This window comes from Primulina tabacum, chromosome 8, assembly GCF_025594145.1.
Source record: "Primulina tabacum isolate GXHZ01 chromosome 8, ASM2559414v2, whole genome shotgun sequence".
NCBI classification, from domain to species: Eukaryota; Viridiplantae; Streptophyta; class Magnoliopsida; order Lamiales; family Gesneriaceae; genus Primulina; species Primulina tabacum.
The window spans coordinates 8102573-8246751 of record NC_134557.1 but is presented as its reverse complement, the minus strand read 5'-3'; the positions used below and the strand labels follow the sequence as shown (position 1 = coordinate 8246751).

The 144179-nt window shown below is 34.7% G+C and overlaps 12 protein-coding genes, 3 long non-coding RNA genes and 2 pseudogenes across 21 annotated transcripts in view; 4 read left to right on the top strand and 13 right to left on the bottom strand.

The window, feature by feature from the left end:
- Window positions 1-10406, bottom strand: part of LOC142553569 (methyl-CpG-binding domain-containing protein 6-like) — a 13450-nt gene extending 3044 nt beyond the window's left edge. For both annotated transcript variants that reach the window (XM_075663914.1, XM_075663915.1), the window contains exon 1: window positions 9892-10406. In XM_075663914.1, the coding sequence (XP_075520029.1) occupies window positions 9892-10281 (390 nt within the window). In that variant the 5' untranslated portion in view covers window positions 10282-10406. The remainder of the gene's footprint in view (window positions 1-9891) is intronic.
- Window positions 10407-26390: 15984 nt separating this feature from the next.
- On the bottom strand, window positions 26391-27571 carry LOC142553568 (F-box protein At2g27310-like). Its single transcript, XM_075663913.1, has one exon. It carries the CDS (start codon window positions 27505-27507, stop codon window positions 26485-26487), a length of 1023 nt encoding a protein of 340 aa, XP_075520028.1. The 5' UTR covers window positions 27508-27571; the 3' UTR covers window positions 26391-26484.
- Window positions 27572-33726: 6155 nt separating this feature from the next.
- Window positions 33727-39120, bottom strand: LOC142553567 (mRNA-decapping enzyme-like protein). Its single transcript, XM_075663912.1, has 8 exons — window positions 38826-39120; window positions 38686-38726; window positions 38491-38540; window positions 37287-37431; window positions 36318-36374; window positions 35256-35382; window positions 34103-34576; window positions 33727-34014 (listed from the first exon to the last, which is right to left on the bottom strand). The coding sequence occupies exons 1-8, from the start codon at window positions 38982-38984 to the stop codon at window positions 33958-33960; spliced, it is 1110 nt and encodes a 369-aa protein (XP_075520027.1). The 5' UTR covers window positions 38985-39120; the 3' UTR covers window positions 33727-33957.
- Window positions 39121-40128: 1008 nt separating this feature from the next.
- LOC142553570 (OVARIAN TUMOR DOMAIN-containing deubiquitinating enzyme 6-like) lies at window positions 40129-44285 on the bottom strand. The gene is made up of 9 exons (XM_075663916.1): window positions 44112-44285; window positions 42591-43574; window positions 42202-42363; window positions 41967-42044; window positions 41360-41438; window positions 41124-41269; window positions 40882-40947; window positions 40634-40808; window positions 40129-40480 (listed from the first exon to the last, which is right to left on the bottom strand). Exons 2-9 carry the CDS (start codon window positions 43293-43295, stop codon window positions 40257-40259), a joined length of 1635 nt encoding a protein of 544 aa, XP_075520031.1. The 5' UTR covers window positions 43296-43574; window positions 44112-44285; the 3' UTR covers window positions 40129-40256.
- Window positions 44286-45904: 1619 nt separating this feature from the next.
- LOC142554535 (casparian strip membrane protein 3-like) lies at window positions 45905-46551 on the bottom strand (annotated as a pseudogene).
- Window positions 46552-56757: 10206 nt separating this feature from the next.
- On the bottom strand, window positions 56758-58474 carry LOC142553571 (capsanthin/capsorubin synthase, chromoplastic-like). The gene has a single exon (XM_075663917.1). It carries the CDS (start codon window positions 58340-58342, stop codon window positions 56858-56860), a length of 1485 nt encoding a protein of 494 aa, XP_075520032.1. The 5' UTR covers window positions 58343-58474; the 3' UTR covers window positions 56758-56857.
- A 692-nt stretch (window positions 58475-59166) lies between these two features.
- LOC142553566 (vesicle-associated membrane protein 714) lies at window positions 59167-62464 on the bottom strand. The gene is made up of 4 exons (XM_075663911.1): window positions 62077-62464; window positions 60911-61101; window positions 59996-60159; window positions 59167-59499 (listed from the first exon to the last, which is right to left on the bottom strand). Exons 1-4 carry the CDS (start codon window positions 62297-62299, stop codon window positions 59406-59408), a joined length of 672 nt encoding a protein of 223 aa, XP_075520026.1. The 5' UTR covers window positions 62300-62464; the 3' UTR covers window positions 59167-59405.
- A 3556-nt stretch (window positions 62465-66020) lies between these two features.
- LOC142553565 (uncharacterized) lies at window positions 66021-72818 on the bottom strand. 4 transcript variants are annotated; one of them, XM_075663907.1, is made up of 3 exons: window positions 72064-72818; window positions 66694-66782; window positions 66027-66235 (listed from the first exon to the last, which is right to left on the bottom strand). In XM_075663907.1, exons 1-3 carry the CDS (start codon window positions 72745-72747, stop codon window positions 66211-66213), a joined length of 798 nt encoding a protein of 265 aa, XP_075520022.1. In that variant the 5' UTR covers window positions 72748-72818; the 3' UTR covers window positions 66027-66210. The 4 variants fall into 4 exon arrangements, with proteins under 4 accessions (XP_075520025.1, XP_075520021.1, XP_075520022.1 ...); XM_075663910.1 differs by having other exon boundaries at window positions 66021-66856; XM_075663906.1 differs by having other exon boundaries at window positions 66021-66782.
- Window positions 72819-74423: 1605 nt separating this feature from the next.
- LOC142554534 (peroxidase 60-like) lies at window positions 74424-76375 on the bottom strand. Its single transcript, XM_075665200.1, has 4 exons — window positions 75880-76375; window positions 75436-75615; window positions 75001-75160; window positions 74424-74842 (listed from the first exon to the last, which is right to left on the bottom strand). Exons 1-4 carry the CDS (start codon window positions 76108-76110, stop codon window positions 74424-74426), a joined length of 990 nt encoding a protein of 329 aa, XP_075521315.1. The 5' UTR covers window positions 76111-76375.
- A 1877-nt stretch (window positions 76376-78252) lies between these two features.
- Window positions 78253-79014, top strand: LOC142554501 (uncharacterized). Its single transcript, XM_075665169.1, has one exon. The coding sequence runs from the start codon at window positions 78391-78393 to the stop codon at window positions 78943-78945; it is 555 nt and encodes a 184-aa protein (XP_075521284.1). The 5' UTR covers window positions 78253-78390; the 3' UTR covers window positions 78946-79014.
- A 3355-nt stretch (window positions 79015-82369) lies between these two features.
- On the bottom strand, window positions 82370-85563 carry LOC142553573 (rho GTPase-activating protein 5-like). Its single transcript, XM_075663918.1, has 5 exons — window positions 84804-85563; window positions 84019-84139; window positions 83834-83953; window positions 83460-83690; window positions 82370-83060 (listed from the first exon to the last, which is right to left on the bottom strand). Exons 1-5 carry the CDS (start codon window positions 85232-85234, stop codon window positions 82596-82598), a joined length of 1368 nt encoding a protein of 455 aa, XP_075520033.1. The 5' UTR covers window positions 85235-85563; the 3' UTR covers window positions 82370-82595.
- A 3432-nt stretch (window positions 85564-88995) lies between these two features.
- On the top strand, window positions 88996-94096 carry LOC142553562 (putative calcium-binding protein CML48). The gene is made up of 5 exons (XM_075663905.1): window positions 88996-89496; window positions 89790-89836; window positions 92521-92699; window positions 92789-92807; window positions 93788-94096. The coding sequence occupies exons 1-5, from the start codon at window positions 89061-89063 to the stop codon at window positions 93893-93895; spliced, it is 789 nt and encodes a 262-aa protein (XP_075520020.1). The 5' UTR covers window positions 88996-89060; the 3' UTR covers window positions 93896-94096.
- On the bottom strand, window positions 90328-92514 carry LOC142553564 (uncharacterized). Its single transcript, XR_012821959.1, has 2 exons — window positions 92348-92514; window positions 90328-90531 (listed from the first exon to the last, which is right to left on the bottom strand). It is a non-coding gene; the product is annotated as an uncharacterized LOC142553564 (long non-coding RNA).
- A 5530-nt stretch (window positions 94097-99626) lies between the features above and the next one.
- Window positions 99627-104916, top strand: LOC142553561 (transcription factor TGA9-like). Of its 3 annotated transcripts, XM_075663902.1 has the most exons (12): window positions 99628-100149; window positions 100247-100341; window positions 100676-100749; window positions 100934-101215; window positions 102576-102620; window positions 102778-102837; window positions 102957-103034; window positions 103185-103230; window positions 103631-103902; window positions 104036-104257; window positions 104413-104555; window positions 104636-104915. In XM_075663902.1, the coding sequence occupies exons 1-12, from the start codon at window positions 100028-100030 to the stop codon at window positions 104724-104726; spliced, it is 1530 nt and encodes a 509-aa protein (XP_075520017.1). In that variant the 5' UTR covers window positions 99628-100027; the 3' UTR covers window positions 104727-104915. The 3 variants fall into 3 exon arrangements, with proteins under 3 accessions (XP_075520018.1, XP_075520017.1, XP_075520019.1); XM_075663903.1 differs by lacking the exon at window positions 102576-102620 and having other exon boundaries at window positions 99627-100149; window positions 104636-104916; XM_075663904.1 differs by lacking the exons at window positions 99628-100149; window positions 100247-100341 and adding an exon at window positions 100438-100579.
- A 4702-nt stretch (window positions 104917-109618) lies between these two features.
- LOC142553574 (uncharacterized) lies at window positions 109619-110633 on the bottom strand. The gene is made up of 2 exons (XR_012821960.1): window positions 110448-110633; window positions 109619-109902 (listed from the first exon to the last, which is right to left on the bottom strand). It is a non-coding gene; the product is annotated as an uncharacterized LOC142553574 (long non-coding RNA).
- Window positions 110634-116404: 5771 nt separating this feature from the next.
- On the bottom strand, window positions 116405-117283 carry LOC142554500 (uncharacterized). Its single transcript, XR_012822199.1, has 2 exons — window positions 117235-117283; window positions 116405-116688 (listed from the first exon to the last, which is right to left on the bottom strand). It is a non-coding gene; the product is annotated as an uncharacterized LOC142554500 (long non-coding RNA).
- A 5158-nt stretch (window positions 117284-122441) lies between these two features.
- Window positions 122442-136533, top strand: LOC142554533 (protein SUPPRESSOR OF K(+) TRANSPORT GROWTH DEFECT 1-like; annotated as a pseudogene).
- Window positions 136534-144179: the final 7646 nt, after the last annotated feature.

Genomic DNA, 144179 nt, shown 5'->3' with positions numbered 1-144179 from the left:
CAAGGCAAGCTAGGAGCAACGCGAAAAAGAAAACATATGTGCGGATTTTCTGGGCCAAGAAGGAAGGAAGTGATGGACTCTTTGGTAGATATGAAAGAAGAAAAACCTAGGGCACGAAAGGAGAAGAGGGCGACACAAGATTCTAACAATTGTTTGTTTATTATTTAAGTTTATATTATTTTTATTGCATTCGTATCATATCTTTATTTGAATTTCTATTTAATTTAATAACTCATTCAGCTGTTCGTTTTTAATTAACTAATACTAGATGTAAATTTGTCATATATCAATCTTTGTGGGAATGATACTCGTACTTGTTACATTATATTAAAATTTGACCCGTACACTTGCGGTAATATCAAGCAACTTGGACATTTAATTGTTCTAAATTATTGATTTAGAAAAATTCGATGAATTTTCTCTTTTTAGTAATATTTAGTGCAATATATATTTCTCTATCTAATTTGTGGAATTTCTGCAACTGATACGGGTAAAGTTTGGCATTAGTTCTCAAATTTATTTTGGGTCATAACAACCATTGCAAACCCGTCAAGTAGACTCGCAAGCCTTCAAACCTGATCCAATTTATTATTTCATTTGTATTTGAAATATCGAACTTGAGCCAAGCTCAAACATATCCAAATATATTTTAAACCATATACGAACTCAGATAATTTTGTTTCATATATTGCGAGTTTATTATATTTATTTTTTAAAAATATACGAGCAAACCTGCAAACAAACTTGAGAAGTAAATCGAATGTTTGCTTAATATAGCTCAATGAATAAGAATGAATCAAGCAAATTCAGATCCAATTCGAGCTCCAAATCGAGCCAAACTCAAACCCATGTAATTTATTGCCCAAGCTTCGAGCCAGCCAAAAACAGTTCAGATCGATCTTGAACAAAAAAATTACAATATTTAGTTTAATTCAGATTGTTTGCACCTATAGTCAGACATGCTGAATTTCGACTAAGGAAAAAGTAAGACAAATTACCATTGAGACTATTATGAGATCCACGCATCAATCCAAAACATTTGTGACTAAGACACAGGGGGAACCTCGAACCAACATATCTTACAAAGCCAAAACCTCAAGCGAGGGGAAAGACACCATGGTAGGGATGACACAAATTTGGTTTGACGAGGTACGCCCAACCTGCGAGGAACCAATTTTCCAAGCATTGAGGAGCCTGATCCAATTCGTTGCTTATCAAAGGCTGACGCTATTTTTTGAGGTCAATTATGCACCGACTGCATAGCGAATGCAAATCGAGCTCATCTATGTGGAAAGAACAACAATTTATTGCCGCTGGTGGGTTAAAAAGCGAACAACAAATTTGAATTAGGAAGGATTTTCAGGGGAGTGTTTAAAATAAATTTAATTTAAGCAAGCATTTACACGCCAGAAAACCAATTGCAAGTCACTGTACTCAAGCGGGATTGAAGCATTATATATTGCCCAATACGAGCATGTTTATGAACTTTAGTTCATAATTTTACGAAACAATAATAGATCACACTGAAAAAAATAAATGTACTTAAGAGGCAAGCAATTCATAACATTAGGCTTATATTGCCAATCTTGCAATGATAATAAATCACATTGGTGAAAATAATTGTAATTAAGAGACTAGGTAAATGAATAGTCAATTATGGTAAACTAAATTTTTAACTCCTACACACTGCTCGTGTTTAAAAAGGTCCTCTTGAATCGGATGGAATTTTATATGAAAATTAGGTTCAAACGTCTTTATTTCACTAGAATCTAGTGGTAAAGGGATGAAAGATGAGAGAAAATAAGAATTCAAAGTTCAAATGTTAGAAATCAAAGAATCCTTTTTGGTCCATGGATTCAAGATCGATAGCAATTTGGTCCATGCAGCAGATTATATTGATACATGACTCCATGAATACCATCAGATTCATTGCCATATTATGTATATATTTTAATTTGCTTCCAAGGACTCGGATGTAATCCATGCCAGATCCCATTTTAACTGTATGGGTGTACATCACACGTACTTTTATGCACACTTGCATGCATAAAGCCACATTTTTAGACTAATTTAATAATGGAAACAACTTGTATTCAAGTCAGACCCCTTCTAAGCATTGTATACTCTTTCTAAAATAAAGGAGAGCTTATTTGAGCGTTTCAAGGGAACAAAGAACAACGCAACTATGGCGCGCAATTTAATTTTAGAAAAGATTTTAAGCCCACAACCATCCTACGCAAAATAAATAGATGTTAGTTTGCTCTCTTTATTAATGAATTAAATTCTTTTTGCGACATCTTTTTCATCGTTTCATTCAGTACCATGTGTAAATATTTTGGTCAGTTTTTTCTATGCTTTGGTGCTTGATCTGGAGGTTGAGAGAACTAGCTCTAGGTAAAATTGAAATTTTATAGAACTTAAACGGTAAAGATTTGTAAACCGAGATGGACTTGTAAGATGTGCAGTCGGCCATAGTTGTTAAGAGCCCAAAAGGAGGCTTGTCTTTCTGCCCTGAGACTTAATTCGCATCGCACGTTTAACCGCTAATAATATGATAAAATGAAACTAAATTTTACATTTTTATAATTTTTTATGAAGTAATTAACATGAACTTTAGTTGTTCATCCAATCTATCTCCGTTCAAATTTGATAAACGGATGCCTTTCCATTTTCTTTTAAAAACTTGCCTCTTTTACTTCTGCATTTGAAGCTAAGTTACTAATCATTGATTATTTAAATTCATTGACTTAAGCAATAAACACAATTATAATGCTTTAGTAATCTTTACAATGACATCACTTGGCCTCACATCCATTATATTCTTTGATGACTTAGTATACTTGTTAATAATGCTCTTAATCCATCAAACATTATTTGTGGTAATCTTAAAGAAGAAAGTATAGCATTGTGTTGATGACAATGAAAGTAGAGGGATTAAATTAATTTAATTGGGTAGTACTATCTTGCATGGATACAGGTACGGATATCGTATCGAATACGATACGACAATACGGCAAATTTTGAAAATATTAGACACTACGGCTAGAATATGGAATTATTAAAAGATATATAAATATATTATATAGGTGGACTTTCACCCTTGAGAAAAGGAGAGTGAAAGCCCACCTATATAATATATTTATATATATTTTACACCCTAGTAATTGACATTATACAGCTTGGATACGGAAATTATTAAAACATATATGAATATATTTATATATTATATAGGCGGGCTTTCCCATGTTGCATAGATAGGGTACGGGTATGGGTATTGTATTATTCGATACGGATACGGCGACAAGGCAAATTTTGAAAATATAAGACACAATACGATTAGAATACGAAAATTATTAAAATATATATAAATTTAATGTGAAAAATTAAAAACAGTAGAGATAATATATAAATATATTTATATCTATAAATATATATATGTATGTATATTTATGTAAATATATACATAATGTACAATCAGAAAAGTGATTTAAGAAGAGAAAAAAAATTATGAAAACGTATCTTGACCGTGTCCAAGACGTATTCAACTGGTTAAACCTATAAAAAGTCAATGACACGTGTTTATATCCGTGTCAGATACTTCAGGAAAAAAAATTAGAAGTATCCATATTACATAGGCTTTCACTCTCACACTCTAATTCTGAAATTTTTCCTTTGCCAAATTAGGAGAGTGATTTGGAATTAAGAAGAAAATGAGAGTGATTTGGAACTGAGTAAATCAAATTGAAGTTTATTCCGAGTGTTTAAGGAGCTTGGGTGGTGGCAACTGGCGAGCTTCCTATTGGCATCAGAGATGAGGGCGGCTTTGAGATGAGGAGAGGAGTTGAGATGAAGAAGCCAGATTAATTTTCTGTTTATTTATTGCTAATAAGCCCACTTAATTTTCAGCTATTTAAAATTAGCCCCAAAGTTCATTTTTTCATATGACCCCTAAAAGTTTTAATTTTTTTGCAATTCCAACCAAATATATCGTAAAATGTATCTCTCCCGTTTTCAAAACGTATCCGAATGGTCAAACCTATAGAAAACCAAAGATACGGATTTTGCCATATCCGACATGCATATTGATGTATCGTACCCATATCGTATCTGATACTTCAAAAAGAAATTACAAGTGTCTATGCTACTAAAATCAGACATACAAACAAATAATAACAGTAGGCTTTCATTGGCAATCCTAACTATATAGTCCCTCCAATGAAAATTCAATTTTGGATACTATTTTCATGTTCCAATCTTACATTTGACATTTTCGCATTTAAAAGTGCCATTTTGAATTGGTAAGGAATTTCTCTTGGAACAATAGCTAGAAGTTCTCCGTCAACCATGAACTGATAGGAACCATAGTTGGAAGGTTTTTGTTCGATATTTAATATCAATGGTAATTTCCTTTAGCATAGTAAATTGATATCGTTATTTCCTCATCTAATTCTCTATTTAAATCTTGCTTATGAGCTCTATTCAAGAAAATATCCTATCACAGCTTGAAGATCTGTGTCAATTAGTGCTTTACTAGATAAACTCCATGGATGCCGAAAATGTTTCTATTTTGCATCTATAAAAACGTTGAAAAGGCATTTGTTGGGTCGAACAACACAAGTGCTTCACACCAGACCTTGTACCAAGAATTATTGGATATGTAGATGAACTTGAACAATTGAAAAGAGATTACTCCCTCGCAACTATAAATTTGAAGATGCAGATTCAAATAATTTCTTGTCTAAATTAGTAATTGTAAACTACAAAGAAGAAGAATCTAATATGTCCAAACCCCTGAGAAAACCAATGGTCATCCCCAAGACTCCCTAAAGCAAAATTTACAGTGTTCTAAAATTTGAGCTAAGCGGCCGTCTAGACGCTAGGCGCCGGCCGACGGCACAGAAAAAGTGCTAGTTGGCCAGCCTAGGTGGCAAGGATGCCTAGGCGTCCCTAAGCGTCGACTAATCGGCCTATGCGTCCTAGGCGCCATGGACAATTAGAGCTTTTAGGTTTTCTTTGTCTTTTTAAAAACTTTTTTGGACTTTTAATTTAAATTAAAATCACAATTAAAAAATGAAAGGTAATATTTTTATAGGCCATAAACCAGAGTCCAAGAAGAAAAGCGATTTGTTGGCTTGTCCTAACACACAAAACTTTATCTTCGCCTACGATCTAAAGTGAGAGAACTTCATGAGGATCCGAAGAAGAAGAGAATGACCACAATGATTATATTGAGTTGGTGTCTGATGAAAAACAACTTGTTGAAAATTATGGAGAAGAAGTGAAGTAAATTTGTGATATTATAATAGTCGTGTAATTTTGAACGCGTTTTAAATTTGATGCCATTATGTTGGAGTTAGTATGTGATTTATCATGTTGATATTGTGAAATCTGCCTAGCGGCGCTTAGACGGTCTGACGCTGACTACCGCCCTAGTGAATTTTAGAACTTTGAAAAATTAGCTACAAAATTTCAAATCAAAGATACACCCATGAAGAACTCCACCATGTAAAAGACAGGAGTATAAATTTATCCCCGAAATTCAGAGCAACCAGCCACATAAGGTAAGTCAAAACAAAATCAATAATCTTGAGATTCATCAAACACTGACTTTTTCTGGATAGTAATCCTTTGAAGGTTTTGTTCGCGATTAATAATTGTCTTTTCTGGAAGAATGATGAAATTGTGACGCTTGGGTTGATATAGATTTTACGAAGGTTTGACTTGCACAATTTCCTCCAGTTATTTTCATCAAGCACTTGTTAGGACACTTGGTATCGGTATCGATCTCACGTGTTCGATTTCATGAGTTGCAAGTTTGCGTAATTATTGGAATGGGACTCATAAGAGAGCAATAATTACTCATGTTCAGAGAGAAGTCAAAACGTCATTTGGGCTGTTGCAAATTTTATTTTAAAAGATTTAAGTTGCACAACTGCCATTTACTTTTAAACTTTTAATAAATTTGCATTCTATTGAACCTAAAAAAACATTGATTTTGTCATCAACATCATTGCCTACAAAGCAAGAAAGAGAATCCAAGTCCAAAATGCAAGTGAAAAAAATTCTACAAAAGTCAAGCTTTTCCAACCCTATTGAACTTAAAAAACATTGATTGTCATCGACATCATTGCCTACAAAGCAAGAAAGAGACTCCAAGTCCAAAATGCAAGTGAAAAAAATTCAAAAAAGTCATGCTTTTCCAACCTCATTTTTGTAGAGTCAAAATATTTAGTTTTCTATGGGTCTACAACAAAAGATCAGCTCAGACAAGAGAAATTAAAGTGAATCTAAAAATCTGCTATATAGATTCTCGACCTTGGTCATTTATATGATATTTTGGTAGTTACGGTGCATTCCACAAAGCCACGTTAATTTTTCCATTAATGTGACCCGCTTATTTTTTCTTGGCTGTTACAGTTAAACACCGTGAAGAGAGATGTATTAGAAAAGTAAGAGGCTGACCGGAAAAGCCTAGGGCAAAAAGAAGCAATGCATTGGTCATGGTTATAGAATCACATAAACTCCATATCTATGTAAAAGATCTCTAAATTATAACATTAGATGCAATCATACCCTGATTGACAACTCTGTAACTAATCCACAAATAAAAGGAAGGTGCATTACATGTAATAACAAGAATTCAATAAGAGGTACTTGTAAGAGATAAAACGGGAAAACCTACTCAATCGATGGTTTGAGTAAAGGCTCTGATTACCGGACACTTGGTTCTATATTCCAGTCATCCGGTTCAGTGCCCTAAGTACCGCCTCAGCCAAGTCTTTTACTAGGGCAAACATCGACATTGGCTTTGCCTCAATCACCGAATCTGACCCAAACTCCATATCCCCATTAGTTTCATGACACTCAAATGCAGGTTTTCTCGGGGTAAGTATCGATGTTGGCTTTGAGTCAATCACCGAATCTGACGCAAACTCCAGATCATCATTAATTTCATGGCACTCGAGGGCACAAGTCTTCATTGTCGAGTCGTCCCGGTCAGGTTCGATGAAGGAATTGGATCCAATGGGTCACTTTAAGAACATTAGACTTGCACAGTTACCTCCAGTATAACTTTTCTTGATGAAATTGGCATCAAATCAGTCTCATGCATTCCCGTCATTTTGGTAAGCATGGCGTATTTCCAAACCAAAAGCACAAAACCTCGTTAATATTACCATTCATGTGGCCGGCTAGATTTTTTCTTGGTTGTTACAATTAAACATAGCATCATATAAAAAGAGATGTATCACGCAGCCAGATCAATCATGGGACCCGGGCATGCTGCCAGAAATTGCAAACATAAATCAAAGGTGGAGCTAGGTCGATTGAGTCAATCGTACTAAATATTTTTAAGATAGAGCTGCCCACCCCCAAGATATCTCGAATGAAATAATAAGCTCAAAATCAAGACACTTGATCATAGTCAAATATAAGTATTAACTAAAGCGGCCATCTAGGCCAACTAGATAAATCCATTTTTGTACCTTTAATAAAAAAAACTCTTCAACTAAATTTGTCACACCATGTTAAAAGACCATCTTGCACCAACGTATATCTACGTAAAAGATTCCTAAAGTATAAGATATTGTGAAAGCATGCCCTAATTTGACACTTCCGTATCTAATCCGCAAAATAAAGGAAGTTGCATTACATGTAATAACAAGCACTCCATAGGAAGTACGTGTAAAAGAGAAAGGGAGGAAAAAAACCTACTCGGTAGATAGTTCTGTGATGGCTCCCGAGGACTGGACTCTTAGTTCTATCTTCCAATTGTCCAGCAACCAGCTCGGCCGCTTAGCCATCTCCTCAGGGTCCCTAACTTTCGGTGCCCTAGGTACCGCCTCACTCCAGTCTTTTCCTGGGGCAAGCTTAGACATTGGCTTTACATCAATAACCGAATCCGACCCAAACTCCGGATCCCTCCTTGTGTCATTACGTTCTGCTGCCGGAGTTTTTATCGTAGAGTCATTCTGGCGCGAGTCGATGAAGGAACCGAATCCTAGCAATGGGTCACTTTACGAAGATTATGGTTATAATGTTTAGTAATGCAACAAGTGTTGCAATTGGTATCAAAACCAATCTCATGTGTTCGATTTCCAAAAGTTGCAAGTTGGTGCAATTATTGGAATGGAAATCATTGGAGAGCAATTGCTCATGTTGATACAATCGAAACATAGCACTTGAATTGCTACAAATTTTTAAAAAATTGAGTTGCATCGGTACATCAACTATAGCTTTTAATAAATTCGCATGCACTTGAACCTACAAGTTCATTGACTTTGTCATCGGCATATTGCCAACAGAGCAAGAAAGAGAATCTAAGCCCAAGAGGAAATAGAAAAAGATTCGCAAAAGGTAGGCTTTTCCAACCTCATTTCTACAAAGTCAATACATTTAGTTACTTTGGTGATAACAAAATATCCACTTAAGTATAGTAGTGATCACCAGAAATACCAGGGAGGTTTATTCAAGAATTGAAAGTTGAAAAGCTCGTTGAATCGATATATCTTCTATATAGATTCTTTAGCCTTGGTCATTTATAAGATATTTTGATAAGCGTGGTGTATTTCCGAACCAAGGGCAGGACAAAGTGTAGTGATCCAGATTCGACGACTGTCCCCACTGTACTGAGACCAGTCTTTCCAGCGTGCTTATGCTCTCACTCATACACACCCTAAGAAACTTCTCAGGGGGTCTCACATCCCAGAATTGTCCAAAATCAAACATGTTTAACTTTAGAGTTCTTATGTGATGAGTTTCAGAAAAAAAGATGCACATTTTTTATATAAGTGGTACCTATTAAATCTTTTTAAGTCCTCCTCAGCTGGACAGTCCCATACATGCACAGTCTCAGAATCCTTCTCATTCCGGTGTGAGATCGATTTATTCATGTTCCCTTCGTCTGGAAGCCTGCCATGAGCCGTTCATCGTCCATGCAACCTCATGGGACCCGCGATCACCCCCCACCCTCTTCAGTCCTGGGCATCACATGCCCACCAGCTTCCGCTTGGTTCGTCCCCTAACAACATCGTACTAAGAGAGGTCAGATCTGATACCAACTATAAAGACCCAGATTCGACAACTGTCTCAACTGTACCAAGACGAATCTTTCCAACCTGTTTATGTCATCACTCACACCTAGGAAACTTTCAAGGGGGACTTAGGGGCAATTATGGCATGGGTGACCCCCCTGAGAAGTTTCTTAGCATGAAGTAAAGACTCATCTTGGTACAGTGGGGACAGTCATCGAATCCAAGGTATTAGACAAAGTCTCATTAATTTTCCATTCACGTGGTCGGCTTGGTGTTTCCATGGTTGTTATGATTAAACATTGCATGAAGAAAGATGCATCAGGAAAGAATAGGGCCGGCTGGAAACAGTCAGGTGTGTAAAAGGTACATTGTACAGAAAAGGCTTGTACTATCACACATACTCTGAATCAACGATGGGATTTGGGCATATTGATGGAAATTGCAAACAAAGATGAAGAGTGGAGCTGGCTCTATTGAACTTGATATTTTTTGAGCTCAAGCTCCCGACCCCCCAACATATGCCTGATGGAAATAATAAGTTGGGAATAGAGGCAATAGCTCATAGTCAATTATAAGTTTTTGACTAAAACAGGCCTCTAGGCCAACTAGAGAAAATCCATTTACTTACCTCTAAATTAAAAACTCTTTCAACTAAATTTGCTAAACCGTGTTGAGAACACAATCTTGCGCCCACGCATCTACGCATAAGAGATCCCTAATTTCTAAGAAATGATGAAAGCACGCCCTAATTGGACATTTCCATGTCAAATCCACAAATAAAGAAGCTGCATTACATGTAATAACAGGAACTCGATAAGAAGTACGTGTAGAGAGAGAGAGAGAGAGGGAAAAAACCTACTCGGTCGATGGTACCCGCGGTGGCTCCAGAGGACCGGACTCTTAGTTCTATATTCCAATCGTCCGGCAACCAGCTCGGCCGCTTAGCCATCTCCTCCGGGTCCCTCACCTTCGGCGCCTTGGGTACCGCCTCGCTCCAGTTTTCTCCTGGGGCCAGCATAGAAATTGGCTTCGCGTCAATGACCGAATCCGACGCAAACTCCGGATCCCCGTTACTTTCATTACGCTCGGGTGCCGGACATTCCACGGTGGAGTCATTCCGGCCCGGGTCAATGAAGGATCCGGAACCTAACAATGGGTCATCCTGAATCGATTCATCCAGAGGCTCGCCGGAGACTGATACCGGTGATTGAGGTTGAGGAATTGGGCTAGGAGTTTCGGGTTCGGCCATTCCGACGGAGAGTGTGGAGAGGGTTCGGAGAAAGGGGACTGAGAAATCGTTAGCAGCTACTCAGCCCCCTTTAAATACTTGCAATTTTCACACTGCTTTTTCAAAAATTGGCAGGTGAATTTATTTTTGGATGCTTTTCTTTGATTTCAAATATTCATTTTGGATTTCAGATGATGCTGACATAAACATTCAATGCATTTAAAATATAATATAATATTATATTATATATATATATATATATATATTATACTTACTTTATATTAGTTTTTCCAATTCTTACTGACTAATTATTTTTATTATTCAATAATAATTTTATTCTTTAATAATTTTTTGATCATTTATATGTTCAAATTAATTTATTTTTACTATTTCTCGAGATATTTAATAATTAAGCTGAAAAAAAGTAAATTATGCAATAATAAACTTTTAAATTTTTTTCATTATCTTATTATATTAACATGGTATCAAAAATTATAATTAAATTAAAATTTACAAAAATACTTTTAAATTTCAAATAATATATATTTATTGCACATGCAACATATGTGTTTCGTGCAATAATTATTATTATGTACCACTGTATTATGGTTTAAAATTTAGTGTAATAGTACACTATTTTTTTAATAGACAAAATTCTCCATCTTCATAATATTATTTATTATTTGATTTTGAAAAATAAAAAATATAATATGACACAAAAATAAAATTTATCCCAGTCTCACCCTATTAACTTAACTATTTTCATAAATAAATCAGACCTCGATTTAAATATAAATTAGAAATAATTTCTCGAATCATATTTCAATTTAAATCAATTCCAACCATTAGTACCAGTTATTAATAAATCTACTAAATCCGAACATAATCTTGTGAGAAAAATTATGTCAATTCATTGCAATATTACAATAATTAAATAAAGAGTAGATCTCTTGTGAGACGGTCTCACGAATTTTATCAGTGAGACTGGTCGATCCTACCGATATTTACAATAAAAAGTAATACTCTTAACATAAAAAGTAATACTTTTTCATGAATGACTCAAATAAGAGATCTGTCTCACAAAATACGACATGTGAGATCGTCTCATACAAGTTTTTGCATTAAATAAAAGACTTCTGAAATTTGTTTGCAAAATTCTCTAAAAATAATGTGCTTCATCTGTATTTTAATGTCACATTTGTTGTACTGTGAACGATAATTTTCATTTTTAAACCATCGTATAGTTTTGTAGTTCGTACATTATTTTTTGAAAGTTCTTGTAGAAACAAAATTTTTGCGATCTTGTTATATGATTTGTAATTTTATATTTGAAAAAAATTAAGATAACTCGACATCGCTATTCAAAACCACAACTTTAAAAATTGGTCTAATTCTATTAGGATAGTAAATGTGTTTAAAATAGGTGAATAAACACTTTAAAATATGTTATTTCTAAAAGAGAAACAATAACTCATTATTGAATTGTTCAAAAAGTGAACCGAGCATCAAGAAATTATATTAAACTGGTTTTAAATCGAATGGAATAAAATCAACATAACCTTCTAAAAACAATTAAACATTTTGTAAATGATTTGAAAAGAATGCAAGTTGAATTATATAAACAGTATGGTTTAAGCATTTTATCAGACATTTAAAATGCTTCAACAATATATCAAAACATCAACAATAACTAAATGTGATAATGTAAAGACATCACGACTTTTTTTTTTTAGATTTTCAAATATTAACAATTCTTACGGTATCCACTAGAGTTCTTTGATTTAACAACTACACAGCTCCAAACTCGATCACAATGGGCACCCTCAATGAGAACTTCAAGCACACTCTCGATTGTAGCTGCAACCTCTGAATTCCCATAATGTTTAATGTCTCTAACTCCAAGTCTATAAACACAATCTAACATCTATTTGAAACTCGACTCTCATGTATATGTATGAGAAATTGTGTGTTTGAGGATTTAATCCATTACAATGCAATTCCTTCAATTGTAACCTCACACAATATGATAGATCTAAATCAGCAAATATATCTGTTTGGACTTCCCTACATACTCCAACCATTCAATAAATGCTTCTAGATAGTTTTTTGGGTTTAGTTATTCTTCATCGTCTCTTTTTTATCTGATGATATGATATTCAAAAGTTGTATTTATAATCTCCAACATGATATGAAGGTTATAAACAACAATATAATTGTTTGGAAAGGTAATGTACAATTTCTGATGTTGAAACAATCATATTCGCGTTGCTGACCGTATTCTAAGATCAAGTTAATTTTCTCTTGATCGAGCTGATTTGATTGTGCTGGTTGATCAGCATGATTTGATGGTTGATCAGCCTGGTCTGAGTCGAGCTGGTCTAAGTCGAGTTGATTACATCTCTTGATTATAACTCTTGATTCATCAATTATTTAGTAAAGTGATAACATGAAATTATTTCTCTCTCTTATCTTTTAATATGATCAAGAATCACACAATTTCGAGTTTGTGTGAGAGATATATGCTCGAAATACTAAACAATACACAAGTTATAACTCTTTTCTTCATTCAATGCAGAATCAACAATTTCATCTTAGTTTTTCATCATCTTAAGATCCGATATTGTCACGCCCCGAAACTCGGGATTGACACCGGCGTCGTTTAGCAATCACACAATTGAAAACAACAAGCATTTCATAGCACAGTATAAACCGAAACCAGTTTATATATCATAATCTCAATGAAATAACAATTGTCTTTACAATACCGAATTAAATAAGACGACAGAGTTTTAATGCGGAAACGTAAATAATAACTTAAACATAATCGATTTCCTTGAGCATTCACCATCCCCAAAACTGCTCGGATTCTTCCTCCTCAATCTGTTCTTCGGACTTATCTGGGAATGGTTGTAAGGGGGGTGAGTATTTTGGGAATACTCAGTAAATGGGGGACTTTGAACACAACATAACCAATTTAATAACATTTTCAAAACATATCAAAAACGTACATCATGCTTTTCATAAACGTAACGTAAATTTCATAACATAATAACACTGCGATTTTTCACCTTTAACGGTTTACTGACGTCAGTCCCTAAGTTTTAATCCTCTAAGGGGGCGAGGCCATAAAACGGTTCTATCTCACTGTTAAGGGCCATATGTTGGAATTCCACCCATTTTCAGGGAATCCTCACAGTGTCAAACATAAACGTAATAACTTTCGTAAAAACGTATAGACAAAACGACGGTACTCGACCGTATTTTTAAACCACAAAACCGAAATTTTCATGTACATAAAACAAAATTTAAAACAGCCCACTTACAGTGTTTGGATGTACTTAAAAAAACGTGGAGTGAAGGGCTTGGTTTGGATCACTCCGCGCTCCTCGTCCGGGTAGTGCTCCAGCTCGATTTATTTGACGATTTTCGGGACGAATTTTGTGCAGTATTTTGGCTACGGAGAGTTGCTGAATTTTCGAGTTTTTCAGCTCTAGGATTTCGAAATTATGTGTGTTGAATGAGTGGGGTTGATGCACTATTTATAGGGGAGGAGGGTGGAGCTAAATTTGGCACTAAAATCATACCAAAAATTCATGTCAAATCTCCTAATATTGACTCCAAATATCCTTGCCATTGCTGATGATTTCTCTTCCTAATTCGTGAGATATAATCCTTGATTTATATGAATATCCGAGATTTTCTTTATCTTGTTTCCTTGCATCTTGTATGATATACTAATTTGTAATATTTCATACCTCAAAATTCGAAATTTGCTTGGCAATAAAGATTTCAACATGGCCATCTTATTCTAATACAATAAAAAGAATCTTACGCTAATAAAATTTCCTTCCAAATTTTAATTACATTATTGCAAGATTTTCGGTTCTCACAGATATAGATGTCAGCTTTGGAATATAATTTGTAGATCATTGTCATAAATTTGTAATGCGTATTGAATCGTTCCATTTCAATAATCAAGCTAGGAGATATAACAAAAATATTAGAACTGGTTATGTCGATATGGTAACAACTTCAATTACATCCAGCTTGACCTTGTGACTACCAACTTGCCTAGATAACATCAGAATGTGTCGAGCTGGTCTGAAATATTACTTGTATAATTTGAGTTGGTTGTTCAACTCTTTAGGTTTTTGGTCATTTGAATCAACGAGTTGTGAGATATCATCAAAAAATTTCAGCTTGCTGAAAAATAATTTCAGCAACTTATTACTTTCAACTTGACATCTACCAATTGCACACTCAATGAAATATATTAGCAACACATACACCCAAAAAAAAAAAGATTTTGTTATCATCAAAATCAAGAATTTTAGTGTTTTCGAAAATCAAAAGGTTCCGACCTTTTTTTAACTATATTTGCTTGTTCATTCCTTTCTTTGGGTGTATGCACTCTTTTGCCACGTGGTTTGATTTTCCATAGTTTTAGCAATTTCCCTTGAATTTCTTCAGATTAATGTGTTGTTGTTGCTCACCCATAAATTTTATTTTCTTGCATTTTTTGTTGGATTCTACGATATTTATTTGACTCGTGTATCACAGTTGTCTTCCTCGATCGGCAGTTTCACAATCAAATCTTCGAGCCCAATTTCTTTCCTCTTGTGCTTCAAGTAATTTTTGAAATCTTTCCACAAATGAGGGAATTTCTCTATGAGTGTACCAACTTGAAATGACTCGCTTATATTCATCAACTATGCATGAATCTCATGCAGTAGTACTTGTATTTATTTCACTTGACTCATCATGGAATTGGAGTCTACAATCTTGAAATCGAGGAAGCGTCCTACTATAAATTATAAGGCCAACATCTTCTGTCTTGTACTTCTTTTCAAGCAAGTCCCACATTTCTTTTTTAGTTTTGACTTGATAATACATATTGTATAATGCATTGTCAAGTTCATTCAGAATGTATTTTTCCATAGAAAATCACTTTGATTTCATGCATCTATTGTGGCGCTCCTGCAAAGAACAAATTCATATTTAGGTATTGTGGGAGGTTTTTCCTTCAAAAGCCTCGCCAGACTTAGAGTTGTAAATATAACAACATTTTCTGTTACCATATTTTGAAGTTTGCACCGTTGAACTTTTCCGGTCTTTCTCCTTGTGTTAGTGGAGTGTTTGTCATTTTCAGAAGAATTCTTCTTAAGCTCTTTGGCATAAAATTTTGGATTATGAATATTTGAATAATGCAATAAACAACAATGAAAAGTTGAGACTAGTGTTGAATAATATTTCGTCAAGAAGAAATTGTCCCGCTCTTGGTGCTTTTGTAGTTTACTATCTTTCACCTAAGATACAACAACTTGCTTGTCATATCAGCGCTGAAAATTGCAAGTTTTATCACTAGAAATGGTATAAACTTTCTTTCTTTGTGAAGGAAGAAGTGTGAACAAAATGAATGCAAATAATGTGTTCAGAAAAGCTCAAAGAAGTCTTTCATAATTATATTTAATCCTTTATTTAATGTTGTTAATCTGTAAAGACATGCTTATTCATCATTTGGGTATCTTTTAGTCCAAAAGTCTGATGAAAAACATTAAGAGACGTCATTTGGAACGCATTGATCCATGAAAACTTGCATCAGTCGCTAAACAGCTCGGGCACCTAGGTGCCTCCCTTTTGTCTGGGCAGAAGCCCAGGCTGCACTCACAACGGTTAGGCGTCTAAAATGGGCACTCAACGTCTTGCCTACGCATTATGCCACATTTGGGCGCCCTGGAATTTTCTAGGTCGCACATGGGGAGTTGGGGTGCCTCTTTTGGGCCTCCCTTGTGGTGTATATTTCATTTTTTATTTTTATGTTTTTTTTTTAATTTATATTCATTAAGCCTAAAACATTAGAAGATTTTTTGCGATCAATGAGAATTGAATCTATAACATTGACTTTGATATTGGTTATAGGATCAAGCGTTTGTCGCTTTACTCTCTATAATTTTTTTGGTGATATTCACTTTTAAACTTCATTGTATTTGACTCTAGATTCCGTAAATTCTGAAAAAATATTTATTTTTATATTATATTTAATCAAATATTGTCTATGATCGCCAACATAAATATCAATTCAGATATAATTTAAAATTATCTACCAAACAAAATATTGCATGATTTTTACTTGCACGATAATAGCCATCCGCTCAAAAATGGCAAAAACTTGTGTGAGACGATCTCACGGGTCGTATTTTGTTAGACAGATCTCTTATTTTGATCATCCATGAAAAAATATTAATTTTTATGCTAAGAGTGTTATTTTTATTGTGAATATCGGTAGGGTTGACCCGTCTCACAAATAAAGATTTGTAAGACCGTCTCACAAGAGACCTACTCCTCAAAAATTAAGCACCAAATAAATATGTTTCTACTATTTCCCAAATACTTCGCCAAATCTTAAAAAAAAAAACATTTCGGAAACATCTCCCTTCAATTTTTTTCCTTCAAAAACTTATGTGAGACGGTCTCACGGGTCGTATTTTGTGAGATGAATATCTTATTTGGGTCATCCATAAAAAATATTATTTTTTATGCTAAGAGTATTACTTTTTACTGTGAATATCGGTAGGGCTTACCCATTTCACAGATAAAGATTCGTGAGACCGTCTCACAAGAGACCTACTCGAAAAAAATTAGAAAAAAAAACACACACACACAATCAACAACAGCTCTCAATCTTGAGTTGGTATCTTGTGAGACGATCTCACGAATCTTTATCTGTGAGACGGGTCAACCCTACCGATATTCACAATAAAAAGTAATACTCTTAGCATAAAAAGTAATATTTTTCATGGATGACCCAAATAAGATATTCGTCTCACAAAATGCGATCCGTGAGACCGTCTCAGACAAGTTTTACCCTCAATCTTCTATTATAATTTGATAAATCAACTGCAATTCTGGTATTCTTGTCTAGAAAATTAATTAATGTGCCATGTGAATAATATTTTATATTGACTTAGTGAGTGCATGAAGTTTGAGGTCAAGATATAAAGTTCGAATCTCATAAAAGTTTTTCTACTTAGTCTCTCTGTAACCTTTTGCATATTTACTTAATGTACGTGGTTTGCAGTCTATTGCACACATTCAAAGTTTACCTAATTTAGATGCAAATGGTATTAGTTGTGGGGATTACTCGTCATAAAAAAAACTGAATGTTGTATTGTTCTGGACTTGGGGCACGACCATCATGCGCATATTAAATATCAAGTGGAACAAATTTTCAGTTTTCTCACATACAATAATTTGAAACACATCAATTACGAGCTAAAATGATAGATATATTCCAACAAAAAGTTTTGAAATAATTAGAATAAATTAATTAATGTATGTGACTGATCAAACACATATAAATGTTGTTGGTTCGGTTTTCCCTTATTTTACTCAGTTTTCATAATTAACACAATTAATTAAAAAAATAAAACTGAAATCAAAACAAAAAAACACAGTCAATTTTAAGATAGTTCAGTTAAACACACCAAACATAAAGTAAATCAACTAAATCTCAAATGTTGCAATCATACATGGACTTAGACAATTAAAAACACTTTTTTATGATGTTTTTATGATGAACATGCTCAGTAAACTCCACTTGATGAGCACCACTCATCTTCGATATCTGTCAACTCGATCTCCTTTCGAAACTGTTGAACATTTTATATTCGCAATCTTGATTTTGATGTTAATAAAACTTTTTTATTTTTTTTCTAACAAATTTATCTAGTGCGAAGAAAAGTTGAAACTGATCAGATCCCGAATTGATCAGACTCCGATCCAAAACTAAAGCTTTCGAGACGCTAACTGATTGCCAAAACTGAACCAATCCAGATTGACTTCACCAGACCAGTTCACCAAACCAGTTCGCAGAATCAGTTGTAACTGATCAATTCGTATATCACGACAAAACTATCAAATGGAATCCAGCTAAGCATGAATATACAAGGTACAAGCTACGTCACAGACGAAAGTAAAATAATAGACATTGCAGCAGAGCTAAAAAAGGAAAGCTTCCAGAACAGTTGTCAGAATGAAGAAACATATCATAAGAAAGTACATGCAAATACAACGGACATTATTATTATGTCTTCATGTACGGTCAGCTAAGCGACTATAAATACCAGATCAAGACCATTGAAGAAAAGTGGAATAACAACAAAATACTAGTGTGTGAAGAAAACAGATGGCACATTCATTTCATACCAGCTTACTAGAAGCAGTTAGCCCAGTTGTGTAAGAACACTTTCGTGTTGTATTGATTAGATCAGTTCCCACACATTCACACACAATACTCACATATACAGAGAGTTGAACTTATTGTTTAGTTGAGTGAGTCTTCACACAAAGACATTAAACATTATGTTTGTAGTCTTGGCATAAGAAACGTTAAACATTATACGGATTGTCAGGTGTTTCCTGCAATCTTGGGTGCTAGGAGTTCTAGTTGGTTGCTGCTTTTCTGGAGTTGGTTTGTACAAGGTGTTGTATAAATCAAAGTCTTCTAGCGGATCCTATCCAAGATGGTAGAAGGGGTGACATATGAGCAGTTGAAGTCTCTGAACATTCATAAACATATATTGTGTCTTTAATTGTTTAATTATTATTTTAAAACTGATACAAGCCCAAACTGATCTCTTTATTTCAGTTATTCAGTTTACACAAGCTAAAAACTTTTAGCTGTTCAGTTTTCTTAACGAATTCTTATTTCGAGTGTCTTCTGCTTTGGTTTGAAAATCAAACTCGATTTAATTCATCGGTATACTCATTCTTAGAACACAAGCTATTGCAACTTATGGAGAATATTGTGTTTGAAGCACCTTCAGGGATATCAAAACCGATCCTTCAGAAACTGTAAATTTTTTTCTTGAGAACGTCACTTCCTCTCATTCACAAGACTTTGAATGTGTGTACCATCGGCAATTGAAAAGCTCATATTAGAATGAAATAAGCGGCAGTGGTAGTAACTTGTCTCACGACTTTTGTGACATAGAATGGGAGAAGGAATGAACATTTATGTTTTTGCTCCTTAATCTCGCGTACAACTAACCTGACAAGTTTATAACAGTAATATTTCCATCATGCAATAAATAATATTATCTCCCGATGACTCACATTATTCTCCAAAAAAATATCTAAATAAATCCAACGCATACAAACAGCAATCAACATATCAACTCCAAAAGATTTGACAATAAAATTTGATAAGTCTCCTTCAACCACGTGCGTTCAATAACACTCAAAATGAATCAGAACTCTAATGTATAAATAAATTCATGATATCCAAGATATAATAAATCTTTTCAAATATTGGACCATAGCTTTCAAGATAGTAGAAATCTTCTCAAACTCATATCTTTAAGATAATATCTTTCAATGTCTTCATCGCAAAACATATTCAAAACAATATATTCTTCAATCATCTTTATACCTTCAATATCTCAAGCCAATATTTTTAAAAAAAATTAACAAAATAAATCACATAAACTAATTAAGCCAACAAAAATGTTAGACAAATGTGAGTAAGCCATGCTTCCATTGTTTTAAGTCATATCGAGCTTGAAGTGGGTTGTGCTTTATTACGGCGTCGAACCAGCTAAAATTCGTCGACTTCGAGCCATGAACCGGATTAGTTATAGATTTTTAATTAAATATACGCAAAAGATTCCTTTAATACGACAATAAAAATAATAATACAAAAAAATTAAGAGTATATATACCACATATCTATCACGTCATGAACATAAATTTGTTGGAGATTTTGGTTAATTAATTTCAAGCACATTAAGTTCGAGTCGATTTGTAACTTTTTTTTGTATTATTAAATTATTTATTTATTTAATACATATTTTAGACTCAGAAAACGAAAAAAAATGCAATTCTCGTTATTCATGCATGTCTTTTTTTTATAATTTTTATCATCTATCTTATCAAAATTGAATTTTAGTCCTATATATTTAATCTCTTGGTAATTTTAATTCACTGACATTGAAGTGTTGACAAATAACATGATATTATACGTGTGAGCGTCAAATTAGTGTTAAGTTGAGCTACATCAGAAAAATAAACAAAATTACATTTTTAAAAAATAAAATAAAATAATAAAATTGAAATTTAACAAACATAAAATATCAAACAAACAAAAAAACATCAATCAAAAAATGCAATTTTAATTTCCAATAAAAAGTATAAAGTTAGGGAGAAATATATGTTTCGAGTACGGTATGGATACTTTCCCTTTTGGAATATTTAAACGTTGAAATGAAAGACACTTGAGATTTGGTGCATGGTCGGTGGAAGGAATATCAACATCATTCTGTGAATCGGTACGAGGGTGTCCAATTAAATCAGGAACAAATTAGGTCGTATATGAATTTTTTTTTATTGACATTTGATTAATTTTATATCGTATATTTTATTACAACGTAATTTTGATTATTTAATTTATTTTGAATTAATAATTTTGATTGTTTAATTTATTTTGAATTTATTTAATTATTATTTAATTCTAGATTTGATTTTTTTATGAATGTGCATTCACTTAAATTAGAATGAAAATAGTTAATGAATTTATATATCTTTTTTATATATATTATGATATTATTTTTTTCTATTAATTATTTAATATTTTGAAGTGGTAGTTGTATATGTATTTATTAGGACATGTACAAATTATATATTTTTCATTAAAAAAAATTTTGAAGCAATGATGGACGGTTGAAAATTAAATAAAATGAAAATGCAGTTGTGGTTCTAAACCTTTTCTGGGTGATGAATCCACGTCTAATTTTCTGAGCTTGGAGACTCTGAATACAATTGAGTCTCTAAAAAAACATTTAAATTTTACAAATAATTATGTTAGAGTATGTCTCTTGTTAACGTGGTCAAGTACGGAGTCAGGAAATAGGGGTTTTTAGGGAGGACAAGAGGAAATATTAGGGGAAAGTGAAAAAAACGTAATTAATTTTGACCGCCCCTAATAAATGAAATTAAAAAATTGAGAGGGGCAGATCTTGGCTGCATCATTGGAAACAGTCTCGTAGATCTTTATTCGTGAGACGAGTCAACTCTGCACATAATAAAAAATAATATATTTGACATAAAAAATAATATTTTTTAATGAATGATATAAATAAAAAAAATTATCTAACAAAATTGATTGTTAAACGTTTCACAATAACTCTGTAATTAAGTTATTATATGAGATTTAATAATAAATAATACCAAAATGCACAAGTGTCTGATATTTTGGATCAATCCATATAAATTTGACACCTGTCTCTTTCTCATCTAGAGATACATAACTAGTTGCCACATTCGGGTGGTTGCCTTTTAAAGAAACTTGGATCACATTCAATTGCTTGTCTGATGTGTACCAAATGTTAAAAACAAATATTAAATGTCTCTGTGTCTAAATTTCTATATTTTTAGGTGGTGTTTGGTTTATGGGATTAGGTGGGTTTATGATTATTAAATCCACTTAATCAAGTGTTTGATATGATTTTTATTTAACCAACTCAATCCCTCCTATAAATGATTAGGTTATATTATGTAGGTTAAAATAATATCTCATCACCCTCTAGGATTATTTATCCACTCTTAATACATTCTATTTTTCCAATTTTACCCTTCTCCTAAATTCAAACTCACCACCACTTCCTTCCACCGACCGCCAACCCCTGCCGCTGGCAGACCGCCGACCGCTGCCAGTCGACCGCCCGCTGCCACTTCCGGCCGACCGCCTCCTCCTCCGGCCGACCGCTGCCGCCACTTTCGGTCGGAAGTTCCAACATATATATATATATATATACACACACCTTGAGGGTAATTATTTTGTTCGCATTAATGATGTTCTTTTTGATCTCATTCATATCCTAGTCTTTTGAACATAGTTAGGTGTGGCCTTTAATTCCTTAGGGAGTGAGAGGGCTAAGGAGAAAGGGTGGGTAGCCCCTTGGCGCTTTTTTAGGAGGAGTTCAATGTAGTCGGATGGAAGGGAAGCGCATATCGAAAATGATATATATATATATATATATAATATTATTAAGCATGAGATTCTTATAATAACTATCTTAGAGGATATCAAAATATTTAATTACATAATTAGCATTTTTACCCTACGAAAAACCTTCTCAAGTCATTCCATATTTTACATTAGAAAAAATCTAAATAAAACTTATCTTTTAAATCAAACAATTCTTTTAAATTGAAAATAATATCGTGTTAATTGTTTATTATTATTTGATCAAATTAAAAATAATAATAAGATATGCAATATGTGTGTTATTATTATTATTATATATATGTGTGTGTGTGTCTGTGTGTGTGTGTGTGGGGAAGGGGTTTGTGATTTTGACCAAACGACGGCCCAACAGTCTAGACTCTCTCTCTTTTTCTTTCTTATTTGTTTTTTTAAAGAAAAAAATATTACAAAATCAATATAAAAAAAGTTTTCATGTTAAAAACCAGCGATATAAGTATGAGATTCTTATCCTAATTCTTTTTTTATTTCCCGAAACACACCAACTTTTTGTCTCAAAATACTCATCCCCTACATTATCAACATTTCTTTAAACAAAAAAACCCAAACATTAATTTTGAAGCAAAATATTACTCTAATATTATTAAACTTTAATATGTAAAATATTATGTCGTGCACAAATCCATGAATTTATTTCGATACTGGATGTCACCATCCCCACAACCCAGAGAGACGTGTACGAAGAAAATAACTTGAATAAATGGGGTTGCTACCATAATGTTAAATAAATAATTCACTCAATTACATCTACCATTATTTGGTTGGGTATCCATTGGATTCTTGGTTTTTTTTTTACTAATCACCTTTTCAGCGCCCATTTTATTTATTTTATTTGATTATGTATATATAATTTTTGATATATTGTTTATCAACGGTAATCATCTTTATGCATATCACTGAGATGACACTCGTTTAATATATACAATTTTGTATATATAAATGTTAACACTATTAGGGACGGGATCAGATAGGGATGAAAGCTTTTTTTCTCCCAATCCTGTACCCGACACATGTCGAGAGCCAAATATTTGGGATTTTTAATGTTCGAGATCCCGTCGGAGCGAGAAGATATTTCGATAATTTTAACGTTCAAAGATTTATTCAAAAAACCCAAAAAATTGTTTTAAGTTTTTGTTTTTTTTAATATATATTTAGAAGTTTATATGTCCAAAGCAAAAAAAAAAAAAGAAATATTCAACTGGAAACATATAATATTAAAATGTAAGGGATAATGTTTCAAGATTTTCTTCAGGAAAAACTGTTTTTAAAGAAAATGGAACCTTCAACTATAAAATAAAAGTGAATAAAAAGATCATTATACATGTTCATAATTAAATTTGATGATCATAAAATTAAATGTATTGTACGCAAAAATTAATATCATACATGTGAGGCCCGAGGTCGAAGAGGGCGGGGAGTGATCGCGAGTACCATGAGATTGCACGGATAATAAGCGGTTCCTGGCAGACTTCTAGGCAAAAGAAACATGAATGAACCGATGTTACACCAGAAAGAGAGGGATTTCAAAACTGTTAAAATATAAAACTGTACAGTTGAGAAATATTTAAAAGATTTGATAGGTACTATTCATATCAAGAATGTGCACTTCTTTTCGAAAGCGCATCACATAAGAACTCCAAAATTAAACGTGCTTGACTTGGGGCAATTTTGGACTGGTTGACCCTCTGAGAAATTTCCTAGGGTGCGTGTGAGTGCGGATATAAACACGTTGGAAAGACTCGAGGGTGCGTGTGAGTGAGGAAATAAACACGCTGGAAAGACTCGTCTTGGTACATTGAGGACAATTGTCAAATCTGAGGAAAAAAATCGATCAGATTGTAGCAAATAGCCGATGCAGTACCCTCTTGAACTGCATAACGAGTAATATTCACAAATTAATTGTGAGGCATGGTCCGAAACCTCTAAATCTCTTTGTTTAGGCTTCTGAAATCATGTTTTTATCGTTTTAGGAAAGTTTCGTATAAAATATAACTTTTCGTAGAAAATTCCAAATTCGATTTTGTCAACTGTTTTAGAATTCTCTCGATATATTCCTTCAATCCATATGTTTATCTCTAAACTTTTCAGTTTCATAAAATTTCTCAAAAAATCTCTTTGAACGCGTTTCTTGTAGTACTTGTCAGATTTTTATTGAATTGTATTAAGGAAACAATTAGTATTGACATATATTGTTAGGGATTATACCTATTTGAGATAAATTGACTTAAGCTTCTGACTTAAGATGAAATATTTGACTCAAATAAATTGGTTTTGGTTAATAATGTACTACGAGGCTTGTTGTATGACGATTATGTGATTGTTGGATAACGTCGGTGTCGACTAACCCTGATCTCGAGACCTGACATTTAAATGCTATCAAAACTGCAAGGTTCATAATCCAGTTGAGGAAAGTTTACAAAATTAAAAAAAAAAGTTTGTCAGATTGTATCAAATAGCATATGCAGTCCGATCCGTAACGGCATAACGAGTGATATTCACAACTTAATTGTGAGGCATGTTCCGAAAACGTGAAATCTCTTTGTTTAGGCTTCGTAAATCGTGTTTTTACCGTTTTTATGAAAGTTTCGTATAACCTGTAACTTTTGTAGGAAATTTCTAATTCGATTCTGTCAACTGTTCTGAAATCCTCTCGATGTATTCATTCGATCCATATGTTTATCTCTAAACTTTCTAGTTTTATAAAATTTCTCAAAAAATCTCTTTGAACGCATTTCTTGTAGTGCTTGTCAGATTTTATGGAATTATATTAATGAATCAATTAGTATGGACCTATAGTGTTGAGATTATACTTATTTGAGACAAGTTGATTTAAAATTCAGACTTAAGATGAAATATTTGATTCAAAGACAATAAATTATTTATGAAATAAACTGGTTTTGGTTTATACTATACTATGAGACTTGTTGTTTGGCGATTATATGATTGTTGAACAACGTCGGTGTCAATTAACCCTGATCTCAGAGCGTGACAATATAATTTAGTCACGAAATGTGTTGTTCATACACAATCCAATTTCACATAAATATTCATTAACATATAAAAGTTCCTGTATTTTCACATTTTTGTCAAGAAGAACATCAATTGTGCATCAAATAATTATTGATAAAATGTTTAGGATACAAATTACATACAAATAATGAATAACCAGATAAATTTTGTTAAATAGATGAAGGGAAAATTACATATCTTATTCTGCATATTTGTTCGATAAAATAATTACAAATATGAATTAATGTAATTATTAAAAAATTGAAAAAATATGCACAAGATTATTTCGTAATTCTAATATTCGAACATTTCATGTGAAATAAGTTCACAATTGATTTTGTATGGAGTGAAGCTCAATAACATATAGCCCGATATATTAATAAAATATATTAATAATATTACTTTGGGTTAGGTCAAGAATCCGGTCAAAAGTCTTATTTCCAATTCATCTCCCGATATTAATCGGGACGAGAAAAATCACGACAATTCGTAGAAAATGTAGGATTGGGATTTTGAGATTTTTTTTACCTCATAAACACGATTGATGAACACAATTGGTGAATATATATATATATATGTATGTATGTATATATATGTATATATATATATATATATATGTATATATATGAGACGTGTCTTTGACCACCTGGCACCTAGTGCTTGTTTTTTTCGAATGACGATGCCATGTTTGCCGACTTGCTGAGTACAGAGAATTCACCAATAGCACCTGGCGTCGAGTCACCTGAACGGATCAATGAGCTGCTGCCTGCTAACATGTCCAGCAGGTCTACACGCGTTATGTATTTGTAATAAAATGTAAAAATTTTTGGGCTTCTTTTTTTTTAAAAAAAATTTACATAACTGTGATTTTTCATGCCAAAAAAAACATAGGAGATACCACTTTAAAGTGACGAATTTTTATTAGCGAGTTATTACACGTCAACAATGGATGTTATTTCAGTGCAAACTAAAAGAATTATCATCGAATTGTCAAGCAACATGTTTTAGAACTGATTGAATTTGGAAGGCAGGGGAGTGTGAATTGTTTTTCTTTCTGGCAAGAGTTGATCGAAGAGGAAGATTGCGTGATCTCGAAATTGAAGTTGATATTATTTTTGAAGAGTGAGGTTTTGAAAAACATAAAAAGTAACAGACTTAGCTAGCTCTCTCAAATTTCATGATCTATTCAGAAAATGTATCAAAATAGCCAAGAAAATGGAAACTCCGGTGGCTATGAAAGCAATATCCAAACTCATTTCTCTCCTCTGCTTTCTCTCCATACTCTCTATCTTCATCTTCACAAACATTTCATACTTGTGTTCATCCATTCTTCGGCTACTTCTGCATCTCTGCCCTTCCATGGCTTCCCGTAAAATTCCCAAACTCTCCATCCCGCACACGATCTTTCCCTCCATGTCCTCCACCTGCATGTGAACATCCCTCACGTGCATCTCCTCGCATTCCCTGCCACCGCAAGTGACCATCACGGCACATTGAACAAGCTCGCCGTCGCCTCCGGCAGCCACAATGGCGAAACGAATCTGTACTTCTTCGTTTAGCCAGTGCCGCCGAGCATCCACGGCCTTGAGGCTGGCCACGTTCAATGCCCGATTCTTGGCGGGGTCGATTAGAACCCAGCTCACTCTCAGGCGATTGGATGCGATTTCCACGCAGTTACCATTCTCTCCGTCGAATGCCAGAGGCGTTGAAACTGTTTCTTTGGGGTCTAAAAGATCTAGCCTGAAAGGCGAATAGGTGAACCAGCCTGAATGAGTCTCCGTAACCATTACTTTAGAGTATATTAACTTGTCATCACAGTAAATATCCACTGCAGAGATTAATTCAGTCGACGTGCCCGGAAGACTCCGTTTCTTGGTTTTGGTTCTCTTGGCGGAGTTTTGGTGGCGGACTGCGGGGAAGGAGTCGGAGTAGAACGAACGATAGCCGGATGGGAAGCCGGAGATGACATCCCAGAGACGTGGGTCGGTCGTGGATGGCCAAGTAGAGTTGCAAATCTCCCTCCAGAGATGATCGTCGTTGCACAAAGAAAGCAACTGAGCGGAAGCGCAGCTGGTTGAGGCGAGGGTGGAGCCATCGAGCCTGTTCAATATATGGGATCGAACTATATCTGAATGGATCGCGGTGATCGGAGTTCCTCCGCCGTGATTGGCGGCGGTGGTGGATGAGGAGGATGACATAGTTGCTGTATTGATCGCTGTAAGCTTGGTGGACACCAGGAGAAATATCTGAATGAATAAAGACAGAGGATAGGGTGTGTTTTTATAGGGTGGGGGATTTGGTCTAAATATGTAGTCAACGGTCAGAGGGAATAGTCGTAATCCGTTGGACTTTTTTTTGACTGATACGGCAATTACTTAATATTGTCCCACCTTGCTAATATTACCATTATTATAACATTTTTATAATCAATTCCATATTTTAGAGAATCAAAATTGTACCCCTCCCTGATCGACTTTTTATCGAATAAATACACACAGACTAAAAAATCAAAGGAACTAGAAACGTGTAATTACTGTTTTGTGTATTTATCTATCGATGTATTAAACTACATATTAAAAACGTGTTTTCTAGGTTCAATGATTTAGTTTAGTTGTACATATAACTATGTGCCATGATCAAAAGATTAGATCAAAATTTATAATGGTTAATCAACGTGTAATTTTAATTTTCCTATACTCGTGATGTCAAACACAGAGTACGTCTACTTATGTACTAATATGTCGAGCTGTTAGACTCATGAGTTTGATGATATGTTTATTTATCTGTTGTTGTTGTCGTCTCATATCATTTAGAGATCAGGTCTTACAATTTCTCTACCGTCGGTTCAGTCACTAGCAGAGATAATATTACTTGTTAAGATCTGACGTCACTTTTTCACCGTCTATTCAGTCAATCATATTAAACGACAAAAACATAAACAATTTAGCGAGAGAGAACATTTCAAGAGATCACATCTCAATGTTATTCTAATTCATATACGTTTAACTCAACATCTGGATATATTTAATTTAGGATATCCCATATAAATATTTACTTTCACACATATACCACATAATGCGGGCATATACATTATTATTTTTTGTGCGCCTGATAAGTAAATTGGTAAAAGTGCTTTAAAAAAATTAGAATTAATCAGCATATTTTAATGATAAAAAAGATTAATTTAATTCATTGTGGATAATTTAAAGTAGGGATAATGAAATTATTGTGAAAATTAAGAAGTGCTTAATTTTATTTTATTTTATTTAATTTTTTTTTAAAAAAAAAACTATCAGAAAACTTATCAAGAGACCACATGATAATTACTATTTATATCTCGTCTAAAATAACATATAATCAGCAACTGATCACGCTGTGTATAACACATTACATCTTACACGTTTTATTAATTTCAACTTTTGGAAATAATATTGTTAGAATAGGTCTCGATCATATGATCTGTATTTAAAATAAAAAAATAATACATTTAGTATAAAATATAAAGTTTTTCATGAATTTGATCGGGTTAAAAATCAATATCATAAAATTGACTGATATCAATAAAAAAAATTATTTGAACTCGATTTGATTTAATCTTAATCGAGCAGTATACTTGGCAAACTCAAGTGGATTTTGAAATAGATTGTGTGAAACAATTATTAAACAAAAAAACGTGATGACGCGTGGAGATTGAGATATTTGGATTGGGCATTGAGGTGGACATCTTCTAATTACGACACGCAGTTTTCCTGTTTCACGTGTTACATTATGATTTGTAGAAAAAGTGGTCCATTTTTTTTTGACTACATTGCATTCCTATCTAAATTCTTGCCACGTTATACGATGTAATCGAGTTGAGCTGAGTCGAACTTTTGAATATTTGAACTTGACTTATTTATAATTGAGTCGATCTCGAGTTTTATTTAACAAATATATTTGTGACTCACGAGCTTATTCAAGCTTTTATCGAATCTAAACGACCTCAATAAATATGAATTGTACATTTAAATATTCATTAAATTTATTAAAAGATAAATTATACATTTAGAAAAATATAATATTCTTATTAAAATTTGTCAATTTATTATAATAAATAAATTTAATAGATTTTTCTATATACTTCATAATTAATATGTTAAAACAATAAATTAAATAATAAAATTATTATTTTTCATATAAAATATTACTTATGAATTTAATAACAAACATGTTCACGAGCTAACGAGCCGAATATTGTAGAGCTTGAACTTGGTTCTTTTATCTATACAAGCCTCATTAAACGAGTTCAAACGAGCTTTTATCGAATCGAGCTTCGAATAGCTCACGAACGGTTTGGTCTATTTAAATCTCTACACATCCATATGCACACTCTAAGTTAGTTGTTTAATTATATCAGCGGATTCTCATAGGTTTTATATATAAAAAATAAAGAATAAACTAAAATTTATAAATGTTTGAAATTGAAATTATAGTAGATAAAATAAAATTGATTTCGTAATTTTGACGACTCGGATTCCATGGAACTCGACCGAATGGACGGTACGGCCCATTAGCAAAAGAAAAGGTTCCATATTAAATCCAATTAAGAGTAGAGTAACTACTTGAAGTCCATCTCACGACCCACTGCTCCGGGAGGGACATAGTACAATAGGTCCCGATCATATTTTGGTGGTTCAGCCAAATTATGGGAGCACCGACTCTCGAAGGTGATAGAACTCGTGCCGACAACTCATACCCGACCTGATCACCTCGGCTCAGGAGTAATTCCCCTGATAAAGAGTCGAACGAGCAGTCTGGTTCGAGATATTCTAGTCAGTCGACCCGAACTCAAACAAGTATGGTCGTGAATAAAGTGTTATCCATATAAAACTCTGAATAAATCTCCTGGATGAGGAAATAATCTCAATGACATCGGGATATACAATTTAAATCCATAACCAACTATAAGGTAACATCAACTTATGTAATTTGCTATACTAGAATCTTACCTACACGGTACTCAGCCCCTAACTTTATAAATACCAGTTATTCTTGATCGTTTGATTTACTTATTGCTTTACGTAAGCGCTATTATATTCGCATTTTTAAGTTTGTTCTCCAGACTGACTTTAAGCATCAGTTATGATACACCGAAAAAACTTCCGGTGCCCCCTAAATTTAGTTAATCTGTGCATGATTAAGCTCGGCTATAATCAGCTCGACCATATCCAAGTCAGTCATCTCTGATCTAAACATATCTCCTCGGATAATAGTAAATCAGACTGAACTCCGTGTACGTGAAATTTTTGACATCATCAAAAATATAAAGAAAAATATTATTATAATATAATAAAATTATATAATTAGTTTGATATGATGAATAATGTTTTAAGCAAATTGAAAATTAAACAATGTCTTCATATAGTTAGTATATAGTGTTTTTTGTATTATATAAAATATTCATATGGTTTTATTTCGACAAAATAAAAGTTTGAATAAAACTATTTAGAGTTTAAAATAATATAGTTTGAATAAAAAGGTAATATAGTAATATAATATTAAATTTGGGAGCGAAAAATAAGATTTTTTTTAGAAAAAATAATAAAATAAATGATATCATTTGAGTTTATTTTTTAGAAGAAACATTTTTCTAGAAGATAATTGAATACTGACATTGAAACAAATTTCTTTCCTACTTCATCGAGTATTTTTTTTGTGTGCATGACTCTTTTTATTGAGTTCCTCCTAGCATAATCTTACAGATGTAAGTATTTTTTTCTCCTCATTCTGCATGTACATTTGACCACATAAAATTAGGATTACAATAATCTATTCAATTAACAAATTACTGGAAATCGCCATTTAAAAATGGTGAGTTTATGCTACACCGAGAAATACTGAGATCGATCATCTTACACAAACATATCGAAAGTAAAACTTCCGGTGTCACATAAACTCACTCATTTAAAAATACCTTCATTTTGGAAGCTCCCTTAAAAAATAATCTTTACTGAAATGGAAGAAATAAACATGAACTTTTGTTAGAAGCTCCCTTAAAACAACAATCTTCAAATTTGCATAAAATTTTATTATAGTTTTTAATTATTATTTGGATACCGATAATACAATTATATTAAATATGTAATTTATATAGATAATATATAAAATTTTTATTTTTAAATTAGATTAGATATTTTAGTTACGAGTAAATTATTATGAAAAACATTACATATCTAAATAGATATGTTATTTTCGTAAAAACTAATTGGTGTCACAAATTCGGACCACTAAAAACCTCAACTTTTATATATATTATAGATATAATCATAATATGAATTAACTGAATCTCAAACTATCTATGCTTTTGTTTAAACTTGATTCATATATAGTAACTAATTTGATTCGTTAATATGACATCTACTTTTTAATAAATAATATTATTAATATTTTATTAATAATTAAAAAGATAATCTTACTATCAAATTTAATAAATCGAACCAAAAAATATTATTTATCAATCAAATTAAATACTATATTAATTACATAATTTTTTTATTATATTAGATTATTTATCTCCATACTACTAATTATCTTCAAACTGTAGTAGATAATAGAATCTCCATTATTCATGTTTAGAAGAAATAAAATGAAAAAAAAAACAAGCATAAATCAATTAAAGAAAAATTATAGGCTGTAAAATAATGGATATTTGATTTTCAAATTATATAGGATGAATAGCCTGCCGGCGAGGTACGTAGAAAAATCGACACATATGTCATTGTACAACTTTTTAATAGCTTTTTTTTAAAAAAATTCTAATTTATATAATTTCTTGGGAGATATTATTCTAATAAATCATCCCAATCTTGCAAATTATTATTAATTAATTTTATGTGTTACTTTAGACCTTGTCCTAATGTAAGTTCCAATTTGACTTCTGACATTAAGGAATATGACCGGAGAAAGTCTCTAGAAAGAAATTAATTTCGAATAATTATGACTAGTCGAAGAAAGCTATGCTTTTGAATCCGAATAGATGGATGTGTTTACTAATTAAGGTAAAAAAAATCGATACTTAGTTAAAAAAAAATCGATTATTAGAAAATAAAAGAAATAATGATGTTTAAAATAGTTTTATCATTATTATTCACCAATATTTTTTATTCACAATTATATTTGGTATTAGGCAAAAACTTGTGTGAGACGATCTCACGGGTCGCATTTTATGAGACATATATCTTATTTGGGTCATCCATGAAAAAGTATTACTTTTTATGCTAATAATATTATTTTTTATTTTAAATATCGGTAGGGTTGATCCGTCTCACAGATAAAAATTCGTGAGACTCTTGCACTCTATGCATTTATTACCACGTAACACATGGAAGGTGTGATAATGAGAATCGGCTCTAGCACTATAGTTTTAATGTCTCACAACTCTATCAAATTAAGTCCTTTGACAATGGCCGCATTATTGCCTTTTCATTATATTCAAGAATGATCAAACAAAATGAAGAAATTCAAATCTATATATTAAACCAAAGGGAAGTATTTAATTTGCAATCCATATTCAAAAGCTAAGCAAACAATTAAATTCAAAGAACCAACTTATTCCCAATTTCTTTGCAAATATGGCCATTAAAAGTATCTTGATTTTCCTTTCAGTTGCTATATTAGCAACATGTTTTGCAGATGCCCGAAGTACAATCGGAATAATACTTGTCAATGGAACTCTGTATTACACCACAAATGGAAATATTACTGCCGGCATGTCTTCCTGAATATTGTTACTTTGTCTGATAAAAGCTTGAAACCAATTTTGCCTGAAGACGCCGCCTTGCAGGTTGCGTGCACGGCGGATGTGCTGGCGTTGGCGCTAAACGGAACAACCAATTCAAATGGGGTGTATTCGCTGGCATTGATCCCTCGACCCAACGCAACCATCAGTTCAATCGTCTCCAATGGCCGATTATTTGTTCGGACGCCTCTCTCCAGCTGCAATGTAGTACTTCCGGCCACGGGCCTCGTGTCGAATTTGCTCTTCATTAAAACGGTAGTCGGGTTTCTTCGATTCACCTACATGACCGCAGCAGGTTTTACCCTCCAGCCATAGCTGGTTTTGGTATCGCTACGTCTGGGAGGAAATCTATGTAATCGTATGATAAATGCATGCTTCGATTCGACGGGTATAGTGGAATAAAATTTACATGAAATTAAAATACCTATGAAATTTTAGCAGTTTAATTTACATATCATAATTTTTGTTTGAAAATATTATACCCAACAAATTTAAATACTTTATAAGTGGTTTCAAATAAGTGAAAACTTAGCAAAGTATCACGTCCAGAAGAATTGATCATTCGCTAACTGTAAATTCGTAAAAATGATAATTAACAATTCTTTTCTACATTTTAATTTAGGATTTAGTAAAATTGTAATAGCAACCAAGGTATTTAGTAAAACTGTAAACGATGACCTATTCCACTGCCCAACAAACCAAGAAAATACGAACATGTTCAAACATTCTTGACACTGAAATCAGCTAAAAAATTAACACAGATTATACAGGAGGGTCAAGACACGTCTCTCATAGACAGAAACCTACAAATATTTCCCGCCAACGAGGTGTAAAGTCGGAAACGATTCACCACATATTTTCCAAACTACTATCACCTCTGATGAGCATTCAGCACTGCTCGGTAAACCATGTCTATAAATTGATTGTCCTGTCCAACGCGAAGATATGAAGAATAGGTAAAAATGACGTTTAAGAATGAAAATTGAAACAAAAACTACTCGTCAAGAATAGAATACCTGAACAAGCATTTGAAGTGCTTCCTGGACTTTTTCTCTGCTTATAGTAGGCCCATAATTGGGTGTAGGAAGAGGAGCTGGAGTGAGTGATGACGGGGGAGTTGGTGGTGGAAATGGCTGGAGTAAAGGCACACCATAAGGTCGTTGTAGATTACCAGGGGGATTCAATGGAGGTGCAGTAGGTATAGCTGAAGAAACCGGAGGCACGATAACAAGTTGAGAAGAAGGTGGTGGGCCAAAAAATGACGATGGCTTCACAAGATCGGTTGAACGCTTCATGGCGGCATTGGCTTCAGATGAGTCAAGAATCGACAATATAGGAGTAGAAGTACACAAGGCAGAGGGAGCCTGTGCAGTTGCTATAGCGGGAAGAATAACAACTTGTGGACGAGAGGTAGTTACGACAGGTGCGGAGGAATGGTATGGCTGCCCAGATATTGCTGCATTTGAAGCGGGTCCAATATTCATAGCAGTCTGCAAACGTTTAACTTTAGCTTGTCAAGTTTATCACATGCCAAAAAATGATTATATTACTGATGCAAGAGTCTAATAACAGTCTGCTAAGAATGAATCAAATTACGATCAAACATGTTTAAGGCCCTTGGTAAAGGATCTAGTTATAGCGCAATCGTTGATTTGTTTGTGGCCTTTTCTATCTATTTTGGAAGAAATAATTTAGAGCTTTGTTTTCTCAAGAGAACCTCACAAACAAAATAACGATAAGCCAAAGAAACAGAACCGATGTTTTCCAAGCGCTCTCCAATGTTTGCCAGTGTCTAAACACATTTGTACGCACAAATGCATCTTTCAATATGTCAATCGCACCCAAAACCACATAAACTAATATATTTTATTAGTAACTTTTGATGTGAATGACCACCGGGTTGTTTTAGCAAACATGCATCCATCAACAAGTGGATCAAACCAGGAAGAACAAAACCAGCTGCATTGCACAAGTTTGTTTGAAACTTTTGCAACGACAGCCTCCTGGTTCCAACAATCTAAAGAATTAAGGTTTAAATAGATGCACCATAAAAAGAATGAATGCAAAACAAACTTTAATAACAGTTCAAATATCTGCTGTTCATTAACTCATATAGCCATCTACTAAAATCAGTAAAAGTTAGAAAACTTAAAAGGAAACGAAGCATACACTGAAGAAGTTTACAAAGGAAGGATCATCAGAGACATCATTAAAATTGGATGTGGTTGAAGCTGATGGCTCTAGAGGGCCATCCATTACTGAAAGTGTTGGAACTGCTTCCAGTTCTTCAAACTCACTGCAAGAAACAACATCGTTCTATTTTGTTTTTCAACTAACAAAACATGTTATCTCATTCCAGATATTAAAAAGTCCAAGATTAAATTCAAAAAATAGAACACCACACTCAAGGCATACAACACAATGATCCTAACAAAAGATGACAAAAAGTTAAAGCACGGCCAAGATTGAAAAACCCTTATCAATAAATTAATATAGATTAAAGAAAATGACCGTTCCTTTCAATAGAGCCTAAACCCACAGACTGAACCCAGAACCTAACCCTAATACATCATTTAATCTTTTCAATAATGCCAGAAAGGACATTCCTCTAGTTCAGTTCCTACATCGCCCAATTGGCCTTTTCAAATATAGCGCACACAAAAATATATTCACTTTCCTCACATACATCAAAGCAGGCAGCCTGTCCCGGGCCGCACAGGGTTGGCAAAACAGTTGACTCCTGCAACCTCTTAATTAGTTAAATTAAACTTTCCATTTATAGTGATGTTTTATATCCTTGTCAATAGTAATAAGACCTTAACATTTCATTTCTACCAACAAAAAATTCTGGTATACAATTAACAAATAGGAGTTCAAAGGTAAGTCATAACAGGGGTGAATATCAGGAATGGACTGGGATGGGAGTAAATAGAAGCCCAAATCGAAAGAATGCATGACCCTGCAAAAGTCCTTACTTGTCACAGTCCCACAATTAACTTTAAACATCTCGTTTGTTAAACAGATCCAAAGATGGTATTGTGAGAACCATAGGGAATAAGCTAGACTAAATATTAATCCAGATCCACATCATTGAATAAACATGTCATTATTGAAGTTGTCAGAAAATGCTATTTGGATATGCAGTCACCACACAATTTTTTGAACCACGTCGATTCAGTGTAGTCAAATTTACTGAATCCATGAATTAAATAAGCATAAACAGACAATTACCTTTTACTAGAAGAAACCTTTGACTTTGTAGGCACCTTGGAATATGCATTTAGTATCCTAATCATGAAACCACAGGATTAAGTAGCAGAATCACAACTTCCAACAATGCAAACAAAAAAGACAAGAAGAAAAAATACGATCAAATTTACAGCCAAAACAAACCAAAAATAAAATTGACACACTGCTTACACTGTTTTCCCTCATCTATGTTACTATAGAATTTTAACTGGAGAATTTACATGGGAACAGGTGATGATCCCTTAAAAAGCCAGTAAAATTCTTAAAATCAACATAGAATTTTACCCAGGAACCAAAAAACACTCACGCAAAAGAATCTTGTGATACGGAACATGTAAATGCACTTCTCTTATTTGTATATAATTTAAACCAGCGGGTCGTGGCACACACGATGTGTGTTGTACTTAGAAAAAAATTGTTGTTTTAAAAAAATATTAAAAATGAAAGTTATCAATTTTTGAGATTGAAATGATAGGGGGGAAGATAAGATGACACGAGAAATGTGATATAGAGTTGGGTGGTTAAAGAGTATTTTTGGAATTATAAAAAAGCTTCACCAACATACTAAAAGTAAGTTACTCTAGGGATTTTAACTTTAATTGACAATATAGATGTTTGCAGTCATCACTAACCCACCCAAGGCATTTAATTTATATAATCTGCCAATATCAGTGGCACCCAAGAAATTGATTCTAGGATAGTAAATGTTTAAGTATTTATATCATTGCAGCCCATCTGATTCACTTACTCCAGTGATAACTATCAGTTGCTTGACAGTCATGCAAAAATACCACAAAAAAAATTTAAAAATTCCAGACAACCACCAAAGATCAATCAGCTGCATCTAGGGGTCCACAAGTTGATGAAAAATAGGCCACTTACCTAATTACCTTGTCAAGAAATTTAAAAAAGACGAAGAAGAATTACAATCTTTGATTATTTTATACCAACCTGTTAAATAGATTTGCAACTTCTTCACATTCACGAGCATTGTAGAACCATATTCCATTTACCTCTTGAGAAGCATTTCGATATAATAGATATGGAACCTGCACTTCATACTCAAAATCTCCCAAGAGATTCTCAACCAGATTATCTGATTACAGCAACAGATTGAAACATCTCAATATAGATGGATAGATATAAGAGCCAATTTAAGTAATAAACTGCAGCATGAGATGCTTCTCTGAGACATTGACAATGCTAACTTAATAATAAATATAGCATCTTTGAAGAAAAGTGGATATTCCAACCTATGGAAGATTTCATAAAGACGACACTTGTTACGCAGATGCAAACTCATATTATGTCATATCATTCCAAAGGTTTCACCTAACAGGCACCAATCCCTTTCCTTTTCCTGAAACTTTGTACTTTTCAATAAGGTTTCACCTAACAGGCACCAATTGCTTTCCTTTCCTGAAACTCTGTAGTCTGTACTTTTCAATAATCAGGAATGAAGCAACTTAAACTTGCAGCCTCAGAGGTTCTTCGAGGAAGATATATAACATGTCTTTTTAATCATATGCCTAATCTTATGTCTTCTACTAGTAGTTTTTCAGCTAGTAGAATATTTTCCCAATTGATGGACATTGTGCATATTTTTCATGGCACTGTGGCATAAAATGAATCAGTGTGGTCTAACAACATACTGCAAATATTTCGATATAGTGCCCCTCACGCATGAGATAACTACCATAACAATTTGGATCATGCTTCACACCTTCCAACCAAAGGAAAATTTAATAGTAGACCATGTGTTAGGTTATACTCAGACCAACTGTAGATATGTATAATGCATTTAAGTCGGGTATGTATCACAAAAGAGATGGCGGCAATCATTGATCCACACCTGCAGTTTGCATTGTCAACCAACCATGAACACAACAACTTTTTGGGGTAGATTTTAGTGTTCTTCGAAATTATAATCAGAGTGAAACTAAATACAAGATTTCAGCATCACAACACAGTCAACTTTTTTAATGTCATAGACAATATAAGCTTTAAGCAATAATTAATCAAAGATTTATTATGAGATTGTGGCCAAACAATGATAATTGTTCCGCAATCTAAAAGTAACAATACTTCATCAATGGCACATGTATCACATTTAAAAAAAATCTATATAATAAGAGTTGAGACTTGAGAGACATACCAGTATTCCGCCTATTCATCACAATAAACTGGAAACGTGGTTGAGTATTCCTGAAAAGTATCAAAATTCACATATTTTACCACCCCAACCTCAAAACCATATTCTGAAGTAAAATTCACCAAACACCCTGTAACTTCTATTTCAATAAAAGGAAACCAAATGCTAAAGTTTTCAGAAGCCCAAACAAGCCCTCACCTTTTAACCACAAAAAGGGAACCTTCCACATCCTTCCGACTCTACATACCAAAATAAATGACTAATCAGTATCACTACCCCCAAGAAATCAAACTCAATCAATAAGGCGAAAATTTACACACACATCCACGCACGCATACCCATTGGCTGGTGTCGATATTGAATTCGTAGAAGGTGACGTGTGCGGCAGTGATGAGAATTTCCTCCACGAAGGGATCGATTCTCTGTAGCACCGTCAGATTCAACACCTTGGTGCTCTTCTCATCTAGATTCGGCGTCAATCTCCCGTTCTGAGACATCGATTAAGGCGCTTTCTCCCCCCCTCTTGCGTACTATACGTATGTAGAGAGAGAAACCCTTTCCAGAGAGTAGAATTTAACAGAAGAACAGGTACCAGCTTCAGTTCGTGATCTCAATAGTTTCCCTAAGATAGATATATATATATATATACGTATATATAGACGGACTGTGTGGCCAGGGTTTCTTTTTGCTACTGACAAGAATTATGTCATGCATATTCTCTACATTGCCCTTCTCTTGCTATAGGATAAATTGGACAAACTTCAAACTCAAACGATTTCATATATTTTAGTTTTTATTATCAATGAGTAGGTTAAAGAACATTCAAAATTTAAGAATTAAATAATATGTCTTTAAATTTATATTTAAAATTTTTAAAAAATTATTAAAACTTAACGTAAAAATTAACTTTTTTTCATGTTTAATGCATCAATCTTAAGTTCACCGTTTTGTTGTTTTTTTCACGCTTTCGCACCTTCTAGAACATTGCGTTTTATTAATCTCTATACAGTCTAACTCTTCGTATGGAGCGAAAAATTGTCAATTAACTTTCTACAACCTAATTTTTCTATCAAATCATCACAATATAGTTTTATTTTATTTATAAGTATAAATTACAATGCCACTAAAAGTTTTCAAATGAAATTTTAGTGATTTTCCACTTGACATAATCCAAGCAGAAGATTTAGAAATCGAACTCTTTTTCGTTTCTGATGGCCCAATAAATCTATCCTTGGTGACAATCTCCCACGTATAGATGACAAAAACTTACGTGAGACCATATCACGGATCATATTTTGTGAGACATATATCTTATTTGTGTCATCCATGAAAAAATATTACTTTCTATGATACAAGTATTACTTTTTATTGTGAATAACGGTAGGATTGACCATCTCACAGATAAAAATCCGTGAGAACGTCTCACAAAAGACATACTCTAGAAAAATCGTGGTTTGAAAAAATTAGCCAACGTTGATTGATTCGGCTTTATGAATTATTCAAAGTAGAAATGATTTTATGAAGGAAACAGCTCAGACATAGTTTAATTATTTCTCAAGTTTGTTTGATCTTAAAAACATCTCGAGAGGTTTGAAGACAAGAAAGTTTGAGAAGAATCCACATACAATCATACGCGTATGGTAAAAAATGTGAAAATTCAAATGCCCATTTATTTAGTTTCCTCGTATTCAGACAGCAAGGTTAAAATCTACAAAGTGGTAGTGTAGTAATTAACGATATTGGACATGTCGGAAGCCTGGAGATTTTCATCATTTGGTAGCCTTGCCTTTCCATCGTCCATTGCTACTGGTTTCGATCAGGTAACAGACCATTGAGTCAACGTCGTCCCCGAATATACTGTAAGCTTCGATCACCTGCAAATAGCTGAATCCCATAGACAACATAATCTGCATGGCATCATTTTGAACTGAGCCTGGCAAGCCAAACTCGACCCCTGCTTCATGCTGCAGTGTGTCACTTCCAGAGGATGACTCTGAAATTTAAAAAGGTTAAAAAAACGACCGAAGTGTGTAATTCCATGACGTTAAAACTTAAAATAGACGGCAGTATTACATCTTAATGAACTGAACGTTAGCTACATCGTGGTTTCAACTGATGGTGTAGATCGGCATAATGGAATTCTTACTAGGTGCAGAAGATGATGGTTCAGTTCTAGAAGTTGATGATTCCTTGTGAGGCAGCAGTTGCTCGAACTTGTTATCAGAAAGATACTCGGCCCTTGAAGTTTCCATCACCATTCGTTCAATTTCTTGTTCCGTGAGCTCAAGATCCGAGAAGAAGCGCACCTCCGCCACGAGTGCCTAACAAAGCAAGCCTCTCATCTTGTTTGGCGTACACTACATAGTTTGTTTTGCAAGCAGGAGATAAACTTACATTATCAATCTGTTGATCCTTCTGAGCTTTGATAGCTGCTTTGACCTGATCCTTGTCAATGTTATTCTGCAATATAAACCAAAATATTGTTAATAACAAATATATCCCAAAACCATATCGACGAAGGTCACAAGTCACAACACTTTAGTACAAAGCTAACAACAACAAACATCAGAATTCACTAGATCGATTCAAACATGTCCCGTGCTAAAAAAAGATAGCGTCAATATGCAGACTCTCACCCCCTGCAGACTGCTAAACCCAAGTCCAGCACCAATGTTCAGCCGATGTGGATCAACAAGGGAGTTATAGTGGTTGCCATGATGGTAACTCAGCCGTATTGGAGGTGTATCCGTGGTATAGCTTCCATGGAATATGTTAATGGGTTCTATCAAAAGATCATGTCATTCAAATAGAAGAAAGACCGGAAGGGACAAATGAACGCTGTAGAGAACATAATCTTATACAGGTTAAACACCTGTGCTATAAGAATATATGTGGATAGGCCGATTGTACATTTCAGACAGAGCTTGAATCTCCATGTTATTTCCGTGAACCTGCAAAACATATAACTGAAAATATCACATACAATGACGTGCCACATATATGACATGAAACTTAAGTCTGTAGATTCACTGTACTATAAATGACACAACAGGCGAGATAATCAATTTTCCTTCTAATTCAACAATCCGTTCCCCACTCTTTTTTTCTTAGCATGTCAAACAAGTTTGACTCCTTCCAGCCATGTGGTCACTAATTTAAACAAGGAAATGAAAGCATATCCATTGTTTGGACACCTACAATGCACAACTGAAATTTGACAATCCTCAGACCGACAGAGTCAACAAAAATATCAAATAAACATGCAGATGCTACTTATCGCTTCAATCCTAATTTATACAAGTATATGCTTACAATCCATCAACTCCCTCTTAATTTGACCTCTCCATGTTGCATAATACCAATAACATATGACAAAACTAACTAAAAATATTTCTTAATCGATTTCCAAATTTAGCGGCCAAGAGTTTTCTTGGAAGTGCTGATACGACAGTTTTTTAAGAATCTTCAGTTCTGTTTACCTCATTTCTTCTCTTCCTCTTACAGTAGGTAGTAAAACCTTCGGTGATAAACTGAGAGAAGTGATCTCTTTCTCGCTCCTGCACAGAGAGAATTTTTTTACTGGAGGAACTTTTTAATTTTTTAAATGCAAAATATAAATCACGATGGAAATTTAAATTGCAACGTGTTGGGGAATAAAAAAGTTAATATAAAAAAAAATTTAGACAATTATAGCCAAATCAACATATCTCATACCACGTAGTCAATGCACATCTGTCTAACCAAATCACACTGTTCAGAATCACCATACACTTGATCCGCAACAGCACGAAAAAGACAATTTCCATCCTCTAGCATTTTTCTCACTTCCAACCCTTTAACCCGTCTTAGTTCAGTCGCAAACTGGCGCTCTCTCTCCTGCAATAAATATAACAAACTTCCCTTTTACCGCACTGATCTACCAAAAATCTAACTCCGGAACAAGGGCTTTAAGATAAGAATAAATTACTTGATTTTTTATTAAAGTATTTTGGAGAAAAAACACAGAGAAAAAAAGTTTATAGGAATTTCTTAATAACTGAACAAACCAAAGACAATGGACTTTACAACAAGATAGAAAGTAATTGAAACCAGGGCAAACTCACTGCATCATCATAAGAGGAACTAAAGCGTGCGTGCTGCTCATCAGCACTATTATACCCTTCACCCTCAGAATGAGATCGAGGTGAAGATGGACGAGACCCAGTTGGAGATGCCATGCTTGACACACCAGGCCAACCTGTTCCTCCCCTAGATGAGCCTATCCGCCCAGCCTTTGAGTCACTAGATGCATATATCCAAGAATTGAAGTTTGCTAAAGAAGACCTTGGGGGTGGGCAGGGAGGTGGAGGTGGAGGTGGATACAAACTACGAGAAGCCCCCTGGAAAGAACCTCCAGTTGTTGCATCAGTTTTTTCTTCTGTGATCACATCTTCGCTGGACCCTTTTGACATCTTCCCAGGATCCACAGAATCATCAACAAAACAAATCTCACGATTGCTGTCAATCTTTTCAAAATCTTGATTCAGATCACGGTTCAAACCTCGTGGAGAAAGATCTTCACTTTTCTTTTCCTTGTTTTCGAATTCACAACTGACACAGGACTCTGCTGACTCTTCCGCTACAATCTTCTCTTGCCCTGCCTCCGAATCATCATCGTTCACAGCTAGAGCAACTGGTGTAGAACTAACAACCTGCTCTTTCAGTGAAGCTGGAGAAGACAAGGGACCAGGCCCAGGGACGGAAGTTGATGGCCAGTTCTGGTTAGATGGCGAGCCAGAAGAACCTCGCTGGACTAAAATACGAGTCATAATTGCCCTATTTCAATTTCCACGTGGGCAGTTTATTCCTCTACTTCCACCCAAATTAGAGATATAAAATTGTCGGTTTCAATTTGCCGCGTGTTCTGGCCTTGGGGGCAGCCACACCAACACCTTGACTGAGTGATTTGTTCTTCACACCTCCCTCTAATATCTGAGACTCCCGAAATAATTTCTGCATTCCCCTAACAATTCTCATGAGACCTTGAATTCTCAATCTTTTATTCTTGAACAACTAAACTCTATCTGAGATAAAGAACCGGAATTTACCTGTGATAAAGCTCCGGTTACAGACTTCACTTGACAATCTCAAATACAGACAAGAAATAAAATATACCATATTAAACAAAAAGAATGATTAGAGTAAAGGAAGGACAAATCTATAAACTAAAAAGTAAAATCCCAGGAAAAAAACATCAGCAAGAATTTCAAATTGTGATGCCCAATTCGCAAGCTTGACAATTAACAGCATATCTTCGGAAACGATAACCAAGATAATTAAATCTTAGAAAGATTTCGAGGGGATTCCCAAAGCTCTACACTGAAACTAAAAGAACTCACAAATCTTCCATATAAACAGAAACATCAGATGCAAGAACATCTATAGCCAAATCAAATTATATATAAATAAAAAAAAAAACTCGCCCGCAAGTAAAACGAATTTCAAGATTCTATAACCCCAGAGAACAACAATCAAATTAAATAAAAACAAAGAATCAACTGTAACCAACACACCTACAAACACACAGAAAACCCATTAATCAAATCAAATTCAGTAAAAAGAGAGTCGACCGGATTCCGACTCACCTGAGCTGAGCAATAACGAAGAAAGTAGGGCCTTCAAGAGGCGGAAACAAAAGACGGCAACTTCATCGCAAAGTCAAATCCCTAGTGTCTGTGAAGATACATGTATGGATGAGTGTCTGTAATGTATGTATATGTTGGGGCGAGAGAGAAAATCCTAGGCCGAGTTTCGATGAAGGGGAAAAGTAGGCCACGTGTCTCTGAATTTTTATTTTTTAATTAAATTTCTTTATAAAACAATCCTCTTGTCCACGTGGCAAGGATGAATTAGTTACACGTGTGGATAGATGGGATCTGTGCAGCAAAATCTGTGAAAAGAAATCATTTAATTGTTCAAAATATTGATTTAATAGTTGATTGGATACCGATAAAAAATTATCAATCTATTGACTTGGGCTTTTCTTTAAAATCGAAAATGATTTACTTATATAGTCATTTATGTGATTACATAAGGTCTTTTCCACACATCAAACCGAGAGAAGAAGACCAGTGATCAACATGGTTCGATGTCGCGGTCGCGGAGATCGAAACGGATGCTACCGTTCTAGTTACAATGAAATTTCGCGGAACGGTCGCGGAACGGGTATTTAAAAAAAATATTATATATATATAAAAATTAAAATTTTGGAAAATATTTAGAAATATAAAAATTAAAATAAATATCATTTAAATAGATTATTTGATGTAAATAAAAAATTTAAATATTTTTAGAATTTTATTAACAATTTATTGAACACAATTTATATCGTCATTATATTTAAAATATTTCCAACCATATCAAAAATTAAATATACTATTAAAAATTATTTGTATTTAATTAATTAAAACTTTAAAATATTTTCGATTGGATATATATAAGTTCGCACAAATTTGAATCAATTTAGAGTGATGGACTTATAATAAGTATCAAATCTTATATAAAGTGATGTTACAAATTATTTAACATCAATTAAAATAGAAATATTTTATAATTAACTTAGTTTTTTTCACACTTTGTAATGAAAATTTCTCAATAGAAATAGTTGACTTACAGTATCTTCTTTATTAGTCTTTCATTGATGGATGCAGCGGGAAGAAGACTCAAGATTCACCATCTCACATCAACCGATGTGCTTTGCTTTCCAATGTTCCTAGTGAAATTAATGTTAAGCTTATTAAATTACTCATATCATAAGATAATATAATAACAATGAGAAATGAAATATAAGTTGATGAAAACAAACATTTATATAGAAAGGTACATGTAAATGTTATATCATCGAGAAAGTAAAGATACAGTGTATTAGGATCTACAATTGCATTATTTGTACTAGAAAGCAAAGATACGTGCATTATTAAATCCGTCGCTGATTCGAATTTGCGACGGTGTTATGAAAAACCGTCGCGAAATTTAGCGACGGTTTTTATTTAACCGTCGCCGATAATTTAGCGACGGTTTTATTAAAACCGTCGCTATAGTTAAACCCGTCGCCGATTTAAATGGGCGACGGTTGAATAAAAATCGTTGCTACATACAAAAAACCGTCGCTAATAGCGACTGTTCAAAACAAAACCATCGCGAATTGCGTTTCGCTTCCGTTCCGCCGTTATATCCCCGTTTTCGGTATACGAAACGCTGATACAAGCCATCACCTACCCACCCCGGAACTTTGGAACGGCTTCCGGACGGCCGTTCTTGCCGCATCACGGCCGTTCCGGCGAACCAACTGATCAAGCAATCAAGTACGCATACCATGAACAAAAAAATATACATGCACGTAGAACATTTATATGAAATTTCCATTCCCTTTCATTTCTCATCTTCTGCTAAGAGGCACCGCAGAGAGCAACACCAAGAATATAGATGACAGGCGGCGATAAAGGAATCTACCACGTCGCCGCTATTAAACTGCTGGCAAATGGTGAGCCAGTTGGTGTTGGAATTCCGGTTGTGAGCTAAGCACACAATGGCCGTGGCGGAGGCAGCTGCTGACGTTGTAAAAGTCATCAGCACCTGCAAGATTCATTTTGATTACGTGAAGAAAGATATATAGACACAAATTAGGTCGATATGTCTTACTGTGTCGAATATGATAAGGAGAAGCTTCAGTCCTCTTGCATGTGGACGAACAATGCCCACAATGGAGAAAGGCAGAGACAGCACCAAATTATCCACTAGCTATCGCGTTTGCCACCACAAAAAACCTGCAGACATCGTCACAGTTTCGACAATGTATCTATATGTATAAACGATGAACAAAAGACAGACAGAAACTCGGGAAAGATAGATATGGAGCATAACGTGAAAATAGGGAGGTCAATATGTTGGCCGGCTCGGAACTGAAAGAACTGAGTGAAGAAAGGGAGAGTTTCCCATGGTGGTTGCGGCAGCCAGCGCGGCAACAAGAGCACAGATCCTCAGTATGAAGTCGAAAATGGCGACTCCTCTCCTCAAATAGTTCATGATCGTGAGTGAGGGTGCTTATATCTATTTCAATAGGGGGAGGAAAGAACAATGAACAATCTATAGGTTGGCGATATATAATGATAATTAGCAACTATTTATTACTATTCGGTATTGTCACTTTATAATATCTACAAGATTACGAATTATTATTTAAATAGACCTATCGGATTATACGACTTTAAATATTTAATAGATGATAATAATTATGTAATTAATTACATAATGATAATCAGAATCGTACATATGTTCAATGAGACTTGAGGAGAAAAATAAAAATAGGCCCTCTTGTTACGGTAACTAATTGTAAAGTTCAGCAAATAACAAATACACTAAATAATGCATAAATATGTAAGTGATAATATAGTACATCAATAACAAGTTAAAAAATATTTGAAATGATTAAATCAATATTACCCGTTTAACTGTTTTAGAGAGAAAATTTTTATCAAATTTGAATAATTTAGTTGTCGGGCCATTTCTCTCTCCGTCAACGACACAATTTCTTTTTGCTGGTGCAACTATTACTTGTATAATTAACAAAATATTATAGCAATATAAGTATTTGTCAATAAACCATTCAGTTTTACCAAACATGGTAGCACATCAATTAATCTTTTTCGTTTGTTAATAACATCTTATAACCATCAACTCCAAAGATAAGTAAGTCTTCACCATTAATGTCTGAACGTCTATCACCACAAAAAAATTGTTGAAGCTTTATATAAGACTTCATTAAGTTAGTTAAATGTCCATTCTTTAATTTCTCCAAATTCGACTAAACTCGAAAGTATATTGTATCTCACAAGTTATTAAAAATGACTAAATTCATGAGAGAAAAATGATAACTATGAAATTATCAACCATGACAGTTCTCCATTTTATGTTGCTAAAGGAATTTTTCATAAACTCATCAAACCATCAAGATAAATGAAACCCCAAAACAAATATTCTAAATCTCCCACAAGCCCACATGAATTTTGGACAGACAACTCAAAAAAAAAAAAAAAAAAAACTCAAAAAAATAAAAATCAACAGTACACCAACAAAACATAGGATCCACATTCCATGAGAATTGTAAAACCCAAATTGAAGTGGGAAACATATCAAGAATTTATATTTTTTTGTTCCTAAAATGAATCACACTTACCACTAGATATGAAATAAGAGAAACATAACAAGACGAATTGGGAATTTTTATGATAGAAGATCAGAGTGTTTTTCCTTGGAGATGGAAAATATTCAATAATTGACATAATCATCGGAATCGACCTTTAATTGCAGAAAACAGTTCATCGGAGAAGAAGATATAAAATTCAGTAAAATATTTTTTTTTATTGAGAATTATGTTTAAGGATTGACATCTCAAGGAATTGGAGTGACCATGGATTATGATTTTACATAAGATATTAAGTAATTGAGCTCAAACCAATATTAAAAAAGGTAAAATATTAATCATATAAGCACTAGCTTTTGAACTCAACATATACATAAAATTCTAAGAATAAAAGAGTATGTCTCATGTGAGACCGTCTGTGAGATGGGTCAATCTTACCGATACTTACAATAAAAAGTAATACTCTTAGCATAAAAAGTAATATTTTTTCATGGATTACCCAAATAAGAGACACATCTCACAAATATGACCCGTGAGACCGTCTCACACAAGTTTTTGTCAGAATAAAATGGCCCCCCTACTAGGCCGGACCCTAAAGCGATGGTCTTTCTCGCCTTAGATAAGGTTTGTCCCTGTTCACCTTTATATATACATATATATATATATAATTATATATCTATTAGACAAGAATGGTATAAATCATATAGTAATTATATTTGAGGTCAACTAAAATTTCATCATATCCACGCGGAAAAATAAGAAAAATGATTAAATCATTTATCACTAACAATACATAGAGATTAAGATTGAAAATATGAAATAAATAGATAAATCATCAAGGAAAAGAGACGAATAAGGTTGAAATACCTAATAAGAAACATACCAACAAAAATAAAAATAACAACTCCTAATATAATTTTTTATTAATGTATTCATTGACATAATAGTTAGAATTCTCTTAAAATATTCAATACGAACATCATCTTCAATAATCAATTCAATTGGATAATTAATCGACCACAAATATAGTGCTTCTATGTATCCAACAATTTGGGTAAGACGTGTTGATTGCAAAAGTTTAATATAATAATCAAGAAAGTTCGGGTTAATTCGTATAAGAATTTAATCATAGATTTGTTTTCTTGGACGTTGGAAATGGCATATTAGGGTACCATACACGATCTTATTAAAATATTCCAAATGATACTTAATTGATGTTCGTGGAATAAAACTCGATATCGTAGGACCAAACACTTATCGTTTTACAAAAAATTATAATCTATGGTAGCGGTGCAATTCAAATCTTTTAAACCGTACAGTAACTCAAACATCACTTTTTGATTACTCTACCCAACATGAACAATTATTGTATCCAATATATATTGGAGAACAATAATAATTATTATAAAATAAAAGTATCTACTATTTTCAGAGCTTACAAACACGATGAGAATTTTAATAACATTATACAATTTTTAAAAAGTTAAAAAAGATACTCTTACTTTATCTTAACACAAATCGGGAAATAATAGTTCTCTTGTGATGCAGTCTCACAAATCTTTATCTGTGAGACGGGTCAATCATACCGGTATTCACAATAAAAAATAATATTTTTAGCATAAAAAGTAATACTTTTTTCATTGATGACCCAAATAAGAGATCTGTCTCATAAAATACGATCCGTAAGACCGTCTCACACAAGTTTTTTGCGAAGGGGAAAATTATTGTCATTAACAAAAACTACACGCATTTCAATAAAAAAAATAGAACTTATTAATTAAAACAATATGAGATGGATTGACAAGGAATAAGTAAAATAAGTAACTGTGTATGCAAAATTGACTTATCACTAATCGTAATTGGTCTCATTGAATGCTATACTTCTGTCTGAGCAGTCAATTTAAAAATCTCATTTAATATTAATATTAATGGGAGTATTCCATCCATCTATCCAAAAGGTTACAATCAAGATAATAATGAAAGAATAAAGGAATTTAACTGAAACTGACATACGACGCCATTTTGGTGCAAGAGTTGTTCTCCAACGGCTCCATTTCCCCTCTGCGCCAATTTGGCGCAGAGCTCTATTTTTTTTAATTTTTTTTGCTTTTTTTAAATTATAAATATTAATATTAAAAAGTATAAATATTATTTATATAATAATAACATATTATTTTATTAATTAGATATTTTTAAATAATAATATATTTAAAATAATTAAATAAATCAAATTAAAAAGAATATTTTGAGAATATTTTAGGAATATATTTTTTAGTGTAAGATTTGAAATAAATGGGTTGGAGATGAATGTTATATTTGGGGCAGAAACTGCACTATTTTGGTGCAGAAACTACACCAAAATAGATTTATGGGTTGGAGATGGCCTAAGAATACACAAATCGAAACAATATTAAATACCAATAGTTAATAACCAATGAGTATGTCTCTTGTAAGACGATCTCACGAATCTTTATCTGTGAGACATGTCAACACTACCGATATTCACAATAAAAAATAATATTTTTTCATGGATGACCCAAATTACGACCCGTGAGATCGTCTCACATAAGTTTCTGCCATAACCAATTATTCAAAGGTCGCCAACTGGTATAAATCTTCTTCGAATTTGTGCTTTATTATGATATTGGCATGGGCATTGGCTGGAAAAACATTGCCAAAATTAATGTCAAGCATGAAATATCATTTTTTCCCTTGAGGGACCGGTAAACTTTGCTTCTTTTTGGTTCATCTACTCATTTACTTTTATCTGCATTAGATAGAAATTATTTTTATCTACATTAAATATAAATACTCATGTGACATCGGAGCTAACTCATGATAGGATGGTAAATCGTGCGTAATATAAGTGATTAATAGCTGAAAGATAGAAACTTCATCAAATACTAGGCAACGGTGTGCATGAATGGACCGATCTATATTAGAATGTGAGACATAAAATATTTGATATGTATTACTCATATTAACTATGTGTATCTCTTTTTTGGAAGTTCATCACTTAAAAACTCTACAGTTAAATGCTTTTGATTTGAGAAAATTAACGGATGAGTGACCTTCTGAGAAGTTTATTAGAGTGTATATGAGTGATGATATAAACACTCTAAAAAGATTTGTGTTGGTACTGTAAGAATAGTCGTTGAATATGAATAATTACAAATTACTTGCACAAACGGAAAGGATATAGTCTCACTCTGAATAGCGTGCACTAGATCAAGTAGAAGTATTTTCTTTATTTGATAAAGAGAAGTAACACTTTATTGTTATTTAGTTGGGTAGATTTCGTTCAAACTAAGGACGAAATCAGAAAATAGAGGTTATATCCAATTTTTTTGGAAGGCAATATAAAATATTGAGAAAAGTGAAAAATATATAATTATTTTAAGGTTCTGGTCAATAAAATTTAAAAAATAATAATTGAGTCACACATGATATATTAATTTTATAATGATAGATCGTTTTCGAACTAGAAAATAATTTGTCCAAGTTATTGGTGAAAAATGTTAAGAGTGAAAATCTACTATATGAATATATGTCGTATATTAAAAATATATTTATGATCACTAAGAATATGAAAAAGAAATATAAATTTAATTGATGGGAATTTATTATTATGATGAAAATGACGAATGAAAATCTTATATGTAATTCAATATTAATTTTATTTCAAAGACTTTACGAACTGTTTATATTTAGTGAACCTGATTAATTGTTGTCAAACTTAAGCGATAAATGAACCAATCCCATATCAAACTCCTCCACCGACCCCACAGCAAAGTCCACCACCTGTTCCAACTTAAAATCCTCCGACCAGTCCATCTCCACCACCAAGTCCAGTGTACTCTACTCCATAGGGTGTTTATATAATTATACCTTCGCGTTCTTAACGCTGAACTCCAAACTATTCCAATGTTTAGGTGGATATAGTCATTCTTGTAAATCCATACGAATTGCTCTTAAGAGTTGATCGCCTAATTAGGTCCACGATCGAAAACTTTGTTCTTCGCTTGGATTGCACTAGAAATCGCAAGCGATTTGTGCGTTGAGATTGCGTACTCCGAATTTCCAAAATCCGATGACGGTGTAGCGTCGACAAAGTGCGTCATAAGGAAAAAACTTGCGGCCAATTTTTCCTCCACTTTTTCAAAGTGGCCAAACCCCTTTTTTCAAAGTGGCCGAGAGACCCTTTTGAAGTGACAAGGATTTATGTTAATTTTTGCTTGTTAATTCTCAATCAATAATTAATTAAAGTAATTATCTCCACAATCATAATTGATCCTTGATCTCCTTTCCACTTTGGCCGTGAGTTTACCTTTTGAAATTGGGAAGGAATTTTCATGATATTTAAATTCCCACATCATTAATATATAATATATTTATCAACTTTTGATAATATATGATATATTAATAACATATATACATTTATTTTATATCAGCATATAAAATATATGTACACATTTATTAATTAAATTAAATAACCATTATTTAATTTATATAATTAACTCACATGTTAAGTTAATTTTAGACTCCTCTAGAATATGTATGAGAATTTGTACATGTTAGCAGTAACTACTATTAGTACAATCATTTAATGAGTAAATTCTCAATTCACTAAATAAATGATTTTGAACTCATTATAACCCCGATAGACGATCCGAGAGCGCCGATATGTCTAGGATACAAATCTTGTTCATATAATGAAAAATGAAAATTTCGAAGATCAAAATTTTCATTTACCATATTGGGCAGCTGCCAGTCTTATTGAACTCCTTCACAAAACAGTAAGTTCCACTCTCCTTCCTTAATCAGCAATCTTGCAACTTTCATTTCTTCCATCATGTGGAATCAGCTCATAAACTCCTTTATAAGCTTCATGTTTGATCTCCATCAAACTATAGTCGCCAAATTCCAACTCCTTGAAATTTGACTATCTCAACGGGAACACACAATCCGATGCTTGTGTGACTCTCAATGGTTCAGAGATACAGCTAGTCATGAGTTCACATCTCCATGTGATTAGAATAACATTTATTCTTATTCGGGCTTACCCTAGTTAGCCCAATTCTTTTCGTCAACACCTTGATCAAGAATGTCAGAACTCATTTCTGATTGCACCCATCGGATCAAGGTAAGAACGTCTAGTAGCATCGCTCCATGATCCCCTAGGTATCAATGATAGTGACTGCAAGAACCTTTAGTCATGGTTAGCATACATTACGGTCCCTTCAACACATATATCCCGATCGAATCTGCAACCATTGATATATCGAGAGTTGCATATGAATTCGTTAACGATGCGATTTATCTTTGAGTACTAATAGTGGCATAACATGTGCAACTAGGAAAACACATTTTCCTAAAGCACATTTCTTGCTCTGGCCAGGGACTCCTTGCACTATTAACTCATCAGATCACATAGGATATCTTCACCCGTAGGCGAACAGTGAATCCCCGACTACAATGCATTTGGTCATACGTATTTCGAAACTACACCCAACCTCGCCACCTGATGACCCTTGATGGAGTCGGTAACGGATCAAAGTGCATGCTAGTACGTATAGCCCCTACATTATCTCGGGTCAAAGGACTAATTTTGTACAACCATAACTGCGGACTATTCCACTCGATAAGTGGGAACCACTTGGATAGTCCGATGGAGAGTTGTTCAATGCATCATCATATGATCACCCATCTGTGTGAATGAACATCTCCATGCCCTTGCCAATGAAACATGGCGTGTACACCACAGATGCTAGTCTCAAGCTCGAGCGAACTTTATCCTTGTTTTAGGCGGCTGATTCGACTAGGAACCTGTTTAGAATATACGGTACACTTCCTAATGAGTTTCATGATCTTACATTGCGACGCAGACATCATGGTACATATTGTATATTCAAGAACTTTATCTATGCAGCTTGCATGGGTATACAGATGTGGGGGCCCGTGCTCCTGATTAACGTTTAATGACCAAACAAACAGGATTTGTTAATGTAAACAACGAAAGCGATTAAAATATTTTTCTTTTGGGCCAATAGAAATTTCGGCATGACCTCCCCGTAAATAGGACATCCCAAAAAAAATCAAAACATCACAAATAATATTTATATACTCGAAATAAAGTCATAACATCAATTCACAAACCTATAGCCGCACTGGCCAGGACTAGCATATACAGAGCCGACAAGGCTCGCTCACACAACAACAATCCAAAACATCGTAAAAATAACAGTACAGCTACACAGGGCATTTCCTGGCAAAATTATGACTCCATAATATAATATCTGGGAACTCTCAATCACAATCCAACTACTGGGCACCGCTACCTGACGCTCCACCAGACGCGTCAAATCCTCTTGGATAACCTGCTATGGCATCAAAAACAACCACAAGCATAAAAAGAAACGAAGGGTCTGGCCCCAGTACGACGAACCAGTAATATTACGACAAATATAATTGACATGAAATATAATCAAGTAAAATGCGATGCAATGCAATGTAATGCAATGCGTGAAAGGTAACAACCGATAACGAATAGCAAACGGAGTCCAAATGAATCGCATCAACAACAGTAACAGTGGTCACCCGTGCCAGGAATGTAGCAACGCAACATCAAGTCGCCACTCATCCATGCACGTAGCATCGAGGGTACGGGAGCTACCCACTCAGCCATCATGCAAGTCATCAGGAATGCTAATCCTACCCACCCGCTCCATCGATGACGCAACAACTCGATAGATCAATATCAATATCAATAGCAATCAAAGAAGTCAAGGCTCGAAATGCTATGCACCAATAGTATCAACTCAAATAAATGCATGGATGCAAACATGTATTCACAAAAGCACATAAGGCACGCCACAACTCATTACAAAATACTTAACGTCATTTCACATCATATAGGCGTCATAATAAAACAGTTCATGCGTACCTCAATCGAATACTTAATTTACCACTGAAATTTCTTAAGGATTTCTCGAAGAATCCAATCATGTGGCAAATAATATATTTCATATCAAATTCGATTTATTTTTCCAATATTTGATAATTTGGCCTAAATTTAGGCTTTACAATTTCTAAAACTCAACTCAAAGTCAAATATAACGATTTATTTAACTTAAATCTCTCAATACCGGACAACTTGAAATTTCGAAAATTCAATCATATCGAATCTGAAATTTTCGATATTTACTAGGAATTTCCAAAATTTTCATTTTCTATTTCTAATGTTATAAACACATCCCAATAACGATTTAACATTTCAAAATATCATAAATCCCAAATTAGTAGGCCAAATTCGAAATATTATCTAATTAAATTTCGAAAATTAGCTTAATATCCTCCAATCGACTCCGATATAGCACATACAATCAATAATCCAATATATATTAATTATTGGAACTCAATTGAATTAAAATCTCCAAAATTCGAAACCCTAAAATCATAATTATACCTCTGAAATTTCGAAAATTGCTCAAAGCTTCGAATTTAAGCTTCAAACAACATAACCCAAGCTTTCTTCCAACTTTTCCGGCGAAAACAGGCGCCGGTCTCCGACAGGTTTCCGGGAGTCACGATTTTTCCTAGCAAAAAAGGTATCACTGGATAGCCCTTGTCGAGAGAATTTCAAATATGTACTTACTTTAATTTTTGGATGATCGAAACGGCCATAATCGACGGATGAATTTCGAAAGTGAAGAAGAATGGAGAAGATCGGCTACGAGGAGAGAGAAAACGAAATTTCACGTTTCTTTTCTTCTTTATTTATTTATTTATTTATTTTTTATTATTATTATTTAACTTAATCCAATTGGGCTGGGCCTTAAAAAAAAATTTGGGCTCTCACAACAGATAAAGTATATTGTCATAATCGAATAAAATCGTAAAATATTATTAAAATAAAAGTTGTTTTACATTAGAGTCAATAAAACTCGAGCCACAAATTGGCTTGTCGGACACCTACTCTTCCACCAACCCCACAGTCAAAGTCCTCCACCAACCCCACAACAAAGTCCACCAACTCCAGTGTACTCTCTTCCACCAACCTCACAGCAAAGTCCACCACATGTTTCAACATACAACCCTCCTACAAATCCACCACCAACTCCAATTCAAGTTTCTTATTCACCACCAAGTCCACAGCAAAGTAGTCCAACCTCCATTCCAACATACAATCTTCGTGCAAGTCCACCACCAACTCCGTTCCAGTTTATTATCCTCCACCAAGTCCACAGCAAAGTCCACCGTCAGTTCCAACATACAATCCTCCTACAAGTCCATCACCAACTCCAGTTCCAGTTTATTATCCTCCACCAAGTCCACAGAAAAATTCATCTCCAGTTCCAACATACAATCCTCTTGCAAGACCAATACCAAGTCCACTTCCAATTTACTCTCCTCCACCAAGCCCACAACAAAGTCCACTGCCCATTCCGACTTACAATCCACCAGTGTTCTATCCTCCCCCAAGCCCACAAGAGAATCCACCACCATCTGCCAACATATAATCCTCCTGTAAGTCTCTCACCACCGAACCCACCACCTGGTCCTGTTTACATTTCTCCACCAAGTTCACAAAAAATCCCACCACCTATTCCCACTTATAATCCTCCACAAAATACACCGGAAAATCCTCCTCCAAGCTCTCCAATTTGTGAACCCCCACCAAGTCCACATGTTATTAGTTCTGACAATGCATCTGACAGTACCGTGGTTTCACTTTCAGATGAAAATTGTCTTAGTGAGGTGCATCAGGTGGTTGTTTGAATTCCTTCCATTTTTCCTTGTTTGTGGCAGCTTGTTTGACTCAAATAATTTTGATCATTGAAATCTCCCCATTTTCAATTTTCTCTGCATTTATTTATATCCGTTATTATGATTTAAATAAATTTTGAGTTTGTAAGATCATGACATCAACTGAAAATATTGGAACCAAGACTAAAAAAAGGATGATAAATTATAGCATAAATAACAATAACAGAAAGTATCTTTAGTAAGATGTTGTATATTAATCAAAAAGCACATATTTTTGAAAATTTTTTTATTTTTAAATTAATTATTAAAAAAAACCCACATACTTTACATCTCTAATAACACAGAGTCCTGTAACTTTAAATTAACAGCACCGTACATATCGATAAATAGTTTGAAATGTCTATATTAAACAGTTGCAAATAATCAAATGGTATCAATGGTCATATTGCCCATCATTTTCACCAAGGGCGCAGGGCACTTTGTTACCAAATCCCATCTTGAAAGATTTGACGCATTATTAAAGAGGGAGAAGCCCAACTTGATAAGCTCTCCAAGTGATAATCTTGCTGAGAGGAATCCATGCCAGTAGTGAGGATCAAGCTCAAAGAAAGCATCAAAAAATCTGCGAGTCCCATTCAAATCAAGTTTCAATAAAGTCTCCATACCAAAATTATAATACTCCCTGGTGTATCTCCTCTCCACAGGCCACAACCCGTTCCATGTTCTATGATACAGCTGTGTCCCTCTTATCATTCTAGTCGAGCCAAGGCACTCGGAAATAACATCTGCTAACACGGGGGCGAGGGCCATTGTCTGAGCCACTGTGTAGCCAGTTGCAGGATGAACAATCCCCGAATTCCCACCTATCGCCATCACACTCTGAGGAATCTGTGGAAGAGGCCCGCCCATTGGAATCAAGCATTTCTCATCCTCAATCACAGTCCTCACTCGTATGCCTAAATGCCTCAGCCTCGCCACCATCCGTTTCTTCACCTCCATGTATGACAACACAGGCCGGCTAACAAGGGAAGTCTCCTCAAGGAATACCAAGTTTGAATCAAAAGGCATGACATACAAAAAAGTTGGAAATCTTGAATTGCTATCACGTAAGTATGGCTCATTTCCAAGGTGGGAATCCCGCCAATCCATTAAAACCATCTTATCCAAATCAAATGGATGATGTTCAACTTCGGCCAAAATACCATGAGCAATCTGATAACCTTGGTTTCTTGGCTTGTCATACTCTATAAAACTACTCGTAAAGCCACTAGCATCAACGATTAAGCTTGCTTTTAACTCGGAGCCATCATCACAAGTAACAGCAGACTCAAATTCCTCGTGCTCCACCTTCCAAACCTTGGCTTTATGAAATTTGACACCATTTGTGACGCAACCAGACAACAACCTGAATTTCAGCTCCTTCCGAGCGACTCTACCATAGGCACGGTCCAAATACTTAGACTTATGATCATTAACATAAACACGAGTCATCGGCCATGTTTTATCCAAACAATCTTCAAGTCCCAAACTTTCAAATTCATCAACCCAAACACCATAGTTATTTGGCCACATAGAAAGGGGCGAAGGATCAATGCAACATACCTTAATTCCACGACTGGACACTAGCTCAGCGAGCCGTAAACCAGCTGGGCCGGCGCCAATTATGATCACATCGAATATAGGACGCCTGACGGTAGGATCAAACCACGGGACGTCGAGGTCTAAAGTTTCTGGTTTGGATATAGGCTCCAAGTCGAGAAAACTAGAAAATTTGCTGCTCTGGCATAGTTGACGTTCTTTTCTCGTATGAGTTTTAGTAATCGGACGAAAAAATGGAGCGCCGATTGATGAATTTGGCCTTGAAAAAGGAACTAAAGAAAGTGGAGCTGCGGTGAAGAGAGTTTCCATGAGAAAATGGAATGATCGACAAAGGAAGAAAAGAAAATGGGATCTTATGCAGCCGAATTGAAGGAATCCTCGACTCCAAGGAATTGATTCTGTTCGGACAACTTTGGCTTCATACCAAGACCAATGTCCTGATTATGCACGACCTTACATGTTACACATTTTTTTTTTTGGCAAATACATATTATATTAAATTTTATATTCAAAATAATTGATTTCATGTTTAAAACAACATTAACTTATTATTTTAATATTTAAGATTTAATAAATTTATATTGAAATATTTTAAATTTGGATCTTTCTCCTTTAAGCCAGTTGGAAACTTTTTGGTACACCAGCCACCCTAATTTAAAAGTAAGACATGAAATTGTCTCACGGATCGTATTTTGTGAGACATGTCTCTTATTTGGATCATCCATGAAAAAATATTACTTTTTATGTTAAGAGTATTACTTTTTATTGTGAATATCGATAGAGTTAACACTGTCTCACAAATAAAGATTCGTGAGACAGTATCACAAAAACTACTCCAAATAAATACTCCAAGTAAATGTGCTTTAATTCATTCCACTTAATAATTATGGGGCCCACTACACATCAATGCTGATTTATCTCTTTTTCCCAGCAATTTTGGTTCATCGGCACGAGTTCTATCTTACTATACAGTACATGATTAAGCTCGATGTTTTTTTTTTTAAATTTAATATCAAGTAAAAATGCTTACGCCAAATATACTTTTATTTTATTTAACATTTGATATTGAAGATATATTCTATCGTTGTAAATGATATTAGACTACATTCCAAAGGGTCTGAGACAACCAAAAAAGAAACAGAAAAACCAAACTAAATCTTTCCAAACATTTTCATGATACATAATTTGAGATACTCGCGACAATATGCTAAATGTCATCATCTCCCTTTCACATTGCTTGTACAGCCATAATGACAGTGATTCATTAATTATTCACTAACAATATAGACATCCTGGATGAAACAAACATTAGGCAGCAATGTTATCTTCTGAAAGATATCAAACGCGTTCACCTGAGGCATCCCTCACAAGATTATTTTGATCTGCAAGACGGTAGAGTGATGCCTCCACAGGCAGCTGCGATTATTAAATACAAGAGTAGAACAATCAAACATGTCAACATGGCCCTGTCAAGAATAAACATAAGAATTCATAGAGTCAGTAAGGCCTTCGATTATGAATTTACAGCAGTCATAATTGCATTTCAGCCCCCCATGCACTCCTACTTCTAGATAAATGACGAAATACAGTAAAAGAAATAGGCCCATTCATATTCATGATAGAAACTTCAAAGACAAAGTACTGATTTGAAAATTGCAAAACTAACTTGTACAGGCACCAAGAAAAGCAGAATATTGAAAGAAAGACGAAACTAAATTTACAGAATTGAATGGTCTAATTCTACTTTGACGAGGAAAAGAAACTTAGCAGGAGATGAGTCCGATACAAAGATAAACAGAATCCAATGTTTTAGTTCAGCAAACTTGGTAGTTCGTGAATATGGTTATCTTCTTCAAAATTCAAAAAATGCATTGCTTGGTTTGTCACACGACACCTGCCAATTACTGGTATAGTCTTCCAAAAATTGATTCAAATTTAATATGAGGATATGGCAATACTTACAAAAGCTTGGCATTTTTTGTCCACAGAGCACGGCGAAGGTGTTTCGACTGTTTTCTGAAATGAAATGAACTGTCCTGCATGGTTGCTGTCTTGTCAACAAGAAGCTCAATCCGGTCACCTCTCTCTAGTATCTTGTCAATATTATCCACCATTATCGTGCGTATCTGAATATCAAGTTTCAGTTGTTATAATCACGGAAGATAACCTAGATCATATCCATGCTGACACAAAAAGAAGCACCAAAAAACTCTGATTCAGATACTAAACCGGTGCAAAATTCTACTGATAATTAACATACTCTTAACTATTTAAGGACCTTTTTTTTTAATCATTTAAGGACCTTTCAGGTGCATGCATTTGTTACAAAAACCTGCAAGGAAGTTATCCACGTAAAAGAAAGGAAAACACATGGATCAAACATACACGAAACAAATTAAAAGAATGGCATTGCTGGTTTGCTGTTTTACGACATTTGCATCCTTCTTTAGCAAAGAAGGAACCATGGAAATAAGGCATCTTTGTTCCTTCATGGTATGGTAGCGGACATCACCTTTTTTCATTGTATTCTCCACTTACATTCATAATATAGTTGTAGAAAAGAGGCCAGAGCCATTATACTTCAACATAAGAAAGTAGAACAGATTACATCATGAACAAACATAAGGCCTAAAGGAAGTTCTCCTGCACAGAAAAATGCATCAAAGCTAAAATTGCAATCCTAAATTATCAATACATACAGCGGCCAGCATGCATAATAAACCCGAAATAATATCTTTTCAACAGATGAAAACTGCATAAGCATCTCCATTCTTAAGGAATAAATATCAAACACAAAATAGATTCACATTTTACTCCTCCTTTGCTTTGCTCTCTATTTCTTTTATGAGTGAAGTGGAGGTGGCTAGTGATACTTGCCTCACCAACTTCTCCTTGGACGCGGCTGAGCGTATCTGCACTAGGATTACTGGAGAAAAACTCCATTTGTTGGTGTAAGACTCTAGAGAATTCATCATTCATGGCATATGCAGGAGAATAAGGAGCTATTCTCCCATAGTTCTTCATAAATCTCATGCGAATATCCTCCAAGTAAGAAAAGGGTATTCTCCCTGGAATATTGGTTCAAAACAGCCAAATACGCGTAAGTATACATGAGTTGGTGTAGACAAATCAAGAAATCTTTGATTTCAAAATGAATTAAAATTCCGACATAATCTAAATCTAGATGCATGATAAAGCTAATGAACAGTAACATGAATCTCACTTCAAATGGAAACATAGTCAACCCAGAAAATACAGTTTGGTGTTCAAAGATTGTTCAGATCTGACTCTTTAATTTTAGAATGGTAGTTTGCAATGCCATGCACAAACGCCATGTATTACTGTTAAAAATTAAAGAAATAAGTTCCCCGCATTTTAATTCCTAACCATCAACTATTGGCAATATTCTTTATGACATCACTAGCAGTTACAAAATATTTATATGTGCCCTAAAATTAGTGTTGAGTACTGCCACCACAATCCATCGAATGGACTGTCATATGTCATCTTCGTACTTGTTATCAATGTGTGTGTCTATCTGCATCATGAATCGATTTAAATTTTACGCAAGAATTATAATTGAATATGTTTCTTCACTCTTACCACTCAGTTCTTTAACTATCACGTTGTCATCCTTAACCACTTGAACAAAATGCTTTATGGGCATTGGTCCGTTCAAAATGAAATAACTGGCAAAGATCTGCTCTTGGTACAATTTCTTGTACAGAATTTATACTCCCTGCATCTACAGTAACACATCTTACTTAGAACGCACCGCTTACAAGAAATCAATCCAAGCATACAACGTGCACAAGAGCTGCAACCGAATGGAAACTACAGTGATCTTACACAATTGTGATCAATCGATTCAACAAACCAAATCCAATGACATACAGGCGTGTAAAACTAAATTGAACCATGGAAAGTAAAGCCAAGCATCAATAAACTGAACATTAAAGAAGATTCACACAGCATACTGAACCCTGACCGACACAACTTTTCCAGTTCAAAACTTTGGGAAAAAAAACCTCCAACCTACTTACTTCCGAAGGTATCGTTTGCCATACAGAGGAATGTAATGCCATCGGATACGAGAATGTGAAAAATATAACGATCCTGAGAGAAACAAAGCCTGGACTCAGCGGATTCAGTCTCGGAGAGCTTCTCCAATATCCGACGGACCACTGCACCGGCGTTTCCCGTCACGGCGCTAAACTCTGCCAACACCGTGGTCCCCCGCGCTACTAGACCGTACAGAATCGCCATACCAATCTTGCGAATGCAAATTTACAGCGGAAGTTGAGATTTATTTTAATGATTAAGCAATAATCGCCAGAATTGGAAGGGGAAAGAGCTAGACTATACTGCCAAGTCAACTTCGGGGAGATTCTTTTCTTTTTAGGGTTTTGATTTGCTGTTCAATCCGACATTTCTCAGGGGGCTTGGAAGTAATTTCCAGTTTCTTTGTTTTTCTTCCTTATTTTATTAAATAAATAAATAGTTTTGAAAATACAAATAAACATATATATTTTTAAAATTTTAATTTTTTTATTAGAAACTTCAATAAACATTTACTCTGAAAAAAAATTTAAAAAGTTAGTACTAAATAGTAAATAGCAATTTATTTTTCATTTGTATTCTTTATATAAAGAAACTCATATGTAATTTAGTTCTATCAAATGCCCGGAAAGAACATAAAAGTGGAAGATAAGTCTCGACTCAAAGAATTCAACTAGACATTATCAAGTCGCCGGTTTCCATCGGCCTGAGTCCGGCGTCGATCAAATGCCCGGAAACTTCTCGATACCGCCTAAACTCTGCACACATTCACCTCATTTCGTCAGCAAGTGATTAGCCAGACGTGAAATTTGAAGTAAAATTGTAAAAAAAACCATTACCATAACATTCACTGTTTGTGAGTTGATTAAATATCTGGAAATTTACCTGAGGAATGGAGGAGGGAGAATCTTGCTGGATGAATTTATACTCATGATGCATATTCTTCCATTTAGTTTTCGATCCTTTGAGAGTTTTCCCCTCGTAAAGCACACAGCTTTTCTTCAAACCGATCACCTTACCGCCGGATGAATGCACGTGACACGAAGAAAAACCACTGCTCGGCATCCCCAACACAAACCTCTGTTTTGCATTTAAAACTAGTAATTTCAGTTAGAGCGGATTCAGAAATTTTTTACGTATATATTTATGGACTCTTGCATGCATGAAAAGAGTTGGTATCAGTCTAATATAATTTCTTACAAAATACATGCAAATATTTTCACATGTCTTTTATAAAAAAATAATAATACAGACTACGGACATACGTAATTATATATATATATATAGAGAGAGAGAGAGAGAGACAGAAAAAGCATGTACTTGGTAAATCCCAAGGGTCGAACTTATAAATATCAAGAATTGGGATAAGTTGATCGATTTTAGGATTCCTATCTTCGAGCTTACGATGGAGAGAAGGAAACAAAAGTTCCTCTTCGGTGCGGGTAAAAATCTAAATCCTGGCAGCATTTTAATTATAAGCCCTTTTAATTTCTTGCAATAAATAAAGATAATTATGTATATTTGGATTTCATGTATATGTAATAGTGTATGTAATGCCCGAGATTTTATATCGTGTTAAATTACGATTATTGATTTTTAATCGAGATAATTATGAAAGGGCTAACCGAGGCACGAAATGAGTTAGCGTGTGAAAAATGATGTGCGAGGACAGTAGCATTGGCGCACATGCGCGACCGGATGCGCGCACATGCGCCAAACAGGCAGAAGACCTCGCGCATATGCGCGGAAGATGTCGCGCATATGCGCGAGCCTATGCAAGTGAGATCCAGAAGACATCGCGCATATGCGCGAGCCTATGCAAGTGAGGTCCAGAAGACATCGCGCATATGCGCCAGTAATGTCGCGCATATGCGCGAGCTGCCAAGGGCCGAGACCAGTAGGTCTCACGCATATGCGCCAGTGGATGTCGCGCATATGCGCGAGACATGCAGATTGAAGATTTGCCACGTTGCCTTGACATGCGAATTGATATATATATATATATATATATATATATATATATAGAATTCAGTCTTCGAAGGAAACAAAGAGAAAAAGAAAACCGAAGCCAACTTTTTGGTTTTGATTTTAGAATAGATCTTGCGAGAAATCCGTCCGTCCAAATTTGAATCCGAGTACGGCAACGTGTTCCTAGCAACGACAGCTATAACAGGACGTAAGTTTTGTTACGTTTTGTTAAGATTTGAAATTATGCTATGTCCAGAATCAGATACGATTCATATATAGTGTTCTTGACATAGTAGACATCATAGAATCGAAGTCAGATTAATAAACGGACTGAATTTGGAATTGTTATGAATTTCAGAATGAGATTGACTAGAATTGATATTAGTTTTGTACAGTGGTTGATTGTAAATGATTGGAATTGGTATAGACTGATATAGTATTATCAGTATCGCAAGATTGCACTGTTGTACCGTCAGAATTTGATAAAACAGAGATGTTGTGATTTGATTAGAATATTGATACAGAATATTGATATTGTCATTGCCAGATTGAACATTGACAGGCTTTGAGTCGAGACTTCGATTGTATCAGAGCGACAGAATAAAAGGTATAAATAAATGTTGATTCGGGATTGCACAACTCGAGTTAAGTTTGACTTGAGTTTCCCAAAATCACATACTTTACTTTATTGCATTGATATTTGCAGATTATCAGATTGATATGTTTAGTCTATTGAATTATAGCAGAGCCAGAGTTTGAGTCTAGGGCAGATCAGCCTAGCTAGGGCAGAACCGCCGAGTCTTTGTCAGAACCGCGTAGACTCTAGACTTACGGTGTATCGATGAGCTTAGATGTAGATCGACGTCTATTGTAGACATTCGTTACAGCATACCAAAGTCTAAATTAGATCGGGATCTCTAGGTTAGAAATAAGTTGAGATAAGATAATAAGTTATCGACTTAAATACAGATTCGTAGTGATTCATGTAGTCAGATTGGATACATGTTTTAATGATTGCTTATGCTTTTATATATGTTTTATATGATTGCATTGATACATTGTTTATACTGGGATATTTATATCTCACCGGAGTTATCCGGCTGTTGTCTTGTCTGTATGTGTGCATGGCAACAGGTGGGACAGGTTCAGGGTCACAGAGGTGAAGAAAGATCGAGTTAGAGTGGAGACTACGGACTTGGACTAGAGTTAGGGTTTAAACATTTGTTATATAGTTGTTAAACCTTAGTTGAGACTGATTGTATATAGTGCAAGATTTGTACTTTTAATACTGACGTGTATGTTAAGATGTATGCCATTACGTTCCGCAATTTAAAAAAAAAATTAGACCCTGTTTATTATAATTAATTAAATTAGTCCTAATGACGATTAATAAGATAATTAACGTCCGGCTCCCCACAACGTATAATCATCTTTTTTCCTTAAAAATTATATTCTTTTGTTATAAAAGCTGATTTTTTCAAAAAATAGTTTTTTTAGAATCAAGCTAGAATTTCTGGATTTTGTGTTTCTGCCTCCACTTTTGTTTAAAAATAAAAACAATTTCCAACATTTATGCAAACCCCCAAATAGGCTTTGGTCTATTTTCCACTAGAAATTTGAGGATTTTGTTTGTTTGTTTAGCGTTATGCAAAGTCGCGAACTATCTATTTTACATGCACCTAGCGTCCAACGCGTGTACATATCCTTATATTATTTAAAATATATTTTTATATAAATGAATAAATTTGAATTATTGCAATCATTAACTTTTTGTCATAATTTATTCATTTAGAAAATAAAAGAACTTTTTTCCATGCTTAAAAACATCAAAATTAGTTATTTTTGTGGGCTCTCCGCCCCATTCTCTTGGCAAAGGCAAATCCAATTTTTTTTATGCACCAACTCCACCTTTCCCCTTTAAAGGGCGTGATTTGTAGAAATTTAGAGGCTTGGAGGTAAAACGGTTTGGTTCATTTGCTTTAGATACTACCGCAACGTAGTTCTTTGATGTAGTGTAGAGCTGTTTGGGACGTCCCATGATCTTGGCAATGCAGTTTATGGGATTCCTCGATTTCTGGTCGTTCGATGGAAGCTCAGTTTCGAAGGATCCATCTTCTTCTGTGTATGCCACTGCTATCTTTTTCAGCTTGTCATATTTCACCAAGATTTGAATTCCTGTTAAGAGGAAGAGAACAGAAGAAGAGTCAGAAGTATTATAATGTACAAGGGTATGAGTGGAGGATAATCAGTCTTGCGTCGCTTCAAGGTGAAAAGATTGAAACTTTATAAGCAAGTTTTTTAGAGAACTAGTTGAACCCCTAAAATCTATTCAATTGCCCCAACTCATCCCCACTCTTCAGAATTTCTACATCCAACCATTGTTCGTCATGCATGCTAATGGTTTCACCGTTTTTTCCACTAATGCATCCACTTCGTAACTATATTACCACTGACCAAATTATCTGGCCACGGTTTCATCGTTCATGTTTCTGATCCATTGTGGCTACAAATGATTAATCATTTTTGGTTTTTTTTTCCTTACAAGAATGTTGCTTCATATTAGCAGCCACGAATCATGAAGCAAGATATAATCTTCGAGAATTTCAAGAAAATGAAAAAAGGTTCGGACAAACCAGAGAGAGATCAAAGTCATGACTACAATCAAGGCAAGAGACTGCTCCCGCGAGAATTTGGGGATTGAAATGCTCAGCCCTTGCAAGAACTAAAGTGAATAAGAGTGCTATTATAGCTCGATTCATCTCAATTGAAGCTAATGCTGAAGCTGTATACAGTCTACTGCGTGAAAAAACAAACTGCAAAAGCTTCATATAAATAAATACAAGAAGAAGAAAACAGGACAAGAGTAAATGAAGGGCCCAAATGCATGAGTAGGTTGTTGATGGTAATTAATATCTACTGCCACAACTCCATCAGCAGCAACTTTTTTACTATATTTAGCAAACACAGCTTGGTTCATAGGATGAGACGATGAAATGTCTATGACAAATTGAAATATAAAGATAACATCACTATTTTTTAACTCCAATTATTATAGAAATTAGATCAAGCGTGGAATGATGCAATGATGTTGAATATTATCCTTCGCACCAGACAGACATTAGACACCAAGCACGTTTTAATTACACATGTGCATGCTATGACAGCAATTGTTGTTGATAGAAGCCGGATAACTATCATAACATGATAGTACAAGGGAGTCCATAGGGATTTGTTATAACAATGAAATTGTAATTTCCTCCATGACAAATGTCACACACCAATATTAGTGTCACATTACTTAGTCTAATACCGGTTATGATCCTACACCTCAGGTTTAATTTTGTCATTTACATATGTATCAGTAATCAGTAAATTGGATTTACGGATAAAATAAAGTTTATCTACAGGAGAAATCTTATCATAGTTTGTAACTTTATCGTAGTTAAATACTATGAGGCTCTTAAAACGTTCAAGGTTTCCCTAGAATTATCCCAGAATGTTGTTTCGTCGTACAGTGTACAAAACTTAATAAATGCTGCCTTAAAATTAGGAAACAAATTTAAGGTCAATCTTTGTGGTTGTGCCTAATTCCTGAGCGGTTGCTTGATAAATATTTCCCAACTCTCGAGTTCAGTAAATATATCACTTTCTAAATCCTATGAGTTCCAACGCAAAAAGGCAACTTTTCAAGATATTAACATTTTTGCATAAAAAGTAATTCAACAGAAGGCGTGGAAAAAACAGATATTGTACTTAAGTTAGCAACCACACATATTCATGTAGAAAGACAGAGATTGAAATAGTTTGACTCCAATTATGTAATGAGTTTTACACCAGTAGTCCAATTTTAATTGCGTGGATTCACGTTGTTAGGCATGGCATCCAATCTCAGAGAATCTTACAGGTAAATAGTCTAATAGGATGAAGCTATGCCAAATGCAATTCCAGTGAGCTATGTTAGTTCCATCTCAGGCTCTTGTAGAAACACGTAGTATTGCTAAGTACCAAACAATGAATGTTCAACAATTTTAATTTCTCAACTCTTAACAGTTTAGTTGATCGATAATCATTCCTGACAACAAAAGGTCATTTAAAAACAAGGCTGAAAAGAAATGTTTAATCGTCTTTCAAATCACAAGTATTGTTCCAAGTCCATTATTCGTTGAACATGCTTGTATTTTACTGTTAACCAATTGAATGGCAGGGCATGCCTGCAATATTAAAGCTTTAAATTTCTAGGACTGATAAGACCATATAAATTTAGAAAATAATTTTCACTCCAAAATTTGTATGAGTATGATATCTGGTCAATCTTGATTTCACAACATTCAATCGTAACTAATGGTTTATATGTGACCTCTTCAAATTTCAGAACGCTAACTTACCATGAAAATCTCTCTCTCTCTCTCTCTCTCTCGCCAACACAAAGAATTCGACCCCCTTAAGGCACGTTGGCAGGGGAACTAGAGGGTGAATTCACGTCAGCTGTTTTACATGTCTGTCAGCCTTTCAAGGTGGGCTCATACACTTCTTATACGAAACTATTCAAAGCTAAACTACAGACAATCATATATATAACTACCAATGTTTTCAAAAATACCCATTTAACATTGTCCTAAATTTAAGAAGACAATTTAATGCAAGTAAGATTTTCATGTGTCCAATGATTCTATACCTGAGAAACATTCAGTGGAGATTCCTAGATCACGCATAACCATGATACAGTTCCTAAGGACCTAAGCACTTCAAAGGTCCCACACAGCCTGAGAAACATTCAGGGGAGATTCCTATATCACGCATAATCATGATACAGTTCCTAAGGACCTAAGCACTTCTAAGGTCCCACACAGCTAAATTAAAAAATTGTCGATGCAATGTGAACTTAACATAATACATTCTGCCACAAATTGAAAATAAATATAAGGGATATCTTAAATGTTTGGCATCAGAGGGTATTGTAAAACAGCCATATCAGCAGCAAAAGTTAATTCATAGATCCTCCTTTGCAATACAGAACCAGAATGGAGTACCACATGAAGATGATTTAACATATAAATACCAAAGCTAAGAACCGATTTCATAACAGTTAGTTCCTGGATAATCTGCACAAAAAACTTCTCTAGAAACTAGCTTTAATTGTTAGGGACGCACCTGGTGATTGTATCAGTCGATGGAAAAGATAAGAATTGGAGATAACTGTCATTTCTTCCAATTGCAAGCAACAGAAATACACAATATATAATCTTTCTATTTCACTTCTAACAGATAACACTGCATGTGAAATTCCCTAAAACTAGCATGAAACAGATTCAATGCATAATCCATAAGTTGGGAACTAGTCTCATGGACATTTTTTAGATGTGGCTGAAAATGAAAAAAAAAGCGGAAAAAAAAACTATTAGAGTCGCTTGTACTTGGCCATTACTACAAACTACCATTTATGAATAATCGACAATTGAACAATTCACGTGTGGCCGAATAAATTATCACGGAGGGCCGGGTACAACCTTTTATTCAACAAAATTTGAATCTGCTATGGTGCTATTATCATTAAAATTTCCAACAACTTGAATCAACACAGCATTAAATGTGACTTCGTTGGGATTAACTGCCTAATAAATTCTAGCTGAGTATTTTTTTGAATGGACAAATCTGAGGTAAGGTTGTGGGAGGAGGTAGCAGAAATCTCAAAGTATATGTGTTGAAAGTTTATTGACATGACCCTCTAAATGGGGGCATGGATCAAATATGGCAACCTGAGAAAAGATTTAAGAGCCACGGTATCCGAAATAAAAAGAAATGTACTATGGCTTATTACATGGGTCTCAGGCTCTCAGCCAGTGGCGTGTTAAAGATAAAATTATTCATTTTTTTAAATACAAAAGATTCAAGTATTCTCAACATATAAAGCCTTTATTTCACTAGCCATTATATAGATTAGTTTCTTCAAAAAACACAAGATTTCTGACTCCTCAAAATTCAAGAGATTCTGAACATTCCAACCACCAGAATGAAACTATCGCGTAGCTGTTAGAGTACCGATTCTTAATGTGAACAGAAGGCTACAATGAAGACATCAACATGGAGGAAGACAGAGACAGAAGCGTGATGAATTCCTCAACACACGCTACAAATCACTAAGAATTCCTTTAACTCATTCTTAATTTTGTTTTCTTCTATAACTTAAATATATGTTTTCACATTTGTTTTGATTTTATGAAATAATTCTCTTTAGACTAAGACCACAATAGAGCTAAACAATACTTTGTTTGACATTAAGTTTATTTTCAATTTATTATTTTTATTGATTTTAATTATTGATGTTGGTTTAATATTTCTAGTTAATAGCCTTATCAACTATTTGCATGTTTGTTGATTAATCACGAATCGGAAGATGATTGATTAAATATATCAACAAAGACGTCATCAACATATGGTTAAACTGACTAGAAATAGTATTCGATTTCAGTGTGCGATTTTAGGTGAAAATTGAAATTACACGAAAATTTAATACATTTAGATTTAATTAAATTCAATTAGAAATAATTAGACTGTTAGATTTAAATAGGTTTATTAACTCGAGGAATCGTTTAATAAATAAAATTGAGGATTTCACCGTGATTGTCAAGAATTAAATAATTAATTGAATTTTAACACGTGTCAACATAGTAGAGTTTGATACCGTTGTATGTCTTAATTATTTATTTGAATGAGAATCCCCCCTTGATTGTTGAATTCGTTGTTTTTAGTTACAATTATTTTATTTAATAGTTTATATTAATAATTCACATATCATCTTTTTATGTATTTTGTCTAACTTAAGTTAAGTGCTAATAATTCTAGTAATTAAAAATTAGTCTCTGTGGGATCGATATTTGGACTCATCATCCATTTATTATAACTTAACCTAGTCCGCTTGCTAGATTTATTCTCAACCGAAATCGTCGGTCAATCAATATAAATAATTTGAACTTGTTTCTCTTCAGTGACAACAACGTATAAGTTAAAGATATGATTTCACATTTTCAACACTTGCATACTGCTCAATTAGAAGATTTGTAAGAAACAATCAGATATGGATTTACAAAAGATAAAAGCTACACGTACTTTACGGTTCTAAAGTTTCTAGCTTTGCAATTTAATGCAACTTCGATGACTTGAAAAACAAAACCAGGAATCTCACGAGAATATTTGTCAAAACTTAGATTCCAGATTACATGGCTCAATTATTACTTGGAAATGAACATTTCTTTAGCTTTCCTCCCATGCTTGAATCAGGCACATTATGCAGTTCTTTGTATATTCGCTTTCTTTCTCACAGGTTTGGTAGATATTGTGCCAGTAACCACTCGGAAAATCGTCTCATATCACATGATTTAGGATTTTTCTAAAAAATGCAATGGGTATCAAGTAAATGGCATGAAATTCCTATGACATTAAGTTCTTGTTACACAAATTTATATTCTACAGGAAAAACTACAACATTCTTCTTCTGCCAGCTATCGATTTTTTTTAATGCAACCAAACCTTGACTAATAGAAACAACTCTGGACTCACTAAAATTCATGACTTCCATTCAGAGAAAAAGTTCCATCTTACATCAGTTCACTTTATATACTCAAGACTTAAATATTTTAGCTGATAACCAAATAATAATAATTAAACAATTGAAAAATCAAGAGTCCAACCAATAATTTTTGAGCCCCATAGCATGCAAATAAATATCAAAGCAGCGGAAACTTGAGAATAAGCCAAGATTAGAAAGGAAAAAAACCTCAAACGGCCATGCAAATAAACGAGAGAGTAAGTTTCAGTCTAATGAAGTTTATATACAACTTTTCTATACAAAGAACATCACATTATTCATTCTCAGTGAAAGAATATCACACTATTCATTATCAGCTAAATAACATCAGACACAATACAATGTAGTTAAATAAAGAATAAAACAGATGAATCAATTAATCGATGAAACCAGTCTTTCTCCAAATGGCATTGCGCACCTGCCTGAGATCCCTCCCTTTCAATGTCCTACCAGCCCCCTCAAGCATAGAAAAGGACAACATCGGAGAATTCCGCGCCGCCGCCACCTCATGCGGAGGCAATATCACCCCATTTTCCTCCTCCTCATCCTTTTCCGACAAGACTTCATCTAACTCCATCGCCCTCCTCCGCATTGCTTCAGGGATCACAGGTACTTTAACAGGTGCCGATTGGTGAAGAAGACGCACCCTATCCACCTGAGGGAGAGGAGGAGGCCTTCTCGGAATCATTATCCTGGACGAAAATGACGCGGCGGGTGAAGTGGAAGACGAGGAGGACAGCGACGCAGAAGTGGACGCCTTGTGGTTGAACACGGGTCGGGCGCCGGATCCAGTTCCCGATCCGCTTTTCGTACCCATGTTGTCATTCAGAGCTGCTAAGATACCGTGACTTTTGTTGCGGATTGAGGCGTTCTGGGCCGGACTGCGGATATGGCTAGGGTCGACGTTCGATGGGGAGGAGCTCCCAGAAGGAGAGCTGAAAATATCGTGTTCCGACAGTTCGAGAGGAGGCGCGGCTGATGAGTACTGGGACTGAAACACTCCCAAAAGCCTGTCGGACGGGGATGGAGGGCTACGGTGGTGGTTGAGGATACGGTTGCCGATGATATCGCGACCTCCCGCGCCGCCGCCGAGTTGTTCCATCACAGAAGCGTGTCGATTGGTGCGTATGGGAGAGCAAAACGGAGGCGTGGGTAAGAGGTACGAAATAAATCAATAATATAATTATTAAAATAAAATATATAATATAGTCCAGTTGGGTAAATATCGTGTGTGTTGGCAACATGCTGTTGGTTTACGATGTACAAGTCAAAAAAAAGGGTGGAATGTACAAGATATCGATGCACATGGAAACTGACATTAGAAAAGGTCGGTACGCTATTTTGACACATACTTTTGGGATTTATGGTCAACACAATGTCCACATCCTTTTCCTTTTAGGCCTTCAAAGCAAAATATATTTGTTGCGGAGCTCATACGACTCCATATGCACGTAATTTGTTAAATAATAGTTCTCGAATGAGTAATAAAGTACTATAAAATTTTTAAAATACAGAAATTTGAACAAAAATCAATTAACAATATCGTTAGAAAATACCACAGACAAAACTAAAACAGTAAAGGAAAGCAGACTAAGGTATATACGAAGTATAGTGTCCTTAAAAATATTTGTCCTCTCTGATACGTGCTTCGAGGATCAATTTGGACGACTGTTTCACAGAATACAACAGAACAATCAGCAGTAACCTAGCACGGAGGTACTACGATGATGAACTGAACAACTACCTGAACTTTATCACGAGTTGGAGTAGAGCAGCAAGAGGCAGAGATTTGAAAGTGATATGAGTGTGATGTATGATTGAAGGACTCGAGGCTGCCTCTATATATAGGCATTTGGGTTCTATAAGAACAGTCACATACTAACCATCCGAAAGGTCAAAGGTTGCTCAGCTGGAGCACCAACAGTCAGCCATATGGAGCACCAACAGTCGGGCAGGGGGAAGGCCACATTTAGAAAGATCTGGAGTTAATTTTCGAAACTTAAAATTCAGGAAAATAGCAAAAGCCAGGTGAACCTTGGTGAAAAATTTGCATTGATCAGTCTGACATTCGATGCAATCAGATCGTGCCCGTGCACTTGAACACAAGTCAAACCTTTTTCAGTGCAAATCAGACCCTTGATTTGCATCCCATGTGCAGGCGTGCGTGAGATAGTCTCTTAACCAATTATTTTTACAATTTTACATAGTGTAACTCCATATTTGGTAAAAAATACTAGGATTATTATTCAATATGGGACATTATTCATTCCACATTAAGCATTTACTTATCAATGTCACGAGATGTTTATCAAATTTCCATTCAAATTGGAAAAAGTTCAATAGGCCAAAGTACAAAGTCCAACATAATTAACACTCATATTTCAACTCTATATATATATATATATATATATATATATATTTATATATATATATAAAGAACATGTCACCTAGATGACACCATCTTTTGTTTCTCAAATTACTCTTACACCAACATTTTTTTTCAAAATTGTCATAACTTATTTTTCAATATTACTCATTTCAAATTACATTATGACCTCCTCACTTATTTTATCAATAATTATTAAATTAAACATAAAATAAATACTTAATAATTTTTTTTATATAAATCATGATTTTAATTTTATCACTAGTAATAATGCTCGAAGACCGTGAAACCAACAAACAAGAAAAACAAAATAAAGTAAAATTCAAAGCAAACTCTTAATCTCAAAATCTCACACAATAACTAGTTTTGTCATGATCTCGATCTTCTTTGAATCAGGAACTCAGTGTGGCGTTGCATACGAGCCTAATCTCTCCTTGTTTACCAGTGAGCACTTGAACCGCGCCTAACTTGATCATGGCTTGGCCAAAACTGGCGGAGAAACCACTCCCTTTAGCAATGGTGTTGACAGTGGAACTCGACAGCGGGTCCAGAGCCAAATCTTGATCGATTTGGAGAACCCCCCTCCTCAAGAGTATTTGTTTGAAGTAGGAGTTGTCAACAGTGAGTGCTGAACTCGATGGGTTCTGATCAAGGTTTACCGTGTTATCAACAGTAGCGTTTCGTGGGCATCGCGCTCTCAATGTAGCGAGTAGCGCTGTGTCCATGGTTGGATCGGGGTTTCCGGTGTTATTGAAATTGTAGATACGGTCCAAGAAGAGCGAGCAGTGAGCAACTCCAACGGTGTGACCACCTGCGCCATTGATATATAGTTAATATATAGTCTAACTTTCCATTAAATTATAAGATGATCGCATATTTTGTATAAGAAGTTTATATATCTGAATGCATACAGATTAGATATCTCGCAATGGGGCAAGAGATTTAAGTTCTTGATCATAATGGACATACCAAGAAGAAAAACCATGTCAGTGGCACTAAGTCCTTTAGCTGCAAAGGCTTTGATTGAATCAGAGACCGATACTGAAGGGGCCGGGAGATTCACATTGCTAGCAAGAGATACTGTCCCATCTCTCCTCCCCGTCTGCACCATGTATCGCCCTCCTCCGCTCTGCATGTGCATGCACACCGACACAATATAATGCATGATAATAATAATAGCATTAATCCAATATAATTTGATCTGGATACACTTATTTAAAGAAAAAAACATTATAGAGAATTGATTTAAACAATATTACAAAGATATATATCATTCTATCAAGTTAAACATGGTTATGGAGCAATGAGGAGGCGGCATTGAGAAGATATGGATCGATCTCGGGTGTTTCGGGGGCTGCGGAAACTCAAAAGCTTAGCCAGAAAGAAAGATTTGTTCGCACTTACCATGGAAACAGCATCTCTTGTAGCCATAACAATGATATCAGCGCATGAAACGACTTTAGGGCAGATTGCCTCCAGCACGCGTTTGGCCGAGTCGATAATTTCGTACCCTCGAACGCTTAGATTTGGGATCGCTGTTTTCTCACTGTTGCTTCCATCCAGCAGAAGTGATGCATCACATCCCTTCCATTTAAACATGTTAAATATTTTCAATATCGAATGCATATTTGATGTCAACAGTACTTATAGGAGATACCCGTTAGATAATTAAGGAAAGACAGAGCTAGACATGCATGCAACTAACTTAAGCACGTAGCTCGAGATCATTGTTTAATTATTTATTTAATTAATAACAATTTTTCATTATCGTATGCTATTAAGTTGCATTTATGTTTCAATATAATGCCGTCTGCTTATATATCATTAGTATTACTATCTTTATCTTACATTGACGAAGCAGTCATGAAACTGCATGCGGAGGAGGGCAGCAGTAATGGTAGGATCTCTGCGGTGCCAAGCAGCAATGACAGCTCCTACTGCGGTCTCCACATCAATGAACCGACATTTCCCGCGGTAGAACCCTACCTGAAGACCGTCACCATTGCTCCGCCCACTCAAAACCGCAAAAACAATCACAAAGGCAGCGGCTAATGTGAATTTTCCGACACCCCTCGACATTTTTTATGTGAAAATGTCGATATATATATGTCTTTGAGCTAGGTTTGAATAAGACTGGTGAATTTGAAGTTCCATTTTTTGGCTATTTATACTAATGGTATGTCACAGTTTGCAGGTAGTACGTGTATCATGAATGTGCTTGTGGCTTGCACGAAGCAGGGAGGGTGATTTTTCATAACAACGTGCGTCCACGTAATTGAAAAACATGATAGGAAAACCAAGAATATAACCAGTACTTATTATATACCTTAATACATTTTAGTATTTTACCACACATTACTAATCAAAATCTTCGATATTATACATAATCAATATCAATTTATACGTCACCTAATTACGCACATAATACTGAATTTTCTTGTAAATCGATTACAATAATCGCGAAATTCTATATGTATAATGTGATCTCGAAAGTAGTACGTAAACGTGTGAATTACTCTCATTGTACATACAAGAATGCAACATAACTCTAAATATAATGGGTTCAATGTAACAAAAAATAATATCAAGTGAAATTAACATTTATAATTAAATTTTCACAAAAAAATTAGATATGCATATTTTTTAGGTAATTATAATTATTAATTAATAAATCATCATTGGTCGGTGTGGTGGTGTACCTAAACAGTAAATTGATAAATGTAATGCATTTTTTTGTAATGTTTACAAAAAAAAAATGTAATGTGTATTTTTTTTTAGTTTTGAACCATAATTATTGGGATTTATTCATAATTAATCAAACTTCCAATTGACTAATTAGGACTTTAGCTTGCTCCCCATAAATAAGTTTAACAACTTTACACTGTTTGGAAAGTTGACTTTGTATTTTTGTTTATAAAGAATATTGTTGATGTGTGTCCGTACTCCAACATCAAGAATAAAAGTAAGTCTATTGTGAAACAGTTAGGGGTGAGCGTCGATCGGTTCGGTCTGATTTTTCGGTTTTCGATTTTGAATATATCTGGTCCAAAACCAAACCATTTTATTACGGTTCGGTCCGATTTTTTTGTAATACAGTTCGGTTATATACGGTTTTATAATATTTTGTTAAGAAATAAGATTATACATCACTTGATGATTGATGGATGCAACACATATAAAAGAAAAAATGATAGTAGATGAGTAGAACATATATGATTACAATACACTTATGACTTAACAATCTAAGCTTCAATAACAATTTGAAATACAATTTCAAACAGTAGCTCTTCGATAAAAGGATACACAATCATTAAATTCCAATTTTCAACTCCAAAATGCACATAGATTTTGCATCTCAAATCTCGATACATTTAACAATATGAGCTTCAATAAAAATTTGAAATTTCAATTGTCAATATTGTACTTATCACATGACTAAGGCCCATTTATTAGCCCATTATACAAAAAGCTCTATGGTTAAATATAATATGGTCGGTTCGGTTATTTCGGTTTTCTGAGTATCAAACCGTAAACCGAACCGAAAAACCGAATTTTTTTAATTTTGAAACCGTAACCGACCGAAAAACCGATAAAACCAAACCATTTAAACCGAATTTTTCGGTTCGGTCGGTTATTTTGTTTTTAACCAAACTATGCCCACCCCTAGAAACAGTATCACATATTTTTGTCTGTGAGAGAGGTCAACCTCTACTGATATTCCTAATAAAAAATATTATTTTTTATATGGATGACCCAAATAAGATATATATCTCATAAAATACAACTCGTGAGATCGTCTTACACAAGTTTTTGTCCAAGAATAATATTGTGAGGTCGGAAAGAGTAACATCGGTTGACTCGGAACGTTTTATATTATTATAATAAATAAAGTATAGTATATCATAGTGCAGTGTATATATATATATATATATATATATAATTTTATTTATGGACCGGCCATGAGGCGTAATGGATAATACATGTTTAAATTTCAAATTTAAGATTGAACAATTCGATTATACTTTAAATTTAAGCAAATAATAAATAAAACTAACCGGAAAATAAAAACGTTTTAAATGAGAGGTTAGGTATGTGGACCAACCAAACTTAGCTCCGACCAAACGAAATTCAAGAGTTCCCACGACGAATGTATGAGCGAGCAATAATAAATATATATATATATATATATATATAAATGTACTTATTTCGGGCAACTCTCCTAACTTTTCTGCGAAACCAAAAATACCCCTAACAAAATCCACGCCAAAACAGCCCACTAGGGTCTTATCCGTCATTTAACAAAGAACCCATCACGGTTTTATACAGAACCCAATCCACTCTCAACTCCTTACCGATTCCATGGGCAGAGATCGGAAATTCTGCTGGGGCTCCGCCCTGGTGGGGGCGGCCGCCGCCGCTGCCACGGCGCTGGTGGTGAACGCAAAGCCTCGCGACCCAACTTTCCACCTCGTCTCCATCGATCTCACCTGCTTCAAGCTAAATTTCCCCGTCATCGACGCCGAGACGATCCTCACCGTTCACGTCACCAACCCCAATGTCGTCTCCATCAAGTACCCCGACACCACCATGTCCATATTCTACGACGGCTCCCTCCTGGGCTCGGCTCCCGTCCAGGCTGGCTCGCAGCCTCCTCGTTCCTGCCAGCTGCTCCGCCTCCCGGCTCGGCTGAGCGGCCTCCAGCTAGCTCAACACGGCAAAAAATTCCTGCTCGATGTGGGCCAACGAGAGATGGTTCTGGACTCGACTGTGGACATCAAAGGAGCCGCGAAGGTGATGTGGTGGAACCACAAGTTCAAGGTGCACGTGGACAGTCACGTGATCGTCGATCCTGTGTTTCTTGATGTGATTGATCAGGAAAATAAATCGCGATTAGAGGTCTTTGTGAAGTCATGATTCGTGGTATTCGTTCTTGTTAAAAATTATTGAATCATCTTACGTAAAAAAATTATATATGTTGTGACACGACTTTTGGTTTTACTCGTAAAGATAATTTTTTGATAAAATCTCACCTCAAATGAATAATGTACGGGTTTCCAAATTTGAATGTTATCCACCCAGAATTTAATCTGCGTATTCGAGACAACTTATCATTTTAAGCATAGTTTGGTATACATGATTGTTGGATCTGGTTTTCTACACGTCCAAACGCAGCGGAAGTTTTAAAATTTTTATTTATTTTGACAATCAAAATACGATTTGCTTTGGACGCTCGTATGATTTTAACAAAAACATTCATAAGATGTTAAAGATTATACATTTGTGAATTAAATCACTTGGCTCCAACTAATCCGGTATGAACGGATTAGCTCTTGATGAATCCCTACGAACTTTCTTCGATTCTTCTAATTAGGTCCACGACTAGATGGTTTGATCCTCTGTCAAATAGCACTAGAATATTTGAAAGAAATTTTTACGTTGAGATCAAAATTTGAGATGAATCAAATTTTCTTTTTATTGGAGAGAGGCCAAAGATTTTGAGCAATTTTTATGTGATTTACGTGAAACACCTTTGGGAGAAAAAAATGGAGGCTAGGTTATTTTTTTTTTCAAAATTACGAGTGTTTCTTAATTAACCCCAATCCTAATACAAATATATAAGCTTAGGGACCCATTAATTAAATCAAACACTTAATGGGCTTAATAAATTAATTACTCCTAGTCCAACTAGTTTAATTAATTAATTAATCTTTTAAAGTCCAATTAAGAACCTTAATAATTTGTATGTTGGTCTTGTACTCCTACAAGCCTATAATACATACACTCATTACACTTAATTTAAATTCATTATAAATTCAACATTTGAATTTAATATTTAAATTATAAATTCAACTCCTTGAATTTATCACCTCCAAAATTTAATATTTAATAAACCCAACTTTTGAGTTTAATAAATTAAATTATCAAATTTTATAAATTCAACTCCTTGAATTTATTCTCTCCAAATTTCATAAATTCAACTTCTTGAATTACTATCTCATAAATTCAACTCCTTGAATTTATTTTCTCAAAATTTTATTATCATAAATTCAACTCCTTGAATTTACTATATCATAATATAAATTCAACTCCTTGAATTTATTCTTTCAACGGGAACAAACGATCCAGTGCTTGTGTGACCCTCAATGGTTCAGGGATACAGCTAGCCGTGAGTTCACAACTCCTTGTGATTCAAGACATAATCCTTTATTCGGGCTTACCCTAGTTAGCCTCATTCTTTTCATCAACACCTTGATCAAGAATGTCAGAACTCATTTCTGATTGCACCCATCGGATCATGGTAAGAGCGTCTAATAGCATCGCCCCATGATCCCCTAGGTATCACTGATTGTACCTGCAAGAACCAGTCGATTATGATTAACGTACAGTACGGTCCCTTCATCTCATATATCCCGATCGAATCTGCAACCATTGGTTCATCGATGGTTGCATATTAATTCGATAACTATGTGATAACTATAACAGTGGCATCGCGTGTACTATTTTGAGAACTCCTTCTCTAACGTACATCTCATACTCTGGCCAGAGATTCCATGCACTATTATTTCATCAGATCACATAGGATATCCACACCAGTATGTGAGCGGTGAATCCTCGACTATAATGCACTGGCTCTATATGTGTCGCAACTGTACCCAACCTCGCCACCCGATGACTCTCCTGGAGTCGGTAAACGAGTCAAAGCACAGCCCTAGCATATAGAGCCTCAGTGTCGTCCCGGGTCGTAAGGACTAATGATGTACAATCATAACCACGGACTTATCCTCTCGATGAATGATAACCACTTGGAAAGTCCGAGGGAGGGTTGTTCGGTATAATCATCATATGACTACCCATCTGCATGTTTGGACATCTCTATGCCCTTATCAAGAAACGCAGTACACAACATCACAGATGCTAGTCTCGAGCTCAAGCGACCTTTATCCATGTTTTAGGCGGCTGAATCGACTAGGAACGAATTTAGAATATGCAGTGTTTACAAATGAGTTTCAACATCGAATTACCATTCATTTGTATTAAAGCATAATCAAGGACTTTATCTATGTTGTTTGCATGGGTATACAGATAAAGTATAACGAAACCATTAAAAGTTAAATTATATTAAAATAAAGATTGTTTATTTCACTTGAGTCAATAAATTTCATAGCCAACCGTTGGCTTGCAGGGCATCTACTCTAACAATGATAGTATAAACACGTGATATATAATATAAGGATAAGTTAAGGATAAATAAGATGTAGAAAATGATAAAGAAAATGATTGTTGTAGGAATGTAATATATGGTGTTATGTTTAGTATGATTTTTAAGTGTAGGATAATTTTGAATTTTATGATGAAAGGACAAAATTGCCCTTTCTTCTTCCACTCCGGCAGCGGCGGTCCGAGGACGGCGGCAGTCGGTGGCGGCAGCGGCGACGGTCGGTGGCGGCGACGGCGGCGGCGGCGGTCGGCGGTCGGTGGCGGCGATCGTGGCGGGAAATGGTGGTGAGTTTGGATATAGGAGAAGGGTAAAATTGGAAAAATAGGAAGGATTAAGAGTTGGATAAATAATCCTAGGGGGTGAGGAGGTATTATTTTAACCCACCTAATATAACCTAATCATTCATAGGAGGTATTGACTTGGTTAAATAATCACGCGTACCAAACGAGGGATAAGGTGGGTTAAAAAAAATAAACCCACCTTATCCACCAAACCAAACACTTCCTTAATGTTTGGTATGATTTTAATAAGAGTGATTAAATTTATATATTAGATTGTAATGACAAAATTAACCTTATCATAATAAATTTTATAATTTCAAAGTTGTTGCTTGAGTTCATATTTTTTATCAGTTCATGCACCGATAGTGCTTGCATGATTTATTTATTTTTACCTAATTTTATATATTATATAATATGATAATTGAGTCCTTGATTTTGTGAGTCAAGTCAAATATCAATTTTTAAGGTTAATCGAGTGATACTAATAATTTTATTGATATTTATAAAAATTATTTATATAATTATCTCGAATTCATTTATATAATTATCATATTATATAATATATAAAAATATTTATTTGATTTTAATTTCTATCTACTAGAAAAAATTTATAAAAATCATTTATAAATTGAGGGCAATTAAGTCATTTATAGTGTATTTTATCATTAAATTAAAATTATCACACATAATAGAAGAACATTTTATCCTTCTAAAAATTATTTATCAAGGACCTATGATATTATCATGAGTTTTTTAAAAGGTACCAAACATGAGATAAGGAGGATTATTTATCGATCACTCCATTATCTCATTTACCAAACTATGCTTAATCTTCTCGTATGTATGCAAATGTTGTACTTTGTTGATAACAAGAAAGAATCAAATTACTATTCAGTTTAACAGATTTCCTAGCGCCTGAGAAATTAACCAGAATCAGTAACAAGTAAAAACGAGTCAAACTTCAGAGTGTGATGAGAGTTTACAACTAACATCATAAAATCAGTCAGTAATGGAACCTTGAACCAATGTTCGCCGCCGAGCTTCACACCTTTCGCTTATTGAGTTTATAGGCCTCGATATGCCAACCCTTTGCTCTTGGTATCTACTTCAGATTCAATCAGATGGGGATCACACGTTGATTTCTGTTCTTGAAACTGGCTTTGGAGACCCTTCATCAGTCTAGCTTTTCTTGCACTGGCGAATGTATATGTTAGTTGTGGGGTTTCCCACGACTTGCTCTCATCGGATTCTTCGGTTGAAGTAGAATAACTGAGATAATCTTCATCAGTGATGTTCTTTGTGTGGTTAGCTTCTGAACTGCATATTGTCACTTCATCTAGGTCGGTAGTTGTTTGCTGAAGCCGTAGAGAAGAGCCGTCCTTTCCATCATCATCCGAAGGCTCCGTGCCAACTATAGGAACTGGTTCTGTGAAGGAATCGTCTCTTTCTCGTAGAGTCTTCTCTACAAGTGTTTTAAGGAAGTTCATCACTTGTACAGCATACATCAATGCACTTAATGGATCGGCCATCTGCGAGAAAACGTCTCCATGGATATATTAGGTAAACAAGGAAGTTTGTTAATTTGTTCCACTATTTTTGGTCCATGCGCAAGATTTCCGTTCGGGATTACCAACAATTTATTGTATATACAAAACTAAAACTTGGAAAAGTTTATGGTGTATAAGAGTATAAGCTTAGAAATATTTAAGTGGGAGGGAGCAGCCGCTCTGCCAACCCCCTTCTAACTCTTGAATTTGATTTAACTCGAAAGGATCGATCTTCACAAGACTAAACTCTAAAAATCAATCCTCACATCTAGTCCAAGAGTACTAGGCCAGGAATCAACCGCACAATAAGAATCCAATTTCTTCAGATGGTAGACAATATTAACGGTGATGCTATATGATGGGCATCAAATATGGTCTCACCTGAGTCATGTTAGGAGCAAAAACCATCGCAATATTTCGAGCATTCATTTTGTTTAGATGTTCCTCGTGCACAACATCAGCCATTAGATTGATCACCCAATCCAACAGAGCTGCCTCTGTTGGGGGAAGAAGCCTTACGAGCCTGCCACAGTCCTCTTCTGACTGGCATTGCATCACCTGCTCAGATGAAAGAGAATCCAATACCCCATTGGGAAGTTCTCTAAACCAAGCCTACACGGAACACAGGAAAAATGTGCATAAGAACCATAAAATATGTCGGATTGTATGAAGTTCTATTGATAGTGATGCTGAGAAAATTTGAGAATAGCCTCCAGGCAAGAATCAAAGAAACTAGTAAATCTGTCTAAAGCCACCTTGACTAGGCCTGCCAAGCAGTGTACATCGATGCCCTCTGGAATCACTCCTCGGTTTAATTGATCCCTAACATACTCCTCTTGGCTGTTTCCAGCTGTTATTCTGAAAATCCCTTCAGCCTGCACATACAGCCAATTGGTAAGAGAGTAAATTATACAAAATTCAGAGGAGCACTATGATGTACCTGCAGGCCACCTTGTGAATACAAATGGCTTTGCATAAGGAGGAGAATAGTTGGAACACTATTGCCTCTTTGGTCGTAAGACAGTTGCATTGATTCGGTAGAAACTCCAAAAACGGTGGCACTGTCGTGAATTTCCAAATCAAAGTTAAGAATAAAACATGATGAAAGATTCAGATTTCCATATAGGCGTCAATGGCAGTAGAAACATGCAACAGAATGCAATGAACGAACTACACTGTCCAATCATTAAAAAAACCATTGTCGTGTATAATTCAGCTGAAGCAGCCGATTATTAAGTTGCAATAAACAAATCTGAAATTGAAAACTACTTTCCATCTGTATTTCATGGAACATATTTATCAAGAAACCAGTGCTATTTATTAGTATTAGATTTGCCGATCATTCTAAAAAACAACATCAGATTCACAATTCACAAAAAACAAGAAGACAACAACAGTAACATAGTTTTTATTTTCAGGAAATTGATTCAACTTCAGAAAATCACACAACTAGAAATGAATGAAGCAATTTTTTCAAGAAAAGGTAAAACCAGAATCCTCGCTAATAAGTTTGATAAGCCATTATGCACCAATGCTTCCAAATCCAGCAACAAACAGTAACACGATGCTAAGTAAAAATGTGAGGAAAAAGATAATTCAACAAAATATAATAGAATTCAAGATTCAAAACCCACTGAGACACAAATACCAATCAAGAACTTCACCAAATTAACATACACATAAAAGAAACACTTATAACAGGAATGGCAAAAGAGATGGATAAACCTAGCACTAGGAGCACTCCTGGAAACCTCAGGTTCAAGCTCAACAGGCAAGCCCAAGAACCCATCAAACCTATCAAACGTGACATGATTAACATGCTGTACGTCGGTAGGCCAACCAATCTCCATAACCCCGCTACAGCAATTACCGCCGCCGCCAGCATCGGCACTTGAAAAATCATCCCTATCGGTCTTGCAAGCCATCCAAAAAGTTTTTCTAAATAGAGTAACCAATATCGCCAGAAGGGATAATTGATCACTCCTTTCCTTCTCAGTCTTCTCACTCGTCCTGATTATATCTCCCCCTCCACCCTCTCTGGCATCCACTGTCAGCCCAGAAATCCTCCCACCACCAGCATACAATGCGGCATTGTGAGTAGGCGTGGATACTGATGAAGATGATGAAGATTGGGAGTGGAGCACCTCTGTCATCATCGCACAACTCAATAAAAAGAATATTGTTTTCAATATTTTTCTCTCAGTTCTCTTTTTTATTCAAGAAAAAAGGGGATTCCTCGTGATTCGCGGATTAAAGAAACGCTAAAATGAGGTGATGTTACTGTCACGAAGGGGGAATGTTTCTTGAAAATGGGGTGCAGTCGGTGGTGTTGAATTCCAGAAAAGGGAAGACTTCCAGACGTGAGAATCATGAAGTGATTTGTTTATTTCGAAGTGTTTCTCGTTGATCTTGCCATCTACAGTTTACTGCATCATGTTCTTGCTGGCAATTTAGCGTCGAAAAATAAATGGAGGAGGGGAGAGGAATCGAGAGATCAATGGCTATGATTGGTTGATGATTTCTTTATTTCTGGCTTTTGATTTTTTTATATTTCCTAATAAATGCCCAATTTTTGGATAGCGAGGATCTTTTTTCCCCTCTAATTACTTTCTTCAATGCAAAGTTGCATTACCAGACATGCATGAAGTTAATGGCTTACTTATTTTAAGTATCACACATCGAATTCAAGATCGGGTTCTTAAAAAAACTGAGATTTGAATATCAAGTAGATATCAAATACATAAATTTCAAATATACTTTTGCAGTTTTAGACAAGCGAAACCATAAATTTCAAATTGACCTCTTACATGTTTAAGAAGTGTTTCATATTAATTATGATATATTTTAAGTTTACACAACAGCTGATATATTTGAAATCTATTATATTTTGTATAACTAATATGTAAATAAATAATATATTAATTTAAAATTTCATCAATTATTCAGTTGATAACACTAAAACTAAAATTGAAATCTACATATTTCAAATACATCACTTCAAATGCAATTGAATTTCACCAATTAGATTTTCTCACTATTATTTTATTTTTAGTGCAAGCTTTGTGTAGGAAGAGTCAGGGTCAATAAGGCTGTTGATTTACTGGAAAATATGTTCAATAAAGGGTTTGTTCCGGATACTTTGAGCTATACCAATCTATTGAATAGCTTGTGTAGGAAGACGAAGCTCAAGGAGGCTCACAAGCTTCTTAATTTGTAGGATGAAAGTGAAAGGATCCAATCCTGATATTGTTCATTACAACACTGTAATTTTGGGGTTTTGTAGAGTAGGTTGCGGTGCTGATGCTTGTAAGGTTCTTCATGACATGATGTCTTCGATTGGGTCCTTACCGGATTTGGTGTCATACCAAACAATAGTTATGGGTTTATGTAATCAGGGCATGCATGACGAGGCGAAGAGCTATTGTAAAGGTGATGATATCAAGGGGCTTTTCCTTACTGATTAAAGGTTTTAGCAGTATTGGTAGAATTAATGATGCTGGTGAAGTGCTGTGCGAATTGTTAAGGCACGGGGAAAGTCCGCATGTCGACACATGGAACGAAATCGTACCTAGGATTTATGAGGCAGAAGACAGAAGATTAGGAGGAAATTCTAAATATAATAGTGAAGGTGTAGATGAATCCAAACACAAGAATATTGGATATTGGTTCCCACTCAGAACATTATATTTGTCATATTTTTTTATATCTTTGTCCAAATATTTTTGTGTTTTGTGCCACGCAGAGATATACATGCTGTTAAAAGAAAGATCAACGGTGATTGCTACTCGTTGTCTCTGTTAACATCGATGTCCCAGTTTGGTTGACATCTCGCAAAATTTTATTCTTACTTCCGTTTTCCCAGAAACAACGGCTTACTTATCCATTCTGTACTTGTCAGAGAAACATTAGCTGGAAAATCCAGCATCTAACAAAGTCAGGTCCCTGTGTTTTCTCCATCTTTTAAGTTTATGTTTTCCCATGTAATACAGACCATCAGTAGTTTTACTGTATATGTATTTAATACGATCCGTCTAAGGATTTAATGGCCTATTCCTATCGCCATGTGTGCATGACAAACAAAGTTTTTTATGTAATATCTAACTGCGAAATGTTCCTTACTGCATAGTTGTGGTCTCTCTGTTGTAGATTACTTCTTCCATAGTTGCTATTGCTTCTCCCGTCGATGGCGATCCATCGTCAACAATGTATTTCTATTAAGTACTAACTACTAACAAGTTACAATTTTCTTCCTGCCCTGCACTGCCATTCGGATTTTATTTATGAACTATCAAACTCCTTGTAGTCCATATACTTATTCTGTTTGCAGCCAGTAGAGGTGCTGGTTCCATGTCAAAATTTTATTTTGAATTTGAATTTATTGCTTCTGTTGCTGTTTAGGGAGGGAGAAAAGGATTTATCCAGAGAGATGGAATTGTCTACCTCTGCCTAAGAGCTGGATTAGCTAGGCCAACGTTCGAGTTTGATTTCATCTGCCATATTTAATTTTCTACTTCGAACCCTTTTCTTATTTCCTGCTATTTTTGACTTCTGTTTCAATGTTATTGACTTGGATATCGTATATAGAATGGCATTGGATTATTAAAATTTGACAATGTTTTCTATATTACATGATCAGAGATCTACCAAGATTCCCTTCAGGATCAAGAATAGAACAAATTTCTGCTTCCTATCTGTATGCCCCTTGGTTTGGTGTGCCCCTGGAAGATTTATTTTCGAGGACTAATCAGTGGACGTAAATCGAATTTCTTCTACTCGATACCTCCGTAAGAGCTCGTGTTCTGAGTATTAGGTTCCTTGGACATGTCCTTTTCTTTGCTCTGATGTGCTTGAAAAGAGGATGATCTTTGGAATCAAGAATACAGAGACGAGACTGATCTAGTCAAAACCACCCAAAACGCTATTGACATAAATGATGATGCAGTGCCCAGCGGCGCAACATAGCGAAACTGAAACAATTTGGCAACGAAGAAATTTAGGAATTTGATTGGCAGCATGATTAAGTTCTCATGGACACTTCTTCTCGCAATATCTGCACATTTCAGAACCCAAAAAACAATCAGCACTGAACATATTTAAGCAACATTTGCATTTTTAAACAAAAATTCGCCGACAGTTATCATACCCATTGAAATTTCAGCCAGATGTGATCCCGCGTTGAATGTGAAAAGCGTTACTCCAATGAGAAAAACGATGGCTAAATGGAACTCTCTTTCGGTGTTCTTCATCCTGATCATTTTTTCGAAATTTAATTCCATCTTTGTCTATTTATCACACTTAGTTTTCCTTCTACTTCACAATGTATCTGTTCTGTTCGTGAAAGGAGCATTTATAGGAGGGAAATCGAAGTCAATAATGTTTGTTGGAGTATTATTTCTTGAGGTGCAAGAGGTCAACTTCAGCTGGATATGATTTTTTTATGTCTGAAGTTAAAACTTGCAGACAACGTTTTAGAACTACTCGCTTGATTCCATGGTATACAAAGATTTACGCATAAATCGAATTAAAAATTTTTGGAATTACTTAATTGAATTTCTGAATGTACTCTAATATTTTCAAAATCAGTACAAAAGAAGAAGAATAAAAAAAATAAAAACAAAACCCGAAAAATGAAACCTGAGGCAGTTTAGTTAGGGGGAAAAAAAAGAATTTAAGAGTAGGTAAAAAAAGTTGACAAATTTTATTGCGATTTTGCTCCTTGAATACGTTACTCACATTAATGTCTGAGGATACTTGTATATATATTATTTTTCTCGCTTTACTCACTAATGATAGGACACTTATAAACTACATAATCAAATTATATGTTCAGGATCTGAGTATCACCATTAGTCACGAAAGTGGATATTGACGTTAAGATGATCGTATCAATAAATGATTGTATATATTAGATATATATATCAATCACCTCCTCCGCTTCATCGTTATTGACACGTTATCCGAAGGTGGCAGAAGGAAATTGAAATGGTTTCATACGGCGGCGGTAATCAATCGTACTCCCCTTCAGCCCCGCCCGCAACCGACCCACAGCAACCCATGTTGGCCCATCCCTACCACCCGCCTCCAGCTCAATATCCAGCCAACCCCTCTATGTCTTATGCACATAGCACCTATCCGCAGAGCAGCACCGCCTCGTTCGGGTCGGGTCCGACTCCGCCGCCGCACGGTTTCGGTTCCTTCCCGTATCAGCAACCGCAGAACCTTTACAGTTCGTTTCCTCCGGGCACCCACCCGGATGTGGTTCGAAGCTTCCAGATGGTGGACAGGAACCAAAACGGTTATATTGAAGAAATGGAGCTCCAACAAGCTCTCGCTTGGAATTACCAAAAGTTCAGTCTTAGGACTTTACGTTTGCTTATCTTTCTCTTCAGGAATCCTAGAGAATCTTCTTTTAGAATCGGTCAGTTCCCTTTTTGGAAAAAATTCTAATCTTTTTTGGGTTAATCTACTTCAGCATTTACCTGGTCTCTAACATTACGAAATTTGTAATCTTTCTGAGTTGATGTTACTTTTTTGTTGTTCTTCTGTTGTTTTATAAGACCAAGTGACAGATTTTATTGAGTTTCTCATAGGCATAAAAAAATCAGCCATTAGTTAGTGGAGGGTGTGATTGATTTTGTTTTAAAATATTTATTTTGGTTCACGAAATCTGGTGGCATTGACGATTGACATTTATTCCCGTGAAACATTTAGGACCAAAAGAGTTTGCTGAAGTATGGAGTTGCCTTGGCCAATGGCGGGTGAGTAACTTTGTCAGTCTCAGGAAGGAAAAAGTTGTTCTTTTCTATGACAATAGTTTGTTCTACTACATTAAAGAAAGATCACATGAGTTTTTAATCGTTTAATCCCCGAAGGGAAGAATCCCTATGATATGGTTGTGATCTTTATGTGAGTAGTTACTACTTCCATTCCTCAAGAATGTGATTTGTTTTATTATACATCATCATTACCTCGCATAGGCTGTGTTTTTAGACTTGAACTACTCCTTGTTATATAAACATGTAGCATACTTAGTCAGGTGGCAGATGCACAAAAGATTCGAAGATTAATATTCTTATAATGTGGAACAAGGTTTTCCATTCTTTGAATTGCAACATTTAAAAAGTGCATCACTTAAAAATGTATGATGACCCTACCTTGTGTTGTCCTGCTGATCTCTTGCATTGTTAAGAATATTCCCAGTGAAGCAACACTGTGTTTATTGTGTTGTAATAGCATATTTATATAAGTGATAAGTGTCATGATTCAAAATGTGAGGTTAGAGTATTATTAGCAAGAAAATGAAAAGAAGATGAAACGTTGCATGTCTCAATTCATGGGTGCAGTTCAACGCAAAAAAAGAAAAAAAAAACTTGTGGGTGTAGTTTTGTCTATTGATATAGCTGTTCTCGAATATTATACGTCCATAAAACAATTTGTAACCAGTCATTTTGACCTTTTGTAAGGCCCGGATAACGCACACCCAAACACACAAGATATCTGTAGAGGTCAAGGCCTTATTTAAAAATACCGATAACCCATATAATCAACACAAGGCTTAAAAATTATAAAGAATCATAACTTATTTATTAAAAGAAAACAATGAGACAAATCCCTCAATCATATCAATGAGTAAATAAATTAGTCTTCCAAAGAACTAGCCAAAAATATATGAAGGAAAATAATCCGCAAATCCTAAAAGAACTCAAATGAAAGAATTCAAGTCTCCAAACTATACGGAACATCCTCTATGTCATCATCATTCTCAATGATCTCTTCTATATATTCTACGTATTCGTCTTCCTTATTCAGATTATTACCTGAAAATAAAATTATTCAGTACATTCCTGTATCCAGCCACTAATTCTATCTCAAGGATAACGACAAAAGCTTTCACAAAAATAAATAATAAATACACATGTAGCAAGGATGACAGAATGCAAGAATAACATAATACCATAATGCAGATCAGAATTTCTATCATGCAGCACTTTGACCATAGGGAAACAAGAGGTGGCTCACATGCTTCCCCACATGCAGCACTTTGGCCCGCAAGAACCAATAGGTGGATCAAATGACAGACAGAACAGAACAACATCCACAATGGACCTAGTCATGCAGCACTTTGACCATAGGGAAACAAGAGATGGCTCACATGCATCCCACATGCAGCACTTTGACCCGCATGAACCAAGAGGTGGCTCACATGACATACATACCATCCAGAATATAACCATAACATAACCAAATACAAAATTCCAACGAATAAAGGGAACAATAAAGCATCGATAACTACGATATGCATCCAAATTCATTATTGAGGAGCTTTTGCGAAATAATGTCGGAATATTAGTGTATGCACCTGATGTCTTTAGCTTAATTGTGTATACTAAATCGGGAATCTTGAGTAATAACAAAATCTATAACCAAAGTTATTTTAATTAGATAATCATGATTATCCCACAATAATATCACGGTTAATTAACATAAAACAAAATGACACTTTCAATTTGTTTTCTTATTATCATGATTGGTCATTATTAAACTTGACTATCTAGTTTGCACCAAATCACACTAGTAACATTCAACCATCTCTTACTTTGACCGAGGGATCGAGACTTTTATTTAGGTACTGAGGCTTGTTAATTACATAAAAACAATTGCAAGTTTTCTACAAATTAGACCTTTATTTCAACTAAATTTACTAACCAATTCGGTCACAACTCATAATTCCAGAATATGAAATTTAAAGATATTCTCTTTAACCATACACGTATAAAGAAAATCATAAATTTAATTACTTTGCTAAACTAACTGTAATCCAATTTTGAAGTCACTAATCTGTTATTATGAACTGTATTCTACGACAAACCCAAATTCTATTCAATCCACCCCATCAATCTCATTTCCAAATCAATATATATATTAAAGTTTCCTTGATAAGAGAAGGAGAACAACTAACAATATTACCCCAAAATACAAACTAACCTTGAATTAGAAGTGCACACAACCTAGGCAGTAGGAGTCGGTCAACTTGTTGGGTGAAGAAGTCTTTTTTTTTTTTTGAATGACGCTGATGAGATTTTTCTTTGGGTAGGGTTCTCTTTCTTTTTTTTTTTCTTTTTTTTATTTACAAATGTATGTGTGTATATGTTATGCAAGAAAATGGGCCAACAACTAATTATTGTTTATTTTGTTAGCCCATTAATTAGTTAGGTTCTTATATACATATATTTACAAAATTTAATTGGCTAGGATATGGGGTGTTACACCTTTACTATCGTGGCTTACCACAATGAGGTTATAGTTTATTGGGATGATGCCTTTGAAATGTAGATTGAGTTGAACTGATCTGAATGCTGCTATAATATCATAGGCCATCCACCCTACCTTGCTCTGGCTGGGACTCTGATGTCTGTTGTATAAAATTTTTTGTTTCTTTTAGGCCATTTTTGCAAGATTTGACAGGGATCGCAGTGGGAAAATTGATGCTATAGAATTGAGGGATGCACTATATAGCCTTGGATTTGCCTTGCCTCCCTCAGTTCTCCAGCTTCTGATTTCCAGATACGACGATGACAGTGGACGGAGGAGGGTGGAGCTGAATTTTGACAGTTTTGTTGAGTAAGAGCCTATTTTTTAAACCATCAAATTCAATTGATTTTAGATTGTTGATCTGGATTATATCTGTTAACGGTCTTTTTTTATTGCAGGTCTGGAATGATTGTTAAGGTGAGCTACAATTACAATAAAGTTGACTAATCTGATTTAAGCACGAGCATTTCTACATCCGAATGAATAGAGGTGTAAATGATCCAAACCAAGCCAAATAGTATCAAGCTCGAGCTTGGCTCATTTAAGATTAATAGAGTCTCGATCTCGGCTCGAGCTCGATTCGAGCTTTTATCATCAGGCTCGAGCTCGATTTGTCTTGAAATTACTAAGCTCGCGAAAAGCTCGAACTCGGCTCGTTAAAAGCTCATTTATCATGTTAATCAAGCCGGGTTCGAGCTTGGTTCATTAATAGCTCGTTTATCTTTTTAACAAGTCTGACTTGAGCTTGAAGCTTGAGCTCGGTTCGTTTTCGAGCTTGTAAAGCATACTATTGAGGTCGAGTTTGAGCTTGTTAAAATTAAATATATCTATGAACTAATTTTAAATTTGACATAAAAGTTTAAATTCATTCATGAATAATCAAAACGACAAAACATAACAGTTAAAAACCAACAAGCCTAGCTCCAGCTCGCAAGACTATTAACGAACATGTTTACGAGCAAATGAGCCGAATATCCTTAGGCTCGAGCTTGGTTTGATTAAATTGTCGAGCTCGAGCTTGGTTTGATATGATTAACAAACGAACTCAAACGAGCTTTTTATTAAGTCGAGTTCCGAATAGCTCGCGAATGGTTTAGTTCGTTTACATCCCTACAAATGACTATTTGCTTGTTTCTGTTCTCTCTATTTTTTCCTCATTTGAGTGTTGGTGAGGAACACTCCAGGAAACAATACAACAAGACAAAATCAAGATATACTTGTAAAATTTTCATAAAATGAGTGTTTTTTTTTTTTTTTTTTTTTTTGTTACTACTTACATGGATGATATAGTGGAAGGTTTGTGCATATTCATTAGACTCAAACCACTTTATTAACCAAAAGGACCTCATTCTCTTCAATGCTACATGTCATTGATTCATCTGCGTTTTCATTTTCAGGGTTTGACTGAGAAATTCAAGGAGAAGGATCCAGGTTACACAGGCTCAGCGAAGCTAACTTACGACACATTCATGTCCATGCTCATTCCTTTCCTTGTTTCAGATTAGAACTTCATGATTTAGTTCACCAAGCTCGATTTCGTACCGCTAGGTTTGAGAATTTTGTGCATGGAAATAGAAAAGAAAAGAAAGAAAAGGAATATGTTTGTCTCTTAATAAGTTGAGGTGGTGGTTATATCATGGCGTATGGATTTGTGTAAATTTTCTGTCAAGTGTCGAAGCATGTATATTAAGAGCTGTGTTTATTTGTCAGTTGCACTGTTGGTTTTCTGTGTTGTGTTATTGGGTATGCAAAGAACGCCAATCTTAAGGTTTTCATACTGTTCCTGCTAATGTTTTCCGTGGAAGAGACCAAATGTAGAGTCGAAATTTTTTTGCAGACTTTATTTCTGCTGACCGCCACTTTGATTCCGTCTAATGTTCCACGTAAAGACTGGAAAGATGCATACAGGAGCCACGAAATCATTTATCCATTTTGATGTCATCTTTTGAGAATTTTTTCTGAATTTTGAGGCAAGAATGTGTTCCAAGGCAGGCCTGAATATGCCTTCAGAACTTATGTCCAACAAGTTGATAATTAAAATACTATTAAAAAACACCTATCATTTATTTTAAAGTATTAATGTATTATTATATTGTAATAATGTAAAATACATGTATTTTATTTACATGAAAAAATAAAAAAAAATAAAAAGAAAAAAATAAAGAAACTAGAGAAACCAATCATTGAAATTCAGGAAGGAGAATAAGTGGTAGGGGGCGTATTATCATTGGGCAGAGTGAAACCAAACATTTACACTAAATATATATATAAAATATTGACCACATTAAATGACTCACGACATTGAGGGTCCACTAATCGAAGCCACTCTTAAATGGGAATCTGGTTTAGGGGAAACAAATTCGCAATACCTCATTAAAATAAAATTTTGAAAAATAATAATTCCAATAATTTGTTCCCCATTATAATGGACACAACAAAATTATATATCCCTTAAATAGGAACAAAATCTATATGCCTTCCTGAATAGAAAAATGGGAGTTTAATCTTGATCTTTGAGGAATAAAAATTTTGTGGATGTTTTCAAGAAAAAAAAACTACTTTATCTAAGTTATGGAAAAAACCACTCTCGATGTTAATTAAATATATCGTATACACTTATGTAAGTATCGATGATGTGTAATTCATCTATTAGACGTGATAAAACATATAAAAATTGCACATCCAAATATGAATGACGTCTCATCGGTGCTCAAATAAGTGTACATGATAGATGTACAGTGTGTGTATATATATAATTTTAAACAAAATGCGAAAATTAAATTTCCATCAGGTAAAGAATCTAAAATTAGGTTAATGAGATCCTATCTATGTGAGCACTACCCTCACTTCATTTCAACGGATAAGATCTTGCCACACATACAATTTCAAAAAAAAAAAAGTGGGTCATATATATGCATGGGCAAATCTTGACCATCCATCCTATCATGGGGGCAATGCCCACATGGGTAAGATGAAATAAACCCTAAGTTATGTCTTCCTGAATGGAAAAATGGGAGTTTAATCTTGATCTTTGTGGAAAAGACCACTCTCGATGTTAATTAAATATCGTGACAAAAACATGTGTGAGACGGTCTCACGGATCGTATTTTGTGAGACGGATCTCTTATTTGGGTCATTCATGAAAAATTATTACTTTTTATGCTAATAGTATTATTTTTTATTGTGAATATCGGTAGGATTGACCCGTCTCATAGATAATGATTCGTGAGACCATCTCACAAAAGACCTACTCATATATGTACACATTTATGTAAGCATCGATGATGTGTTATTCATCTATTAGATGTGATGAAACATATAAAAATTGCACATCCAAATATGAATGATGTCTCATCGATGCTCAGATAAGTGTACATGACAGTGTATGTATAATTTATTTTAAATTTTAGAGAGATAATTTTCACTTTAAATTATTTCAAGTTAACAGGTGAAGACAACATGTCCAGTGAAACATTTAATCTAAAGTTTTATCTAGAATAGTACTTTGAATTTTAAACAAAATGCGAAAATTAAATTTCCATTAGGTAAAGAATCTAAAATTAAGTTATGTGTTATGGCATTGTGTGATGACACGGAAAAGATGGCGACCCATCAACAAAAGCCGATTATACCAAACAAATCCATTTCAAAACCTGGATTAATAATATACCCAAGTTGGTGTTATTATTGGTGATTATTATTAATCTAACGATAGGTTATAAGCAATATCTTAAATACAATAATAATTAATTAATAAATCTTGTCAAGTGGCCAAAGTATTATAACACTGCAAAAAAGTAAACTCATTATCTTAAAACATAAAATAAAAAACAATAAAACCTTCCACATTATGTAATAGAGAGTCTGACATTAAATTTATTTTTTTTAAGGGAAAATTGAAAATTCATTCCATCTTAGTGTTAATATGCCAATTTTAAAAAAAATTATTTTATCATGTTTCTAACGTGAAATTGATTTGATGTCGACATAACGTTATTTTAACTTCAATATGATATTGCACAATGGTAAAGCTTGAATAAAATTATACAACCATATCGATGTACGTAGTATTTGAAAACCCCTACAACAACAATGATAAAACTGTTAGAGTAGGTGCACGTCGAGCCAAGTGTTAGCCGAGTGTTCACAATGAAACTCTATGTATAAACATTCTTTATTTTAATAATATTTGAAATTATTATTTTGGCACTTCTTTATCTGTATACACATGCTAGTTGCATAGATAAAGTCCTTGAATATACAAATTGTAGAAAGAATATGAGATGCTCATATGATGAGTATCATGAAACTCATATTTGAAATACTGTATATTCTAAACAGTTCCTAGTCGATTCAGCCGCCGCTAAGAAGGATATAGGCCGCTCGAGTTCGAGACTAGTATCTGCGATGTGAGTACCATGTTTCATTGGTAGGGGACATTGTGATGTCCGAACATGCAGATAGGTGCTCCTTGTAGAGTGCACTGAACAACCCTCCATAAAGGACTTTTCAAGTAGTTCTCACTTATCGAGTGGAAACGTCCTAGTTTATGGTTGTACACCATTAGTCCTTATGACCCGGGACAACATTGAGACTCTATGTGCTAGCATTACACTTTTACTTGTTTACCGACTCTCATGGGGTCATCAGGTGGCAAGGTTGGGTGTTTTGTCGAAACATATAAGAGTCGATGCATTGTAGTCGGGGATTCACCGCTTACCTTCGGGTATGGATATCCTATGTGATCACATGTATATGTAGTATGAAATCTCTGATCAGAGTATGGTGGTAATTATGAAAGGGGTTTCATAGATTACATCATCGATGCAACTACGACATGACACATAGTATCGATTCATTGACAACTCTCGATATACAAATGGTTGTCGAATCGGTCGAGATATATGAGTTGAAGGGACCGTACTGTACACTAACCATAATTGAATGGTTCTTGCAGGCACTATCATTTGATACCTATGAAATCATGTAAGCGATGCTGCTAGGCGTTTAACATGATTGGTTGGGTACTATCAGACTTGAGTTCTGACGTTCTTATTATCAAGGAGTTGATAATTAAGAATGGAGCAATTGGGGTATGCTCGAATAAGGACATGTTTAGTCCGAATCACATGGAGATGTGAACCCACGGCTAGTTGTATCAATGAACCATTGAGAGCCACACAAGTGCTAGCTTTCTAGATCCCGTTGAGAAGTAAAATAGTTCAATGTGTTGAACGACTTATAAAGGAGTTTATAAGCGTAAATAAAATAGATGTATGACTTCTAAAAGGAGAATGTAACTTTTAATTTGAGGAAGTGTTCCTAAATTAAAAGTTGGCCAAACAAATAATGTATTTGAAAATTGTGATTTTCATAAACATTATTATGGACTAAATTAAATTAATTCAAGTGTTGAATTAATTAAATAACATTGGACCTTGTAGAGCCCAATTAGAAATAATTATTAAACTAGTGGACTTGAGTAAAATCAAGTAAAGATTTAAATAGACTCAAATGTGTTTGAGACATTTAAATAAAGTCAATGGGCTTTGTAAATGTTACAAGCTCACTTAAAAAGTATGCTAGGGAGGTGAAGAGTTGGGGATAACTTTTTCATTTAAAATTGCATGGCATGCTAATGCACTTTTACTACTTTTTCACTCACCAAGAAAACAATCTTCTCTCCACACAACTCCACCTTGGCCGAAATTTCCATCACATTCTCTTCAAAATTTTGTTCTTCAATTGTTGAGGAAACAATACATTTCTCTTTAAAAAATCCTCTTATTTTTCTATTGCAAAACAAGATGGGTTCTAGCTAGTTGGTGGTGAGCCTAATTTTGGAGCAAGGAGAGCTTGAAGATTGTCTTTCCATCAAGAGCTAAGGTGTTTACACCTTAGTTGGAGCCATAACATCAATCTTTGAGATTGATAGGTATATTTTCTAAAACACCCTATGTATGACATATTTCGTGTTTTTGTATTTGCTAGACACTATAAGCTTAGGGTGCTCGGTTTTCTTGTTGAAAAACAAATTTTGAAACTTCCGTTGCGCTTTTGGGCACCTTAATCGATCCCCTTTCAAAAACCCCTTAAAGAACTCGCATGTCGGCACATATTTCTTCTAATGGCTCCCGCTGGCTTCTCTTGTCCCGTTCAACCTGAGACATGTCCCATAAAATAGGTTGTTCGAGAGGAAAGAAAGGACGTGAGCGAAAAATCGTCTAGTACGTAATGTATGAATATACAAATTTATATGTGTATGAGTGAACCATGACCGGTGATCATAGATCAAACTGAAAACTCATATTCATTTATCGAAATTATTAATTTAACAAACTAACCAAATTATGAGAACGGAAAAAAATAATATGTTGAAGAGGTTATTAGTTTATCGAGTATTAATTTTCAAGAGGTTTTACTGTCGATGTATTTCACTTAGAATAACTCTAATCATTTTATGATCATTCCATTTAATTTAAATTCTTAATTAGGCAAATAATCTTTTGTAAGATTCTCAAATCAATCGAGTTCATGTACACTTTCACAAAAAATAATATATGCGATTTGCAACTTCATGGACATATGGTCGATAAATAGCATGTGAACCTCCTTATATTTTTACATGCCAAATAGGTCAAAATCTCGTGAAATTAGAGCAGTTAATAAACTAAAAAGTTAAAAATTCAGTCATCGATTAATTAAAAACATGGGATCTTACGGTTATTTTCTTCGTATAACTTTTTCCCTATTTCCAATGTCTTCATTTTGATTCCAAAATCAAGAACGCTACTTATTTGCTTACTGAATATAAAAATTGAAATCTTTAGCACTTCAAATTTCCAAAAAAATCCATTGAGAGGCCAACCAAAAGTCAATAAAAAAGCAGAGTCGGTCACAGAGTAGTGCTCTTTTTTCACAAAAGACCCCACCTTTTTTTTGTCTTTATTATTATTATTATTATTATATTGTAAATATTTTATATATTTTCATTAATAGAGACCCCACTAGCTTCTAAAAACAAAATAAAAAATTTGTATGAAACGGTTTAAAGGATCGTATTTTGTGAGACATATATTTTATTTGAGTCATCCATGAAAAAATATTAATTTTTATGTTAAGAGTATTATTTTTTATCGTGAATATCGATATGATCAACTCGTCTCACAGATAAAAATTCGTGATACCATCTTACAAAAAATATATTCGAAAGCAAAATTACAAAGGACAAGATTTTCTGTTCCATAGGTTGTGTTTCTCATTTCTGATACCACTAGTCCCAGATCTAGCTACTACTATACAGAGTAATCACAGTTTAATTTAATTTCTTTGCAGAGCCGGAGAGAAAAGAAAGCTAGACAGGGACCCCTTAAAATATCAAATCTTTTGTCAACCAGATAGAGATAGACAACGGACCCTCTCCTTTGATGGCTACTGAAAAGAAAGATTGAGACAATTTTGTTAATCTAGAAAGTTTTGGATTTCCAGTTGGGTTTTTGGAGACGAAGGGAGTTTTCAAGAAGAAAAAAAAAACCCATCGTTTGTTCGTTCTCCCTGTGACAGATAATCTTTGGACTAAATCCAAGTTACAGTTTTCTTTATATGAGAATGATGTGAAACTGTGAAAACAAGTTTGCATGGCGAGTAATAGAGTCGGAGAATATGCAGCTGCTGCTTTATCAGACTCGGGAGCTTCGCACCATCACCAAATTCCATTCGGGGTTCCGCACATGCTTCATCATTCAAATACAAGCTTCATGTAATTAAGTTATTTTTCCATATTCATGACTCATACGGTATTTCATATATGCCTTCTGACATGGTTTTTTGTTTTTATCTATTTTTATGACAAAAAGAAATCTCGAGGTATCTGATTTTGATTTTGGAGAACTGGAAGAAGCAATAGTACTGCAAGGAGTTAAGTTCAACAACAATAATGAAATCAAACAAAGTATAGTACCTTCTCTCTCCCTCTCTCAGTGTAACAAACACCTAGTGGTGTGTTTGTGTGTTTTTTTTTTGAATAAGTCTGGATGGGGTGCGGAACTTGCCATATTTGATAGAGAAATCATTTTTGAGCGAGGGTTCGAATGGCGTGAGATTTCAAATAAGGAAGGAAACTTAATCAGTTTGCATAATTTTACTTACTCCACAACTGCTGCGAGAGTATATATATAAAGGGAGATTAGGTTCCTCCCCTTTAATTTTTATGATCTGCAAATTAAAGTATGTATTTTATCTGCTGAATGATTCTCAAAGAATTTGCTTTTGTGATTTCGCTGCAGCTTTATATGCTACAGTCAAGCCTGCAGCAACCCTGGAAATGTTCCCTTCTTGGCCTATCAGATTCCAGCAAAAAGTACTTGCACTCCTTTTTTAATTAAACTCCTCCATTTTTGACCATTTGAAGCTCTATCTCTTGCATGAAGTTCCGAGTGAGGGAGGATACACATAAAATCATCTTTCAAGTGGGAAAAGGTGTTTTCAAATAATAATATTTTGACTTGTTTTCTTGTGGTGATTTATCATTTACAATGCTGCAGGGAAGCTCAAAATCCGGAGAAGAGAGCACTGATTCAGGCCGATCACCACTAAACACTCTCTCCACCAGATTGGAGACTGAGAGCGAGTCTCCCGTCAGCAGAAAGGCATCACCTGACCACCAGACCGCGGCAGCGGCGGCCTTTGACTACAAGCACCACCACCTTCAGCCGCTGCAACCGTCGCTACAGCGGATACAACAAGTGCAGATGGCGAGTGGAAGTGATAACCCCGGAACTGGAATCTCACAAGCTATTACAGCTGCTAAACAAACCCCAGAGAAGGTGCTTATAATTTCTGTCTTTCAGTTTTTATTATTATTAATCTCACAATAATAATTTATAAAAAGTGTGATAATCAGCAAGAACTCATAAAAAATTGGCCATATCATCTACTATATATAAGACGAATAGTAATGAATAATACCAACAACAAATCTATCCCAGATTCCCAAAAAACAGCAGATGATTTATGTCAAAACTTTTGTTCTGGAACTTCTGATAAATTATGGATTTTCTGATTTTTGTTATGACATGCAATCAAAGAAAAGCTGAATCCTACAGTAGATTAACTGTTAGTATTGCTCCTAAATTTACAACAATATAATATAATATTATGGGTTTTCTGTCCTCTGTCCCAAGAACTGGAGTTTCATTTCTTTTTGTTTTTCTTTCACGCCACTTTTGCTTTAATTTTTATAGGTAATAGAGCAACCAAATCCAACAAAATTTAATGGCACGCTATGGAACTGAATATTTCATTGGCCATTTTGACAGACATGGCATTATTATTTTTTCAAGAAACAGTTCACATATCAGCATCACAACTATGAAAATGCCTATATAAATATTCTCGAATAATTACAAACTATGTATAGTTAGTAGAAAAAACAAAAGAGCTTCCAAATATTCTGCCATTTATGATTGATTGTGTTTTTTAAATCAGCTCGTTTTTCCCGCATCATAATTATAACAAATTTATATAAAATACTCGCAACATTATTAATTTAACTTACAAAAATTATAATCATATAAGTTGGTATGTTTCAAATTTTATTTTTGTAATTTGTAAATTTTGATTTTAATCCATAACTTAGATTTTTTTTTAGCTCGAAAATACTAAACTATCGAATATTGCTTATTTCTCAATGATAGTGTCCCATATAAGCGACAAAAATAAAATTTATATTGCATGTATTAAAATATACATAAACAAAAATAAAAGAAAACAATAAATTTTTTCGCTTATTTTAAAGTATCGGAGGTCATCTTGCTTTATTCTTTTCTTGTTATTGTAAGATGAATTTTAATTCACATCACATGTGCTTTGTATGAGATCAGAATCAGTGTTAAATAAATCATCTTCGATAGATTTAATGCATGGTTTCAGGCGAAAAAATAACCAAAGTAAAAAAATTCAAATTATTGTATGAAAACCAAATTTTGATAAATCACATGTTTAAAACCCAAAACTATACAACTTACCGGATTAAAATTACAATTTTCATTAAAATATATAAAATACTAGCAAAAAATTCCTTGTCGTGGTATTATTTATAAACATCCTCATTTTTTACCCTTTTTAATCTATTTTTTTATATAAAAAATAGACCCTTTTACATGATTCCTTCTTAAAAATATGCAGAGAAGGGGGCCAGGTTCGAATTCAGAAAAAGTGCTTGATGCTAAGGTGGTGAAAGAAAACCCACATTTATATATGCACATGGGGGCACACACCAATTCTACTATTTAGTTTTTGGATTTAAGTAGTTTCACAATATATACATATTTATTCAATTATAATAAAAATATAATGTTGAATCTGATGTTTGGCTAACTTTTCCTAGACAATGAGACGTTTAGCTCAAAATAGGGAAGCGGCAAGAAAGAGCAGGATCAGGAAAAAGGTCTTACGCACAATTTACACATACAAAAATTTTATTGGAAATTTGATTATTTTGTATAATATTTAATAATTACGTATCTCCTCTTCACCAAACCAATATTTAGTACCCAAAATTTGCAGGCGTACGTACAGCAGCTAGAGTCAAGTAGGATCAGGCTCACGCAACTTGAGCAAGATCTTCAGAGGACAAGGTCGCAGGTAATGAATAAAAGTTTGAAAAATGTCACCAAGAATTAAATGCCAGCAAAATACAATTTTTTTTTTAAAAATAAAAATAAAAAATTTAATGCTTTGAATTTGATTTCTGAATTTCTCTTTAATTGTCTTCTCAATTATTGTGGTCAACAGGGTCTTTTCTTAGGCGGTGGGGTCGCAAATGGGAATATCAGCTCCGGTAATTTGAATACACACACACACACACACCAGACAAAAACTTCATATTTTTAACATACTTTCCATGAACATTTCCTTTTAATTTTTCGTTTTATACTGAAAATCTGTGTTAAAAAAATGTAAAGTTAACTTTACAACTTGCCCCCGATGTTTCCCTTAAAAAAAATTCCTTTGTGTCAGCAAACAGAAGAATCTTTGAGGCGGAGGTCTTGGTTCATATGGTCATAACTATTTTGGCCTTTGCCTCTATTACAAAAGGATGATTATAATAAGTGATATTCACAGTAATTACTTCAACATTTAATAACTAATACTATATGGTGATATTCACGTTGATCATCGATTAGTAGAGAAATAAATCGTATTGTTCCAACATTGTAAAGCATAATTAATTGTTGCAGGTGGTGTTGTATTTGACATGGAATATGCCAGATGGGTAGACGACGATCACGGCCACATGATGGAGCTGCGAAATGCATTGCAGTCGCATTTATCGGATGGTGATCTAAGGGTGATCGTAGATGGTTACATAACACATTATGATGAAATCTTTCGTTTGAGGGGAGTAGCTGCTAAATCTGATGTCTTCCATCTCATCACCGGAATGTGGGCTACGACCATCGAACGTTGTTTCCTCTGGATGGGCGGCTTTCGGCCTTCTGATTTAATCAAGGTTTGGATGATATATTGCTCTTGCTAGACGTGTAGCTGGATGATCCCTAGAGCTTGTAACCATTCATGTCTTAAATCTGAAATATATATGATATATTTCTTTCTTTCGTTATATATATATATATATGGATCAGATGTTGATATCGCAATTAGACCCTTTGACGGAGCAACAATTAGTGGGGATATATGGTCTCCAACAGTCCACACAGCAGGCGGAGGAGGCTCTTTCCCAAGGACTCGAACAATTACACCAATCTTTGCTTGATGCCATAGCCAATGCCTCTCTCAATGATAGTATGCATCATATGGTGGTTGCTCTCGGCAAGATTACCAATCTCGAAGGTTTTGTTCGTCAGGTATTTGATTTTATCTTTCGATATGTATATGCATGTCATCAGGGGAGTAGCCAACCATCTTTTCTGCGGTGGGAAAAATTTCTTTCGAATTATATATATAACCAGGTATAATAGTAATGTATAATTATGTGATTTTTTTAAAACAAACAATGCAGGCCGATAATCTAAGGCAACAAACCCTCCACCAGTTGCGTCGTGTGCTAACAGTTCGACAAGCTGCTAAATGTTTCCTGGTGATCGGAGAGTACTATGGTCGATTGCGAACTTTAAGTTCGCTATGGGCGTCGCGTCCGAGAGAGTAAGACCGATTTATATATTTATTTCGCATTTTTTTGTCGAAATGTTTACTGGTTATTAATTTATTTGAACAATTTTCAGGACTTTGATCTCGGATAGTAACGGGGAAATGACTTCGAACGTACAAATGATACAACACTACTCTCAGATTAATCAGTTCTCCCACTTCTGATCATTACCATAATTTATGCCGTGCATGTCAGCATTGAGATTGATAGGGTTTTTCGTCTGTTAGTTTTCTCTAGCTTTTAGTTATATATAATATACTATTATATATTATAATGTGGAATTATAAATGTAATTATTCAATCAATTTCTTGTACGTCAAGGTTAATATTCCATTATTAGTGACGAAAATATTTTATGAAAATATATGGTTGGTCTGTTATATTACAGGGACATGGAACTAACCATTTCTGTGGAAAGAATGTTACTTAAATTATTTTTCTTAAGCCAAATTAATAAAAAAAAAATCAAATTTCATAAATATATTTATAAAAAATAATAATAATAAGGGCGGATAGACAAAAACTTGTGTGAGACGGTCTCACGGATCCTATTTTGTGAGACGAATCTCTTATTTGAGTCATTCATGAAAAAATATTACTTTTATGCTAAAAGTATTATTTTTTATTGTGAATATCGGCAGAGTTGATCCGCCTCACAAATAAAGATTCGTAAGATCCTCTCATAAGAGATCTACTCTAACGCATATAGCAAATTGGTTTGCCAAAATAGATATCTTTTAGACATGGGATTGGAACAAAATTTTATTGGGACTTTCAGTTTGGTTTTTAAAAATAATTTTTTCTCATATACTATTTCTTTTAACATCTCATACACTAGTATTATTAAAGCATGATGAAGTATCTTGGTATGGCCATAAACTTAGATGATATTCCTTACTAAAATAATTGGAACTACCATAAATTATGAAAATAAAATTACTACTCTAAAAAAGTCGAGAAAATATTGTTTCCAAAAGCAGTACCACATAAGCCTACAGTATACGCAAAGTAATTGTTAATACACCTCCAAATAAACGTTCGAGTTGGTGTAGTAGTTGAACTTCAAATGAGGTGTCGAGTTGGTAGAGTATATGAATATTTGATCAATTATCATGAGTTTGATTCCTTCTATCAACACATTCTTGGTCGAGCATGTCACATATAATTTACTCAATGATGTTTATATGACTAACATGGTTTGCAGGCTATTAGAGATTTACCTACTATACATTGAAAGACGACGGTTACGGATGTTGGATCTGGGTTTTCTACACGCTCAAACGCAGCGGAAGTTTTAAAAAAATTTATTTATTTTGATAATCAAAATATGTTTTGCTTTGGGCGCTCGTATGATTTTATCATAAAAATTCATAGGGCATTGGAATCGCTATACCTTTGGTGAATAGATCACGTGGCTCCAACTAATCCGGTATAAACGGATTAGCTCTTATGAATCCCTACAAACTTTCTTCAAGGACTCCTTTCTTCTAATCAGGTCCACGACTAGATGATTTGTTCATCTTCTAATTCGCACTAGAAAATTAGAATAAGTTTTGCGTAGAGATATAACACGAAAAATTCGACTAAAAAATTTAAGCCAAATTTTTCTTGCATAAGAAAAGGATTTTTGAGAGTAGCCGCCCAAGAAAATTGAAGAGCAGGTAAGATTGATCAATTGATATCTTGCAAAAATCTTTTGGATGCCTATTTACGTAAAAAATAAGATTTAAAATCTTATTATATTTTCTAATCTTATATTTACTTTATTAATCTTATCAATTAAGATAATTAAAGATTCTAAAATTGCATCCCAAATTTTTGCCAATCTCGAATGATGCACATATTTCTTATAATATCATGCATCATTATTAATTTTTGTGGAGGCTATGATTTTAGGTCAAAAATTTTAAAATAAAAAAATTACATGACCTAATTACCATAATTAACATTAATTGGCTTGATTAATTAATTGAGCTAGTCCAACTAATTTAATTAATTAATCCAAGTCCATTAAGAACTTTAATTATTTAGTATGTCGGACTTGTACTCCTACAAGCCCATTTAAATATACTTCCCACCAATTTTAATTTAATATTTAATAAACTCAACTTTTGAGTTTAATAAATTAAATTATCAAATTTTAAAAATTCAACTCCTTGAATTTATTCTCTCCAAATTTCATAAATTCAATTTCTTGAATTTACTATATCATAAATTCAACTCTTTGAATTTATTTTCTCAAAATTTATTATCATAAATTCAACTCTTGAATTTACTATATCATAATATAAATTCAACTCCTTGAATTTATTCTCTCAACGGGAACAAACAATCCAGTGCTTGTGTGACCCTCAATAGTTCAGGGATACAGCTAGCCGTGGGTTCACAACTCTTTGTGATTCAGAATAATATTTATTCTTATTCAGGCTTACCCCAGTTAGCCCAATTCTTTTCATCAACACCTTGATTAAGAATGTCAGAACTCATTTCTGATTGCACCTATTGGATCATGGTAAGAGCGTCTAGTAACATCGCCTCATGATCCCCTAGGTATCACTGATAGTGCCTGCAAGAACCAGTCGATTATGATTAGCGTACAGTACGGTCCCTTCAGCTCATATATCCCGATCGAATCTGCAACCATTGGTTCATCGAGGGTTGCATATTAATTCGATAACTATGTGATAACTATAATAGTGGCATCGCGTGTACTATTTGAGAAATCCTTCTCTAACGTACATCTCATACTCTGGCCAAAGATTTCATGCACTATTATTTCATCAGATCACACAGGATATCTACACCCGTAGGTGAGCGGTGAATCCCCGACTACAATGCACTGGCTCCTATATGTGTCGCAACTGTACCCAACCTTCGCCACCCGATGACTCTCCTGGAGTCGGTAAACGAGTCAAAGCACAGCCCTAGCATATAGAGCCTCAGTGTCGTCCCGGGTCGTAAGGACTAATGATGTACAATCATAACCACGGACTTATCCTCTCGATGAATGATAACCACTTGGAAAGTCCGAGGGAGGGTTGTTTGGTATAATCATCATATGACTACCCATCTGCATGTTTGGACATCTCTATGCCCTTATCAAGGAACGCAGTACACAACATCACAGATGCTAGTCTCGAGCTCAAGCGGCCTTTATCCTTGTTTTAGGCGGCTGAATCGACTAGGAACGAATTTAGAATATGCAGTGTTTACAAATGAGTTTCAACATCGAATTAAGATTAATTTGTATTAAAGCATAATCAAGGACTTTATCTATGCTGTTTGCATGGGTATACAGATAAAGTATAACAAGACCATAAAAAATTAAATTATATTAAAATAAAGATTGTTTATTTCACTTGAGTCAATAAATTCCATAGCCAACCGTTGGCTTGCAGGGCATCTACTCTAACAACGGATTCTCACGACGTAAAAAAAAATTACTGCTAATAAATGCGTGATTGATGAATTTAGGTTATTGGATCTATCTTGAAGGTAATATCAGCGGATTGATTGAACTACGTCTAATTATGTTGTAAGATTGAACTACGTCTAATTATGTTGTAAGTATTTGTGAATTGTGATTAGATTTCGAGTCTCATCTGAATTGTGACTATTTGTACGTAGTGGTTGTTTGGTGGAGTATTGTTTATTTATTTAAGCATCAAACAACAAAATAAATTAAATTAAGCATTATTGAAGAGGCTGCGAATCTTTGTTTCTTTTCTGGTTTATATCACCTTATACATTATAAAATGGATTGAATTTATAATGGATTCTTTGTTTACATTTCTTTAAATCCCCCTTTTTTAAGTTAAATAATTCAATAAAGAAATCTCAACATTTACATATTTGTTTGATTATAATATTTAGATGTAGATAGGTATGTAATCGAGTCAACTTGAACTTTTGAATGTTTAAACTTGACTCGTTTATAATCGAGCTGAGCTCGAGTTTTATTTTACAAATATATTCATGGCTTATGAGCTTATTCAAGATTTTATCGAGCCTAAACGAGCTTAATAAATAGGAATTATACATTTAAATTTCATTAAAAAGCAAATTATATATTTAGATAAAAATATAACATTCTTATTAAAATTTGTAAATTTATTATAATAAAAAAATATAATAGATTTTCTGTATATTTCATAAAAAATGTGTAAAATCAATAAATCAAATATCAAAACTATTATTTTTTCATCTAAGAGATGACTCATGAACTTAATAACGAACATGTTCACGAACTAATGAACCGAATATTGAAAAGTTTGAGCTTGATTTGTTTATCTTAACGAGCTTTTATCGAATCGAGATTCAAATATATGTATATATATATATATATATATAATCTAAAAATAAATTTCATAACTATATATATTCGAGATTCAAATAACTATATATATTGTAAAGTTTGAGCTTGGTTTGTTTATCTTAATCGAGCTTTTATCGAATCAAGATTCAAATATGTATATATATATTTCATCTAAAAGTAAATTTCATAAATCACTATGTATTCGAGATTCAAATAACTATATATGTTGTAAAGTTTGAGCTTGGTTTGTTTATCTTAATCGAGCTTTTATCGAATCGAGATTCAAATATACAAGTAAATTTCATAAATCACTATATATTTCTTAGTACTTTTATTTTTAATCTCATACTAAATAACGTGAGTTGACATGTAAAAGAGAAATTGAGCAATTAATAATGTATTCGATACGAAAATGGTGACATCATAACGTCATAATTGACATGCATTTTACCGGCAGATACCAATAATATTTTAGGTCACAATCAGCGTGTGCACTATCAAACTTAATTAATATGTATATGATATTGCCTTTTTGTCAAATTAGGTTATGCCAATCAAAGTGACACCAAATATTTAATAATATGTGTGGGGAGCCCGTGCTCCTGATTATTATTTAATGATCAAACAACCAGGATTTATTAATGTAAACAGCGAAAGCGATTAAAAATTTTCCTTTTTGGCCCAATAGAAATTTCAACATGACCTTCACGTAAGTAGGACATCCCAAAAATTTCCAAACCACACAAACAACATTTATATACTCGAAATAAAGTCATAACATCAATTCACAACCCTATAGCCGCACTGGCCAGGACTAAACACATATAGAGCCGGCAAGGCTCGATCACACAACTATCAATACAAAACATCGTAAAAATAACAGTACAGCTACACGGGGCATCTCCCCGGTAAATGTATAACTCCATAATATAGTATATATATATCTGGGAACTCTCAACCATGACTCGACGATTGGGCACCACTACCTGACGCTCCACCAGACGCGTCAAATCCTCCTGGATAACCTGCTATGGCATCAAAAACAACCACATCATAAAAAGAAACGAGGGGTCGGGCCCCAGTACGACGAACCAGTAATATTACGACAAATATAACTGACATGAAATAAAATCAAGTAAAATGCAATGCAATGCGTGTCGGTAACAACAAAATAATGGATATCAAAGCGGAGTCCAAATGAAACGCATCAGCAACAAGAACAGTGGCCACCCGTGCCAGGACTGCAGCAACGTAATATCATGCCGCCGCTCATCCATGCACGTAGCATCGAGGGTACGGGAGCGACCCGCTCAGTCCTCATGCAAGTCATCAGGAGTGCTAATCCTACCCACCCGCTCCATCGATGACGCAACAACTCGATAGATCAATATCAATAGCAATCAAAGGAGTCAATGCTCGAAATGCTATGCATTAATAGTATCAACTCAAATAAATGCATGAATGCAATCACGTATTCACAGAAGCACAAAAGGCACGCCACAACTCATTACAAAGTACTTAACGTCATTTCATATCATATAGACGTCATAATAAAACAGTTCATGCATACCTCAACTGACTTTAATTTACCACAAAATATCTTAAATATTTCTCGAAACACCAATCCTGTGGCAAAATTATTTATTGCACATCAATTCCTATCTTAGTTAAATAATCAAGGAATTTATCGAAAGTAATTCCAAAATTCACACTAAATTTCCAAAACTTATAATTTCAATTTACAACATCTTAACGGTGTCCGACTAGCGTATGTACAGCTCAAAAGTCGAAATATCCCAATTTATAAATCTGAAAATTCAAAACTCAGCAAACTAAATTCTGAAAAAGTCGATAAATGCCTCGAATCGACTCAATAATTCACCTACAATCAATAATACAACAAATATCAATATTGGTACCAAATTTAACCCAAAAATACAACAACCTTGCTGGAATCATGATTTGTACCTCAATATATATACCAAAATGAAGCCTACGACATAGGGAACAAAACCTCTCAATCAATTTCCGAATTCCGACGATGTACGGGCGGCAATTTGACGGAGAAATGGAAGACAGGTTTTCGAAAAGTGTCGAGAAACACTTCAATATGGGTACGAAAACGTAGCTCTCGTCGAGAGGATTCCAAAACTATGCTTACTTTCGAAAATCGCTGACCGACGGTGGAGTTACGGGCGGTCAAAGCTTCGAAATTTAAAAACAAATAAAACGCAGATCTCGATCAGGAAGATGAAGACGAGGAGAGAGAAAAGAATTTTACGTTTATCCTTTTTTTTTAACTTAATCTTTAACTTTGGGCTGGGCTTGGGGTTCACTTGGGCTGGGCTCTAACATTCTCCCCTACTAATAAAAGATTTCGTCCTCGAAATCTAGTATACACAATTTATACAAAAGTGGTTTACAAACATTTACCACTGATAGTACATTGAGAAATCAGAATACATGGAATAATTTATTACATTTTCAAACAAATGAGGCCAATCCTGACGCATCTTAGCATCTAATTCCCATGTTGCTTCTTCTCTCCCATGTCTACTCCACTGCACCATAACCAGTGGTATCATCTTATTCCTAAGTTGCTTTTCTTTATGATCAAGAATTTGAACTGGATGCTCAACATAGCTAAGGGAACTATCCAACTCCACCTCATCAGTCCTCAAGACATGAGAAGGATCCGGTTCGTACTTTCGTAACATAGATACATGAAACACATCATGTATCACAGACAAACTCTGTGGTAAGTCCAAACGATAAGCCAAAGTGCCAATCCTCTCAACAATCGCATATGGACCAATATAACGCGGAGCTAGCTTCCCTTTGCGCCCAAATCTCATAGTACCACGAAACGGTGATACTTTCAAGAAAACCTGATCGCCAACCTGAAATTCTAAAGGCCTACGCCTTTTATTAGCATAGCTGGCTTGACGATCCTGTGCTGCTTTCATTCTTTTCCTAATCATTTCAACCTTCTCTTTCATTTCTTGTATAAATTCTGGCATTGACATCTGTCTTTCTCCTACATCTTCCCAGCATATCGGAGATCTACATTTTCTACCGTACAAGGCTTCAAATGGTGTCATTCCGATGGTTGCTTGGAAGCTGTTATTGTAAGAGAACTCAACAAGTGACAATGATTCCTGCCAACCACCCCTGAAATCCATCACGACTGCTCGCAACATGTCCTCGAGTGTCTGAATGGTCCTCTCAGACTGACCATCTGTCTGTGGGTGATATGCAGTACTCATCGCCAACTTTGAACCCAATGCTGATTGCAAACTACCCCAAAACTTCGAAGAAAACCTGGGATCACGATCTGATACTATGGTTACAGGCACACCATGCAATCTCACCACATGATCGATGTACATTTTTGCCATTTTCTTATAAGTACAAGTACGATCATAAGGAATAAAATGGGCTGATTTAGACAATCTATCAACAATCACTCAAATCGCATCACAACCACGATTAGAACGAGGTAGGTGTGTCACAAAATCCATAGCAATGTGCTCCCAATTCCAATGTGGCACTTCAAGACTATGTAACATACCACCAGGTCTCATTCTCTCAGCTTTAACCTGTTGGCACGTCAAACATCTAGCCACAAAGTCAGAAATCTCTTTCTTCATACCTTCCCACCAGTAATGGGATTTCAAGATATGATGCATCTTTCTGATTCCAGGATGAACACTGTGTCGAATACAATGAGCTTCTCGAAGTATAGCTTCTTTTAAGTCTATCATATTTGGAACCACAAGTCTACCATTATAACGCAGACATCCATCTAAAGCAACACTGAACTTATCTGATTGATCTGTCTGAGTCAATTCTTTCAATCTATGAAACAATCTGTGGTTCAACTTGTATAGATGAAACTATAAAGTAGTCGCCCTTAGACTTATAAGTCCATCCTGAAGTTCCCAAATGCTCATGAACCTTTGAAATAGTCAAAGATGCCAACATTTTAGGCTGAACCTTTCTGCTCAAAGCATCTGCAACTTGATTCATTCGCCCTGGTTGGTACTGAATCTCACAATCAAAGTCCTTAAGTAATTCCAACCATCGACGATGTCTCATATTCAAGTCGGACTGTGTGAAAAGATACTTCAGACTCTTGTGATCAGAATAAATCACAAACTGTTCTCCGTACAGATAATGACGCCATATCTTCAATGCAAACACAATGGCAGCTAACTCCAAATCATGAACTGGATATCGAGTCTCATGTGGCTTCAACTGACGAGATGCATACGCAATCACTCGTCCATTTTGCATCAAAACACAACCCAGTCCATTTAGGGAAGCATCTGTACAGACAACAAATCCACCTGAGCTTGAAGGCAAAGCTAACACTGGAGATGTGGTCAAATTTTCTTTCAAAGTCCGAAAACTAGACTCACATTCTGCAGTCCATACAAAACATCGATCTTTCTGTGTCAACTGGGTCATAGGCCTAGCTATTCTAGAAAATCCTTCAATGAAACGCCTATAGTACCCAGCTAATCCCAAAAAGCTTCGAATCTCAGACACATTGGTTGGTTTAGGCCAATTGATAACAGCTTCAGCTTTACTAGGATCAACAGATACTCCTTGTGCAGATATAACATGGCCTAAAAATAAAACTCTGTCCAACCAGAATTCACACTTAGAAAATTTGGCATACAATTGCGCTTCTCTGAGTGTTTGGAGAACTAATTTCAAATGTTCCTTGTGCTCTTTCTGTGACTTGGAATAAATCAAGATGTCATCAATGAAAACGAGAACAAATTTATCTATGAATTCCCGGAATACACGATTGATTAAATCCATAAACACTGCGGGTGCATTAGTCAAACCGAAAGGCACAACTAGGAATTCATAGTGTCCATAACGTGTCCGAAATGCTGTCTTAGGAACATCTTCCTCTCGGACTCTAAGTTGATGGTATCCGGAACGAATATCAATCTTGGAATACACAGAACTACCCTGCAACTGATCAAACAAGTCGTCAATACGCGGCAAAGGATACTTATTCTTCACAGTAGCCCGGTTTAACTGCCGATAATCGACGCACATTCTCATCGTTCCGTCTTTCTTCTTTACAAATAATACTGGAGCTCCCCAAGGAGACATACTGGGTCTGATATAGCATTTTTCCAGTAAATCCCGAAGCTGTTCCTTGAGTTCTTTCAACTCTGTTAGAGCTAAACGATATGGTGCTCTAGAAATAGGATTTGTCCCTGACATTAATTCAATGCTAAGATCTATTTCCCTTTGAGGCGGAAAGCCTGGAATCTCATCAGGAAATACATCTGGAAAATCCTTGACAACGGGAATGTCTGAAACTTTCAATCGTTCTTCCCGTGTTGCATTAAGAGCATAGATAAAAAATCATTCATTGCCGATTGACAACAACCTGAACATTTCCATAGCAGATACTAATGAAATTCGAGACTGTGAATCATAACCATAAAAATTCCATTTGCTGCCATAATACGGTCTAAATCTTACAACTCCATGAAAACAATCCACAGTGGCTCGATAATTCGTCAACACATCCATACCCAGAATACAGTCAAAATCAGTCATGGCTAATTTGATTAGATTTGTTATCATAATATTACCCTCAAATCTAATCACACAGTTCAAAACTATCTCATGGGACATCAAATATACACCGAAAAGAGTAGCAACTGACACAGTATCCAACAAAGGAATAGTAGCAATCTCATGCTCATCAACAAATGCAGCAGATAAAAATGAATGAGATGCTCCTGTGTCTATCAATATGCGTGCAGGATAATAAAAAACATAACAAATACCTGCAATCACTCCTCCTGGTGCATCCTGAGCCTGGTCCTGAGTCAAAGCATGGACTTGGGCTTGCTGTGGCCCTGGAAATGGCTGCTGAATAGGACCTCTGGGAGGTGGGTAACTGGACTGCTGAAATGATGGAGTAGGAGCATATGGTCTAAAGACTGGTCCACGGGGAACTTGACCAAGCTGCTGTGGCTGGAACTGCTGTCTCCCTGCATTAGGACATACCCTGGCGTAATGTCCAACCTGACCACAATTATGACAAGTCCCCTGAACTCCTATACATTGGGAACTAAAATGTCGACCACCACATCGATCACAATGCACAGTGCTAGACGACCCAACAGAACCTCTCCCTCGTGCACTGCTTGAACTGGAAGAGTTGGATTGAGACTTCTTCTTGAATTGCTTTCCTTTTACTTTGTACCTCTGCTGTTTGGGTTGTTGGTATGACTGTACAGGTTGATATGGAGGTAAATCCACTGGCATTGACATATTACTTCCAGATCCCTGAGAAACAGATGATGGACCTGGTTGTGGGTCTCCTCTGAGCAAACTTGCTTCAATTTTCTTCGCCTTTTCCACTGCTTGAATATACGTATTAGGCGATCCAGTCATTACCAAAGTATGAACAGTCCGCTGCAACCCGTGTAGAAAACGTGATAGTTTAGCCTGATCATTCCTGGCAACATGTGGAACATAGGGCAAAAGAGCAGAAAACTGTGAAGCATATTCCACCACTGATTTGTTTCCCTGCACCAACTGATTGAACTCTTCTTCTTTAGCAGTATAATATGATGGTGGTGCATATTCTTGGGTAAAGTGAGCACGAAAAGCATCCTAAGTAATAATTTCATCAGAGTCCTTCATTGCTTCCTCTGTGGCTTCCCACCAGAGTTGTGCTCGGTCTTTAAGTTGGTAGATGGCAAGCTTCAATTTAATATCTTGGGAATACTCCAACAAATTAAATAGATGATTGATACTTTTCAGCCAGCCTGCTGTTTTTTCTCCGCTCTCGTTGCCAAAGAATTTTGGAGGACGTAATTCTTGAAACTGAGAAATTATTAACTGCATTCCTCCAACTTTCTGTGTCAGCTGTTCCACTTCTTGCTCAATCGCTACATGTCTAGCTCCAGGTCTTTCAGGTCGATGAGGTTCTTGGTTCACTTCTTCTTCAACATTTTGACCGACTTGTCCTCGAGGTTGACCACGTCTACCTCTAATGATATCTGCAAGTCCTCGAACATTTTGTGCCTCAGATTCTTGCGCTATTTCTTTTCCTTTTCTACCTCTTCCTCCAGGTGCCATTCTACGAGACACGAGGATTAAATCCACAGGTAGATAACAGGTAAAAGAAAGTTATAGGCAATTTCTAAATTACATACCATGCCTAATCAGATAGTCGTTCTAACGTAGGTAAATTCAAGCAATTCACACCAAATAATTCAAATAAGAGCAAATAGTCAAACACACGCACAATCATGTTATTTGTGTCTAGACTCAAGTGCCCTAGACTCTAATTCGAGCATATCTCAGTTACGCTCTGATACCAACTGTGGGGGCCCGTGCTCCTGATTATTATTTAATGATCAAACAACCAGGATTTATTAATGTAAACAGCGAAAGCGATTAAAAATTTTCCTTTTTGGGCCAATAGAAATTTCGACATGACCTTCACGTAAGTAGGACATCCCAAAAATTTCCAAACCACACAAACAACATTTATATACTCGAAATAAAGTCATAACATCAATTCACAACCCTATAGCCGCACTGGCCAGGACTAAACACATATAGAGCCGGCAAGGCTCGATCACACAACTATCAATACAAAACATCGTAAAAATAACAGTACAGCTACACGGGACATCTCCCCGGTAAATGTATAACTCCATAATATAGTATATATATATCTGGGAACTCTCAACCATGACTCGACGATTGGGCACCACTACCTGACGCTCCACCAGACGCGTCAAATCCTCCTGGATAACCTGCTATGGCATCAAAAACAACCACAGCATAAAAAGAAACGAGGGGTCGGGCCCCAGTACGACGAACCAGTAATATTACGACAAATATAACTGACATGAAATAAAATCAAGTAAAATGCAATGCAATGCGTGTCGGTAACAACAAAATAATGGATACCAAAGCGGAGTCCAAATGAAACGCATCAGCAACAAGAACAGTGGCCACCCGTGCCAGGACTACAGCAACGTAATATCATGCCGCCGCTCATCCATGCACGTAGCATCGAGGGTACGGGAGCGACCCGCTCAGTCCTCATGCAAGTCATCAGGATTGCTAATCCTACCCACCCGCTCCATCGATGACTGCAACAACTCGATAGATCAATATCAATAGCAATCAAAGGAGTCAAGGCTCGAAATGCTATGCACTAATAGTATCAACTCAAATAAATGCATGAATGCAATCACGTATTCACAGAAGCACAAAAGGCACGCCACAACTCATTACAAAGTACTTAACGTCATTTCATATCATATAGACGTCATAATAAAACAGTTCATGCATACCTCAACTGACTTTAATTTACCACAAAATATCTTAAATATTTCTCGAAACACCAATCCTGTGGCAAAATTATTTATTGCACATCAATTCCTATCTTAGTTAAATAATTCACACTAAATTTCCAGAACTTATAATTTAAATTTACAACATCTTAACGGTGTCCGACTAGCGCATGTACAGCTCAAAAGTCGAAATATCCCAATTTATAAATCTGAAAATTCAAAACTCAGCAAACTAAATTCTGAAAAAGTCGATAAATACCTCGAATATACTCAATAATTCACCTACAATCAATAATACAACAAATATCAATATTGGTACCAAATTTAACCCAAAAATACAACAACCTTGCTGGAATCATGATTTGTACCTCAATATATATACCAAAATGAAGCCTACGACATAGGGAACAAAACCTCTCAATCAATTTCCGAATTCCGACGACGTACGGGCGGCAATTTGACGGAGAAATGGAAGACGGGTTTTGGAAAAGTGTCGAGAAACACTTCAATATGGGTACGAAAACGTAGCTCTCGTCGAGAGGATTCCAAAACTATGCTTACTTTCTAAAATCGCTGACCGACGGTGGAGTTACGGGCGGTCAAAGCTTCGAAATTTAAAAACAAATAAAACGCAGATCTCGGTCGGGAGATGAAGACGAGGAGAGAGAAAAGAATTTTACGTTTATCCTTTTTTTTAACTTAATCTTTAACTTTGGGCTGGGCTTGGGATTCACTTGGGCTGGGCTCTAACAATATGTTTTCATATTAAATGAAAATTCTAGTGCTTTTATCTTGCTCCATCAAGTCCAATTTATTTATAGATTATTTTATTTAAAAAATGAAGCTATATGTATGTATATAATATATGTATGTATATAAAATGAAATATTTATCTTTAGGAAGTCATACGATCCTTATTTAAGTTGAATAATGCTAAAAATACAACTAATATATTGTTACAACGATATTTACAACCATTATATCGCGGAATTTTATATTTAATATGTAGTATAAATTGATATACAAATATGGTTGTGTATGTAGTATCATTCCTCTAAGTTACAATCTGCACACACAAAGACTGTAAAGATAGTTAAAAAAAACCTCGTTATTTTTGGGATTAATTGTTGTATTTTTAAAACATACTGATCTTGTCAAGAGAATCGAATTTGTGATTTGTATACAAATTTATGGAAAGTGATGGAATTGATATAATTATATTTATAACTGTGATGGACACATCTAAGAATTATAGCAAGAAACAAGTAGCATTGTATCATAAAAACCAAAATGTATGACAACATGAAGCTGCTTTTACCAAAAAGTTATAATATGTAGTAATTGTATAATTCAAATCTTTTAAACCGTATATCTGTCTAAGCGTCATGTTTTGATTGCTTTCATAACAAGATATTTGGATTTTCTCTGAAATACATTTGAAATCATAGATTGTAAATCATTCACTTCAAATACAACATTAAAGATGTAAGGCCCGAGATTTTATCATTTTAATCCGAGATTATTTAATTTATGAATTTTGGAATGTTGAATTAGATTCCATGGTTTTTGTAATTAATTAGGATTGAAATGGAATTAAAAGAGTTATTGAGGGCTGAATTGCAAATAGTGGAGAATTCAGGGGCTAAAGTGATAATATTGGAACTTGAGTGGGACACTTGTCATACATTTGATATATAAAATTATCATTTCCCCAAGACTTTTCAGGGAAGAAAACCGAAAGATTCACAGCAATTCCTCCAAGTTTCTCCAAGTTTAAATATTTGATTTTGCATGCACCGATAATCCGAAGTTTGATTCGAGCACGGTTCTGTACTCCTCTTGTCAACAGCTACAACTGGACGTAAGTTTTATTGAGTTCTGTTATCATTTGAAATTATGATATTGGAGGAATTATTATTTGATCATTATATGGTATTCTTGATATGTTAGACATCGTAGAATCGAAGTCAAATCGAAGAACAGATTGATCATGGAATTTTTATGATTTTCTGATTATATTAATTGGAAATTGAACAGATTTGGATTATTGACTGATTCTGGATTGTATCGGATATTGGTTATGATTTGTAATTGATATCTGTTGATATTGTATTGACGGGGATATCGGGATTGTGCCGTTATGCTGTTAATTTTGAATTAGATTCAGATTTATCGGATTTAGTATTGAATTGGGAATGAACTGTTGATATTACTATTCTCGATATGTCGTTTCAGATTGACAGAGACAGTCTGGAATTCAGAATTTTCAATTCTTCAGACCGAGACTACGAACGAAAGGTATAAGTCGATGTTAACCGGGAGATTAACTTGAGTCAGATTGGACTCTAGTTTCCCTAAAACCACATACTTTATTTTATTGCAATTGTTTGACATTGATATGATTAATCTATTGATTTATAGAAAGTAGAGAATAGCCGATAGCTATTGAGCGAGAGTCATTGACAGAAGGGCCAGACAGTGATAGAGTGGTCATTGGCCCATTGCACATTGTCATAGGATAGCTTTGGCGGATATGCCAAGACACTGGATTATTGACTTATATCGATAATGCTTAGGGGCGGATCGACTCATATCGCTGAGATTCGATATATGTGTTAATGTCCAGGAACCGGGATCCCTAGATTAGAGATGAGTCGAGTCGGAGATGACGAGTTAGAGAGTTTTATCTATATTCACTAATGTGTCATAAATTATGATTCATGTTCTTAATACATGGTTTATGCTTTTGTATATGATTTTATGCATCGCATGTATACATTGCTTATACTGGGATTTTATTCTCACCAGAGTTATCCGGCTGTTGTCGTGTTTGTATGTGTGCATGGCAACAGGTGGGACAGGATCAGGGTCGAGGAGATGATGAGAGATCGTGATTAGAGTGGAGACTACGGACTTTGACGTTGCTGTAGATAGGATTCAGCACTTGACATTTAGTTGTTGAACCTTAGTTTGAGTTTGAGTTTGATGTTTGTTGTACAAGACTTGTGCTTTTATACTGATATGTATATTAGATTGAATTACATTACGTTCCGCAAATTTTAAAAAAAAAAATTAGACCCATATTAATTAATTGATCCATTTATCCCAATGACGATTAAGAAGATGAATAGCGTCCGGGTCCCCACAAAAGAATTAATGTGAGAGTAATTTGATTTTTTTTATATATCAAATTACAGCACATATAAATTCGTGGTGAAAAAAAATCTTGTACCATCAATTAATATAAGGAAATATTGTCAATATTTTTTCCTTCAACAAAGTATCGTAGCATATTATAAAATGGACGGTAGCATATTATTTGCATTTTGTCTGCATCACAAAGGTTGACATTTGCTTAAATATATAATACATTTTTTTTTGCATAAAAATAATCATTTGATAATTAAAATAATGTTCTTCATTTTTTACATGTTAAAGTCGTTTTAACAGGCTCTGTTTGGATTTAACTCATTATATAAATGACTGTTTCGTTGCACGCGTTACATGTTTATACAATTTTTTATATTTGTTTTCATTTAATTTATACTTAAACAGAGGTGATATCATAACTATAAAAATTAGTGTTGTGTCATACTTATTTTGAAATTTTTACATATTACAATTTGATTTGATTATATTTACATGAGAAACATATAGTAATTGTGAAAATTAGTAATAAACTAAACTGTAATTTTAAGATAATAAATTTAAAAAATAAATAAATTGTTCTAGTTATGGGGTTTGAGAACATGCAAATTATGTTTAGGAAATAGATGCCCTATGCACTAAGACAAACATTTTGCATTAAAAATCTGACACTTGTATTAATATATTGGTGTACGGACAATTTATGAATATTAAAAAACCTTACCAAAGTTTTTGATTTTTTTATTAAATAAAATGTATTTTTTTTTAATTTGAGAAGATTTGTATTTTTTGTTTATCAAAAAACATACAATGACACCAAAATTAATTGCTGTAACTTCTCAACTTTAATAATTTACTAACAGAGCACAAATGTCATGTATGTAATGTAATACATGAATATTATATATTGCATATATTTTGTTTCTCAAATTTTGATTTTGTAATGGTACTTACAAAATTAAATATGATATGAGATTTAGTAGAATAATATTTCTATAATGATGAATATGAAAATTTAAACACGATCTATTATACTAATAAAAATACAATTAAATAAAGATTGAATAAATAAAATACATTCATTTTTCTCTGTGTGAAAGAGTCAAATCCAAAAATATAATGACTAGGTATCTTGTGAATTCGTGGGACATGTTAATCATGTTCATATTTACAATAAAAAATAATATTTTTTATGAGTGATCAAAATAGAATATTCGTATTACAAAATTGATCAACGAGGCCATCTCACATAAGTTTTTATGAAATAAAATTATATATATTAGAGGAAAATGTATGAAAGGGTAATTTTAGAATTTTAAAAAAAGTTTCGCCAAAAGTTAGTTATATTTTGAGATCTCTCCCTTACATAAATAGCTTTGTTTTTAATTTATTGTATTTTTGAAAATATATATTTTATTATATAATTATAAAAAAATCAAATAATATAATTAAGGTAAAATAAATGTATAAAAAAATAGAGAAAAGGAAATTAAATAAGCAATGACAATATAAGAATAGGTGGAAGAATGATAATTTGGTAGCATAAATTGGTATAAGATTTATTTATAACCCAGTTCCTTACCTTTCTTTCACATATAAATGCCAAGGACAAACGCTGAGTGAGAGGATAGTTCAGAGATTTGTACTTCAGGTAAAAAAGAAGAAACCTCCTATGTACAGTTACAGGGGTACAATAGGGAAATTAAATAAGAGTTGTGTTTATCCCGAACCAGTAAATACTACCAAACCGAAATGAAATTTAAGAAGTCGTACTAAATGTCCACGTTCTCAACTTTGTTATCCCTTATATTATCTTTCAATTATTACGAATGATTAACATAAAACAATTTCTTCACAAATTATGTTTCGCTGCAGATTTGGTAAACTTCTGAGTTAACGTAGTATCGCATAAAATCTTGCTAATCATGTAAATTGTACTAGGAAAACACCGTACAAGTTACAACATACGAGACATTGTTGGTAGAAAAAATCGGACCCATAATATTGTCAAATTACAAGTTATATCATACGAGATAGTGTTGATAGAAAAAATCGAATCCATGATATTGGCAAAGCACTTACCTCGGACACTCCCTGAAGGTGTGTTGATAAATGAAATTCTACACTTATATCGTGTAAAATCGAGCCTACATTTTCAGCGTATCTATCGACCCAATCGAATACGTACGGCAGGCAGTGGTGGAGGACAATGCCGGGCACAATGCCAAAGCCTCCGCTTTATATACGAACGCTTTGGAGTACTTCAAGAACCATTTGAAGTACGAGAAAATCCTAAAATTAAGGAGGCCATCACGCAGAAGTTCACGTGCTTGCGGCGGGCTGTGCTCGACGAGGGTGGGTCGGGTCCAGCATCGAACGGCGATGCTGCTGTGGCGACCCGACCCAAGACGAAGCCCAAGGATGGCAATGATGGGGAGGATGGGGATAATGAGAAGCTTCGGTCTGGCTTGAATTAGGGAGAAACCCAATGTTAAGTGGAGCGATGTCGCGGGTTTGGAGAGTGCTAAGCAGGCGTTGCAGGAGGCGGTGATTCTTCCAGTGAAGTTCCCCCAATTCTTTACGGGTATGATTTCCTTTCCTTGATAAGTTTATTTTGATTGAGCGATGCGTGCAACTTTTTGTCGGTACAGATGGAAGATATTTGGTATGTGTTGAAGTTGATTGCCTTGTGGTAGTAATTTTATGGTCAATGATTGGAGTTGAGTCTCACGTTGCGGTTTAATGAAATTTTAAAAATCAACAGGGCAGTAATCAACAGGATACTATTATACGTAAAATTGGTTTCTCTCTTTGTCACGCCCCGAGACCGGGGTTAGTCGACATCGGCGCTGCTCAACAATCACATAATCGTCAAACAACAAGCCTCGTAGTACAATATATATAAAAACCAGTTTATTTTTTATAATCAACAAAAAAAAATCGTCTTTACAACTTAAATACCAAAATAAACTGATTAAAAATGTTTTAATAGTGCGGAAGCAATAAACTTAAACTAAACTTTAAAACTTCTGGAATAACTCGGGATCTTCTACCATCCCCAAAATTTCTCTTGCTCATCTTTATCCATTTGCTCTTTGTTCTTATCTGGGTGGAGAGGAAGTAATGGGTGATTATTTTGGGAAATACTCAGCAAGTGGAGGCCGTTCGAGACATGAAACAACATATACATATACTTGAATTCAAATTTTACATAGCATATCGTAACTTGAAAAATAACGAATATTCATATTTCATAATCACAACATGTCATCACATATCATACTTGTTTAGCATACTTATTTAGCACTCTCATTTTCATGGTTTCCTGATGTGAGTCTCCTATATGTTAATCCTCTAAGGAGTGAGGCCATGTCCAATATGTTAATCCTCTATGGAGTGAGGCCGTACAACGGTTACCATCCCACCATATAAGGGTCATAGTTCGGAAATCCTTTCCCATATCCAATCGAATCCTAACAGTGCTTTGAACATAATAACTTGACAAATCTTGAAGGAAAATATATCATGAACAAGGAATTATGCTCGAACGAACTTTCAAAAACTGAAGGAAGATTCGTACACAAATTATAATTTCTTTAAACGTGAAAGGAATTATTGCTCATAAACGTACAGGAAATTAATTGAAATATTATAATGTGTGTATCAGAAGTTAGTGTTGTGCTCTGGTGTTGTTAACACGAGCACACAACATGCAGCGGAAATTAAGTATTAACACACAAATATAACTTTAATAAATTAATATCAGATTTAAATTATGCACAAGTACGAATACTTGTGCGATGCCTCATGGCAAAAAAAAATTTACTAGAAAAATTATGTAAATCGTTTACACCAAAACAATACTAGTGAGAAAACAAAACCAAATTCCTTGACACTCCAAGGAATTAAAAATGCATCAAAATAAACCACATAAAAACTAGATGCATAAAATAAAAACGTATTGCTTAAAACAAACACAACCACTTCTTCGATCAACACTCCGCGTCAGTGTTGTTCTTGAGCGTTGTCAACACCAATCAGCAACACGGTATATGTGAATCAATCACACAAAATCTTCAACACGAAAATCTTCAATATCTGAACTCTCTGTGTGTTCAGAAAAATCCAGCAGCTCTCATACGCTGTAAAGTGATCAACCGATCACACAAAAACGTAGAGCAAATATATGTTGGACTCTTCTAATTTCTTCTATGTGAAAATCTCCCTAGTCCAACACACCAAACGCCTCTCTCCACAAAAAGCCTCTTTTCTCTCTAAAGCCCTTCTTCTCTCCCTCTCTACAAAGCACTCTCAAAGCCCCATGTACGGCTATATGGCTATCCATATTTAAATCCATGATTTGACCTAAAAGTTATTCCATAGTCTTGAGTCCTACAAAATATGGAAACAAGATTTTCATTAGATAAAAAACTCTTTTAAACAAGAATAAAATATGTTAGAGATAAAAATTATATTAAAAACAAATCATATAATATCTAGATATAAATCAATCAAGTTCTTATCATCTAAAAATAAATCAAGAAAGATCTCATAATCTAGAAATAAGTAAACCAAGATATTATCATTTATAATTAAATCAAGCAATATTTGATAATCTAGAAAGGCAAAATTTTAAATTGATAATATCAATTTAACAAAATAATAAAGGAATAAAATATTCCTTTCAATCTCCCCTTTTTGCCTTTCTGGACAAAACATCCAAAAATGATAATCTTGGTAAGCATCGCAGTCAGTTAAGCTCCCCCTGCATTAGAGTGTATCTCCCCCTGAATCAAAGTTCATATCCCCCTGAATTAAACATGTTAGAGCACTGGTATTGTTGACAGTGTTGTCAACACCATCGTTAGAACACCTGAAAACATAAGAAGACATGCGAAATAAAAATTCAATAATCACGCAAACAGATATAAGAGCAACCCAAAAACAGCATTACAGACAGAGCATAATTATTCATCCTTTATCTTCTTCTGTGTCCGTAAGCTCATGAGTCTCAGACCATCCATAGCACCATCCATAGTATGTGTGTCATTTTTGGTTCTCCTACTCCCCCTTTTTGGCCAGAATGTAAGCCAACTTCCAAAAGCAGCATCTACTTAGCCACTTGTTCTTCTTAATAAACAATGAGTCATTTGGCTTTTTGAATCTGTTGTAAACCAAACTCAATTTGGGCATCAAAAAGAATCTCGTCATCTTCTTTGAGAAACCCCTGTAACTCCAGTATCCCAAAGATCAAGAAAAAAATAGCCTCATAAATTTCATCTTCTTCAACCGCGGGGGTATTGTAAAATTCATTGATCACATTCGGGGAGAAATTGAACATCTAATTCCGCAGAAAAATTTTCCCAAACTTAACTGATCGCTCATCTTCAACACTTGAGATGAGGTTACAGTAAAACTCCAACACTAGTCATCTGGAATAAGGGATAGTAGTGCTGACCGTAGCAAGCTGTCATCGATCTTTGAAGAATGTCGTCAAATTTTGTTGGCCATACGTCTCCATGTCAATGTTCTTCTTTTCAATAAATTCTCTATTCACATAGAGAAGCCATACGACCAAGGCAGCTTCAGTGTAGAACTTGGTGGAGACAGAATGACTCACATCATAATCAAAAGAGTCAATGTATTCAGCGGTGTTGACAACATCGGACTCAACATCAGCAGTACCTTCAGCCACATGTAAATTGTGAGAAAAAATTATAAAGGTATATCAGGAGTTACGCACAAAAACGCACAAACAAATCACGAGAGTAAGAAAAGATGCTAGAGCAAGTGAAAATAAGCAAGAGTAATTAACAGGCATTTAACGATAACAAAACATATTTACTCTTACACAAAAAATCGATTCAATCATTCAGCTCCGAAATATCCGCACATTTAAGGTAATATTTCCAAATTTACCCAAAACACTAATTACGGTTCTATCCCAAAATCAAACAGTAAAATTGATTCAAACTCGTGTTATGACGATTTCAAAAGAATATCCAGTTAAACTCACGTCGATTATAACTCACTGACACAAGTATACACATAAATTCAAAATCTAGGTAATCAACTGTCGTAGGTCAACACTGATATGTCACTGCACATGATAAATTCACTAAACAAAAATCAATATGCATGTCCTAAATATGCCTCCAATATGATGAATTATCAAAATGTCAGGCAATGTATAAACTATGCTGTGTCAGAACTTGGTGTTGGCAACACCTCCTGGCAACACCACTGAGTTTTAGTCAAACTTCCATAAAATTTTCTTTTGATTCAGAAATGGTAGCTCCTACACTAGAAGAACGGTCTTCAGAGGACTCCCCTAGGTAGCTTTTTCCATTACTATTTTTACTTAGAAGTGGTAGCTCCCACACTAGAAGAACGGTCTTCAATGGACTCCTCTAGGTAGCTTTTTCTATTTTCTTCTAAACAATTTTTTATTTACCTCTTTTCTGTTTTTCTCCTTATGCTCACATTTTCCAAGTCACATTTTCACATTAGACAAGATCACGATTTCCATGAATATCCTCAACTACTCGATGTCTTGGATTGAGCATAATTTATTCCTCAACATTTGATTGGAAGTATGAACACTCAGAGAGTACCTTTCAGAAATTGCCTTCACTGTTCAGACATTACACAAATAAATAGGATGGTTATGATTATGCAGTATGCCTAACATCCTAAAAATAGACATGCAAAAATGGTGTTGTCACCGGTGTTGGCAACACCAATGACAACATGTGTGTGTGATTATTGTACGCACATGCTGAGAGACTTCCGAAGATTGGAAGATCTCTCAAAGTCCAAAGGTTTCGTGAATATATCAGCCAGTTGATTCTCAGTCCTAACAAATTCCAGTCGAATTATGCCTTTTTCAACCAAATCTCGAATAAAGTGACGTCTTATGTCTATGTGTTTTGTTCGAGAGTGTGTAACATGATTCTTAAAAATGTCTATAACACTTGAGTTATCACAATATACCATCATGAAATTACTTAACTTGTAATCCAAGAAAGAAATTTAGTTCTCCTACCATGCTCATTTTGAACTGTGATGACATGCAATCCACAAAGTTATTCACAAGTATTTCAGATGAAGAACCAAACATAATATCATCTACATATACTTGACAGATCAAAATATCAGATTCAGTTTTTGAATGAAAAGGATTTTGTCAACCTCACCTCGTTTGAAGCCCAGGTTTATCAAGTATTCGGCCAACCTATCATACTATGTCCTTGGAGCCTGTTTCAGTCCATACAAAGCCTTCTTCAATTTGTAGACATGGTCCAAGTGGTGGGGATCTTCAAATCCTTTAGGTTGACTAACACAGGTCTCCTCATTCAGAATTCCATTTAAGAAAGCACTTTTTACATCCATTTGATACAATTTGATGTGCATATGACATGCTATGCCAAGCATCAGTCGGACTGACTCAATTCGGGCTACAGGAGCGAAGGTTTCATCAAAATCCTCCCCCTCAACCTGTGTATACCCTTGAGCTACCAACCGAGCTTTGTTCCAAACAATGTTACCAGATTCATCTATTTTATTCTTGAAAATCCATTTTGTTCCAATAACATTGGTATTTAAAAGTCTAGGCATTAAATCCCATACATCATTGCGCACAAATTGTTCAAGTTTTTCATGCATTGCATTGACCCAGAATTCATCTTTTAGTGCATCATTAATATTCTTGGGTTCAATTTGGACACAAAACACGAGTGACTTACCTGAGAAAACGTGGAGCTCATGCAGATTAAACCAATCATTTTGCGGTTGTCCACCTTTTCTTTATTTCTTGTTTGCACATTATCATGTAATTCACCAATGATTTGCGATGATGGATGATTCTTCTGAATCTTGCTGGGAATTTCTTTTTCACAATTGATCACCAAACCATCATTATCATCGTTATCATTATCCACAGTTTCTGGTTGGTTCAGAGGCGGTGTTGTGCTTGGTGTTGCTTCACTGGTCTCAACACCAGACTCAACACTGTTTCTGTTCAGTGCCTCACTTATATCCAGCAATTCTTCTACATCATCCTCCGGTGTTTTAACTGTCTGATCTGCAAGATCATCAAACACAACGTTAATTGATTCCATTGTAGTCCTAGTTCTCAGATTAAATACACGATAAGCACGACCATTAGTAGAGTATCCAAGAAAAAGACATTTATCATTTTTGGAATCAAATTTAGCTAGATGATCTGTATCATTCAACACATAACCTACACATCCAAAAATATGAAAATATTTAAGGTTTGGTTTTCTTCCCATGATAATCTCATATGAGGTCATTGTAGAACCACTCCTTAAATAAACACGGTTGGAAATGTGACATGCCGTATTTAAAGCTTCGGTCCAAAAACATTTTGACACATTCTTAGAACTAAGCATGACCCGAGCCATTTCTTGGAGGGTTCGATTTTTCCTTTCAGCTATGCCGAATTTTTGAGGGGTCTTCGAAGATGAATATTCATGAGTGATACCTTTCTTATGGCACAAAGAAATAAAATGAGAATTTTCGAACTCCTCACCATGATCGGTTCTTATTTTAACCACCCTCATATTATACAGATTTGTTATCCTAGCATGCAACTTCTTAAAAGCATTCAAATGTATCAGATTTTTCTCTAAGAAAACTTACCCAAGTAAAATGTGAAAAATCATCAACACAAACAAACGAATATTTCTTACCACCCAAGCTCTCAATTTCCATCGGACCCATTAGATCCACATGCAAGAGTTCAAGGCACCGTGTTGTCCCAAAGTGTTGCAACACCGGGTGCGCAACACGGGTTTGTTTACCTTTCTGACACGGTCCACAGATATAAGGATTAATTGAACTCAAATTTGGCATACCTCTCACAGCATCAAACTTACACAGATTCTTCAAAGTCTTGAAGCTCACATGTCCTAGTTTTTGATGCCATAGGTCTAAATCACTCACCTTGGCACTTAGGCAACCATCACCTTCTCCCAATTGATAGCAATTGTCAGCAGAACGAGTAACTGACATTACACAAACATTGACATCATTAAAAACTTCACAATTATTTTTATTGAACTTAACATGTAAATCATTGTCACAAAGTTGACTTATGCTTATTAAGTTTGAGTTAAGTCCTTCAACGTGTAGAACATTATGAAGTTCAGGAAGTCCGTCAACATTCAGGGTTCCTTTGCCTACAATTCTTCGTTTGGCACCACCACCATAGGTTACACGCCCACTTTTTACTTCAACATAATCTGTGAGGTGTTCTTTAGATCCGGTCATGTGGTGTGAGCACCCACTGTCAAAGTACCATGCACCTGCAATGTTAGTTTTAAAAGACGTATAAATGACATTGCATCGAATAACAGTTTTGGGTACCCATATTTTCCTTGTGGAAGATTGCTTGACTGAGGTGTTGTGCTTGGTGTTGTGCAACACCTTATGCAACACCCGATTTGATTGCCAATTCAGGTAGTCGACTCTGAGTTTGTAGCAGAAGGGTTTGATGTGCCCATGCTTATGGCAGTAATGACAGATTTTGAGGCCTTCTCAAGCTCATCCTTGACTTTGCACAGTTCAAGATCCTTCTTGCTAAGCACAACTTCAAGTCGAGACACAGATTCTTTCAGATCAATATTATCCTTAGAGAGGATTGAATTTATTTTATTTCTTTTGATCCAATCTTCGTATAGCTCTTCATACATAGCCTGCACACTTTCAAAGGTGAGTTCATCAGAATCAGTATCCTGGATTTCATGATTACCTGAGTCATTGTGAGATTTAGCATTGAGACACAAGGATTTTGAAGTGCTGTTGCGGCCCGGTGTTGCAACACCAGAGGCAACACCGTGCGGGTTGACTTGCAGCCAGCATTTTTCCTTCAAATCAGCAGTGTTTGTAGACAGTACGTCCATTGGGATTATGTAAAATTTCCTGCAAACAAAAACAACAATAAACCAGAATCAATCACTTAGTGTATCAAGCGTTGGCTCTGATACTACTTGAAAGAATTATTGCGCATAAAGTAACAGGAAATAAATATTAAAAAACTGGTATATTAGAATTGGGTGTTGTGCTCGGTGTTGTCAACACTGCACAAACCACAGCAGCGGAAATTTATTATTTAACACGGATATAACTTTACTAAATAAATACTCGGATTAAATTATGCACAAGTACAAATACTTGTGCGATGCCTCATGGCAAAAAAAAATTCACTAGAAAAATTATGTAAATCGTTTACACCAAAACAATACTAGTGAGAAAACAAAACCAAATTCCTTGACACTCCAAGGAATTAAAAATGCATCAAAATAAACCACATAAAAACTAGATGCATAAAATAAAAACGTATTGCTTAAAACAAACACAACCACTCTTCGATCAACACTCTGCGTCAGTGTTGTTCTTGAGCGTTGTCAACACCAATCAGCAACACGGTATATGTGAATCAATCACACAAAATCTTCAACACGAAAATCTTCAATATCTGAACTCTCTGTGTGTTCAGAAAAATCCAGCAGCTCTCATACGCTGTAAAGTGATCAACTGATCACACAAAAACGTAGAGCAAATATATGTTGGACTCTTCTAATTTCTTCTATGTGAAAATCTCCCTAGTCCAACACACCAAACGCCTCTCTCCACAAAAAGCCTCTTTTCTCTCTAAAGCCCTTCTTCTCTCTCTCTCTACAAAGCACTCTCAAAGTCCCATGTACGGCTATATGGCTATCCATATTTAAATCCATGATTTGACCTAAAAGTTATTCCATAGAAGAGTCCTACAAAATATGGAAACAAGATTTTCATTAGATAAAAAACTCTTTTAAACAAGAATAAAATATGTTAGATATAAAAATTATATTAAAAACAAATCATATAATATCTAGATATAAATCAATCAAGTTCTTATCATCTAAAAATAAATCAAGAAAGATCTCATAATCTAGAAATAAGTAAACCAAGATATTATCATTTAGAATTAAATCAAGCAATATTTGATAATCTAGAAAGGCAAAATTTTAAATTGATAATATCAATTTAACAAAATAATAAAGGAATAAAATATTCCTTTCAAAACGCAAGCACACTCAAAGAACAAGTGTGGCAAACAAAAACTCACTTACGAAAGAAAATACATAACGAAAGCGCACTTACGAAGGACAAGTGTGCAAATTATAGTATAACAAAAACCCACTTACCTTGAATAATTCGAAAAAAAGAGATCTGGTTATGATAGGATTTCGAAACTGAGCCTGGATCTGAACTGCTTCAGAGCTTCGATACTCGGCACACTAAGAGAGCCAAGTCTCTAAAATTCCTAGGGAGTACTAGAGAGAAAATTTCAAAAATATGGAGGTGTGAATTTCTAATGGCATGACTCTCCTATTTATAGGGGTTGGCTGCTATCCTGATCGTGTATTATCCTTGTGTTTGAAATTTGAATCAAACTTTAAATCTAGGATAATTATCATATCAAATCTTAGATCTTTATCTAGTATCAGTATCATATCAAATCTTAGATCTTGGTTTATTTATCCCAAAATTTAGGTTTATCATCAAAATTCTTATCTCCTGAAAAAAATCGGGGTTTCACATCCCTCCCACCTTAGGGAAAGTTTCGTCCTCGAAACTTGGGTTGGCTTGGTCTAAGAAGAGGTACGGGTATTGCTCGCGTATTTTGCATTCTAGTTCCCAAGTGACTTCTCTTTCAGTATGATTAGAAAATCGTCTAAAATTCCTAAATCATATCCCAGCGATTCTTTTCAGACATCTTAATACTAAAGTGTTGACTTACTCATACTCTGAATTATACTTTTAACACAATATTTTCTTATTATTACTTCAATTGCTACACCCAATTATAATACTCCTATTGAACCAGAATTATTAGAATCATTGAATCTACAACAACTTACTGTAACCCAATATTTACATATCTCATAATCATAATTGATAAACTATTTGTCTTATGAGAGAGGAAAACCCAAATAAAAACATTTTGAATCCAAATGTACCCAATGATGCAACTCTAACTGAAATCCAAAAATCAATAGCAACTTTTCCATTGAACATTTAATATAAAGATTAGTCTCATAATCAATCCAATATAAATCCCAAAAAGCATTTCTTAAATTTTATATCAACCATATAATGCATAAGCTTGATCCCAATTAATATTGTTTCCTATCCCAATGCTTGTAGTAATGTAAAATTCCCAAAAGTCAAACTATAACCCAATACGATCAACCTTAAGTAAACCTCAAAAGTATTATCTTAAAAATCAAAATTCTAATTGATCATTTCACATAAACTCTAGTATCAAATTTTCTTTTCTTTTTCTCATACCAAATCTTAATTTCCCATCAAGACCATAAAACTGGTTTTGCTTAACGATTTCTCAAATCACGGCGTACCGATAGTGAGGCTAGAATCGTCTTACCAATGTTTTTTTTTCCAACTTAAAGCGTCAGCTACCTCATACGTCTTGCCTGAATGGTAGCTTATTGTTACCTCACAATCTTTTAATAATTCAATCCATCGTCTCTACCTCATGTTCAATTCTTTCCACGTGAACAAATACTCGAGGCTCTGATGGTCAGTGAAGATCACACACTTGGCGTCGTAAAGGTAATGCTTCATTAATGTAAAAACTACTTGCGGCTAACTCAAGGTCGCGAGTTGGGTAGTTTTACTTATACAGTTCCAATTGCCTTGATGCAAAGTAAATTACTCTTCCTTCTTGCACGAGCACATATCTTAGACCTTTCTTTGACGCATCTCTGTAATTGAAAAAAATCATTGCCCTCATCAGGTAGCACTACCACCATTGTGGTTGCAAGTTTCCTCTTGGTTCGCGGTTCGGAGTTTGAAATTCTTACTCCAGCAATCTGCTATTGCACTGCTCTTAGATAACCAATCCATCCATATGATGACGTCGAAATCTACCAAAGTGCTTGGAATCGAGTCGGCACGGAATATATGCGAATAGATACTGATTTTATTTTATCTTGAAATTATCACGATTATCATCTCAGAACTTAAAACTCATATAAAATCTTAGAACTTAACTCAATATGAATCTATAGCCTATTGATTTAAATCCCAAAAATTATAAATCAATCGTCATAAAATAAAATCTTATTCAACCTTGTATGAATGAAATTAATCCTCAATTAATTCTTGTGCTAAATCTTACTTCAACAAGACAATGATCTTAGAGAGCTCCAACACAACTATTTTTATTGAATGTCTTTCTCCTTGAATCATTCTTAGTACCGTAACAAAATTCAAAACTTATTATGCTGTACCTTCCTCAATATCCAGCAATATCTCATAACTTATTTTATTCGTATAAGATCGTAATCTGCTAGTTATCCCAAAATAATATTAATTATTAAACCTTAATTTGTCTCCCAATTCATTTAAACAAGATAACCCAAAATCATACATATTTAAAGTTAACGCTTAACATTCTTAAGAACCCAAATTAATGTTTACACATTACCCAAAATCAACTTCCATATTGGAATATTCAAAACTTAGTATAACTCTTATTTCAGTTTTCCATACTTGTTTTTTTTCCATAAATAATATGTCTTCCCCAAATCAAATATTTCATCTTAAGTCAGAAGCTTAAGTCAACTTATCTTTGATAGGTACAATCCCAACAATATAAGTCAATACTAATTGTTTCCTTAATCAATTCCATAAAAATCCGATAAGCACTACAAGAAACGCGTTGAACGAGATTTTTCGAGAGATTTTCCAAAAATGGAAAGTCTAAAGATAAACATATGGATTGAAAGAATACGTCGAGATGGTTCCAGAACAGTTGACATAATCGAATTTGGAATTTTCTTCAGAAAGTTATAGGATATATGAAACTTTTCTAAAATGGAAATACGTGATTTCAGATGCCTAAACGAAGGAATTTCGTGTTTTCAGACCATGCCTCACGACTTTGTGTTGAATATTACTCGTTGGGCCGTTCCGGAGGGGACTGCATTAGCTCTTTTGCAAAAATCTGTCCGATTTTTATTTTCTTCTTTTGGTAAAATTTTCCTCAACTGGATTATGAACCTGGCGGCTCTGATACCACTTAAATGTCACGTCCCGAGACCGAGATTAGTCGACATCGGCGTTGCTCAACAATCACATAATCGTCAAACAACAAGCCTCGTAGTACTGTATATACCAAAACCAGTTTATTTTTCATAATCAACTAAAAAAAATCGTCTTTACAACTTAAATACCAAAATAAACCGATTAAAAATGTTTTAATAGTGCGGAAGCGATAAACTAACTAAACTTTAAAACTTCTGGAATAACTCGGGATCTTCTACCATCCCCAAAATTTCTCTTGCTCATCTTCATCCATTTGCTCTTCGTTCTTATCTGGGTGGAGAGGAAGTAAGGGGTGAGTATTTTGGGAAATACTCAGCAAGTGGAGGCCGTTCGAGACATGAAACAACATATACATATACTTGAATTCAAATTTTACATAGCATATCGTAACTTGAAAAATAACGAATATTCATATTTCATAATCATAACATGTCATCACATATCATACTTGTTTAGCATACTCATATAGCACTGAAAGTAATCTCATTTCCATGGTTTCCTGATATGAGTCTCCTATATGTTAATCCTCTAAGGAGTGAGGCCATGTCCAATATGTTAATTCCTCTATGGAGTGAGGCCGTACAACGGTTACCATCCCACCGTATAAGGGTCATAGTTCGGAAATCCTTTCCCATATCCAATCGAATCCTAACAGTGCTTTGAACATAATAACTTGACAAATCTTGAAGAAAATATATCATGAACAAGGAATTATGCTCGAACGAACTTTCAAAAACTGAAGTAAGATTCGTACACAAATTATAATTTCTGTAAACGCAAGCACACTCAAAGAACAAGTGTGGCAAACAAAAAATCACTTACGAAAGAAAATACATAACAAAAGCGCACTTACGAAGGACAAGTGTGCAAATTATAGTATAACAAAAACCCACTTACCTTGAATAATTCGAAAAAAAGAGATCTGGTTATGATAGGATTTCGAAACTGAGCCTGGATCTGGACTGCTTCAGAGCTTCGATACTCGGTACACTAAGAGAGCAAAGTCTCTAAAATTCCTTGGGAGAACTAGAGAGAAAATTTCAAAAATATGGAGGTGTGAATTTCTAATGGCATGGCTCTCCTATTTATAGGGGTTGGCTGCTATCCTGATCGTGTATTATCCTTGTGTTTGAAATTTGAATCAAACTTTAAATCTAGGATAATTATCATATCAAATCTTAGATCTTTATCTGATATCAATATCATATCAAATATTATATCTTTATCTGGTATCAGTATCATATCAAATCTTAGATCTTGGTTTATTTATCCCAAAATTTAGGTTTATCATCAAAATTCTTATCTCCTGAAAAAAATCGGGGTTTCACACTCTTCTATATGCTTTCGTCTCATGAATATTTCGGCTATGAGATGTGCTATATTTCTTCAAAAATTTGTTATCATTCTTCAAGAGGAAACTATTGTTATTAAGACTGTTTTTAGTTTCTACATTTATTCATCTTTTTCAAATATCAAGTACTTAGGCCATGAAGTTGGCGAGTGCCAACTGCTGTTCTTTCGCAGTGTTTCTTCTTCGGACTTGGTTTCAAAGTGGATGGGTGAAAGTGAATAGCTGGTTTCTAATCTCTTCCAGATGGCTCGTGAAGGTGCTCCCTCCATTATATTTTTTGATGAAATAAATTCCCTATGTGGCCAGTGCGGAGAAGGAAATGATAGTGAAGCTTCCAGACGTATCAAAACAGAATTGCTGCTGCAAAAGCAGATAGTTATGTTGTGGGAAGTTGTGGGAGTTATATCTTTGTTTTTCTGTTTTGCAACTTTATGAGAAGATATGTGTGTCATCTCCATCTGGGAAGTCTTTCGATTTGAAAGCTCATCTCCAATTGTTCTTCTTGTGATATGGTTAAATAGGCCTGAGTTCAATCTTTTGTTTTACTTTATTTCTGGATATAATGCTTTTGAAAGATTTTTTATTGTTGTTGCCAGAGAGAGGCGTGTAATGTAAAAAAAAAATTCTTTACCGGGACTGCAATTTGAATTTTGTTTCATACATATGATTGTTGTGGAGACATGAATATCACCAAATGTGCTCCCTCCCTTTGTCTGCTCGATGCATCTCTGTTTCCAATTTTTTGTGCGAACTGGTGGCCTATTTTTTCCTTTAATAAGCCAATCTGGAATGTATGATAAGTCACGGCAAAAGTTGATTGACTCTCATGTTATCTTCTAAAAATTTGTCAAAAGCGAATAAATATGCATCTTTGTCATGGAATTGTGTCAGCAGTTTGAATTCATGGTCGTACCATTTATGTTAAGATATTTAAGAAGTGTACCTTTATATCCCCAACCCTTCAGTGAGGTTGGGGCCGCCATGTTTCCTTTTTTGATGAAGATAGAACATGATTTACTTACCTTTTACAGGAGATGATATGCTCTTTGAATTTAATCCATGTGAAAGAATTGAAATTAATGCAGAAGTGAAGAGTACACTATTGCTTGATTCTATGAGAATTGAGTAAATACTAAATATTAGATTAACTGAGAATAAAATGATGCGAGAGTGGAGAGAAGAGTCTCTATATCTAGCTTATGGCCGGAAATGGTGGCCGAGTTATGGACGACAGATAACGATGACTCCTTGAATTAATATTCGTAGTACAAGTGAGTTGAAAGGAAATTTAACACAATAACTATCTTCGATGCTACATGGGGTTAGTTGCCGATAGGATAAACTTAATAATTGGTATCATTTAGCAGAGAAGATTTAAGCCACACGTGACTGATGTTATGTATGGGAACTTATTCTGTGGGTGTATGGAACAATGAGTTACTCTGTATGCACATGAAGTATTCATGATCTTTCCCCAAATTGAAATTAGTAAATCAGTAACACTTCTTAATTATGATTGATTAATAAGGTTCTAGAGAGACAGAGACCAACTGTCAGCAAATCCGATCTTGAAGTGCAAGAAAGATTCGCAAAAGAGTTCGGCGGGGAAGGTTGATTGTGTTTATGTTGTGTTTGATAGGGTTCAAACGACAAAACATCTTCGTGCCATATAGATTACATGACGATTGCCATTTTTTTTGTAGGAAATTGAGCCCTACGCTTCTCATGTTGCTTGTAATTAGTTTTGTATACAAATATTTATGGTGTATGTGCAATGCCAGTTGCATTGGAATTGTATGAAGACTTTGTTCCGTTGATCTCTCATTTTAACTTTTTTATTTTACATGCTTCCACGACTCCTCCAAGAATTTTCTGTTATCTGAATTTTTACCCTGTTTTTGTGTACTTTTCAGTTTTTAGGCCACATTGGTGCAACATTTGGCCTGTACCAAAATCCGACACTTTACCACTTGACTATAGAGTCACCATAATGTGAGATGTTCACACAAATTTTTATTCGTGAGATGTGTCAATTCTGTCTATATTTATAATAAAAAGTCATATATTTGACTAAAAAATAATTTTTTTTCCCATAGTTGACATAAATAGAATATTTGTTAACTTATAAGATCGTCTTATAAAAGTTTTGTGTTGACTATATGCCTCACATGACAGCCTCTGGGATGCTGGTTGCATCATATGAGTCCATATTTTATGGGAGACTCCATGCTGATTTTCTCCTCGCTTTTATTTAATGTAATCGTAACATATAATCTATCTATCTATTACCTATATAAAAGAGCCAATATTGAACATTGAATTGTGAATTGTCATTTATGCCTTTTGGCTTTTAGTTATTATTAATTATTAGTCTATGGTCAAATCGAGTGTGTTTATGACTTTTAGTTATTATTAATGATTGGTTTATGGTCAAATCGAGTGTGTGTATATAATATAAGCATGTTTATATTTTTTGAGATTTTTTGAGAATGTTTCGAGATTTTTTGGCTTGTGAATTGTCATTTATGCCCTGAGCCAATATTGAACATTGAATTGTGAACTGTCATTTATGCCCTTTGGCTTTTAGTTATTATTAATTATTGGTCTATGGGCACTCTATGGTCAAATCGAGTGTATGTATGGCTTGTGAATTGTCATTTATGCCCTTTGACTTTTAGTTATTATTAATTATTGGTCTATGGTCAAATCAAGTGTGTGTATGACTTTTAGTTATTATTAATTATTGGTTTATGGTCAAATCTAGTGTGTGTATATAATATAAGCATGTTTATATTTTTCGAGATTTTTTGAGAATGTTTATGCCCTTTGGCTTTTATTATTATTAATTATTGGTCTATGGTCAAATCGAGTGTGTGTATGGCTTGTGAATTGTCAATTATGCCATTTGTTTTTTAATTATTATTAATTATTGGTCTATGGTCAAATCGAGTGTGTGTATATAATATAAGCATGTTTATATTTTTTGAGATTTTTTGAGAATGTTTTGAGATTTTTTGGCCTGTGAATTGTCATTTATGCCCTGAGCCAATATTGAAAATTGAATTGTGAATTGTCATTTATACCTTTTGGCTTTTAGTTATTATTAATTATTGGTCTATTGTCAAATTAAGTGTGTGTATGGCTTGTGAATTGTCATTTATGCCATTTGGCTTTTAATTATTACTAATTATTGGTCTATGGTCAAATCGAGTATGTGTATGGCTTTTAGTTATTATTAATTATTGGTTTATGGTCAAATCGAGAGTGTGTATATAATATAAGCATGTTTATATTTTTTAAGATTTTTTGAGAATGTTTTTAGATTTTTTGGCTTGTGAATTATCATTTATGCCCTTTGATTTTTGGCTTGTGAATTATCATTTATGCCTTTGGCTTGAGAATGTAATTTTGTTTATTTTTTATAATAATTGTATTCCACATTTTTTTATTGTTCATTGTGCAGGGGAAAAACACTCAATCATTTTGATATCGATGATTTAGGCCATCCTTCTTCATTGCTGTGGCCAAGGAAGAATTTTTTGTTAAACGTTTGAATCCTACCTATATAGGTAATTTTCTGTTCTTTATACTATGTCCTGCCATTTTGATTTTCTTGGATTTTGGATCCATTTTGGCCTCGAAAGAAATTATTTTATTATTTTATTTTTGTCGATTTACTTTTGAATCATCTACTAAAATGGGTAATTTCCTGTTCTTATACTACATGTTGCAATTTTATTTCTTTGGATTTTGGATCAATTATGGAATCAAAGGAAATCATTTTACTATTTTATTTTTGTTGGTGATTTACTCCTCAATCATCGAGGAAGTCATTTTATTATTTTATCAAATTTGATTGATACTATGTGCTGCAATTTTGAATTTATTGGATTTTGGATCTATTATGGAGTAGAAGATGTTATTTTATTATTTTATTTTTGTTGGTGAAATTTAAGTTCCAACGTGTTTTTTTTCTTATTGTTCTTTGTGTAAGAGACGACAACTTTATAATTTTGATATAGATGATTTTGTTACAACTCTTCTTTGTTGTTGTGGCCAGTTAGAATTTTTTGTTCGACGATTGAATCCTATCAATATAGGTAATTTTCTGTTCTTTATACTATATATTGCACTTTACTTGGATTTTGGATACATTATCGGAGATACAGAAAGTCTTCTTATTATTTTATTTTTGTTGGTGATTTACTCCCGAATCATCTAGGAAGTCATTTTATTATTTTATCAAATTTGATGTTACGTGTTGCAATTTAGATTTTCTTGGATTTCAAATCAACTACGGAATCAAAAAAATATCATTCTATTATTTTATTTTTGTTGATGATTTATTCTAGAGTCATCTAGCAAGTCATTTTTTTGATTTCACATTCTACAATTTTAATTTTCTTGTATTTTGGATCAATTATGAAGTCCAAGGTACTCATTTTTATTATTTTATTTTTATTGGGAATTTTATCATGAATCATCTAAAAAGTCATTTATTATTTTATTTTTGTTGTGAACTTACTTTCGTCGTTTCAGTTACAATAAGTATACAAGTATGTAAATGTGGGTTTAAAATAACATATAAATGTTTAAGTATTAATTAAATATTTAGTTCCACCGCTAAGCCAAGTCAAGTCTTTTGGGTGGCGGAAGTACAGATAAGAAAGACATGGCCACATATCAGCAAATCTATTCATCTATGAGAAAAGTATTTTCATTTTAATGATTTGTTCGTCAACTGTGATTCCTAGATTTCTGAGTTCAATTAATGATTACGTTTATTATTATTATTAATTAGAACTTTTGACTTCTCAAGGACTTTTTGTTTTTATTATTTAAAATAGTTGCTAAATTCGAAAAGACTTTCAAGTGTCTGTTCATTTTTCCTTCCTAATAACAATTCATGAAACCCAACTACGTACCATAAATACTCGATGTTGAGGATCGGGTTGAGTTTAGAAGGGGGGGTTGAATAAACTCAATGGCCAACTTATTAAATTCTTTCGAATGATGTGCTAAAATCCTGTTAGAGATTTTAACGATTCTTGTTCAAGTATAAAGACCAGCAGATCACAAGATAATGTGCGGAAAACGATCTGTTGGTTAGTGGGTGAAAAATGATAAAGCCGAAAAGCAGTAGATAGCACAAGGTTTGTTTCTGGAAGTTCGAAGATGAATCTTCTACGTCCTCCCCTTCTTCTGTTTCCAGAAGGTATCACTAAAAGACTTTGGTGAATACAGCACAACAATTGTACACACCCACTTCAATAGGACTTGCCCTTCGCCTATTGAAACTCTTAGCTTTACAACTCAACTTCTTGAATGATCTTAAATTCTGGAAAAAACTCTTTTCCAGTTACAAATTCTTCTATCAATGAATTGATGAAATAAATAGCTTAAGAAGATATAACTGAAGTAGCTAGCACAATATGATCTCAATGATCAACAGTATGCAATGAAGCGTGTGCTGCCTTTTTCAGTGTTGAGCTCTTTAGATAACTGAAAGTTCTAACAATGCTCGAATGATGCTTTTCAATTCAGATTTTTGTTCAATACTTCATTTTTCTTCACAAAATCCTTCATCTCCATATATAGGCTCTATTCAACGTTCAAAAACTGAACGGTTCTTTTCTTTTTGGTGGTTCAGCTTTATTGCTTAAAATGGACCCTGCAGAATACATTAAAAGTAATCAGTCGCAGTTCATACCAAAAATGGTATACCGTCTTAAATGTTCTTGTATAGCATTTAATGGCATTTAATGAAGCAATAAATGCTGGTATCACGTTAATAGATCAACGGTAATATTTAGAGACTTTGAGATACGCAAGATTCTGTTAGTGTATATTTCGAATTTTGTATCCTTCTAGTTCTGGTTTTAGCTAAGAAATTATTTAAGCAGGTTTTAGCGCGATACAAGTACTTCTGGTTTACAACATCTACTGGTTCTACTGGTTTTGTACTAATCCAACATCTACTGGTTCTACTGGTTTTGTACTTAATCCAACATCTACTGGTTTTTCCTTAGCATCTCCACAATAAATTTAATTCTAACAATTTTTCCCCTTTGTGGTGATGCCAAAACCTAGATATTCTGTGTTAGTAAAATAGAGATAAGAACGGATTAGATAATCTAAACAATTTATATCCAGAGAAAATCACATAAAGCATAAATATAAAAGAGACACAAAGAAAAATTAGTTTGTTCCAATATCCCTGAAGATGGCTTCACCTGGATTTTGATCCCTTCCAGTTGGTCTGCTGCTACTTGCTCCAGTTCTATCGTCTTCCCCCTTTTTGGCATCATCAAGAAGGACCCTAGCAAGTAATTCATCCATTCTCCCAGATAAGTTGTGAATGCCATTTGTCAGCATCTCCAGATAAGGAGTCTGATTAGAAACTCGATCATTAATAGCAGTGAGCGTTTGAGATTGAGAATCAATCTTGGCATCCATCAGGTCCATGGTGGTGGAGATTGATCGAAACATTTCATCATGCTCGGTGATCCTGGTAAATATATCAGATTGAGCAAGCGCAATCTGACTGGAACTTCTGGATATGGCCTGTCGAAAGACGATGGTCTCAGCATGCATTTTACTCAGAGATTCCGCAGTGTTCTGTATTTCCTTAGACATGCGTTCTCGGAAGAATTGAGCATTAAGATATCCGCTTAACTAAGTCTGAAAGATTTACAAGATCCCTTTGGAGAGCATCAATTTGGAATTCTAGATCAAATGGTTCCATAGCTGGGGAAGGAGTCCTTGCTTGCAATCTTTGTCTAATTTCCTCCATTCGGGCAATGCGCTCAGGAGACTGCAAAGAAGGAATAGAGAATGGTGCAGCTTCTGCTTGAGTCGTAACAGCTGGTTCTGGTTCAGCAGAAGGTCCTTCTGAAGCAGTAGACTGTTCTGTTGGCCCTTCGTCTGGTTGCTGCAAAACAGCAGCAGGTACAGATACAGCTTGTGGCTCAACAACAGAGGGTGAAGTATGCAACAAAATTGCCATATCAGCTTGGTGAGCTTCTGAAAAATGCTCAAGTGCTGGAAGAGACGATGAAGCAGTAGTAATAACAGTAGCACTGGACAGCAGCAGTTGCAGTAGCAGATTCTGGAGAAGGATCAGTAGTAGTAGGAATAGCTTGAAGCAATTCATCTTGTGCTGTTTGGGTCAGCATAATCGATTCGATTACCTCATCAACAGAGGCCAGATCATGTACAGAGATCAGAGATGAAGATTGAGTAGGAACTTCTACTGGTACAGGAGTACTAGAGACCTTGACTTTAGGAGAAGCTTTGGTCGGTTTCTCAACTGTCTGATTCTTCAAAATTGCGGAGACAGAAGTGAGACTGTACTTTGGAGGCCGAGAAAAGCCCTTTTCCTTATCAGCAATTTGTTCAGAAAGAATTGTCAGCTGCTCCGACAAAATTTGAATGACATTCTGGTCATGAAAAGCAGTAGGACTTGCAGAGTCAAAATTTGACTTTAAGGTTTTCAGAACAGTGTCCATCTTCTGCATTTTGAATTTTTCCAGAATGTAATTGCGACGATTTATAGCTTCTATCACATTTCGTGTCCCGGCAGCATCAAAAACCTTTTTCTCATTTTCTACTGTTTGAGCATAAATACCAGTAGTTTTCAAAAATGTGATTGGGTGGTAGACTCGTACCTTAAGCCAATCGTCAAAAAATTTCATATCTTCTCTGGTTGAGATCTCAACTTCTTCCAGATGTAGATTTATTGTTGTTTGGATTGAGGATGGAGCCACCGGTGATTCAGACAACTCAGTAATCTTACCTTTCCCTTTTCCAGAAGAGGCAGAGACTACTGCTTTAAAAGCAGAAGAACCAGTAGCTGATTCTCGAATGACCAAACTAGAAGTTGGTCTGAAGCTTTGAGCAGGTGAGGGCCCTGATTCAATAGGTTTGGCTTTGGTGGATGAAACAACAGATGGAAAAACTTGGCGGAGAGGAACATTCTCCAGTTCAGAAAGAACCGCTATTTTCTTGATGCGGATTGTTGTGCGAGGCTTCTTCTTAGCTGGGGTGGGAGGCAGTGAAGCTTGCTGAGTGAGTGCTGCTGATTCTCCAGATTCTGTTTTGTCAGAATCAGACAAGACCACAACTCTTTTTCGTTTAATTTTCTTCTGCCCCTCAATTTGAGATTCTTCAATCTCCTTATTAATGGCCACAAACTCACAAACGGTTAGCTTTGGCCTTAAAGCAAGCACGCTATCAGCATCAGTCATTGTTACCGAAGAGCCATCCTCTTCTGCTGTTCCAGGAAAACCAGCATCTTTCAACATTGTGC

Bases quoted from the DNA above. Each gene is read 5' to 3' on its own strand.
- LOC142553573 (XM_075663918.1), bottom strand. From the start codon at position 85,234: ATGATGACAGAGGTGCTCCACTCCCAATCTTCATCATCTTCATCAGTA. The intron at 83,954-84,018 runs GTACATCATAGT...CTGTATGTGCAG, and splicing joins ATTCACAAGGTGGCCTGCAG to GCTGAAGGGATTTTCAGAAT. The intron at 83,061-83,459 runs GTGAGACCATAT...GTTTTCTCGCAG, and splicing joins TTGCTCCTAACATGACTCAG to ATGGCCGATCCATTAAGTGC.
- LOC142553571 (XM_075663917.1), bottom strand. From the start codon at position 58,342: ATGGAAACTCTCTTCACCGCAGCTCCACTTTCTTTAGTTCCTTTTTCA.
- LOC142554501 (XM_075665169.1), top strand. From the start codon at position 78,391: ATGGGCAGAGATCGGAAATTCTGCTGGGGCTCCGCCCTGGTGGGGGCG.
- LOC142553561 (XM_075663902.1), top strand. From the start codon at position 100,028: ATGGCGAGTAATAGAGTCGGAGAATATGCAGCTGCTGCTTTATCAGAC. The intron at 100,342-100,675 runs GTATAGTACCTT...ATTTCGCTGCAG, and splicing joins CAATAATGAAATCAAACAAA to CTTTATATGCTACAGTCAAG. The intron at 104,258-104,412 runs GTATTTGATTTT...CAAACAATGCAG, and splicing joins TCGAAGGTTTTGTTCGTCAG to GCCGATAATCTAAGGCAACA.
- LOC142553562 (XM_075663905.1), top strand. From the start codon at position 89,061: ATGGTTTCATACGGCGGCGGTAATCAATCGTACTCCCCTTCAGCCCCG. The intron at 89,497-89,789 runs GTCAGTTCCCTT...TGAAACATTTAG, and splicing joins AGAATCTTCTTTTAGAATCG to GACCAAAAGAGTTTGCTGAA. The intron at 89,837-92,520 runs GTGAGTAACTTT...TGTTTCTTTTAG, and splicing joins GTTGCCTTGGCCAATGGCGG to GCCATTTTTGCAAGATTTGA.
- LOC142553568 (XM_075663913.1), bottom strand. From the start codon at position 27,507: ATGTCATCCTCCTCATCCACCACCGCCGCCAATCACGGCGGAGGAACT.
- LOC142553565 (XM_075663906.1), bottom strand. From the start codon at position 72,747: ATGGAACAACTCGGCGGCGGCGCGGGAGGTCGCGATATCATCGGCAAC. The intron at 66,783-72,063 runs GTGCGCAATGCC...TATTCACTTTAG, and splicing joins AAGGGAGGGATCTCAGGCAG to TTCTTGCAAGGGCTGAGCAT.
- LOC142554534 (XM_075665200.1), bottom strand. From the start codon at position 76,110: ATGTCGAGGGGTGTCGGAAAATTCACATTAGCCGCTGCCTTTGTGATT. The intron at 75,616-75,879 runs GTAAGATAAAGA...TTTAAATGGAAG, and splicing joins TTCATGACTGCTTCGTCAAT to GGATGTGATGCATCACTTCT. The intron at 75,161-75,435 runs GTAAGTGCGAAC...ATGCACATGCAG, and splicing joins CAAGAGATGCTGTTTCCATG to AGCGGAGGAGGGCGATACAT.
- LOC142553567 (XM_075663912.1), bottom strand. From the start codon at position 38,984: ATGTCTCAGAACGGGAGATTGACGCCGAATCTAGATGAGAAGAGCACC. The intron at 38,727-38,825 runs GTATGCGTGCGT...TTTGGTATGTAG, and splicing joins ATATCGACACCAGCCAATGG to AGTCGGAAGGATGTGGAAGG. The intron at 34,015-34,102 runs GTATTCTATTCT...CGCGTTGGACAG, and splicing joins CACTTCAAATGCTTGTTCAG to GACAATCAATTTATAGACAT.
- LOC142553566 (XM_075663911.1), bottom strand. From the start codon at position 62,299: ATGGCGATTCTGTACGGTCTAGTAGCGCGGGGGACCACGGTGTTGGCA. The intron at 61,102-62,076 runs GTAAGTAGGTTG...CCAATATTCCAG, and splicing joins GGCAAACGATACCTTCGGAA to GGAGAATACCCTTTTCTTAC. The intron at 60,160-60,910 runs GCAAGTATCACT...CTTGATATTCAG, and splicing joins TCCAAGGAGAAGTTGGTGAG to ATACGCACGATAATGGTGGA.
- LOC142553570 (XM_075663916.1), bottom strand. From the start codon at position 43,295: ATGACTCGTATTTTAGTCCAGCGAGGTTCTTCTGGCTCGCCATCTAAC. The intron at 42,364-42,590 runs GTGAGTTTGCCC...TATTTATTGCAG, and splicing joins GTTCCTCTTATGATGATGCA to GAGAGAGAGCGCCAGTTTGC. The intron at 41,439-41,966 runs GTAAACAGAACT...TATGTTTTGCAG, and splicing joins AGAGGAAGAGAAGAAATGAG to GTTCACGGAAATAACATGGA.